General features: G+C 40.5%; 2 protein-coding genes across 3 annotated transcripts; one reads left to right on the plus strand and one right to left on the minus strand.

Moving 5' to 3' along the window:
- Positions 1 to 1,102: 1,102 nt before the first annotated feature.
- LOC125451406 (collagen alpha-3(IX) chain-like) lies at positions 1,103 to 115,056 on the plus strand. 2 transcript variants are annotated; one of them, XM_048528451.1, is made up of 38 exons: positions 1,103 to 1,254; positions 5,185 to 5,270; positions 7,334 to 7,417; positions 8,100 to 8,229; positions 8,760 to 9,156; positions 12,480 to 12,560; positions 20,161 to 20,181; positions 22,250 to 22,411; positions 23,359 to 23,394; positions 26,414 to 26,485; positions 27,355 to 27,399; positions 41,733 to 41,768; positions 45,162 to 45,185; positions 46,987 to 47,040; positions 47,504 to 47,557; positions 49,264 to 49,308; positions 50,792 to 50,848; positions 51,753 to 51,806; positions 53,726 to 53,779; positions 55,528 to 55,581; positions 58,896 to 58,949; positions 59,940 to 59,993; positions 61,448 to 61,501; positions 70,672 to 70,725; positions 72,141 to 72,194; positions 73,074 to 73,118; positions 77,223 to 77,276; positions 80,616 to 80,669; positions 81,770 to 81,823; positions 87,385 to 87,456; positions 90,090 to 90,125; positions 93,416 to 93,460; positions 94,009 to 94,041; positions 95,570 to 95,716; positions 97,515 to 97,569; positions 109,015 to 109,197; positions 110,292 to 110,369; positions 113,995 to 115,056. In XM_048528451.1, the coding sequence occupies exons 1-38, from the start codon at positions 1,226 to 1,228 to the stop codon at positions 114,204 to 114,206; spliced, it is 2,913 nt and encodes a 970-aa protein (XP_048384408.1). In that variant the 5' UTR covers positions 1,103 to 1,225; the 3' UTR covers positions 114,207 to 115,056. The 2 variants fall into 2 exon arrangements, with proteins under 2 accessions (XP_048384408.1, XP_048384409.1); XM_048528452.1 differs by having other exon boundaries at positions 7,337 to 7,417.
- A 3,433-nt stretch (positions 115,057 to 118,489) lies between these two features.
- On the minus strand, positions 118,490 to 120,558 carry LOC125451958 (leucine-rich repeat protein lrrA-like). The gene has a single exon (XM_048529762.2). It carries the CDS (start codon positions 120,113 to 120,115, stop codon positions 119,309 to 119,311), a length of 807 nt encoding a protein of 268 aa, XP_048385719.1. The 5' UTR covers positions 120,116 to 120,558; the 3' UTR covers positions 118,490 to 119,308.
- Positions 120,559 to 122,581: the final 2,023 nt, after the last annotated feature.

Below are 122,581 nucleotides of genomic sequence, written 5' to 3' on the forward strand. Positions count from 1 at the left end.
ACACTTTATTCACACAGGCAGTCTGCCAGTTCCTTTCAGTGCATCTATCTTAGTCAAGAAAGCTGCTTTACCTACACTATCCATGTGGCCTTTCAGCTGGCGTATCAGGTAGGAGTCATTACCTTTTTGACAGTCAATGCAATGACTTGTGGAACTCTGTGGCTCAGGAGTAAGTACAACTGAGAGTTCCTGCTACTGTTGCTCAGCATTATTATGTGGTACTCCAATTTTGGAGTTTATCTTCTGTCAAATCTGGGCCAGCATTCCTGGGCCTAGACAGGCCTCACAGACAGGGCCTCTCCCACATCCACATCATGTGGAGCTAGGATGATGGAGCCTGAAGTGTTTCTAGATTAGCTTGTAAATACTATAAGCAGCCTCATTAAAGCTGCTCACCCTTTTGCACCTCAATGGTGCTTCTGATAGAACACAGCCTTCGCTTTATTCCCAAGTCTGGACTCTCAAGAAGGCAATCTACTTCCCCCAAGATTCTCTATCACTCTGTACAACACTGAACTGGGCTTTTAAGGGTTCAGCTGGTAATTGGTAGGAGGGTCTGGCTGAAATGGTTTGGGCCCAGGTATGGTTTTCTGCCTATTTCTCATTGCTGTCTGGCTTCCGAATAACAAATTGTAGGCGGCTGCTTTTTCCTGACATTTCAACAATGACTGCACTTCAATTGGTTTGAGGGCAACCTGGGACCTTCTGAGGTGATGAAAGACCCTTCATAAATGTAAGTCTTCTTTCAATTCAGTGTGGTTCATCCCACATATAGGGAGTTATTCAAAACTAATTGTTTCCATTTATATTCCTCAGCGCATTAATTATTTAAATCTTATTCCCCCACTAGTCTTGATCAAATGCAAACTTCTATACATTAAACAGGGTTGGAGAGTTTGATGAAGAATCTGTTTTACAACCGTGGCTATGAACCATAAAAGGCAACCAAATTAAAACCTTCCCTCGACTACCTTTGTACTCACCGTGGTGGGACAGAGGAGGGAGAGTTTATTGAGAAAAGTTGGAGCCAGCCAAGTCTCTTAATGAAACTGGGATGGTGCAAATCCCAGTTTTGCCAAGGGCCAGTCCAGCTCACCTTCATCTCAAGTGTCCTTCAGACGCTGCAATCCTTCTGCTTCGGTGCACCGTTCAAATGAGTCACTTCTAGAAGCATTGTCTTCGCTTTCTATACACGCTTGCCTGATTTCTAATTTGAGACGAAAAAATGGGCTCGGAATTATTCCATGGATCAAGGTAGGAATTGCAAATGATTGTCAGCTGCAGCACAGAGTGGATTTTCAATCTTCAACGCAACGAAATATACTTGTAATTTAACAGCAATTGAGTTAAATAAAAACTACTTTCTAAAACCAATTTAACGTCGCGTTATGTCTTAGAATTTAGTCTTCGGTCGTCATTGATTTTCTGAAAAGCTGTTTAAAAGTTTATGGGTTTTTAATCGATAAGTTTCACAGGGCGCATCCAGAGAGGAAATTAATTTAGTGTACGTTTCGAAGAAAAAGACAGCGGATAAAACCGAATAATCTTATAGTGTGAAATAGAGGAGGATTGCGCGAATGTGGGTTAACACTGTAAATAATCAGTGCGATTTAAACCAGGAGAGAGGGAGCCCTCGCCGAGTTGGAATTCTGTTACAGTCTGTCCAATTAGTGTTTGAAATGGAACGACTTTTGATTCCCATTTATTTTAAACTAACGCCGCCATAAAAAAATTAATCACATCAAACCATGCAACTTAATATTCAGTATGAAGTTCCGCTTCTTTGTAGACGAATTTCAGATCAACTCATAAACTCTGTCAGGGATGAATTTAGATGATGTAGGCGGATGAAGGAATCAGGGATAAAAGGGTCGAGGAACAGGGCAGTTCGATATGGTTTGGAGCATTTGTTTGGGAGGAAGATGGGGGACCGTAGAGACTGACCAGGGTGAACAGCCTGTGTCACAAGCGACCCTTCACGTGGAACCCCGTTAAAAATTGAATCAAATTATTGTTTTAAAGTGAAAATGTCAGTCAATCGGGTTTTCATCTCGTCATTTAGTTTTGTAATCTAGTCAGCTTCTGGACCGTTTCTTTTTTCATTTTACTTTTTGAAGAACAATTGCTGTTTCTGCCAAGATTTCACTTGCTTCCTTCCCACGAGAAGGCAGACTTTCGTTGGGTCATTGAACAGCCTCTTTGTGGCTCTCAATGCAGTTCCCTGCCTGTGCCGGTGATTGGCGGAACCTGCCGTTTACCTTTCTCTCAGACCTGGTGGAAAGTTTGCCTTTACCAACTGGTGCATTTCATTTCACTTCAGACAAAAATAGAGGGCTATATCATTGAAAAACCAGGCTCCATCCAGCTAACCCTCTCCTGTCTGCTTAATGGATATATTAACATGGAGGCGTGAGTTTATAGGTGTTGCCTACAGGGATACCCAGAATAGGACTCTGCACAGAGTTTATGGACAAAGAAAAACACACAGCAATTGAGACTTGGATATGTAATTGGTTGGAATGTGGATGAATAGGGATTAAAGAAACGTTTTCAGACTGGAGACAAGTTGTGGTTCTCAAGATTTGTGGCTTTTTCTCTCAGAAAAAAAATGCACTGAAGACACCTTACCAACAGACAGTTGTACGTGCGACGTTACGATGACTGAATTAGGTACACCAATATATGTAAATTGCAGCAGGAACTTTTAAAAAGAGACATGGAATGATCTATTCGTTTAGTTGTCTATGGGAGATGCAATCCAAGGCAAGGAAGCCAGAAGTCCACCATGTTGGATCTGGAAAGGACAAATCTTAATGAAGTGAGGCCAAGGGATAGTGGAGTTGCGAACAAATTTGGAAATCCAGAGAAGTAAGTCAATGAAAGGTATAACATTTCACTGGTACAAAAAGGCTAGCAGGAGTTAAAACTGAAATTTCAGGTGTATAGAGTCTTGCTTGGAGAGATTTCTACTTGCTTCGAGCACGGGAAGCAGATCAGTCAGAAAATCTTGAGCTGTCCATACCTTGGCATTCACTCTTGCAATGCAGAACTTTTATTTGCAGAGGCCTCTGTGTTGTTGGAAGGGTCATTGAGATAGAGACACCTTGTGATGTTTCATCATATTAAAGGCACAATATAAGGATAAATTGTTGCTCGTTGTCAGGGAAAGTGCCCAATCATGGAGAGCTGGACCAGCAGGTAGATGTAATGACACTCAGAGCTCAAATCCTACCTTCTAATGTTCAGGCAATCCAGCAAGCAATTGTTCAACTGAAACACAGAATGATAAAATGGCTTCCAGACTATGTTTAATTAAGGCTTCAACCCAGGCTTTTGGAGTAGTTGGTTTGCTCCATTTACCTTCAAATATCCACTAAAAGCAGCAATGGGCAGGTTGGAGATGTGCTTGAGTCAGGGAACAAATTTGGTCAGACTCTTACCCTCACTTCACCTGATTCAAACCTGTTTGTTTTCTATGTTACATCTCCACTCTAGGTCAGCTTCCATTGGGAATATTGCATAAAATTATAGGGATTGAGAGGGGAGGGTCTTCTTGGTAGAAGATTTTTAAGCGTTGTACGTTTATGAGGGACGCAACCCCAATGGCACCCATTTTTGCTGTCTTCTCAATTAAAAGACCAGCTCCAGGAGCCACTTCTAATTCCAATTAGCAGCCAAGCTGAGCACGCCGTGAGGCTGTACAGCAAGCTCAAGGCTGTGTCATTCAGCAGTGCCATTGGAAGAGACAGCACTGACACTATAAGCAAGACACTACACTGGCAGTATTAAATGGTGGTGTCCTCTGAAGACTTCTTCGATTGTTTAAAGTGAGTGTGGTCACAACTGCCAGGTGATCAGTGTTGAGGTAGATCCCATCCACCCTGTAACTCTCTGGTACTAATATGCCAAGGTATGGGAATTAAAGGAGATTTTCTTGCCAGCCCACCCCAATTTGCTGCTGGAAGTCTACTGCTGAGCAACTGATACGTTTGGATCTCAATTTCACTCGACTGCCTCTGTGTGCCCTTAACTGATGACAACAAATGGCCGTCCAACAGCACACTCAGAAACTTGAGGGATGCTGTTCACAAAGTGAGAATTGTTTGCTTTGCTCCCACTTTGTCCAACAAACCAGTCTCTGCAGGATTGAGAATATTCCTTCATGAATCTCAGCAAAAGTTTAATGGCCTCAACTGCATGCAGCTCTGATTCGTCAGATTCATTTGACAGATGAAAATGTTGCTTTGCTGAGTGTTAGTTACACCCCAGGAAAGTAGATGGCAGTAGTAAGATACAGAATTATCATTCAGTTGCGTTAACCTCATGAAAGAGAGCAAAGCCATTAATAAATAACCCACTGTTTGGCACTGTGTATGGTGCGTAATAGTTCCACAAAACAAATTTTGTTCTTTTGATTATAATGAACAGATGGTGAGCATAGCTATGCAGCGGGGATATAAAAACCTAATTAAGGTGACTGTGACTTTTGAAAATACCTACTCTCCAGTGGTGACAAGTAAATTCCCATCTTTCTGCCCTACTGTAACAGTGACAGAGAACAAGACAAATATATTGCTTCCAATGATGCTTTTGAGATAATGACTCAATGGTGGACATTTAAGTACTTACTTCTTGTGTACTGTGCCACCTAATCCTTCTCTCTCACATAAAAACAATGTTGATCTTTGAGCTTGTACCATCTGGAAGCAGAAGCTTGAGAATTCACACTGTTCCATTCAGCAATTCCCCATGCTCTAACAAGAGGCAACAGTCATGAAAAAAATTGGAGTCCTGTGCTCTATTGTAAACCAGGATCTGAATGATCCATACAGTTGCATTTTTGTAAAATAGAATTGTTATTATAAATAGCATTAATGCGGCATTCCTTTATGAAGAGTATTTGACAAGCGTATTCTTCTGTTTGCAGCTCTGGTATAAATGAAACACAAACAACTTGTCTGTATATCATGAAGGTGCAAATACCAAAATGCTTCCAATTGCTTTTCTTCTAGCCTTCTGAAAAAGTTATTTTCTAAATTGTTTCCTGTATTAATAATTAATTATCAAATTGTATATGACAGAAATATTTCTTGTCTAATGGCATGCTTTTCTCTATTTTTGTGAAACATAATTGTATATACTTTGAGCATTTACTTTATTATTTTTAATTTTGTCTCACACCAGAAATAAACAGGAGGGATTCTTGGTGAAACTGTACGTTTTCACCTTGGCAACTTTACCAACAGTCTTTTGGTCTTCAGTATTGTGTAGTAAGTATAATGTTATCACACAAGAATGCATTAGACCTCTGTGATTCTGGAGAGACTTTGTATTGATAAACATAACACAATGTTTAATTATGATATAAAATATTGAAAAATACATAAGCATAAAAAACCAGCCATGAAAAGCTAGATTGCAGTGTACCCAGGATTCCTGGAGTAGCATGACTACATATATTTTACATAACAATGAGGATAAAGGGAAGAAAAGACATGGCAAATGTTTTCTTCACAAATGACAGAAAAGAATATTTCAAATTCCTCTGACTCCACCCCTGAGGCAGAGACTGTGTTTGCCAAGTATAAGTAAATGACCTTTAATTCTCAATTAATGAGGTGATCTTGTATTTGGTATCTGGCTGTGCCACCACTGACACTATAATGCTGCCTGTGTACTACCATATTTGTTAGTTCACATTGTATATATATCACAAAGATCAGACTCTTGCTGAATGAACTGCCTTGAAGTTTGTTAATGACACTAGCTCCATTTACATTGCTATAATACATGGTCTAGTTTTTGTTCTTGCTGATTCAGGTGGTATTGTGGCTCAGTGGTTAATACTGCTGCCTCACAGCGCCAGGAACTTTGGTTCAATTCTCGTCTTAGGTGACCGTTTGCATGTTCTCCCTGTGTCTGTGTGGGTTTCCTTCGGGTGGTCTGGTTTCCTTCCATGATCCAAAGATGTGCAGGGTTGGTGGACTGGCCATGCTAAAGTGTCCAGGGATGTGCAAGCTAGATAGGTTAACCATGCTAATTGCATGGGTTATTGGGATAGAGTGTGAAGCTTTTTGGAGGGTTGGTACAAATTCGATGGGCCGAATGCCCTTGTTCCTCACTGTAGAGATTCTGTGTTAATGTACGTACATGCACATAACTGACTGACACAACACACTAAGCTGATTCCATTGTGCTGAGATCATCACATATTGAGATATCATGTAACTGCCTTAAGGATAAGCTACCTGTCTGGTCTGGAATCAGTGCAAGAACACAACAGTGCCTTTTAGTGGCCACAGAAAAATGTATTAATGTTTTCAGATTACATTTCTGAAATTTCAGGTGGGTTATAAAAATGTGCTCACTTCTATGCAGCTTCTAAAATAAAATCACATTTTAGAAATTTTGTTGGTGTACTCTTAAGGATAGTACGCTGGGACAGATACAACCAAAAGCCGGTTGCTCCAAGCCCATGACTTAGTTAGGGCATACCTGCACTAATTGCACCCCCCCCCCCCCCCTCCCCACCATGTTGTGTACAACTGCAGATGTTGCACCTATTCCTATTTTCCCAGGACATTTGGTGAGTGGAACTCTCTCACTAACATCTTCTTGCTCTCTGGATTGCTGACTAGTTCTTCTAGATTAGTGCATTTATAATTTATTTAATTTGGTGATTTAACCTAATGCAGAACAAGCTATTCTCTTGGCCAATAGTTACAAACAAAGGAAATGCAATGCCCTAACCTATCACCTTCTGTTTAAAAATTATTTTGATAAAAAGGCAATGAATTTGCTTTTATTCAGTACCCTTCACATCCAAGAAATATTTCTTTCAATAGTGCTCCCAGATGTTTGACATCCATCTGACAGTATAAACGCATTGGGTCTAGGATTGGTTCAGAGATAATGAGAACTGCAGATGCTGGAGAATCTGAGATAACAAAGTGTAGAGCGGGATGAACACAGCAGGCCAAGCAGCCTCAGAGGAGCAGGATTTTCTGAAGATGGGTATTGGCCCGAAATGTCAACTTTCCTGCTCCTTGGATGCTGCTTGGCCTGCTGTGTTCATCTACACCTTGTTATCTCAGACCTAGGACTGGGCTTGGTTTAATGCCTCAGAGTAATGATGGGATCTCTGACAGTGCAGAGTGCCTGCAGAACTATACTGAAATGTCAGTCTGAATTAGATAATCAAGTCGTGGTAGCAGAACTCAAATCTTTATCAGTCTGATACATAACTCTGCAACTTTGCTGAATTTAAGTTCCTAATTGTGTTGTTAAATTCAGTGTACACCCCAAAACGCCAATTGTGTTTTCTTATATCCAGCAGTGGAAGATACACTCAACTACAATGGCTTGGATGATAACACCGTGTGTCCTAATATCAGGATTGGACAAGATGATTTGCCAGGCAAGTTTTCAGACTTTAAAGGGAAATTGGCATGGAAATGCAGCCGACTGTTTAATTATACCTAAGGGTGAACATTTGTATCAGTCCGGCTAAGACAAAACATTGAAGAGGTACACATACATAGGGATAAACACCTCAATATCTGCTGCTGTGGAACCTGCAGTTCCCTTCTTTGCTACAATTGTGAGGACTGCAGTAGTCATTGATCTTTCCCCTCTCTTTGTCTCAGTTGGATTGATTTGAACATCCTACCACAAATGCTACACTGAAGCTGACCCCAGAATACGTAATGATGCTAAATATTATGGGAACATGACAAGCTGGGGGGAATACTCTGGCCTATATTGAGGGACAATGGGTGATCAGTACAAACACAGGATTGCTTAAGAGTTTTGTCATTTGCAAGTTTACCAGTCATTTAGATTTCCTACATGAAAAATTTCTTTTAAAAGCTGCAAATCATAGGACTTACCAGTCATTTTTGATTACTGGCAGTTCTGTCACCGTCATCTGTCAAAGCTTTCATCTTATTATTAATCCCATCTATTAATGTAACGATATATTGTTGTAATGCCAAACATCCCTTTTATTTGTTCTACGACTCACCTCATGAAATTGGCAGACTGATGTTAGAGAGACACAATCAAAAATATGTCTTTTTTTTTGATTCCCACACTCGTAGGATTTGATCTCATTACCCAATTCCAATTGGATACCATTCCGCTACGGGGTGTAAAAAGAGTGGAGGGATCAACACCACTTCAGATTGCCTTCAGACTCGACAGAGAGGCCAACTTTGAAATTCCAACAAGGTAGGAAAATCCTGAGCTAGAAAGGGGGAAAATGGCAGTCATTGCTTAGATAACTCCAGCAGAAGTGCATATTCATAGACATTATGCTGATGTATAGCCACCCAAGAATGTAACCAGTGTTTCACCATTCAAAGAAAAACTGCTTTGATAAATATTAGGATGTACGTCAGCCTTAGCTACTAAATAATGAGATACAACTAAACTCGCTATCTGCAGTCGCCTATCACCATCCCATCTGCCTTTCCCCAACCTCACAGCTCCGTCCTTTATGTTTTTCCCAGCTCAGCCCCACCCCCCACCATTTCTGATGAAGGGCCCTGCTTCTGCTCCTCTGATGCTGCCTGGCCTGCTGTGTTCCTTCAGCTCCACACTGTGTTGACCCTGACTCCAGCATCTGCAGTTCTTGCTGTCTCGAAACTGGAGGGAAAGAAAGGATATCATTGACCATGTTAATTGCACGAATATGCATTTTGTAAGGACTAAATAATTTTACTCTGTGTAATGTAAAGTGGACATTTCATTTCTTCCAGACTAATCTACCCACGAGGGCTGCCCGAAGAGTATTCATTTGTCACCACGTTCCGGATGGTAAAAAACACGGTTAATAAAGTGTGGAACTTGTGGCAGATTCTGGATGAAAACGGTTACAAGCAAGTAGGCCTGAGGCTGAATGGCAACACCCAGTCCTTGGAGTTTTATTTAGTCGGCTTGGATAGCAACCTGCAGTCAGTTGTTTTTCGAGGGATTTCACAGATCTTTGATACTGACTGGCATAAGATCCTGGTGGGCGTGGAGAGGGACACTGTCAGCCTATTTGTGGACTGCCATAGAGTAGCGTCCCAGCCTATTAAACCAAAGGGTAACGTCAATGTGGAGGGCAATACTCTGATAGGCCGACTGGATGCAAACCACAAAGTGTCTGTGGTGGTGAGCTCGTCTTTCTATTTCATTTGTTTTATCTGAATCAAAAATCAACTTACAGCAACCGAGAAACCTTTGCTGGTAAAATCAGTCTTTTTCCCAAAATTGTGCTCTCATACAGTAGCCATTTCACATAAATCCAGAGAGTTTAGGAGCATGTTAGCAGAGCCAAGGCTCAGAAATCTGATGGCACCTGACAGCTTAATTAGCTTCTAATTACATGATCTGCCAGTAGAAAAAAATCACTGGGAAGCTTCCCTTTTTTTCTGTCTAGCCAGGATTGTACTTGTCAGCTTATTTAGAGCCAAATGGGAAAATGACCAACCTTCACTATTGAATCCTTGCCTGCAGGTTACTAGAGTGAACCAGCCAAGCTCGCAGCCATGCTGCACCTGCCTCATAGTATCGAGGCAGCTTTGTCATGGAGATGGATTTGGTTCCAAGTTTCCCTTACCAGATGTGCAACATTGCTTCATTGTCCATTGGCTCAGAATCCTGCAACTCACAACCTCACAGCAGTGTGGGTGCACCTGTACGCCATGTGGGCTGTGATGAATCTGGAAGGAAACTTATCACCACCTTCTCAAATGCAGCCATGGATGGCCATTAAGTGCTGGTGCAGCTTTAAATTTTTAGAAAGTGCCAATGGAACCCAAAGAGACCCTGCTTAACCTCTCGCCCAGAAAGGTGGTCATGAATTCTTCATTAGACAACATTCACGTGCAGTTTTAAGGCCTGGGCAGGGAGTGTCAGTCCCTAATAAGTTATGTGGTGGATGGGGGTGTATCACTCAACCATGCCCATCCATCTACTTGCAGTGAGGTAATACTGCAAATCTCGTAGAACGGACTTGCAGGGCCAGCGGCTTTCTTGCATGAAATTTACTTGTAATAGGAGCTGAGCTCTGACGGTATGCTCTGATTTCCATGTTTCAGGTATGCTTTCTCATCAATAGTTGGTTGAGATCTCAGCATTCCTGAGCTATTATGTAACAGGCAGCTATTTGCAGCATGATAGTTTTATTTTAAATTCGTTCGTGGAAATTGTCTTACTGGCTAGGATGGCATTTCTTGCCGATTCCTCATTGCCCAGTCAACCACTTTGCTGTGGGTCTGGAGTTACTTGTAGGGGGACCAAGTAAAAACGGCATATGTCCTTCCTAAAAGGCATGAATGAATCAGGTGAGATTTATTTTAAAGAACTGTTGTAAGTGGTTTTATGGTTACCATTAGCCTGACTTTTTACTCCAGATTTTTCTTGATTTCAAATTTCACTATATGTCAAGATAGGATTCAAGCACATGACTCCTAGAACATTAACCTGGGATTCTGGATTGCTGGTCGAGTGACATTATCACAACCTCGCCCCATCCCCTAGTCATGTTTTACCCATCTTTTAAAAACCTAGATGTACCATGTTTGCCAAATGATTTTTGGGCAGTGAGGCCACTTTTTAAGTTTGTCTATTCGCCGTTCATCTGAAGTTTGTACACGATGACCAAATGTCTAATTGTAGGTGGGTTTACAACTTGATATGCAATTGGAGCTCAGAAACTGACAGGGCATAATCTAAAGAGGTATCTGAGAATGTTCTATTCTACTCTTGCTGAATTTTGAGTGCTTTAGCAGTATGAAGAGACAATAACGAAGAAAATAAATTTTTGAAAGCAAGACTAAAACTACATTACTTCAGAAATGTCTGGTAGATCTGAGTTTTGAATAGAATTAAGACCTAATGAGCAATGCTGGCGTATTAGACCTGACTGTCTGAGATCTGACTATCAACGGGTGAAGAAGTTTTACAAGGAATGGAAAATAGAAGTGGTCACGGAATCTCAGAATCATTGCCGTTCAGAAATTGGCCATTCAGCCCTTTGTTTTTGCTCTGATTCTCTTCACGAGCAATTTACTTAACTTCATTCCCCTACTTTCTCCACATTGCACCACAATTTTGCTTTTGAGATAATAATCCAATTCCATTTTGAATGTGTCATTTGAACCTGTCTCCACTGTACTCTGAGACAATGCATTCCAGATCCTAAACACATATTGTAGTAAGGAGATTTTCCTTATATCACCTCTGTTTCTTTTGCCTATTCCCTTCAATCTGTGCCATCTTGTTTTTTTGGTCCTGTATCAACAAGAACTCTTTTTCTCTCTCTGCTCTGAGTTAGGAACAGCTCCGTTTTTTTAATGCAAAGGTGTGTAGCATTTTACTATTTTGATTTTTTTTGGAAATGAAAATAAAAATGAAAACTTGCAATTTTTTTTAACTGAACCAGTGCATTCAAAAGAATGTGCCTTAGATCACTTGATGGGTTATTAATACGCAGTTGTTTTTTCAAAAGCTTGCCAGTTACTCACCAAGGAAAACGGACTAGTTGGGTCTGCTCTTCAAAATGTTCAGTGTACATTGTTGTGAACAGTAGCAGAGTCAATGATAAACTAGTGACACAGATCTGACACTTGACAATTGTGCTTTGACAATTTTGACAAACTTTTTTTATGTTTATTTGTTTTAATAGACTAATGAGAGCAAGAATGCTTCTACGAGAACAAAAACATAAATTGCCAGCAAAACTCAGCAGATCTGGCAGCATGTGCGGAAAGAAAGCAGAGGTAATGTTTCAAGTCTGATGAGTCTTCATCAGATTGAGTTTGGATGAAGAGTCACCATTCTTGAAGTATTAACTCTGCTTTCTCCCTACGATGCTGCCAGACCTGTTACATTTCAGCAGACATCTCTGTTTTTGTTTCAGATCTCCAGCACCAGTGAATCTTTGTTTTATTTTAGTGTTTAGACCAGAACCATACAGTCAAGCTCTTTGTTGAAAGGACTTTTGAAGTCGATTGTTAGGATCTGGCAAGCTTATTCCAAATATCTTAAAATATGTGCCTCTGTCCCAGGTGTTTGTTACATGGTGGCCCTGTGGATAGCACTACTGCTTTACAGTACTGGGAGCCCAGGTTCAATTCCAGCCTCAGGTATGGAGTTTGCATATTCTCTCCCGGTCTGTGTGAGTTTCATCCCACAGTCCAAAGATGCGCAGGTTAGGTGGATTGGCTGTTGGAAATGCAGGTAAATGGTTAGGGATGAGCCTTGGCGGGATGTCTTTTGCAGTGTCAGTGTGGACTGAAGAGGCCTAACAACCTGCTTCCACATGCTAGGGATTCTATGACTGATGCTCCTGAACTGGTAGGAGTAAGTATGACTGTGTATGAGAGGCACAAACAAAAAAAGTAGCATTTTATATTATACAACGGAGTAGTCAATATTAGGATTATACTTTCCTTTTTGTTTAATTTGTAACCATTTTTTCTTTCATCTAGTTTGAGCTGCAGTGGATGCTGATTCATTGTGATCCACAACGTGCACATCGAGAGGCCTGCACAGAGTTATCCATACAACAGGTAAAAACCGGGCTCAGGCCCTGTCACAATCATAGGTCTCAGAGACAGTAGGAACTGCAGATGCTGGAGAATCTGAGATAACAAGGTGTAGATCTGGATGAACACAGCAGGCCAAACAGCATCGGAGGAGCAGGAAAGCTGACGTTTCGGGCCGAGACCCTTCTTCAGAAAATGAAGGGTCTAGGCCTGAAATGTCAGCTTTCCTGCTCCTCCCATACTGCTTGGCCTGCTGTGTTCATCCAGCTGTACACCTTGTTTTCTCACAATCATAAGTCTCATCTTTTCAGTGAAGTCCTTAGTCTGTCTTATTCATTGTATCTCTGCTCCACCTGTTGCTCCCCTGTTCTCCCCATTGTCTCTGTTTCCCCTATTGTCTTTTGGACTTTATTCTTTCACATCTATTCAAGTTGATAGGGTTGTTAAGAAGGCGTATGGTGCGTTGCCTTTCACTGGCAGGGAGATTGAGTTTAAGAGCTGTGAGGCTCTGCTGCAGCTCTAAAAAATCCTGATTAGACCACACTTGGAATTTTGTGTTCAGTTCTGACTGCCTCATTATGGGAAGGATGTGGAAGCTTTAGAGAGGATGCAGTGGAGATTTACCAGGATGCTGCCCAGAATGAAGGGCAGGTCTTATGAGGGAAGGTTGAGGGAGCTAGGGCTTTTCTCATTGAACTGGAGAAGGATGACAGGTTATTTAATAGATGTAAAAGATGATGAGAGGCATAGATAGAGTGGATAACCAGAAACTTTTTCCCAGGGTGCAAATGACTATCATGAGGGGGCATAATTTTGAGGTGATTGGAGAAAGGTATAGTGGAGATGTCAGAGGTAGGTTCTTTACACAGAGAGTGGTGGGTGCATGGAATGCACTGCCGGTGGTGGTAGTAGAGTCAGATACATTAGGGACATTTAAGTGACTCTTGCGTAGGCCCGTGGATGATAGTAAAATAAAGGTTATGCAGGTTAGTTTGATCTTAGTGTAGGATAATAGATCGGCACAACATCGTGGGTCGAAGGACCTGTATTGTGCTGTACTGTTCTATGTTCTGTGCTAGCTTTCTTGCTTCAGCTCTTTCCACTGTTTGCATTTTTTTCTCATAATTCATTATTTCCTCAATTTGTTGATTTTTTTTCACCCTGCTCCATGCCTATCTTTCTCTATTCGCATTCGTATCTTAGCTTTCTTTAAGTTAGTTTTATGTTTCTACTCATTTTACCTTTTCCTTTTGCTTATTTCGCCTCTCTTATCATCACACAAACATGTTTGTTTCAATTACCATCAAATTCTTTTGGGGTTCACAAAAATTCACAAGGACAAAACAAAACAGCTTATATTAAGATGGAGCTTGCAGTTTTCAACTTACAAACATTTCCTTCTATTTTATTCCACCAGAAGAAAAATGTGTGTTATGAAATTTTATGTTCAATAATTTCTTTCAGAGAGGAAGCATTAAAAGTTTCTGGTAAAATGTTGGAATTGCTTTAGACCCAACACTATGGCCTGCATTCTTCAGTAGCCTAGCTATTTTCTAGGCCAACATGTGTAGAGTGATTTCTAGGGTGAGGTAGTCAGTCATGCCATAGACCCTGTAAAGGCTCAATCTCTGGTGATCTGTGTCTTGTCTGTTGTGCCACTTTTTCAGTAGAAAGTATGTGTTGTAAATGTAAACAGTTACAACCAAAGAAGCAACTTTAAAGAGAGCCATAGCTCAGTGTGCGTCTTCACCTCCAGGGGTGGAAGAGGCTGAGGGAGATTACAAAATCTGAGATGGTCAAATTCGGTGGTAAATCCAATCTATATTTGTCTAACCTTTCTGCAGCAAATAGAATTTTTTTTTCAAAAGGCATCTTTTTTTTCCAATATATCTATGTCAATAGGACTCATCTCTCTAGCTTTTACTCAAGCTTTTGTCTCCTGTTTGTGTGTTAAGTCATAAGTTATGTTTAACTTATCAGAGAAGGTGTAACCTTGCATTGTTGATTTATGTCTGCAAATGAATATATTATTTTTTAATAGCGGATTGATTAATATGATGATTCTTATTATGATTCAGTTCATTAAGTTTTGCTTACAGAACCTTTTACTTACCTGCATGAAGAATTATTATGAGCACAATATTTAAAATTGATTGGTACTGTTCTTATGCAACTGCGTTATAATCTCTTAGTGAACATATTGAGTTAATACCAAGCAGTCAGTCAATACTTTACCCTAGTGAAAGTATTTTTCTTCGGATTGTACTTTGGAGTTTCCATCTCTGTGACAAATAATCAATGGGCAGGATCTAAATGTTGTGATTGTTGTTATCTAGTCCTGGTGAACTATCTGGTTGATGTACTGCAAGATAAATCAAGATCCCAGGCAAACTACTCGCTGAAATGTGTCCTGGCAAGGAGACAGCCCCTTGAGGAAGTAATAGATTGGAGAGTAAAGTGTTCAAGAAAATAAAAGGTTATCAATGCCTCCATGGTGTCAGCCAGTAAATAAAGCGAAAGCACAGATTCATTTCTCCCGTCTTCTAGAAGGCACTGACTGATATGGGTACCATCCAACCTTAGCAACCATGCTTCATACTTGACAATGTGTAGATATTCTGTCATGAGCAGTACGCTATTCCCACCAGTATACATGTTTGTATGCTTCTAATTCTATCTAGAGGAACCCTCACTCCAACTTGTTAAATTCCTAATTTATTAAAAATCCCTTTAGCAGCCAGACTGTCATTGTGAATCGGAGTACCAGTGGCCATAGGTGGTTGCCCAAGGCTCTCCTCCCTACTGTGTATATTACAGAAACTTGTAAGCAGGGCCAAGTTTCTTGCCAACCTGCCTCTGTACTCACGTATCAGGGGTGAAAGTCCTGCCTGCTATCCAAAACTGTCCTTGAGATATTTAGGAATGATTCAGGCGCAGGCAGTTCTTTCAATTAGTCATTGTTTCTGTGATCCATTGAGGGCACTGCTAGCAATTCCATACCTTTATACACATCAGAATAATTTTGCATCCTCCACATCCCTTAACCTTAAAACAAGTATTAGTTTTTGAATTTACCACAATATTATAAATTTGTCTCGCATGGAAATGACATTATAAAGTTAGGAAAACAACAAGAGCAGTCACACATTGTTGTGGACAGCCCGATTGGGATTGGAAACCCTATTTCTGACACCCAAAAGGAAAAAGAAATACACACATTGCTTCCTCTGATTTTTCCTGAGTGATGCTCTGTTGAATCATCCTTCAGAACTAATTTAGCCAGGAATGCTTAGAGGAAGTAATGTGGAGAAATAATACAGAAGACACATCCAATGTTTACAGAACTACTTTCTGTATTTATGAATTAGAGGGTCTAATGCCCCAAAGTTTCTTTCAAAATTTCCTCAGTGAGAGGTAAGTATATAGGTAAGTGTTTTAGGGAGAGGGTGGATAGGGCAAGTAGGTATGGAAATAGAGTGGGTGAGGTAAGGTGGAAGGTGGGTAGAGTGACTGGTGGTTAGATGGGTGAGGAAGGTAGGTTGGCAGGTGTGTGAAGTGGGTAGGTAGTTTTGTCATCCATTTGCTTTGGAATATCTGAAGGGTCCTGTCGCACATCTTCTGGGGTACACCACCTCGTCCACCATTCAGATACCAATCTCCATCATTGAAAACGGAGGAAGAATATGATATTGTTCAGCATCTTCAGGTCTTTAAAAGAAGTGATTTAGAGACAATAAATTGCTTTCGAAATGTAGAACGATCAAAAAGTTACAACAGAGAAAAAGACCATTCAGCCCATCATGTCTACATCAACTGAGCTAACTAGCTGCATACCCTCGTCCCACTTACCAGAAGTTGGTTTATAGCCTTGTAAGTTACAGAGCCTCAGGCCCATAACTAGACTCCTTTTGAAATTGAGGGTTTCTGCCTTAGCCAGTAATATGGGCAGCAAATTCCAGGCGGTCACCACCTTCTGGTTGAAAAAGGTTTTCCTCATGTCTCTTCTATTCCTTGGACCAATCACCTTAAATCTGTGCCTCCTGATAATTGACCTCTCATTCTTCTCAAATATGTAGAGACCCAGCCAACTTAAACTGTCTTCATAACTGTCCCTCCATATTGGGTGTCAACCTAGAAAACCACCTCTGTACTACCACCCCAATGCCAGTATACCTCGATTCAGATAAGGCGCCCAAAACTGTGCATACTATTCCAGCTATCACCTGACTGGTGCCTGTATAGTTACAGTAAAACCTCCATACATTTATGCTCCATTCTCTTTAACATAAAAGCCAACATTCCATTTGATTTGCCTATTACCCACTGAATTTGGAAACTAGTTTTTTGTGATTGGAGCATCAGGAGTCCCAAAACCCTCTTCTGTAGTTTTACAGTCTTTCTTTGTTTAAATTATATTCAGCTTCTTTATTCTTTCTTCCAAAATGCATAATCTCCTATATTGCATCTGCCAAGTTTTTGCCCACTTGTTTAACCAAACTATATCCTTTGCAAACTCTTTGTGTTAGCCTCACCATTTGCCTTCCCACCTATTTTTGTGTCATCTGCAAAGTTGGCTTTAATTCATTCACTGCCTTCATCCAAGTCATTAGCATGTATTGTAGATAATTGTTCGCCCCAGCACTCACCCCTGTGGGAAATTCTTAGCTAAGGTTGCCATCCTGGTAGTACATTACTTATCCCAATTCTCTGCCTTCTATTAGTTAGCCAGTCCTCTATACATAATATACTAGCTCCTCAATTCCACTTTCCTGCCTCTTCCCCCTACGCTTGATTCTGCACTGTTATTATTATATGATTCAGTGATCCTGATGGATTGATTGTTTGTTTCCAGCAGCAATGTTTTTCCCAATGTTTTTGTTTAACCTGCCTTCACCACCTCCCTCACAATTCCACCCCCATCTCTCTCCACTGACACTTTGTAATTTCTTCTTTGCATTATCTGCTCATTTCCTGAAGCCATTGATTTATGCTGGATTACATTTTTAAAGGAGTTAGTGGTTCTGCGGTACTTCTTCAATAGGATCTTTCCTTTACTGCAACAGTGAATGTCACTGACTATATTTCAAAAGCACTTTTTTGCTGTCAGAACTTGGGAATGTAACTAAAAGACACTACATAAATTTAAGTATTTCTGTCATACAAACAAAATAAAGAAACATCAGAACCTGATCCTAACGTTAACATCTGTGTAGATATTGGCTCCAACTTGGTTGCTGAACCATAGTTAGCAGTGGGAATCATAGTGCAGAGGAGACTATTTAGCTAGCATAGAACAAACTGGGAATCCAAGTTGAGAACGTCTTAAAAACTGAAAGAACTGTGGATGCTGTAAATCAGGAGCAAAAACAGAAGTTCGTCAAAGGAAGGTTCACCAGACCTGAAATGTTAACTCTGATTTTTTTTCTTCACAGATGCTGACAGACCTGCTGAGCTTTTCCAGCAACTTCCGTTTTTGTTCTTGAGAACTTCTTGACCTGGTATGGGTCAATCTGTTGATCTGTTGGGAAGACAGATCTCCTCCATTTAAGGGAATGTATATGTGTTTCAAAGTGAAGAACTCTTACTTCGAAAGGATACTTTGCATCAATATGCTCATTTTTAATTAATTGCAATGTGATTTATCTTGACAATTGAAAGTTCATTTTGGCAAACTAACTCAGGCATGAATGAGTCTGAATTCTTTTCCACTGTTGAATGATATCCATGAAGGAGGAAATCAATATGAGTGTAAGAAAGGGACTGTAATTTCTCAGCTGTAACTGTACTATCTGATGACCTGGATAGCATTGGAAGGTTGCATGTTTGATCACTAGACTACACTATATTAGTTCACCTAAGCAGGGAGATCAAAGCTAATGGCACAACTATTAACATCCTTTAGTTCACCAAGAAAGTAAATAACTTAAAGGATATTTAATGGTAATCCATTGTGCCGTCTCTTCACTAGCTTTAAGATTTCTCCCTTTCAGATGGAGTTGGGTGTAAAGTACATGGATCAAATGCAGTTTGGCAGATTGTAATGAGATGCACACCATGGAAATACATTGCAAAGCAAATATCTCAACTTTTGCACTTTGGCAATGCTCAGTCATTTGCTCACCTAAATATGCTGATTCATCCCTCGTGGCCAGCATTACTAAGGGGATAAAGAGAAGGCATTTAACAGGTCTTTGTGGACCAGTGATGGTGTTAATGTTATCAAAAATCCAACAAAGTGATGGCAGTAATATTCATCTTCATCTTAAACTTGAAACCGATCTGACAACTTTGAAGGTCTTGAGAGCAGGGAAAAGCTCAGTTGCAAAAATCTGCTGCTCATTGTTCAGCCTGATGTTAACTGTGACCTCTTGGTTGAGGTGCAATTTTGTGATGTTACCAGTGGAACGGTACCTTTATCAACATAAGTATCACAAGACAGAAAGGGAGAGAATTTGTTTGCTTAAAAAAAAAGGTAGTTTTGAGTTGGAACAAGTCAAGCAGCCAAGATTAACATCTAGTTTATACACCCAGTATTCTACTGTTTTAGTCTATTCTGGATTTGGCAGTTGTCAGATGAGTTTTGTTTCATGAAACCATGCTTTGCATAATAGATGGACCAAATTCTGGATTAGTCCATTAAATGATGTGGTATTGGGCTGGCAAACCATGAGTTCTAATTACACCATAGCTAACTGTGGAAGTAATTGCCTAAATTTGTGGCACTGATATTAAAAATCAAGATCACAAGTTGCTGTTCATCTGTATCCTTTAAAGAAGTTAACCTGCCCTCATCCTTGTATGCAAATCCTGACCACACTTTATGACTGACACCCGATACATCTAGAGATGAACTTGAAAAGTCAATTTCAACCTCCTGCCCCAAATAAATAGAGAAACAATCAAATTCTCAAAGCAGAGACCTGCTTATGTATTAATGTGACTGAACCATTTATCTTCTTTCAAACTTCAGCTGGCCTTCATGTCTAAAGCCTTGAACTTTATTATGAAGGAGATGGCAATGTATCCGTAATGTCATTGGACTAGCAATGGGCTCAAATCCCACTCTGGTGAAATTTGAATTCAACAAAATAAACATGGGAGAAGATACTGGTCTAATGGCACCCATATATACACTGTTAATTACTTAAAAATCCCATCTGTTTCACTTGGAAATCAACCATCATTTCCTGATCTGGCCTACATGTGACTCCAGATCCACAACAATGTGGTTGACTCTTAACTGTCCTCTGGGTAGTTAGTGATAGACAATAAATGATGGCTTAGTTACTGATGCCTATATCTCATGAATACATTTTAAAAAAAGAAGACACATAAGACACTTGCATTGTCTGAAATACACCTCTAGGGACGAAGGTTATCTGTAACAGTGATGTTTAAATTTCACTTCCAAAACTTTGCATTAGGATAAATAGGAGATGTTAGGAATTGAAAGCAATGAAACAACTCTTCCAATAGGAGAATGATCACAAAATGGCTGATTGTTCGTACTTTCTGACTTCACAACTATACTTAGCAAACTTTCTTTATTTTTATCCTAAGAAGTAAGCATGTTTCGCACTGTTAAAAAGGCGCTAACAACTTTTTCAATTTTCTTTCCTCTCAGAGAATTATTCCTAATTCCGAGGTATTAATTCTAATGGATGTTGTTGGTAATGTCAATAGTCATTAGACTTAGTGAGCTTTTAATGTAGTTCTGGTTGCATCATGATTTATGCATGCACCCATCGAATAGAATGCATGCAATTTTTTTTTGGTACAATCCTCTCAGAACTAGTTCATTTAGTTGCTTGCATGTGCTGTGGAATTGTCAGTACATTTTAAAGTAGTTTGGATTGAGGAGACAGTATCTCTTGTATCCATCTCTTTGAAAGTTTGTCCTAATTGAGAAAAATAGTTACCAATTGCAGAAAAATATCATGCCCCTCACTTTTAAATGAAACACATTAACCAATATACAATGGGAGGAGAGTAAAACTTCACATTTAATTGTTCGTTTGCTATTTTGAAGCAATATTAGCTTCAATGCTGAGAAGACAGTAATAATACTGATGGTATTTTACCTGAACCTATTTTACTTAGAATTCTTCATGATAGAGGAAGAACTCCAAGAGTTTTGACAGAGGACAACAATGTGTTCCTCTCTAGAGATATGAGGACAACTGGTTACCATGCAACAAAATGAAACATTAGCTATTAGTGAGAGAGTTAAGATTCACTGAAGGGAAGGTGGCGATGTTGGGAAGGAAATCCAGAGACAAAGATTTAAAAACCCTGGAAGTGGGTGGACCCCAAACTCTTTCTAATTTCCAGTAAACCTGGAAATGGTTGGAATGAGCTTTGTTGGGGGCAGATCTGAGATTTATAAAATTTTGCCCTTTTACTTCCCCCTAACATCAATTTGTGGGAACTAATATTACCCTTTCAAACAGAGACGCTCAGAGACATGCATGCACTTAGATATTGTGGAAATACACTGATACAAATGTGCATCAATTCACAGACAAATTGTATGAAATGTCATCCAGGGAGGAAATCACACAGACAACTGCAGTTAGATGCGAATGAGCACACATGATATGAAACCTTACATGCAGCAAAATAAAATACAGCCATAGGTACTGCTTGTGAACATAGAGAGGCCTCTGCAATCATTCACATGTATGGACACATACAGAAATACAGCAGAATACAAAATGTTCCCTAACTCTGTGGGGAGTTTGCAGTTGGTGTAAGTGATGCAATTTTCAATGCTGATGCCCGAGAAAAGACCCTAAAAAGATGAGGTACTGTCTCTTTAAGTAGATGCATGCTAATCTCTAAACTCAATGAAAGATTTGAAAGGAAATGGTTGATCTGTTTGAAGAAATGTGTCAAAAGCCTGCTCAATTATTATGTATTCTCCATTGTATAAAATTACAGAGCACTTTTTGTGAGAGGTGAATGTTTTGTTGAAATCCATCATCTTCTGTCAGAAGAAAATCGAAATGAAGATTGCAATTTCCCTTAATTCTTAAATGATGCATTTCATTCGCATACTGATTAAAACCTGTAGGTTGTTTCTACCACTGAAGTCTTCTCTCCTGCTGTCCTGACGTTATTGGAAATAACAAAATTGCTGTGCTCTAAAGGAACTTTAAAAATTAAACCCTTTCTTAATACTCCCATATCATGCATAGTAGAAATTGAGGAAAAAAGATTGACCAATGGAAAAAATGTTGTGTGGCATTTAGTTTGTTTCAACTGGAATGTTGTTAAACAACATCACAGTGAACAATGAGCAACAAATTAATATAATTTAGCCCTTAAAAACTGTGTATTAATCCTACCTTCTATTTCTGTTATCTTAAACATCAGAAGAATTCTGCTCAAGAATTATGTTGAAATTTGTTTGCTTTAATGAATTCTTTCTGATTGAAACACTGTGAGGCTCATGTGCCCCTAAAGAGTTAAGGATGAAATTCTCCAGGCAGTTTTAAAGTCTCAAATGGAATTAGTGCAATACTAATTGGAGTCAGGATTTTTTTTTAACATTTCTTCAAGTTCAGTGTTCCCCATTTCCTATAAGTAGGCCAGCAACTAGAGGCCTTTCTATGGAATTGTGGCATATTTGCTGTGGTAGATTTTAGAGGTGTCCTCACTTCTAAAATCATCGGGCTTTTATTAACTATGATCTTTTCTTTCCTTTTATTTAGCCTGATTTTGCATTCAGGGGCCCAAGACCTGATTTTGGAAAAGTAGGACTACCAGGTCCTGCTGGTCCACCAGGATTGCCAGGTCCACCTGGATCACCAGGTTCTTTAGGATCTCCAGGGGTTGCGGGACCCCCTGGGCGGGATGGAAAAACTGGACTTGATGTAAGGCTATAAATGTATTAATTGCAAAAGACTAAATAATTATCCATTGCTTTCTGGAGCTGCAATTTGGACTGTGCAATCAGGTTTGAGATCAAACTGAACCACTTTGCACATATGCTTTGTTGAGCTCAGTATAAATGGATAGGACTCATTTCCGCCGATAATAAGACAGTATGATATAGTCAAACATCTGGCTTTACAATAGATCTGGCCCTTTAATTGCAAGATTTTCAATACGTGGTATAAAATAATCTGATCAAATCTCCAAGCTGGATGTAAAGCCAGGAAAAATGTCAATATGCAATGAGAATACAGCTTATAATTCCCATTGCATGAATTAGCCAATGATTGTCTGCCTTGAGCACCTGTGAACGTGAAAAAATGTGGACAATTGAAAGTCTTAGGCCTGGCATCACCATATACCTCAAATTGACCAACTGTAATGTCCTTTGATTGAAAAACCAAAAGATCAAAGCCCATTAGCGCAATATCAAAAATAATGAGCAATGGGGGAGAAGGCAAGATAAGTCAATGAACACCAACCTTATGATATCAAGCTTGGTCTTTAAAAACATAAAAAATTTGAGGCCAGAAAGAATGTTGAATTGGGAGAATATATGGGGGATGAATGTGCCATTGTCACAATGTGTTTGGAACAGGGAAGCAAATTTCAAAGGAGAATTGATTTAGTTGCATTGCAGAGGCAGCCACCTTCAAATCAGTTTCTGAAATTATCATCTTTCATGTCAATTTCCTCACATTCTTACACTTTACTGATTGAAGAATGTTTGGTGTTGGCACTGGGTGATTGATTTTGGGAAAGTATTCTACATGGCTAACATTTTTTTTCATTTGGATACAAAATTAATTCCTGAAAATAATTAAAATATGAAAGAAATGTATTTACATCACTGTAAAATTGATCATGTATAATTTCATTTCTACAGGGACAAGCAGGCCCTCCTGGTAAACCAGGCCTTCCCGTAAGTGCCATTTGTTTTAAGAGGTTGCTCAGTTAGTATCAACTGTGTGAAGTTTTATAATAAGAGTGATCATTTAATTAATGAAAGATGGACTAAGGCTGCAAAACCCTATCATATTGAAGAAGCAAATCCTAAGAGAAACTGTTGATGCAGGAATACATCAATGACTGGCATAAATAACTCCTCCAAAACTGATCAAATAATTCCAGCAAACATTTTGAATATTTTGTCCTTTTATATGTCTCACAATCAATACACTTTATTTTACAGGTGAACTTAACAAACGTTCATTCCTCACTCCATTTTGGTCCATGAGCAATCCAGTTTAAAAATTCAACTCATTAAACTCCTTGGCCTAATTTTCTAGCTCTGGAGGAACAGAGAGGTTGCTCGAAAAAGAGATCAAGATCTATCTTGTTCATTTTATGCCATCCAAAATGGGGACAGTATCTCAAATCTAGTTGCCTAAAAACCAGTAACGACTGAAATTCTAACAGTTTTTGTAGTCTCCAGGGATTTTTTTAAAAATAAATGAATAAAATAACATACTGATTGTTCAGTTAGGCACAGTATTGTAGCATTGGCATGTCAACTTCAGCTTTGGCTTCATGCAAATGTATTTTCTCAGGGCCTGGCAACCCTTGATCTCACCTCACCCACCTCGGCCTGAACTGAAAAACCAGGGAATTTTGAAATTGTAATGGACCCAGTCCCGAGGTTGGGGATTGTGAGACTCTGTACGTTGTCAACTGAGTGAATGGCTAGACATGTCAATAAATCACCACAGGCCAAATATTTTTTGGGCTGTCATTACTCTTTTTTGAGACTAATTTCTGACTCACATGGATTATTAAACTCATTAACTCCTTTATTCAGTGATAGATGGATATTGTGTATTTGTGTTACCGTGGTCCAGTATTTGGATTCTCACAGAAGCAGAATTTTAAAAATTCCTAGTATGCATGATACTTTAAAATGTTATAATACCTACATGTAAATCCAAATGAAATCACGCTAAAACTAAATGATTCAATTTATGTTTTTTCATTACATTAAACTCAACTACTATTCCCCCCCCACATAGTAACTCCTGAATGTCTGCAACCTTAAGCTAGAGACTCCACATTCATTCAGAAGAAATTCATTAATATAGTTGTTCAAGTTTTCCTGATCCTCAGTTAGCTGAGTATTTCTTTGTTGAAAAGTTTAAAAATTGCAGTCCCCCTTTGCCTTTGTGACTACAATTCCAAAAGCACTCAAGTAGCTTGACACCATCCAGGACAAAGCAGCTGACTTCATTGGTATCACGTCCACAACATTCACTATATCTACAAATGCTCAGGAGCAGCAATGTGTGCCATCTGAAGAAATTCACCAAAGCTCCTGAGACAGCAGTTTCTAACCCTATAACCACTTCCATCTAGAAGGACAAGGGTAGCAGATACGTGAGAACACCACCACCTGCAAGTTCCCCTCCAAGTCAGTCACCATCCTTATTTGGAAATGCCTTGCTGTTGCTTCAGTGTCACTGGGTCAAAATCTTGGAATTTTCTTCCAAATAACATTGTGGGAATACTTACAAGAATGCAGCTCACCACCACGTTCTCAAGGGCAGCTAGAGATGGGCAACTAATGTTGACCCAACCAGTCATACCCCTTCCCTGGGAATAAATTTTAAAAAAGCTTCTGTCCTCCACTTTACAGTCCATAATTCACCTTTTCCACCTCCTTTCCCACTTTGCACATCTGGTCCTTATTTGCAAATTCCCAACCCCCAGCGTAGCACCTCATTTCCCCACCCCAGCCCATCTCTTGAAATACCCTGACTTTGTTGCCTCACCCTCTCCATGGCTTTTCTTCCTTACCCTTCTACCCCAGCATGTTCCCCCTACACGGCTCTGGTATCACTAATCCAATCTCTTCATGGCCTTGCATCCCCATGCCAGCATGGTAGCCTTGCTCACCATGAGACCATTTGCTGCAAGCATGAGAGGGAACCAGCCTGTGACGAGAGGAGTAGTTCCTCATCAATTCCATCCAATCTCAGTAGGGGAGGAGGAAAGGACAACTTCTTTCAATTGTTGTCCCTGTGATTGAATTTTCTTGGGCATTTAGGAGGCTTTTGGAAGACAGGGTTTTGCTTGCCAACCTGTATGTTTTGAGTGTTACTGCAGATATGAGGAATAGCACACATCAGTAATCGATAGCTTTGATAACAACAGGTCACTTGCTCATTTCAAGCCTGCTGCACTTAGCATTTGCTTAATCTAAAATCATTAAAGTACTGTTTTACATGATATGGTACGTTTGATTTCTTACCCTGCTATTGCCCCACATGGAGTCAGCTCTCTGTCGCACAAAGAAGACATCAGTACTAGTGAGTAAAATAAAAATGCAGAGCAAACAGTTGATATCCAGTTTTCGGCTGGCTTTGTGTTCTTCCTCTTAATTATTGATGGAATGATAGAGAAATTTAAACAGCACAACCTGGTTTAATAATCCATCCTGTTTGATTTTTATGCCAATGAATCCCCTGTGGCCTTGCTCACAGTATGGTAAACATGACAATTACAGAAAGAATCTGGATAAAAATAATATATATACAGAGAAAATACCATTCATATATTATAGATATCCCATTTGGGTTGACGCATCTCTGAAACAAATGCAAAAATTGCTGATGCCAAAAATCAGAAATACAAATAGAAATGTTAGAAATACGCGACGGATTTGTGGAGAGGAAATAAATCAATCAATATTTCAGAGATATAACATCTATAAAACAAATCAATGAATTAATGCCCTCACTTAGCCCTTTAGTCTCCATTTTGTTTCTTAAATTGAAATGTCCATTCTATTCCCTTGCTTGCAAAACCATCATCTAAATTCCATAGGCCACAGTTTGAAGAAACACTGGTAATTCGGTTACCAGTCAGACACATAGGCTGCAGATGTTCATGGGAGTATTCAACCAATGACAATGGCGGACTTAAGTAAATTTCTATTTGGTCCAATGCAGGGCCAGAAAGGAGAGCGTGGTGATGTTGGATTAACAGGACAACCAGGAAAGCCAGGCCTTCCTGGAATAAATGTAAGTAACATATATCTTTCCTGGAACTCTTATTGTTGGTGTTCTTACATGGTTACCTGTTGAGTTTGCTTTATACTGGGTAGATGAATTCCATTCATTTCTTCTTCACAATTTCGTCACAAAACTTACCAAGTTGAGCAGTACAGAATTTCTTTCCCTTGATAACTACATGATGAATCCTTCTTTGCCATTTTGATATCCTTAATCTCACAATGTCCTCTTATGTACAGTGGACTTTGATTTTCTTCCATTGTTGAGAGATGCTTGGTTTCTTCATATCCTGAAAATGACTTCTTTTCTCTTGAATACTCTTGAAAAGCTCAAGTTCAACCTTATCAATAATATTCTCATTTCTAGGAACTCTTTAGGCTTATTTCATATGCCTTCATGTGACTCAAGACATAGCAATGTAGTTGACATTTAATAATCCTTGAAAATGCTTTGTATGCCACTTAATTCAGAAATTGGTAATAAATTGGCATTAGCTTTGTTGGCAATACCCAAAACCCATGAAAAAAAACACACATGAGTCTGTTCTTTACAATTTTTATTTTGTTTTCACAAAAATGTTTTGTTCAATACTGGTTAAAACTTTTGTCTTTTTGGGCTGCAAACATTCTGCTACAAAGATTGTCTGTCTCCTGCTTTGCTCCTTTCACTTCATTCAAATTAAAACTCATAGCAACACTTTAACCTACCTTTTCCAAAAACATGTTGCCTGCCTGTTTGTCTCTGTGCCCTCTCTATTGACGCTTGCTTTTTTAAACCCAGCATTTCTGTAGTTATGTGTAATAGATCTTAACATCTACCTCGATTTTATTCATTTTTTTTCAGGGAATAATTTGTTATTTTTGTGTTTCTTCCCTTAGGGAAGACCAGGACCAATTGGACCAATGGGTCCTGAAGGTCGCGTGGTAAGTGATTTTCAAGAAAAAAAATTAAGGTCTGCATTTTTTGAAAGATGCTTTTATTTTGGCTCCCACATAAAATTCAAATGGAAAGTAATTTTCATTCAATGCTGTTCTTTGAATGTTGGCTACAGAATGTGTACTTAGCTTATTTGTGGAATCAACAGAGAAATGTCTACCTTCAAAGATTTAGATATGGGGAAAGGGTCCATAACATAACTGCTCCCATTATATGAACCGGGATATAATGCAGGCCATTGTGATGAGAAACATGTTGACCAAGCCCACTTAATCATCAGCGAGTCTTCACCTTAGACTTGCAGCAGAAGGAAAATCTCTTCCAATTATATTGGAGTTGGAAGGGATGTAAAAGGGGCCTGGGATATCAATTAGACTCATCAGAAAATATTGGTGTCGTGAAAGGAGGGAAAGACTAGGAATGTATTAGACAGTCCTTATCTACAGGATTCACTGAGATGCTTCTCCGGACTTGCTGCTATTTGACCTTCCTTCTCAAAAAAATTTACATGTTTTCTGGAAGCAAAGTGTGACTTTTTCACATTTATGAAGTTTCTGACTGAGAACAAAGAACAAAAAACAATACAGCACAGGAACAGGCCCTTTGGCCCTCTAAGCCTCCGTCATCACATTTTACGCTTCCATACTAATACTGTCTTCACTTACAGGATTTGTATCCCTCTATTCCCTTCCTATTCATGTATTCGTCCAGGTTACTTCCTAAATGCTGCTATTGTGCCTACTTCCGCCACCTTCTCTGGCAAAAAGTTCCAGGCACTTACCATCCTTTGTGTGAAAAACTTGCTTTGTACATCTCTTTTAAACTCCCCCTCTAACACCTTGAACCTGTGTCTTCTAATAATTGATCCCTCCACCCTGGGAAAAAGCCCCATACTTTCCACTCTATTCATGCCATTCAAAATCTTACGAGCTCCTATCAGACCACTCCCCAACCTCCTGCATTCCAGTGAAAACAAATCCAGTCTATCCAACCTTTTTTCATAGCTAAAATTTCCCCATACCAGATGATATCCTGGTAAATCTTTTCTGTACCTTGTCCAAAGCATCCACATCCTTCTGGTGGTATGGTGACCAGAACTGTGTGTAATATCCCAACTGTGACCTAACTAAAGTTCTATGAAGCTGCAGCATAACTTTTCTACTCTTATATCCTTCCAATGAAGGCAAGCATGCCAGAAAAGTTTTTCTTTACCTTATCTATCTGCACTGCTATCTTCAGTGATCTGTACACCTGCACACCCAGATCCCTTTGAATATCACTATTCCTAAGTATTCTGCCATTCACTGTATACATTCCACCCATACTTGACCTTCCAAAATGCATCACCTCACATATGTCCCGATTAAACTCCATTTGCTATTTTCCTACCCAAGCATCTCACTGATCTATATCCTGCTGTATCCTCTGGCAATCCTCCATGAACAAGAGGTTCCAGCACTGATCCTGGTGGAACACCACCAGTCACAACCCTCCCTTCTGAAAAGCATCCTTCCACCGTCACCTTCTGTCTCCTATGACAAAGCCAGTTCCATATCCATATTCCCAGCTCACCTGTGATACATACAACTTCATCTTTTATAGCAGACTGCCAAGATCTTTGAGGAAGTCACGAGACAGGTTGACGAGGTTCGAGCAGTGAATGTGGTGTACATGGACTTCAGCAAGGCATTTGATAAGGTTCCCCACGGCAGGCTCATTCATTAAGTCAGGAGGTGTGGGATACAGGGTGATTTGGCTGTCTGGATTCAGAATTGGTTGGCTGACAGGAGGCAGAGAGTGGTTGTAGATGGTAAGTATTCTGCCTGGAGGTCAATGCTGAGTGGTGTCCCGCAGGGCTCTGTTCTTGGGCCTCTGCTTTTTGTAGCTTTTATAAATGACTTGGATGAGGAGGTTGAGGGGTGGGTTAGTATGTTTGCTGATGACACAAACGTTGGAGGTGCCGTTGATAGTATCGAGTGCTATTGCAGGCTTCAGTGAGACATTGACAGAATGCAGAGCTGGGCTGAGAAATGGCAGATGGAGTTCACCCTGGATAAATGCGAAGTGATGCATTTTGGAAGGTTGAACTTAAATGCTGAATATAGGATTAAAGGCAGAATTCTTGGCAGTGTGGAGGAACAGCGGGATCTTGGTGTTCAAGTGCATAACTCCCTCGAAGTTGCCACCCAGGTGGATAAGGTTGTTAAGAAAGCATATGGTGTTTTGGTTTTCATTAACAGGAGGATTGAGTTTAAGAGCCGCGAGATTATGCTGCAACTCTACAAAACCCTGGTGAGACCACACTTGGAATATTGTGTCCAGTTCTGTTCGTCCTATTATAGGAAAGATGTGGAGGCTTTGGAGAGGGTGCAAAGGAGGTTTACCAGGATGCTGCCTGGACTGGAGGGCTTGTCTTACGAGGAGAGGTTGACTGAGCTCGGACTTTTCTCTCTGGAGAGAAGGAGGAAGAGAGGTGACCTGATCGAGGTGTACAAGGTAATGAGAGGCATGGATAGAGTCGACAGCCAGAGACTTTTCCCCAGGACAGGATTGACTGCCACGAGGGGTCATAGTTTTAAGGTGTTAGGAGGAAGGTATATAGGAGACGTCAGAGGGAGGTTCTTCACCCAGAGAGTTGTGAGTGCATGGAATAGTTTGTCAGTAGCAGTCGTGGAAGTGGAGTCATTAGTGACATTTAAGTGACTGCTGGACATGGACATGGACAGCAGTGAATTGAGGGGAATGTAGGCTAGGTTATTTTATTTTTGGATTAGGATTATTCCATGGCACAACATTGTGGGCCAAAGGGCCTGTACTGTGCTGTACTTTTCCATGTTCTATTTTCTAAAGGTTCTCTTGAAGTCCATTTAAACAATATCTTTCATCACTCGTATCTACCATCTCCTCAAGAAACTCAATCAACTTAGTGAGGCATAATTTCTCCTCACAAAACCATGCTGTCTATCACTAATAAGTCCATTTGCTTCTCAATGTGTGTAGATCTTGCCCCTGAGAATCTTTTCCCGAAAGTTTCCCTACCACTGACTTGAGACTCACGGGTTTGGAAATTATCCCTACTACCCTTCTAAATAATGGGATAATATTGGTTAAACACTTAATGATTAAAAACCACAGCAGCTAGTGAGGGAAATAAATCAGCTTTCTTCTGGCTCAAGATACAAAGAAAGAACAGCCCTTCCATTCTGGAGGTCCAGCGGCTTCTCACCAAACATTGGTACTCATAAGCTGTTTACCTCCATACTAACCAATTGCAGACTGTTGGCAGGCAAAAAGCTTTTGTAATCAAAACTAATTGACATTCCCCAGATGAATCAGCCACTTGTTGCTGGCCTAATCTTTATTCATGCACATTTCTTGGCTCCAGTTCATCTGTGACTGGACTTCCCCACTGCTTGAACAAACAGCAGTGTAAACATCACTTACAGGTATTAGTCACTTGCTTTGCAATAAACACAGCAAACTTTTCTATAATCCTTGCTTTTAAAATAGTTATTTTTTCCATTTCACTCCAAAATCAAAAATGGGGAAAAATAAAAAAGATACGGTCTCTACAATTAGTTCCAACACTGACCCACGGGAATCTGCCAACATGCTCCACTAGTCTGAAAAAATAACAGTTACTTCCATTCTCAGTTTACTGCCACTTGTCCAGCTTTGTATTCATTCTGCAATTGACTCTCCTGTTCCAGGAACTTCACATCATTGGAAAGATATCCTGTTGCACTTTCAAATGCCTTTTTGAAAGTCCACTTGCACCTTAATCAACCTTCTCTGATACTTAAGTAAGAAAAATTATAAAACTGTTGTGATTTTCAGAACATAACATTGCCTTCCCGAATACACAGAAATGGGCTGTGACAAAAGTTGTGATGGTCCACAGAAACATTGACACATTGGCCCCAGACACAGTAGCCGACCTGCACCCAGGGCACAGTATCAGGTGGTGAAGTGGGGGTTTGTGGGAAGAGTTCAGTGAGGGAGGGGCATGTGGATACACCACAATGAGAAGAATGAGATCTCTGAAATTTGCTCTTATGTCCTGTCAGCATTACACATTCTATCGAAAATATTCAAATTGCAAGCCATATTTCCTGATAAGAGAGGAATCCCTTGTGTTGTAATGTACTTTATGAAAATTTTTAGCTCCCGGTATGAAACAGCAGGAACAGCACAGTGATAATCTCAAGGCTCCTCAAGCCCTGAGCAGCAATTTCCAGCTGAAATGATTTCCTCAGAACTTACAGGAGCTCCATCTTTGAGGCTGGTCACTTCGCACTGACATAAAGTGCTTCTTTACATGCTTTTGTGCCACTTAATGGTGGCATCTGCAGCATGTGTAGCCTTATTAAAAATAAAAATTGCAATCACATGAGTTGACAAAACTGAACTAGAGACTGAATGTGGAACGGTGGGTATTTGGAGTTATTGAGTGTAATTGTTCTGGTAGCTTACCTGGCTTAATGATTTCTGCCTTCATTTCATAACAGTTCATTAAAAACAGATTAACAGAATTACATAGAATAGTGTGCTTTTTGCTACAATGAATGACAACAAGAATTGTCTCAAGGAGAGATAGAATAGAGAGACAGATGGAAATCTGATTTGTAACATATTTTTCACACCATTGCAAACAAGTGCCTCACCATAATGCCATTAAATATTATACTGATGAGGGTTAAAAAATTCGGAACTTTCACAGACAGAGCTCATTGTTGATTTAATTCCCAATGGACAGAACTTTAGTTTGATGTATGATGTGAATTAACTCTTTAACAGCATGCAATAAAAATTCAATACGTGTGGAGTTCGATCAGGGAAGTAATTTTTTTTCTTTATTCACTCGTGGGATGAGGGCGTCGCTGGTTAAGCAGTATTTATCGCCCATTGCTAATTGCCCAGAGGGCAGTTAAGAGTCATCCACATTGCTGTGGGTCTGGAACCATATATAAACCAGACTAGGTAAGGATGGCAGTTTCCTTCCCTAAGGGACATTGGTGAACCAGATGGGTTTTTCCAACAATGAACAATGGATTCATGATCATCATTAGATTCTTAATTCCAGATTTTTTTATTGAAGTCAAATTCCACCATTTGCCATGGGGGGGGGGGCGCATTCACACGCAGGTCCCCAGAATATTATGTGGGTCTCTAGATTAACAGTCCAGCAATGATACCACTAGGCCATTGCCTAAAGTTAGTAGTACAATGAACTAAGGAGAAGAAGATTTCAGCCAAGGGGCCATGTGCTCAATTGCTATCACATTGCTGCAGTGGAATAGTGTTGAGGAGACAGAACTCTGACTTTACTGTGGGAAAAGTGATGAAGTTAAGTATGTGTTTACTAGTCTAGAGGTGCCATCAGTCCCTCACTAATCAGTGCTGGAACTGCAGAAGTAAATTGGACCACCGCCTTAAATTAGGATAGACAGAAAATTGGGTAAATATGGGATATGGGACTGGATATGACACGTCCCAGATGGACACTTATTCAGCGTGAAGGCATGTAAAAAAGGCTGGATGCCTGCCTCACCACTTTTCAACCCATCTCTGCACTGATGCCACAATATAAAGAGCAGCCCATCCATAAAATGCAAATAAATAATTAAGTGTCAATTGACTTCGATAAAGGCTCAATTGACTCTAATAATATGCTGCCCATGCCAAAATATGACTGGTGTGGGTAGTTAGGTAGCAGTGTGCAGGCTATTTTTAAAGTCCTACATGAACAAAGTCAAGAAGGAAGGAAGTGGTGGGAGCTCATCTCATTTGGGAATGTGTATTGTAAACCACCCAATCAAGATGCCATCCCACCCCTTGCCATCATTCTACACCAACCTTCCTGGTACTGCCAATCACAGGCACCAACATCTCCTCTTAATCCTGGAGAGGAGATGCCCTTCATTCATCATTCAGATTTAAAATCTGGAGCTGAAGAGGATTGAGTGGAATAGTCGAAGAAGGATTATGTTGCTCCTGGATGTTGCAATATTTAAATATGTCTAGAATTCCACGTTGATGCCACAACATCTGTTCCTTCTCCTGTTACTGTGATGCTTATTAACATGCTTTCTGGTCAGGAAATTTCAAGCATTATTTGCTCCAAGGTTTCATCAATGACATCCCATGTATTTACGCACTTGTATAGGTCAGATCAAGTTTTGCTAACTTGGGATCCCATCTTTTTCTTGCTGTCTTTGGAACTCTGTGTGGCAGAGCATCAACTCACCTTGTTTCTTGAAGCACAGCACTTAAGAGACTTCACCAAAAGTCAGTGTGCTAGCTATTTGAACACTGCTCATTTCACCATACCTTCAGACCGAAAATTAGTCAGAAGACAGACTTAAAGAAGTTTCATTATTCAGGCCCCAGTGGTTATTCTACATCACTCCCTTGGTGTCACAGCCTAAAATTTAATTGATAATCTCAACAGGGGAGCAAATGAAAATTCTCCTTTTTCATCTTATCCAAAGTGGCCAGAAGCTAAGCTAATTAACAATTACAGCAGCATGTTGCCGCAATTTGCTCTTTTACCAGATGCTGATCTGCAGGTTTTTTTTTAATGAGGAAGCTGATGATCTTCAGACTACTCCTGAACTCATGCTGTGAGAGGCACAAATAATTTATTTGCAGGAGTCCCATGAAAATTCTCAGCTCTCAGTTTTGGGAAGCAGCCTACCAATCTCAAATTGAGACTGCACGCCAGCCTTCCAAATGTATATTTGCCTGTTATCAATTAAAGCGAGCAAAAATATGTTCCTGTAAAGTTTTAATGTTCAATAAAGCCCAGAAACTGGAATGATATTTGGACCCAGAAATACCACGGCAATAACTTACACTCACAAAACACCTTTAATGTGGCTGAACGTCCCAAGGCATTTCACATCCTTCAAATATTAAAGAGAGTGGGAGATGCTCTGCACCACAGGTGCAGACAGAGAGCAGATGGTAAGTTTTAATGGGTGGAAAAACTTGCTCTGGAGGTATGTGATTTCATGAAATGCAGGCCATGTATGGGCCAGGAAAAGTGACACAGAAAATTTACTCTGGTAAGTTTTATAAGGCTTAGAAACATATAGAGGCACAGGAACATAGAAACAAAGACATGTTTACAGCATGGGAAGAGTCCATTCCACGCATTGGGTCACTGTTGGCTGAAAATGAGCGATCCAACTTAATCCAACTTTTCAGCTCTTGGCCCAGAGGTTACATATCCAATTTGTTTTTTTTTTAAATGCAATGAGGAATCCTGATTTAACCATCTTTTCAGTCTAGCTCCAGACTGCTGAAGATAATCACTGATGCCTGGGTATGATTCTACAGTTTCGCTAACTCCTCCCCACTGAGAGCTCTTCATGTCTGAGTTTAGGCATTCACTCTCATGGTGAAGGAATCGCACCATTGATGAATCTAACCTTGTTCTCTTTTAACATTCATGCAATGAATTTTCCAATAGAGAGTCGTTGAATCATGGTTAAGAGAGAGAAGCATACCTTTTTTCATTTCTCTTGTAATGGACTCCTCCAGATGAAAATAATTAAAATGCTCTCAAAGTTTGGCATGTTGAGAAGGGCATCAAAACCATAGGAAGCATAGAATTAGATTAGATTCCCTACAGTGTGGAAACAGGCCCTTTGGCCCAATAAGTCCACACCGCCCTTGAAGCATCCCACCCAGACCCATCCCCCTATAACCCACACACCCCTGAACACTGCAGGCAATTTAGCATGGCCGATCCACCTAGCTTCTGCATCTTTGGACAGTGGGGCGAAACTGGAGCACCCGGAAGAAACCCACGCAGACACCGGGAGAATGTGCAAACTCCACACAGACAGTCGCCCGAGGCTGGAATCGATCCCGGGTCCCTGGTGCTGTGAGGCTGCAGTGGTAACCACTGAGCCACTGTACTGCCCCAAAATTAGTGAGGGTTTGAACAGGAATGGGAAACAACAGTTGTCTGGAGAGACTTGAGTTTCTAGGACTATTTCCAATTATGCCAAAAAGATTAAGAAGAGGCTTAATAGGTGTGCTCTTATAGGGAACTGAGCAACATGGGCTATGGCCAGATTTGGGGCAGAATTGGATAAGAAGCACAGCAAGGCTTTTCACAATATCGGGAGCAATTTGCTATACCTTTTATGGTTTGTCTAGCTTCTCGCCAGGCGTAAGTGAGTTGCCAGTTAAGGGGGACTTGTATAGCTTTGTAAATGTTTTAGAAATGCCACAACTGCCAGCATTAATGTTCAGTTTCCAATTTTATCAAATGTGCTGAGAAAGTTAGACTTTGAAAAATCTTGACATGAAAATCAAAGCAGTCACTTTCACTGAATGCCACAGCCATCTCCATCATATCAGGTGGGATGGCCTGTTGTGCCTGGGAAACAAGTTGACCCTGCACTTGCACATATGTGGCAGGATCAGTTGTAGAGACCAGTCACTAAAATTCAGGGCTGACCTGCTTCTTCCCTGCTATCTCCAAGCTTGGGTAGAGGCCAGAATGCAATGTCCACCGTTGGTCCAGAGGTTCAGAGATGAAATGTTGTCTGGGCACAGTTTTAAATTGTGGCTGGAATTTGGAGCATGGCAGGTTTTGGTGGGGGAGGAGGAACTTCATACTTTCCTGCTTGTTAAATTTGGCAATGGTATCCATCAGCACAAGTAAATGTAATGAACTTTAAAAATATAGCTGTGCACCGATTTCAGCAACTTAATAGCACTAATGTAGGAAAGGGTTAGACTTTTTTGAGGAATAGTGGATGCCTTTCTCCAGTCAGTTTCGCAAACCTCCAGTTGTCTCAAATATTTTTATTGTCCCTAGTTGTTTCTTCAGGCTGTTTAATTCATCCTCCCAAACTTCTTCTAACTCTGTTCTTCACTGACCAGGGGAACTACGAGAGATGAACCTGAGATAAGTGGCCCTCTAATTTTCTCCACTCCATTGTATATGAAGTGGTTCTGGGATGCCAACATGCCTCTTCACAGCAGAATTGCAAAGAATAGGAAAGCAGTAGAAGGGAAAGTAAGAATTATGGTTAAATTCAACCAGTAATTGGCATCGTGTATTCAATGACATCACCAAATACCCATGATCTGGAAACAGACCTGCTGACTGTTCTTCTTTGTCTCATGTAATATCATTTTAGAAAATTAGGAGGAGAACAAAGTGAACAAAGTAAGGTTTGTTTTAATTGGAAAAAAATTGTCAGTAAGGGAACCTATAGGTAACTGATACAAGATATTAATTTCAATGTAATGAGTTCCCCTTCCACTCTTTCAAAAATTACAGTAGCTCCCGTCTTTCTTTCATTATATTGTAATCTTGGCATCCAGGGAAATTGTCCCATTTGACAGACTGACCTTTACAATAGTTTGTAAAGCTTCAAGTTCAATCTTTGCCCCTGTCAGAAGAAAATTATGAATGATTGTCAAGGTGACTAGTAAAGATTATAGCAAAAAGCTCCCATGAGCAATAGCTGCTAATTGACAGCATAAGGTTGCTTTCTGCTACAACTAAGAACATATGTAACAGTGAAGTACTACAGTAAGCTGTATTTGGCTTTGACTGACATTTAGAATTGAACAAAATAAACAAGAACCCAAAAAAACTGCGGATACTGGAAATCAGAAACAAAAGCAGAAAGTGGCAGTATCCGTGGAGAGAAATCAGAGGTAACATATTGAGTCAAGTGACCCTTCTTCAGAACATTTAGAATTGGAAATCCACCATATATTGTATGAATTTACAAGGGTAGGCAGCACGATCTAATAAAGTTATAACTTTTTTTAGAGGATGGGTAGAAAGAATTAATTGTGAACTTTAAATGTAAAACTTGCTATTTGCTAAAACTTCACAAAATTCATTAAACATATGTCCTACATCATATATCCCTGCCCTTCCTTAACATGATCACAACATTGTAGAATTCTTACTTTGTAGAAGTAAGTTGTTCAGCTCATCATATCTGACTGACTGTCTAAGCAATTTGTGCCCTTCTGCCTTTCCCTATAACCTTGCAAAATGTATTTCTTTAAAGTCACCTAATGTCTTCTTGAATGACTCTTGTATAGGAAGGGTACAGAGGGATATGGATCCTGTAAGTGAGGACAGTTTTAGTATGGAAGGGCAAAATATGTCGGTGCAGGCTTGGAGGGCTGAAGGGCCTGTTCCTGAGCCATATTGTTCTTTGTTGTTCAATGTACTCCAGAGCTTAAAAACTAAACTGTTCTTTTTCTCCTCCAGCACATTTGCTTTTTTTCTGTCAACTACTTCAAATCTGAGCCATCTCATTCTCGATCCTTTTAGGGGAGGGAACAATTTCTCCCTGTCCACGCCATTCAGCTCCCTCATGATTTTGAAAGCTTCTATCAAATCTTTCTTAGCCTTCTGTCTACTGTAGACAACCCAACATATCTAACCTATTTTTATCACTAAAATTTCTTATCTCTGGAATCAATGTCAGAAACTGCTGTAGTCTCTTCAATGTATTTAGTTCCCTCCTAAATTGTGTACTACCACATTATCTAAGTTCAACATATCTTTCTTGACCTATATTCTATGTCTCTATTAATAATGTCGAGGATACTGTATGTGTTGTTAATTGTGAATGCTGACTTCTTGCCAACTGTAGTGTCTCATGCACATATACACCCAGGTTTCTGTTTCTGCACACCATTAAACAAGAGCTTCCTTTTTTGTTACCACTGTAACTCCATCTTGAGGCTTGAAAATTGTTGTGACCCCTCAGTGAGAGCTGTGAGAATGAGGGTATTTGGAGAAGGAGCACTAATGACGTAATTTGGTCATTACTGGCTCAGATCTTGTGACCCAAAGTGTTAAATTCTAACCCAACTGGGAACATGAAACCCGAGTTGTGAACCCCTTTTTCACAATAATGACTTTTTTTCTCGCTGCATTTGCATGTTCTTTCTACCTGAATTTATCAGTTGCCACTTCTCTGCATTGAACCCATATGGCACCTATCTGTCAATTCCACCAATCTGTCAATGTCCTTTTGTCATTACGTTGCCCTCCTCACGATTTACAATGCTTTTAAGCTCTGCATAATTTTAAAACTTGGAAATTAATCCCTGCACACTAAGATCTAGATTGTTGAAACCTATCGCAAATAGGAAAAGTCTCAAATCTTGCTCTGGAGAGCTCCACTGCAAATCTTCCTCCAGTCCTCAAAATAACCATTTAACTAAAACTGTTTGTTTCCTATCCTTCAGTCAATTTCATTTGCTACTTTCTATTGAGCTTTATCTTTACCTACAGGTCTGTTGAGTGGCACTGTATTGAATACCCTTTCAAAATCCAGGTAGACCACATCAACAGCATTATTCATCATTAGCTTTCTCTGTTATTTCTTCTCAGGATATTCAATTCTAACTCATTGAGTACATTTGAGCACCATTGTATTGCAGGCCTGTTTTTCACTGAAGCGTTTGTTGGAAAAAACATTGATTCTTGTTTTCTGGCAGAAAAGAAATTTATAATTTAATATTTCTCAACTGTTTTCTTCAGTCACCAAATCATGAAATACTTTCAGGAGGTAATTTGCAGAAAATAAAATGTACAAAGTGGGATGCAATTTTTATTTGCCAACTGCTTTAGTTTCAATGTGGAATCAGATTTTAAGTAAAGAATCTCAATACTGTGCTGGGTTGGAGTCTAAGGTTCATCTGATTCATTTTCTGATTTGATCTTAATTTGGATGTCAGACACTTAAAATTAAATAAGCAAGATCTATACTAAAATATATAAGGCAGTGTCTTTTGGATCCCAAAACAATTTTAATCTTTAGTGATGAGTGACTAAATCAGTGGAACTTAACAGAACTCGCAGATGAGCCAAAAACAGGTAAATGACAACTTTTCTAATGAACATTTATCTGAGTCATGAAAAAAAATCCTTCCACAATGACCCCACCTGGGTTTTCTCACCACACCACACCCCCCATCCATTTGTGTGATATATTTACCTCTGTGATAAAATCTCTTGATTTCTCATTCAGTGATCTGTTGGTTTACATGAGAATTGAAAAATCTCCCTCCACCAGGACGTTCCAAAACATTATTAGTTTGTAAAATGATTCAGACTGCAAAAGCATGCATGCTAATCTGGTAAACCAGTAAAAGCCGACCAACAAGTTTAGTCAAATGGTCGATTCCTAACAAATGTAACTAAAATTCACTTTAATGCATGGGGAAGTAAAATGCAGTGGAACATAGGCTTCTAACTAATGCTATATGTAAATGCAATACTTCTTCACCTATTGGGACAATAAGTGAAATATCAATGCCTGACCAGAAGCACAAGTGTTAAAATCAAAATTAGGGATATCGCACCTTAATTACCGAGATGAGTTAACGTTTCTTTACCTTAACAGTTCTTATGTTAGACTGTGTGATGTATTCAGGGGAATTTAGCTTTATAAAATTGAAAATCAAAATCCAGTTTCTCAGTTGAAAACAGCTATCTTTGTATTAGCAATTCATTACTTACCTTAAAATTTCTTAAATATCTTTCTTTGATGGATAATCTTTTACTGCTACTTATAGTTAATGTTTTTCTCAGGGAAGAAAACAAAATGTTGAATGGCAAAAGAAGGTGTCTTTCCCAACCTTGCTGGATTTATTCAAGGGTGTGGGCAGCAAATTTTTGTTGGGTATTATATTCTGTCTCTGATTTTGAGCTATTGCAGCACAGGGAAGCTAAATACTGACTGTAAATTTCACAAATATATGTTCCTGTCCAGAAATCTCGAGGGTGCTCTCACTTTCATAGTTTTGTCCATTCTTTTGATAGTCTGGAGCTGATTGTGGAATCACCCCTCATTGGACTCCTCCTTAATATTATACTTCCCTCTCTAGGGCTTGAAAAAGTGAGGATCACACTGTCCCTAGGAAATGTTAAATTTATGCATTAAGAACATTAAAATTCTGATTTTTATTATGCACTCTTCCCTCTCAATAGACCAAGATCATGATTCCCAACTCATTCAACATCACTTCAGTTTATACAAGCTCTCTGACATATCTTCTGCTTGTATGGCCCCCAAAATACCTCCTTCAGCATCTCCTTTGCTCTCTTCACCCCATTTCAGCCTTCAAGTTATGTTCCACTTCCCAAGCTCCGCCACTTCACAGCACACACCTAAGGTTTCCATTTTCCCTTTACTCACCTGGGCTGGTTTTAGATTCCCCCTCTTGTATTTCTGAAAACTTATGGACGTATGAATTAGAGGCAGAAGTAGGCCACTTGGTTCCCTCAAGTCTGTTCCACCATTCAATATGATCATGGCCAATCTGATGACTTAACATTCTCACCAAACCCCTGACTTCACTTTCCACTCCCATTCTCATCAAGAATCTATTTACCTCTGCCTTAAAAATATTCAGGAACTCTGTTTCTGCTACATTGGAGGCAGAATTTTCCAACACTCTTTCACTGATGTTAAACTTGGTGTGTCCTTTTCCGCAAATCTCATAAGTGCCGCTCTCAGATTTCCTTTTATTTCCCCTTGCTACACGCATCAGCATCACTCAGTCTTCACTTTCACCCCTCCCACCAATACGTGTGTCCCCATACTCTTCTCTGCCTCGAGGAGCTAATTTAGCTCAGCTGGTCTGTGATGCAGCCTAGCTTCAGATCCTGCAATGGCTGAGGTGACCATGAAAGATTCTCCTTCTCAACCTCTCCCCTCACCTATGGTGTGGTGAGCCTCAGGTTAAACTACCACCAGCCATTACTCTCTAATGAGAGACCAGTCCTTCGATCTGGTGAGACAGTGGTGAGTGTACTTGCTTTACCTGCCTAGCAATGCTGCCCTTAGACCCTATAGCATATGTCTACAAATGTATGGAGCTCTAACCTGCTGCTCTGATTTTAAAAGATATTACATATTGAAAGTGGAGAGATTTAAACTCATGAGAGTTTGGAGCAAAATTGGTGCAGAACAGGAATCATGGAACAGTTTGTGATGAGGTTGTGTGAAGCTTTTTATTTTGGCTACAAATACTGGCATGTCAATGGCTTTTAAACACAGACAGTTTAAATACAGAGTTCCTGTCATTTTACAGTGATGCAGTGAAGGACTTCTAAGAAAGAAGAAATAAATCATTTTGAGTTGCTCTTTCAAGTATAACATTGGCAGCAATGTTAGAGTGAATTGCTTGTTCCAAGTCAACCAGAGGAAATGTAAGAGACAGGGTTTGCTTTATTGAATAAACCTGTGATTACTGTAAATGAGATCAGTCATGCATAATATGATAATTTTCTAATAATCTGTTTCCTTTTAAGGGCCCTCCTGGCATGCCTGGTCCAGAAGGTCCACCAGTAAGTATTAACCTTTGTAACTATATTTGAATTTAAAGTTTTTGTACATGTTTTGCCTTTATGCAGCTGGGGACCTGAGTGTGATAATTTGACTGAAGGCTCATGAACAGTAATTGACATCGGTATTTCATACAAAAACACAAACAATTTTTAATTCTGACGAAGTACCTTTAAAGCTGTGCTATTCCGAGAATGTTAATTACCTGTTGAAGTGATGGCTTTGCAGTAGGATTCACTGCAAAATTCAAAGCTTCTGACTTTTTCTTGCAGCCAATATATTTATCTGTCAAGATTATCTGTCCAGTTTAGCTTATGGTCAAGGTGTTGATAGTGGGGATTCGGTTAAATGTCAAGGGATGATGGTTAGATTCGCTCTTGTTGAAGATTGCCATTGCCAGGTACTATATAGCGTGAATGTCGCTTGCTTATTTCGCTTGCCAGAAACAGCTCAAAAAGAAGGAAAAGGCACGTGTGAGACTATCGTGTGGAGCTGGAGGAACATAGCAAGCCTGGCAGCATAATAGGAACAGGAAAGTTGATGTTTTGGATTGGGACTCCTCTTCTTCATTTTCTGAAGAAGGGTCTCAACCCAGAACATCAACTTTCCTGCTCCTCTGATGCTGCCTGACTTGCTGTGTTCCTCCAGCTCCACACTGTGTTATCTCTGACCCCAGCATTGGCAGTTCTTGCTATCTCTACATGTGATACGACCACATGCTTTCATGGGATGAACTCCACCGACATGCATAATTCTGTATTTGTAAAGCAGCAACATCAGAAAAAGCGAGCGAAGCAACAATAATTTTTATAAAAATAGGCTTTATGCTATACTATAAATTTTTCTACTGCCATTTTAAAAGTTGCAGTTAAGATTGAAGTCAACCAGAGTTCCTTAGAGTTTCAGCTATTTAAACAAACAGCAACTTTATTTCCTGGATAAACAAACAGTTCATAAATAAAGACAATAGTCATAACTCTTAAATGCTTTAGAAAAGATAGATCAGTAAGAGTCAAATTGTCCAGTAATGATGATCACAAATCAGCCTGACATGATTTTCTAGAGATTTAGAAGATCAAGTCAACTATAGCCAGACAAAACAGTCAGCCAATTCATTGGCAGGCATTGATACTAAAGTACAAATGCACTTTCAGCAAACGACCTGAAGTGAAAGGGTTATGGAACTGGTTGTTGCCTCTACACCCATTAATTCCCCAGCAAAGCACAGCTATACTAAGTCAACAACATACTATTGCTACATTGCTAGATAACGGGTATAAGTTGAAAACAATTTTAGCTGGTCTGTAACATCTTCAGATGCTTGAGTCTGCAACAACAATTGTAGCCATCATCTAATTCAGTAAAAGACTTGTCTCATCCGTCAATTGATTGACTGTCATTTTGTGATATATGCAAACTATCTTCTACAAAACGCCCTTAGAGTAAAATTTTCAAGAAACTTAATTGCCGAAGGAAAGCCAACGTGCAACAAAATGCTTCACAGTTGCATGTGAAGAAGAATCAATCATATTTTGTTAATTTGATGCACCACATGTATGCTACCAGACAAGCTGAAACATTAACTCTTTTCAAATGGTGTACCCCTAACAGAATATACTTGTTATGGATACCTGAACCCTCTTCCCCTAAAAATTCTGCAGGACCTTCTATTATTGGTATAAATTATGTATAAATGATACATTGTTACAATCTATGAAGGAACAACCCAATCAGTTGCAACACCAAAGATTCTAGGCTGCAACATCACATCCATTCATCACCTTCAGCAATCCCATGTGAGATTGCCTGTGAGCCATGGTGCAAAACTGCCACTTATATTTACCATGTTCAAAAACATGATAGCATTTTCTTGACTCAATACTTCACCAAGTACTTTCTTTTTGTGTGACAAATCAAAGATTCCACTCGTCCAATGAGTGTTGACTGCCAAAATCTTTATATTTGGTGTAGCTCGACAAATTGTCCATTTTAGTGGTCTGCAGTACAGTAGCGTACCGTTTCAAAATGTGTATAGAAAATGGAGTGTTCACCACATTAAGTCAATACCCGCAGTCGAGCAGTTCACAGAAAACACTGGACCCACTGAAAAAATCATGATATTCCTGAAAATAGTTTACTCACATGCAGTTTCATGATTGGAAGATGGATCCACATGGTTCTTCCATCCGGAATCTCATCACTCAACCACATGTACATGACATATTGTTGGAAAGAAGGGAGATAGTGTTACAGAAACCTGATCAATGAGAATGCAGACAGTCATACTAAATTTATTTAAATTGTTCATTGATACAGGAAAAAAACTGGCTATGTCATCCCCATTTCTTTTTTGATTTCAAATTTTTCCCAACTGCCATGCTGGGATTTGAACCCATGTTCCCTGAACATTAGTTTGAGATTCTTGATTACTATTCAAGTGACGTTACCACCACGCCTCTCCAAACTTGAAACCAGAACAAAGGTTAAGAGTTTGAGATTTTCAAACACATGGGTTCATGGAAAATGCTATGTAATTGTGTACAGTCCAGTTCATATGTTGTTGCAATGAGAAATAGTCAAGTCTGACAAAGAAATAAGTAATATCTGCAAACTGTCTTTGGTCAACTGACTTTGACAGAGAATGACAGATCAGAAACTGAAGACAACATGCCAGACAACAACCAGATTTCTTTGACAAATGATTCAAATTAATTTGCGATAACAGATAGCACACCACAGAGGAAAGTTTTTATATCTGTATGAAGGCTAGACCCAGTCGTATTAAAGCTTTATCAGACACACAGAGGAAATGTATCTACATGCATCCTTGTACATGTAATTGGAAATCAGTTCCCATTCTTTAAAGGGGGCATATGTTATTGCACAGGTTCTAGTCCAGACAAGCATAGTTTACATCTATGGCAGTTTCATGACATCATGGAATGTGACATTCTGGTATAAAGTACCAAAAAATCAGTTTAATACATCAGTTATGTATATGTGATGTACAGTAACAGTCAATAAACGTAGCATCTAGACTATGTCTGAATTATTATATTCTGTAAGTGGTTGATGTTATTAATAAACATCTGTCTCAGCAGGAATCTGATTTTTATGATATATGTTACAAGAGCTGATAAAAAGACAGTGTATTAGAAATGCCATTTGATCCAAGAAACCACTTTAATTTGTTGAGTGAATTTATTTTTTGGACATAATCAACTGGCTGCTTCTGAAAAAGTCGATTGACATGACTTACTTTTCACTCTGTATCCCTGATACAGTACAATTTCAAATATTTCTGGAAATCCAATTGAAATTATTCATTAAAAAATGATGATTAAGTTAGTAAAATTGAATTACTCCTAACAAAGCCTTTTTTTTGTTTTCAACAGGGACCTGCAAAACCTGGAACTCCGGTAAGGAAGTAAGGACTTTGCATGGGCTTAATTATAATTCCTGATGGATGATTTGAACAGAGAATATGGAGTGATCCAAAATAGCTAGCAACATGATCCAAAGGAGCTATGGATTTGGAAGATTGAAGCTTCAGTATTGTAGCTATTAAAACTTTCCTTTGATGTTCGGAAAGTTGAATTGTGGAACATGCTTGATATTACGGAAGAATGTTATTTGGGCCATGCGGGTAGCAACTTGAGATGCTGTCTGCTCCCCTGTAAAATCAAGGCCAGAATTGATCTCATGCAAGTTATTTTCATTCTGGGTGGATCAGCAGTGAATGAAATTGTATTCTCCTCACTCGTACTTAAGAATTACATGAACAAACTGATAAGAGGGTCATTTTAATTTGTTTTAGAAGGTTGGTGGACAGATTTTACTAACCTTTATCTGTCTTATCTTTAGGTGAGTGCATGTTTTAGCAATTATTGAGCCCAGTGTGCTGGGATTGCTCTGGCATTATGCCAATTTAAGACTGACATCAATATATTTTCTGAATTCAAGATATTTGAGGGAAATAAAGGATTGGACGGGGAAGTGGAGTTTTGTGTGGGAGATTAGCTATGAAGGACTGTGTATACTGGGTGGAATTTATAGCTTTCTACAGTTCTTATTCCTTACAGTTTTATGCTCATGAAATAGGTAATCAACTTGAACCCATTTGTTTCCTGGTTTGACTAAAAGTATCTGCACACTGTATATGTACAGTGGTAGCCTGGGCTTCAAAATAAACTGAAAGATTCAGTTTATCTGAGCAGGTAAGCTGTGTTTAGTATAGATGTTATCATTCCGAGGATAAGAAGTGGATTCTATTGAAGATGAGGTGGTGTCACTTGTAGCTTTACCTTCAAACTGGTTCATTCCTAATGCAGTCTCAGACTGTGGCTTCATGGGACGTGAAATAATTACATTCAAGTTCCGCTTGTTTGGTTCAGTGATTACTGAAATTGTAAGAGTATAGAATTTACAGGCAACATTTTGAGATAGGGAGTACTTAGTAGGTGGGGCAATATTGGCTGAGCCTTCCTGATTCTTCTTCAGTTAAGTTCAAGGCAGGTAGGCCCATGGATGACTTTCTTATTCCACCACCAGATGAGGCTCTTAAAGCTATTCCTCTCCACTTAAGGGTCTCATTCCGCCATTGCCAATGCATTTTATCATACCAGGTGGCAGGATAACAAACCCCCATGGGTTTGCTTGAAGATTCCTCCGGAGTACATTATCATCAGGCTGTTTGTCTGACTGAGGCATGTGACATCACGAAGGGGAAGTCATTCCTTGCTTTTGCCTCTGACAATCTCCACGTTCTCCTGTAACTCCATACCCTGCCCTCATTCACCTGCAGCCTGGTTTCTCTTTGCTGTAGGTCTCTTGTGGTACTTTATTGACAGCTGACCCTGCCCACCTGGTTTCAGGGCCTGCAATGAAGAGCTGCCGGTCACTGTTTATACATCAGCACTGGGGGCTGGGATTTTTACCCCTGGGATGTTTGATCCTGCCAAAGACCCATCGCTGGAAAGTTGAGTTAAACCGGACTTGCAATTAAGGTCATGGTCCTTCTCTAAATAAGACATTGAAGGCCTCTCACAGGCTTTCCACTGGCGATTGAGAAACACATCACATCAGAATCAGAAAAAGACTGTCAACTGATCAGTCACGTTTGCTTTTTTTTAATAAAGTACCACCACATTGATCTTAAAGGAACATTAAATGTGTCTGATTGACTGCAGCCTCATTGTCTGTCATCTGTTCATTTTTCAGGGACCACCTGGTGAGATTGGACTCACTGGAGAACCTGGCCTTCCAGGAAAGCCTGTAAGCTGATCCTTTAAATGAATTCATAAATAATGTCTCAATATTGACATTTCTAATGGATGTTAGACACCAGCCTAATAGTGACTATACTTCAAAAGTACTTCATTGGGTGTAGAAATCTATGTGAGACATTCTGTGGTCAGAATAGTGACTTCAAAATTGTAACACTTTTTCTTTCATTTTGTCAGTATATTAAGTCATCATCCGGAGATTATTATGGATCTTTTTTCACATTTACATTCCTTGCGCTTCCTAGGTTGACTGTTGTTCTCATCTATTAACTACTACAGAAGAGGAGCTGATTATCAGTCTATTTAATTTGGACAGCAGCCATAAGGCATTGACATTTACCAGAATGCTGTCTTTGAACACATGCATTACTCCTAAACTCCAGCATGGAGACCCTCTCATTCATTGTGAGGCTAAAAAAAATTAGAGCTGTTATTTTTCTTTTACATGTTAGGGGGATCCTGGACCAAAAGGAGCACCTGGCACACCTGGACCTCCAGGTCCACAGGTAAGTTCAGTATTATCTTTTTCTTGTTTATTTCTTCTGGTATTCCCATTGCTAGGTTGACTATGACATATCAATTGATCATTCTGTAATAGTTCCATTTTACTCAATTACAAAATTTCTGTGGGCCTTGGGAAGTCCGTTCAGTTTTAACATGATTGTACCAACTCTTGGAAAGAACATTGTGACTTAGTGTCATTCCGTTGCCCTTTCCACATAAGCCGACGCAGTACTTCCATTCTAAGAAATCATCTCAAATACCCTTAGATGTCTTGAAGGAATCCACCTCCACCACACTTCCAGAAATGCATTCCAAATACTAACTGCTCACCATGCAAGAATTTATTTTTTCTCACATTGCAGTTGTTTCGTTTGCAAATCACTTTATGTTTAAATTTGTGTCCTCTGTTCTCAATCATTTTACAAATGGGAACAATTACTCTGTATCTACTGTGTCCAGATCCCTCATGATTTTGAAATCTTCTATCAAATGTCTTCTTAGCCTTCTCCTTTCTGGGTGGAAAAATCTGTATGTCTCCATTCCAGCTCACAACAGAAGTGTCTTGACCCCGAAACCGCTTGAAAATTCTGGAAAACCTCTTCTCTTCTGCAATCTCTCCAGTGTGTTCACATATTTCACAGGGCTGAAGGGCCTGTACTGCACTGTAATGTTCTATTTCTTTATATTTAGCACAGAGAACTGTACATGGGTTTAACTAGAGTGTTATGCAGGTATTGCATGGCACCTTGCTCTTGTATTTGATGCCCCCATTAATAAATCCTAGAATACTGCATCCTTTATTGACTGGCCCCTTCCCTGTCTCACAATCTTTAAAGCCTTATGTACATGTACACCTTGGTCTCTTGGACCCTGCACACTCTTTAGAATAGTACCCTTTATCTTACACTGTATTCTTTGTGTGAAAATATATCACCTCAAATGTCTCCACAGTGAACTTCATCTGCAACCTAGCTGTCCATTCCACTGACTTATTAACATATTTTTGAAGTTTTCTGGTGTCCTTCTCATACTTTACAGTAATTACAAATTTTATATCCTCTGCAAAATTTAACATTGCCTCTTGTACACCATAACATTTACATGTATCAGGAAAAGCAAGGATCCCAAAATCCACCTCTGAGAAAATCCACTACAAATATTCCTCCAGCCTGAAAAATATCTGTTCACCATTATTTTCTGATCATCCAACCAATTTTGTATTTATTTTGACATTGACGCTCATATCCTGTCAACAGCAATGACTAAATTCCCATTTGGACCCAAATTGGGACCTGTTACCATCCTTTTACTACGCATGCAACTTTGGGATTTTCTTTTCTGTTAACTGTCTTCGCCTTTGCACAATCCCCCATTGCATTTCTTAGCTGCATTTTTACCTTTCTTCTGAGTTGTTTGTTTTCTGCTTGTTTCTCAATTTAGAAGGCCTTCAAATGGAAATCTAATTTTCTGAGTGACTGAGAAACTTACACAGTATTGTGTGCGTGAGATCCCAAAATTAAGGGGCTTCTTCTTTACCCCATCCCTCATGCTGTCTCAGTGCTTGCATAAAATCCACTTCAGGAAGGTATAAGATACCCACGAATCAAATTTGCAATGGAAATAAAATATCAGAAAATAATTCTGTTTTAACTTTTTTGAAGAATTTATAATGCAAGTTGCTAAATGTTGCTTGTTTCCTTTGGTAAAGGGCCCGCCTGGTACACCAGGGACAGATGGAATTGGAGATGTTGTGGTAAGTGTGCAGCGTATTCGAAACTAACAATCTATGCAAATAGCTTTCAATGTGCCAGTCACCTTGATCCTTTCGGCATCCAAGTGCAGCATTGGTTTCTATTGTTGTTCATGACCATCCACTTAATCCAGGCCTTCATTTTGAGTTGTTTTGAACCACATGATGTTCTCTCCTTTCAGCTGTGTGTACTAGATTTCTCACTCCTGATGATCATTTCCCTTTAGTTCCCAATACTTATGGTTGCATATGCATCACATTACCTCGATACGAATACAAGTGTGCATTTATCATATCTGAGTTTGGAGATCTTGACCACAGTGATGAGTTTTCACATGTAACTGACAACTATCTGGCCAAAAAGAATTTTGAAACAAAAATAAGGTATGAAAGATGGCAAACCAGGCACCGCTTTGAGGAGCAGGACTGGTCAGCATTTCAAATAAGATCAGTCATTAGATTGAACATCGTCAGGGCGGAGATGAGTTTTAAAATGAAAATGGCTGATGTAAATCAATGCATGCAGCATTGTGTTATCTCACAGCTAATAAGTGATGTACTTTCAAGAGATATGCTCATGTTTCATCACCATATAATAGCATGTGGCCCAAAGGTCTTAAGCTTGCAGACGGCATCTTACTGAGCTCCGTGTTTTGGAACAAGGCATGCTGCAATAAATGAAATGGCTTCACTTGAGGCCACATAGATTAGTGCCTGTGACTGTAGTGTACTTACACAGGTACTAATCACTGCTATAAAAGTCATTGAATTCTTCTGTCCTATATGATCCATGAAAATGAAAATCTGACGTTAAAAACTTCTCACTGGTTTTAAAATGACATCAATTGACAAAAGATACTGCCAGTTTAATTGTGCAGTGCTTCTGTTTGACATAAATGGCATTATAGACATAAAACAGATTTTTTTTTCTAACCTGGAGCAGCTTACCTATGTGCAATGATTGGTTGCTCTGATATTTCCTCTCTTTAAAATCAGCATCAGTGCATCCAAATTGTTTAGCTTGACTAGACATACAAATTCCTATGATTGTAATGTTACATGTATAGATTATAGCTTCTGTGGTAAAAGCCCATTAAATTCGGTAGTCCTTTGTGAGCCATGTCTCATCCTTACACTAGCAGAAATACCACTTTATCGCTCAGTTGGATCTTTATTAGTTATTTGAATCAAGAAATTTGTTGGTGAATCACTTTGCCTGTCAGTGGATCAGGCTGTGTTGATCAGTACATCAATCTACCAGTCCATTGGGCTACTCTGTTTTACGTTTATAATATGGATGAGGAATGGATAATGTTCACACCTGACTTTCTACTGTAATGTTGCATGACAAAAATGTATTTAACCCATGTACCTCCTAGCTGAGGAATGTAAATTAATTACTTGAACAACGACTTTTGATTTTGAAAACTTATATTCCAGTGTTAATTTGTGTATCATAACTAGGAGAATTTTTGCTCTGTTTCAGTGTAAAATGTCCTGTCCTGCAGGCCCTCCTGGGCCACCTGGGCTTCTAGGGTTTAAGGTAAACAACAATTCATTTACATTATATTATCGCAGTGTGTACAAGTACAATGATTCAGGATTTTTGACCTGCAACCTGTCACATAAGAAAACACAATAAGGAAGGAATTCAAGAATTGGCCCATAAATCATTAAGAATTTATCCTCTTACAAATCCTTCTCCAGCTGTTTAATATTCTCATTGGAATGGTTCGGTCATCTGCCTGAGGCATGTTGCATAGAGTACAGGAAGTCTTATTGCTGTCCATTGAGTAGTGCGCTAAAATCCTTAATAGTCCACAGAATGGGCTTCAGTTTATTTGACATCCAGAAATGATCATCTAAGAACGGAACACTGTCTTAATTCCATACTGAAGTTACAACTGAAATTGTGACTTGTGTCGTGCCAGAAGCATAAACCTCTTGACTCAGAAGCAAGGACTAAGATCTACTAAACTCAACTGATGCTTCAAGGCCAGACTTGCCCTCTTCTTGTGTTGACAAATGTGGATTTATCTTTTCTACGGACAGAAACGGGTTTTCACTCTTTGATGTGAGAGATTGAAAAGTCAAATCCCCTTTCCCAAGGTATTTGCTCTCCCATCCACATGTGTGTTGCTGGACCGTTCTGTGCCGGGGTTACCAGCATGGTCCAAGCCTTGATCACTGTCACTCTTCAGCCAGTCTTCATTTCTTCAGTTCCTTCACCATGGCAAGCAAATTACACCAATTGTTCCTCCTGTTTTGTAAAGTGTTACCTGGTTTTTGCTGCCCTAGTAGTATGAATTACGTTGAGAGTGCAGACATAATGGGATCAACCCTGTCTTCCGCCATTCAGTGAGGCTAGATTTTGGTGTCTCAGCAGAACGCACCTTGCAACTGCTCAGAAATAGTGATTCTTAAACTAATTACCCTTCTGCTTTCAGGGCCACAAAGGTCAAAAAGGTACCCCTGGGGATGCTGGGAAGGAAGGTGCAAAGGTATGTGAATAAAGCCACATTTCTGTGTAGTTTGCACACTTGTCTATGTTTGACCTAAGATTTAAAAAGCTTGTTTGTGCAAATGTAATACTCTAAGGTTAACAGAGTCAGCGCAGGCACAATGAGCCAAATGACTGTCTTCTGCACAGTAATGATTCTGTCACACTGTTACGTTATGCATCAGGTGAGAATAGGGAGACAAATCACTGTCCCTGTTGCTGACTGGAGTTATCCCCTTATCCACAACCTATCCACCGGCAACCCATTCCCCCACCCTCTCACAGAGCCCACCTTTATTGGACAGGCTAAAAGGTGCCAATTTAAGAAGCTTTTGAGTAAAGCAGCAATTAGATCTTGTCTCAGTTGTGTAGAATATAGGTACGAGCAAACCCAGAATATAGTGTGCAATTAAGACAGAATCTGTTGTAGGATTACCAGACCATTTCATGGAATGGTAGGACGGCCCTGTGAGGACAGGTCACTGGGACTATAATGTCTGCAGTTTACAAAACTGAAAGATGATCTCATTGAAACTTAGAAATATTCTTAAAGGGTTAGACATTACATGCTAGAAAGAATGTTTCCCCTGGCTGTGGGGTCCCAGAATGAGGGGACCAATTTGAGAATAAAAGGCAAGCCATTAAGAACTGAATGAGGAAGAGCTTCTTCAATAACAGAAAGGTGAATCATTAGAATTCCTTCCTTGAGAGGGCTGTCGTGGTTTATTCATAAGTAAATTCAAGAGAAAAGATTTATAGTTTTCTAGTTATTAATGACATCAAAGGACATGGGAATAGTGCCGGAATAAGGTACTGAATTGGGTTATCAGCCATGTGGAGTGGCTGCCTAGATTTGAAGGTTTGAATAGTCTACTCCTGTTCCTGTGTTTCTATTTGTCAAACTTTTCTCTCTGATGCTTCGATTCCAAGCCCAACTTAATTATCACTTATCACTTTATTCCGTTTTTTAAAAGGAAGGTATGCTTGGAGAACTACCAGAATGACATTCAAAGTTCAAATACTCTGAGAAGAATTAAACAACAGAGCTCAACTATAAGGCCCTACTTTTTAAATTTAAGTGACGGGACTGTAATTCCACTGTTCCCAGAGTTTTATGCCTTTCTGTCGTCCCTCTCTCTCATGTCCATTTAATCTGCCCAAACCACATTCATTCCCACCCCAATGACCTTGCCCAGTGTCAACATTAAACACTGGAAAGTCAAATCTGTTTCCCCTGGATGGGTTTACAGTTTCCAAATAGGATGTTGACCACTTATGGTTGAGATGAGGAGAAGTTTCTTCACACAGATGATTGTGAAAGTTTTTCGAATTCTCTATCCAAAGATACTGCATCATCGAATGCATTCATGGTGGAAATGGATTCATGTTGATGCTTTGGTTGGGTTGCTCGCTGAGATGGTTCATTAGTTAGCAGACGTTTCATTACCCTGCTGGGTAACATCATCAGTGCAGCCTCCGATGAAGCATGTTGTGTTTTCCATCCTGGTACTTAACTCTGGGGTCTGTTGGATTTGATTACCTCACTTCCAGTTTTCCTTCGCAGTGGTATATATATAGGGTCTAGTTTTACATATTTGTTGATGGCCTCCTTGGTTGGAGAACCAGCCCTTTAGGAATCCCGTGCTTGTCTCTGTTTGGCCTGTCCTGGGATCCTGATGTTGTCCCAATCGAACTGGTGGTCCTCCTTATCCATGTGAACATTAGGGTTATATTTTGAGTTTGTAAAGTAAGGTAAATTGAGGGATTTTGGGAGAGGGCTGGAGAAAGAGGTTCATGCTGATGATCAGCCACACTCCTATTGAAAGGCAGAGCAAGCCTGAGGAACTATATGGTTTACCCTTGCCCCCTCCATTTCTATGTCCTTATGTTCTTAATTTATGTTGTTGTTTCTTAACAAAGGGGATTCGTGGTTTCCCTGGGCCACAAGGTATTACAGGTGCTCCTGGACCTGAGGTATGTATTTGATGTGATTCCATTTAATCATCTTTTAGAATGTATATATTGAGAAATAATTTTTTGAGAGACAATTTATATTCCCAATCATTTCCAGAAACACCGAAGCCAAATAAATCATCTATAATATCATGTGCACGTGTTGATTTTTTCAAGTGGTAAAAAGGACTACTTTAAATAGGTCAACAGTTATATGGTGACAAGGAATTTAAGAGATTCAATCTTTTGTAGAATGACATCTCAACAACCATTTCTAGGCTGAGATATTTTGAACCCTGATTTTGAATCATATTGTATAGGAGAGGGCACAGCTTTGTCTTTTATGTTTGAAGTTAACCTTCTTTTCTATCCCATGTTAAAACAATGAAAGTACTGTTTTAAAACTCCAGTACAACTGTTCGCATGTTATGTCTTCATTTGGACTTCGCAGGGACTTTTTTTCAACTTATTTCTGTTTGACCAGTAAAGTAGCCCAGTTTAAGACAGCAGTTCAGCATGAAAAAGGAGGTAATTTTGAGGGAAAGCAGGGTGCCTGTACCTAGAGGGGAAGTGTAGAATTTGTTAAATCAGGCTATGAAACCATGGTGGGAATGCATATTAAGAACTTGAGGGAAATCTTGATTTGTCCTTATCAATTATTCACTCTGTTTTTTTTCCATGGGTGAAGAATCCTGACACATGTTGTCAAGGTGGTATCTAGCTCCACAATCTGCCTGAGGCCTGAGAAACCCCATACCCTGACCTCCATTCAGTCAGTGCAGTTTGACTACAGTCCCAGCAGTGGTCATTGTTCTTGATGGCGTTAATGGATCTATAGAATTGTCAGCCCTCCAATGGACTAGAAGCTCTTAGCGGCAAGATCTATCCCCTTAACTGGTTGGAAACTCTGATACCAGGATGGCAATTGCCTGGTGGCCAAATAATTGCATCAGGGCTTTCATAGGTGAAGGGCCTTGGCTTTCTGGCCAGGATCACCAGTACGACCATCAGGTTCAGCCCTCACTGTACACATTTGACTACTTGAGCACCACAGACTAAACTTACCTTCCTTCACCATCCATCAACACATTATAATGGCTTATGTGTGTTTCAAATGGTTTTAAACCCAACTGTGTGGGGAGGCTGAAGCAAGCATTAAAGGAAGAGTATTCCTGTCATAATCAGTAGGACAAGGGATTTCTATGTCACTTCAGTACTGTATGTTACTGTATTAGGTACAGCATATCTCGTGGCGGCTGAGAGCAAAAGCAACTTCTTTTCCCAGTAGAGAGGCAGAATGATACTCCAATTTAACATTTACTCCACTAACTGGATATTAGAGATATTGTCTGATGCAAATATTCAAATCAAGGGCAAAAATTGCTGGAGAAAGCTCAGCACATCCGGCAGCATCCGTGCAGAGAAGTCCTAGTTAACATTTTGGGTCCAGTCTCCCTTCTTCAGAGAAGAGTCACTGGATCTGAAACGTTAACTCTGATTTCTCTCTACAGATGCTGCCAGACCTGCCGAGTTTTCCAGCAATTTCTGTTACTGTTTCTGATTTCCAGCATCCGTGGTTCTTCTTGTTTTACAAACATTAAAATTATTCCCCCTTCCTGGGATTTGTCATGTGATCAGCGGTTTTTGGGGAATGAACAGAAATCTCACACAAATGCATTTATTTCAATGTTCTTGTAATCCCAGAATTTTGGCCCTTCTTAAAACTCTGTTCGTGTTCTTTCATGCTGAGATCTGATTATATCTTACAGGGTTCCCGAGGACCAAGAGGCTTCCCAGGTGCATCTGGTGAAAAAGGAAGCAAAGTGAGTGGCATTGAATCTTTATTAACACTTTATTAACACTTTCTCCAGGGGATGAAGATACAGTTGTTCAGCATTTCATAGTCATCCCTCAATTATCTCAAAAACAAGAGAAATCTTAGATTTGTGTTTATCGTCTCATGTACTCAAGTACAGGGATATATGAGTGCAGCAAACAGTGTACAAAGCCACCATTTTTTCTGCTATCTTCGGTACAAAGATACATAGATACAAAATCTTAGGTATAAATCAGAAAAATGAAAAAAAAAGCTAAAAGATCAACATTATAGTCCTTATAAAGCAAGGCACAAAGATACCTAGGTACAAATCTAAAATACAGATTAGAAAAAAAAAATGGTAAAAGTTCAGCATTACAGGCTTTCTAAAGCAGGAAGGCCATGTTGGGCTTCACCCCGAGACTGGGAGTCTGCGCAGGGCGTCACCCTGAGGCTGGGAGTCTGCGCGGGGCTTCACCCCGAGACTGGGAGTCTGCACTGGGCTTCACCTTGTGGCATGGATTATGCTCTGGACTTCACCCCTAGGAGTGGTCTGCACGGGGCTTCCTCAAATGAAAGACCTTAACTTCTATGGAAAACATTCCAATGTTTCATTTAGTTCGGAGTGTATTCTTTTCAGACCTTTTGTTTTGCAGCTGTTTTCCACCACTCAGCTTCCTCTATCGTCTCTGTGCTGCCTTCAACACCGTCTGTGATATCTTCCTTCAAATTTTTTAGCAATTTATAGGATGGGTTATTTGCTCTGAAGCCAACCCCTTTTTGTCACAAAAATCCGACTCTGCCTCAAAAGCCATATTGTCACCTTCGGAATCACGGTGGCTTACATACAGGATATCAAAAGAAGATGAAGCCACCGCTGAATAACTCATTGTTAATTCATTGTTAAATTCTACTCTTAAGTAATTCTTTTTCAATCTTTCAAAACAATTGAACTCCCTTATTGTCCTCAACATTCGATCGAAGGACTTTTAAAATGAAGGCCAAACACGAAGGGCAGCACAGTGGCTCAGTGGTTAGCACTGCTGTCTTACAGCACCAGAGTCCCCACTTCATTTCCAGCTTCGGGCAACTGTGTGGAGTTAGCATATTGTACCCATGACTGCATAGCTTTCCTCTAGGTGCCTAGGTTTCTTCCCACAGTCCAACGATGTGTAAGTTAGGTTGCTTAGCCATGCTAAATTCCTTTACTCATTCACAGGATGAGGGTGTTGCTGGCCAGGCAGCATTTATTGCCCATCGCTAATTGCCCAGAGGGCAGTTAAGAGTCAACCACATTGCTGTGGGTCTGGAGTCATATATAGGCCAGACCAGGTGGCAGTTTCCTTCCCTAAAGGACATTAGTGAACCAGATGGGTAGTATCCAGGGATGTGTGGGTTACGTGGATTAGCTATGGGAAACACAGGTTTACAGGAATGGTGTGAGGAATGGTGAGTCTGGGTGGTATGGTCTTCGAAGAGTCAGTGTGGACTTGTTTGGCTCACTGACCTGTTTCCACACTTTGGGGATTCTATGGATAATTCTTTTGTGACTTGCAGCCTCTATTTTAAAAAAATCTCTTCAGGAAAGCTTGTCATTTTAAAAAAGTCTACATTTTTTATATCAAAACATATCCTTTGTACATGGAAAGAATGATTTGTCTAATCTGTGAGAGAATTGTGTTCAAAAGACTTCCCCTATAACTACCACAGCCATAGATTCAAGACGTGCATTCTTCGAGCATTGACTGACTCATATCAGCATTGCATAATAACTGTGTCAACCAGGGCATTTTTGTTCTATGATAATAAAGTGTAAAGCTGGATGAACACAGCAGGCCAAGCGGCATCTCAGGAGCACAAAAGCTGACGTTTCGGGCCTAGACCCTTCATCAGAGCAGCTCCTGAGCTCCTGAGATGTTGCTTGGCCTGCTGTGTTCATCCAGCTTCACACTTTATTATCTTGGATTCTCCAGCATCTGCAGTTCCCATTATCTCTGATACATTTTTGTTCTATGACAGAAACCTCAACTGTTTCTCTCGATCTGTTTTTCAGACAACCTATTGGCAATAAATTGTCATTGATTTCAAGTTTGATCATCACTATTTTGGTTTGCAATTTAAAAGCTCGCATAGCTGCTCTCATCATATACTCATCATGTTTGCCGGGCTGTCATCTGTGCATAAATAATGAGGTCCAAGCACTCAATATTGGAAGTGAGTTCTCATTCCCATTGAGGTGGAGCTGCAGGAGGAGCTCCTGTAATGCAATCAGAAAGTTGATCAGCACAAAACTAAGTGATGAGCTCAGGTGGATGGTGGCAGGTGGAGAATGAGGGCGGATAGTGTGGCGTAGGTAAGTGTGTCCCACTGTGTGAGCATATTGGAGGAGTTGGAGGATCAGTGGCAGCATGTGAAAAAAGGGAGATCTGAGGGAGAGAGAGATAACAAGTCCAGGGACAGAATTGTAAGGTGGAAGATTACAGCTGGAGTCCAGGTACAGGGGTTAATGAGTTAGGGGCCAGAACCTGGTGGTAAGGAGACTGAAGGTTTGGACTGCAGTCTGGGAGAGGGAGATTGAAGTTTGAGGGCGAAGTCTGGGGTCACGGAGATTGTAATTCAGCGCTCTAATGGAAAGCTATAGCAGATCAATCCACTGATGCAGTGGGACCCAAAATAGCTAGTAAATCTCCAATTTTCATAAACAAGTAGGTTAATGTTCACTTTCTGGCATGGGTACAAGATTCCACTTGTTTACCATTGTCCAGTATGGGCAGCAATGGAATTTTTCTGCATCTTTTTGTTGACTTAAAGTGGTCCCTAAACAAAAAATAAACATTGCATGACTCAATTTCTAGGCATCCAAGCTAAACCTGTGTCATAGACATCAGATCAATAGGTATATGTTAGTGCTAAATTGCCCAAATCTAATTAGAAGAAATTTGAGTTCAAAATCTTTTTGCTCATTGCTATTGTTTTATTGTAAAGCTCTGCAGTTTGCAGAGTAACCTTTTCGCAATATTTAAATTTTAGCTGAATGTGATCTGCAGCTAGAATTGACTATATTGTTGACTGTTTTAATTCCATACTTTTTACCCAGATTGATAGAGTCTTAATTAATTCCTTGATTTTTGGCTATTAAATAGCTAGTGTGGACTACTTTGAGATTTTTTTTCACAAACCATAATTTGTCCTTCATACAGTGCAATAGAGCAGGGAAATGCTTTCTAACTCTTGGATGTCATGCATTGCATAACGGTCTGGTTTCAGAGTTAATTTTCAGTGCACGTCTATCAAAAATTGAAATGTTTTGTTTTAATTCAGGGAGTTCCAGGATTCAATGGCCAGCCAGGGCCTCCAGGACCACAAGGGCCTACTGTAAGTGTTCAATTATTTGATGTTTGTGTAAATTTTTAATGTACGGTAATCTATATTTCAGTTTGTCTCTCCATAACTACTACAGAGGCAAGAACTAAGACCATAAGAGAATGTAGATGAAGACACAATAATCGAGACCCTTCTTGAGTCATCCTTGATTTCTCAAATATATTTCCAGTAATGTGTTGTAAGCATTAACTGAATCAGAAAGTGAGACAGTAGATAGCTTGCATCTATTGACTTGGTGGAGCATATGGAGTTTATGAAGTTAAATTTTTGTCCAGCCATAATCAAAATGAATGGCTCCAAGATAGTTTCAAGGGGCTGAATCGCCTTGCCCTGTTCCTGTGTTTCTAGGCTGGATTAAGAGCACCTTTGCTCAATTCACTGGCTTCCTACCAGATGCTTAGATGCATATCTGATTTTCTGATCCATGAGATCTCATTGTCTTACCCCTGCAATGGTAATGTGCCCTTCACCAGGCCACAAGATCCTAGCTTGGCATAGGTACATATATGGCAATGAGATCAATTTCAGTTTCTTTTTTACCCATCTAAAGACCAGCCCTTCCAACAATACTCCCATTGATTGTCAGTCTAGATTATGTGCAAGTCTTAATATAGAATAAAATTGCAATAAAACATCCAAGTTGACAGCCAAGAAGAGTCATCAATGATTGGTCTCAACTTACACATTAGTTAGTGGGTTTGACAATCTGAGAAGGACTTTTCACGCACCCTTCACTCACTGAGGAAGCTGAATACTCAGATGCTCATCAAAGACATGTCCATTGTGAATCTAAGTTGTGAGGATGAAAAAAAATCTAGCAAAATGATCAGAAACAACATTTTTTTTTCGTACTGGCTAATGAAACATTTTTGCAAACACAATCTGCCTTGGAAAGCAGTATAGGTCACTTACCAGTGCCCATAGCTGTAAATAAAAATGTTAAATGATTAAAAGAAAATTAATCAGTCTTCTATATTTCAGGGACCAGAAGGCCCAAGAGGTGGAAGTGGAGAACCAGGCATCAAAGGTGCAAAAGTAAGCTTTTATTCATCACTCTATATTGGTCTGTGAGTCAGTGCTTACATTCTTCACAGTCATATGAATAATTCATTGAATGTGTCAGCTCTCCTGAAAAATAATCAATATCTAGGGAGTGACTAGAAAAGTAGCAATCAATCTCAACTTCAAAATAAAACTTGGTTTTAAAATGAGCTTCTACTCACCTGTTTTCTGCTCTGTGGGACATTGCCATATAATGGATTACATCATTGGCTTTTCCTGGAAATCTTGCTTTTGTTCATTGTCGAATGTTGTCAAGTCATTTAGCTGCTGGAGCATCAGAGTCAAGTCCAATCCTATTATCACCCAAAATACAGATTTCAGAAGGATCCCCAGATAGTAAGAATATCAAACATTTTGATTTGTTCTCTAATGAGTTAGAAGGAGAACGTCTACACTGTGTGTGTGTGTATGTGTGTGTGTGTGTGTGTGCGTGCGTGCGTGCGTGCGTGTGTGTGTGTGTGTGTGAGAGAGAGAGCTGTAGCTCAGTTGGCAGCATGTTAGCTTCTGAATTCATAAGATTCCGCATTTGCTTCCCAATCCAGTGTAATATTGAGGGTGCGCTGCACGGTCAAAGGCGCTGTCTTTTGGATAAGACATTAAACCAAGACTTCCTCCTCCTACTTGACTAGTTGTAAAAGATCCTTTGGAATTCACTTTGAAGAAGTTGAGGCAAGTTATCCCTCAAATCGTCCTGACCAACATTTATTCTTCAATTCACATAAAAAGTATATTATCTGGTCACTATAGTGAAGCATGCTAAATAAATGTGAGTTTTTCTTTCCTTTTGATTCTAAAAAATGGAAAAGAATAACCTTTGCACAGATAATGGAGAAAATTTTTTTAAAAAAGCAGAATTCAAAGAATAAATGAAGAGGACACTCAATAGAATAGACATCTTGACATGCTGTGTTAACGTGATTAAAATTATGCAGTTCTTTGTTGAGGCAATTCCTTGCATAGTTGATATTCACTTAATAACACAGAAGGTGGAAAAGAGATCTTTTTCTTAGGGGCTTTATCTCCCCTTGTAGGTTTCAGACCAATCCACACCCAAGAATCTGCTTTGAAAACTCTGCTCACATTTTATCAGCTTGGATAAATTTTGGAACAGCTGTGATAATCCACAACATTCCATAATAATACAGAACATTCTTTAAAAAAGTTGCTTTAGCTCCAAATATTAACAGATATTAAACATTCCATCGTCTGCATCAGGGTATCTGGATCTTCAACAAAAACTAATCAGTTCTTCCTTGGGTTGTAGCTCATCTGTGTACCATTATATTTTGGAATCTATCCATTAATTTTGAGATGTATTGTTTACAAGCATTCAGTCCTCCATCTTGGGTAATAAAGGCTATTCATTGTTAAGATATCTGAACTTTAATATATCTTCAAATCTTTTACAATCATTCTCTGTTTCGTAGGGTCCAGAGGGGCCTCGGGGACCATATGGTGCTCCTGGACCTAAAGGCGAACGTGTAAGTGTTTAACATTAACATTATTGGGCCATCATCACTTAACTATTTGCTACTACTCTTTTTCTGAAGATCTGCAACCCTTTATAGGATCCACATGGGTGGGCAACAATGTAACAATTATTTATCTGAACTATGTAACTGAGTGACAGTAGGTTATTAAACTTCTGGAAGATAAATGAAGGCTCAATTTTTGTCTTTCTGCTCACTGCCCAGGCCATTAGTGTTAAGAGATGTTCATCAAAAGCAGAATCTAAACGCCTATTTTTTTCCTGGACCAGAGGCACTGTGAAAATTTGTGGAAACCCCTGGCAGGCACTGATTACGTCCTTGTATAACAGCTCAAACCTAGCAACTTCCTTGTCTAGATAGCACTGAGAGTCACAAGTGGATGGATTTTTCTCCAGTCTACATTACTGTCTAGAGCAGGGTTGAAGATAGACTCGATGCACCAGCCCTTCCTAGTTTTATTTGTTCCATAACACAGTGTGCCAATGGCAAGTACGATGATGGGTTACACCTCAGAGGAGGTCTTGTCTTTTACAGGTGGCAGAACTGCCTTCTTTTTTAAACAAGGTAAAGAAAGAACTTGAAATGATCAACAGTCTCATCAGGAAAAAAAAGCATGGGAGCTGAAAAGATGGACATTTTCATCTGGGTTTAATGGGAGACATAGCTCCTGATGCAGGGCAGGTTTGATATCTCTGCTTCATGGTTACCTGGTAATTGGTGAGGTAAGTGACAATAAGGACAGAAGTCACCTGCTTAACCAATCACACATCTCCATTTTACATCTGGTACAAGAGGCAGCCAGTTGATCTCTTTTGCTAGAAAAATGTCATGTAGCGACATGAATTGGAATAGGTATTGCTGGGAGCTCCAACATCAAGTTTGAGACTCATAGAGATGTACAGCATTGAAATAAGTTCAACTTGTCCATGCTGACCAGCTTTCCAAAATTAATCTAGTCCCACTTGCCAGCATTTGGCCCATATCACTCTAAACGCTTTCCATTAAAATACTCAAAAAGATGCCTATTAAATATAATTGCACCAGCCTCCATGATTTCCTCAGGCAGTTTATTCTGTACACATACCACCCTCTGCATGAAAACATTGTGCCCTTAGGTCCCTTTCAATTCTTCCCTCTCTCAGCATCAACCTATGTCCTATAGTTTTGGACTCCCTTACTTTGGGGAAGAGACCTTGACTATTCACTCTATCCATGCCCCTCGTGATTTTGTAAACCTCTATAAGGTAACCCCTCAGCCTTCGATGCTCCAGGGAAAATAGCCATTGCCTATTCAGCCTCTACCTATAGCTCAAAACCTCCAACCCGGGCAACATCCCTGTAAAGCTTTTCTGAAATCTTTCAAGTTTAAAGCCATCTTTCCTTTGGCAAGGAGACCAGAATTGAATGCAGTATTCCAAAAGTGGCCTAACCAATATCTTGCACACCCACAACATGCCATGCCAACACTATTTAAACTGTGTAATTTAAAGGGATTAATTTTAGACTTTCAATTGTTTTAGTTCACCTAATCTAAATTATATAAGCACCCTTCAAATCTAAACAGATGTTTTGGAAGCATCTTCCTCATTCTGTGCTGGAATTTTGGCAAATTGAAAGTTAGATAAACAGGACCTGGTTGGGAAGACACTTTTCAGTTGTGCAGCCACAGTGTCCAGTCTTTCATTGTTGATGTGCCCAAAAGCTTGTTGAGCTGGCATCAAGAAGAATACTAGAGTTTGTTTGTTAGTTGTTCTATTCATTCTCGAGGCTGTAACAGAGGTATTGCCAGTAGAATTACTCTACTGTTGGTAGGTATCTGTAATAACATTTCATCTCTCACTGGAATATAGGAGTGTAGCCATGACAACTGCTCTATACACAAGGATCATAATTGTTTTGCTGATGAGGTCCTTGTTGTTAAAAACATGCTGCCATAGTTTGTGGATGACTAAGCTGGTACACCTCATTAATGTTGAATCACCATCAACATGGTCTTTTAAGAGATAGGCTGCAAAGTTATGGAAAGATTTCAACATATTTCAGAGTTTCTCTGTCAGCCTTCTGGGGAGGTGGAATGTTTGGTAGTCAGGAGCAGGTTGATGTGAGTTTTGTTGTTTTTTGGCAATGCTCATGGATAGGCTGAGTCCCTGGTTTGCAGAATTGAAATGGCTTGTAAATTTGGTGCAAAGTGACCAACAGCAAGACAGTTGTTCACAAATGGTGGATTACGTATGTCTATAGTGATCAGTTTAGATTTGTCACAAAGGCAACTGGGCTTAAAGAACAACACATTGTGTAATAATATGATGGTCAGGACCTTGAAATATAGTGGAATTTTTTAGCCTCAAATTTCAAAATGTGCTTTTGTAAATGGAAATGGTGTAGCAACAAAATAACTGCTGGCAAAACAAAACTGTGTAGAAGCAAATTGGACAGTAACATGGGATTATAGGAGTATATGTCCCCATTTCATATGATCATGGCTGATCGAACACTTCAGTGTATTTTGCCCACACTATTCTCATAACCTTTTATGCTATTGCTAATCAAAAATATGTCAACTTCAAACTTTGGTCTCTTAGGCTGAAGATTCACCAGACTGATTCCCAGAATGGTAGGACTGATATATGAAAAAAGATTGGATCGACTGGGCCTGTACTCACTGGAATTTAGAAGAATGAGAGGGGATTTCATGGAAGCATATAAAATCCTAATGGGACTGGACAGACTAGATGTGGGAAGAATGTTCCTGGTCATGGGGAAGTCCAGAACTAGGGGTCACAGTCGAGGAATAAGAGATAAGCCATTCAGGACCGAGATGAGCAAGAATTTCTTCACTAAGAGTTTTAAACCTGTGGAATTCTCTCCCACAGAAAACTGTTGGGGCCAGTTCGTTTGATATGTTCAAGAGGGATCAGGATGTGGCTCTTGTGGCTAAAGGGATCAAGAGGTATAGAGAGAAAGCAGGAATAGGTATTGAAATTGCATGATCAGCTGTCAACATATTAAATGGTTATGCAGCCTCTTGGGGCTGAATGGCCTGCTCCTGCACCTATTTTCTATGTTTCTAAGAGTGTGCTATCCAGCCCTTTGAGTTTCTTTCACCACTTGGAAAGTTCATGACTAATATTGTTCCATATCTCCATGTTTCCCCGATAACCTTTCACTTTTTCGCTTATCAAGAGTTTCTTTACCTCTGCCTTAAAAGTATTCAAGACTCTCATTCCACAACTTTTGTGAAAGAAAATTCCAAAGACTCTCAAGCTTCTGTGAGAAAGATTTCTCCTTATCTCAATCTTAAATGGGCAGTCGCTAGTTTGAGATTCTCCCACAAGAGGAAACTTTTTTTTCTACATGCACCTGGGCAAGACTCAGGATCTTATATGCTTCAATCAGGACATCTCTTACTTTTCTATACTCCAGTAGATACAAAGCTAATCTGCCCAACCTTTCTTCATAAGGCAACCCACCCATTAAGGTATTAGCTGAAAACATTTTCCCTGAACTTCCGACAAAATTTAATTTAAATAAAAATTTAATTTAATTTAAATAAAAGAGATCATTCCTCTACAGAGGACTGCACATGTTTTCTCACCAATGTCCTGTAGAATTAAAGTATAACTTTCCTGCTTATATGTTCAATTCTCCTTGCAGTGAATGATAACATTCTGTAAGTATTTTAATTACTTGTTCTAAGTATTAACTTGCATGGTCTAAAAACCTGTCACCATTTAGATCATATACTTGTTTCTACTTTTCGTGAAGCATAATCCACAGGGCTTCATTATCTACTGAGTCAAATGCTTTTGTCGGGTTGATGAATAACTCTTGAGAGCTTGTGCTAAAATTGGAAGAGCTGTCCAACACATTAGACAAGCAGTGACTCGGTCATACTCACTACATCATGGTCTTTGAGTATGTGTCAGGACAGACCAACTGGAGCAAGTGGTACTGTGAAATAGCCACTCAACATTGCCAGGAGTCCTCAACATTGACCCTAGATCTTATGAGGTGTCAAGGTAATAGGTCAAACATGGGCAAGGAGATCTCCTACTGACTACCACCAACTGCATCAGTCACTTCATGTCAGCTCTGTGTTGAGGACCCATTAGATGAAACAGCTTTGCATTGACTTATTGCTGGGTGGATATATATTACAGAGCAAACAGTTCCATGATCAATGCAACAAGCATCATTCTCCACATGGATTGGAATGCTGAAATCATTTGAATATTTGATTCAAAAATGTGACAGAATGCAGGAGATGCTGATGTTTTAATCGGGATAACTCAGTGTAGTTTCATCTTTGCCATTCTTTTGAAAGAAGATGTTGTTATAATGAGACCATGCTGAGCATAATTTGTCAGGAAGAGGACAACATATGCATTGACTTTAGCCAACACACCTTTTCCCAAAGCTTCAAATGCAGACATCCAAGCCACAGACATCCAACCCTATCATTAAGATCTCCCAGAAAGACAAACTTTTCATCTTTCGGGGTGGTAAAGAAGACTTCATCAAGACTTTAATATCATCTGAGTCAAGGGTTGGGATATTAGTTCCAATCAGGGTGCCGTAATGGTCATGGCAGGGCTGGGGGTGATATGTCATGAGTCTTTCATTTCTATAGTTGGGGTGTTCTGACAGTGAATCTTCTTATGGTTGGCAAGGAAAATCCCACAGGTTCAAAATTTACTGTCAGTCTTGCCTTTCCAGTAAAAGATGTATCCCCCTATTTGATCCTTAGCGCCAGTCTCCAGGATGGTGGGTCTCACTGGTACCAGCAATATTAAATAGGAAGCTTAATAATCATGTGATATAGTTGCAATTCTTCCTGAAGAGTTACTTATTTAGCAATTATTTGGCAGTGTTTTAAGATTCCAAGTTGCAAAACTTACGGTTTTTCTTCTTTGACCAGTTGGTAATTCTGCAGGGCGTGGTTCCCAGCTGGGAGGGAAATAAAAGAAGGAACAGCTTCTCTTTTTCAGGACATCTTTTCTGGATCCCTGACCATTTGAGATGCGAAGAGAATATCCTACCCAGTCACAGATGTTACTTCCAATAGATGCCTTTATTTCAAAGATGTCCATGACCTTCATGTATCTGTATGCAGATTCTTAACTAGGGACTGTCAGGTACACAGGATGTCCCGAATACTAATTTTCTAGCATCACAGTAGATCCTGCTTGGAAGTCTGCATCTGACATTATTTAATGTAACCTTGAGGTGCTATCTTTGTCCATACATTATTGTTGGATTGGCTATCAGATTTCAGTAATGTGTCAAATCATGATGGTAGAGACATCTTGGCACTGCAGTATTCTTGCACCTTCCTAGCTGGTGAAATAGTCTTCCATCTGTTCAGCAGTTGAGGATTTTTTGGCTTGCGCTTCATGTTTACCAGCCATTAACTTGCTGTCATGGGTGGTCCTACCAGGAGCTAGAAGGTCACAATGATCCTAACAAGGGACCCTCTGTACCTTGTCAGGGTGATGATCTGTCACAAAGTGGAGCTCAGTTTTCACTTTTTCAAACTGGTTTTCAGGACGTGGGTAACATTGACAAGGTCAATATTCAGACTAGATTAGCAGAACTGGGCAGTTCAACACGTGATGTAGAACAGATGGATATTTTTATTTTGGTGCAAATCCACAAATGAATAAACTTATTAGTTTGAATTTCACAACTTGCAATGACGCTCTAGGTTTCTAATCCCTACGCTAATTCTGAATGAGGTATCAGCGCCGTTTTCACATCATTGGTGTGTTCTGAATTGAATATCAACTGAACCACTTTGCAATGTGCTTGTTTAAAATTAGAAAAGGCAAATGTGAGATGATAGTAGGTCCCAAAGTCTTGATATGCTGAAGGCCATCCTTACATCACATAGGCTTCTTTGGGGAGCAATAGGAATAGTTACATACAAACGTTACTGAATAATATGCTCTGTTTGTTAATGGCGTACTGGTATCCACCAGAAACCAGTATAACGGAAGAGAAAATGAAAGGAAACTGGAAGAAAACCTGACAAATTGCTCAACAGAGACTTCCAAGCGTTAGATCAATTCACCAAACAAGAGAACATATGCAACACAAAGGAATATCCAGATGGAAAGATAACAGCATAAAACATGATTAGATATGTATGCTCAAGTAATGGTCGATTGACTGTAAAAGGTTTGTACACTGTCAAAGGTGGTAGTTCAGCTCATTGTATCTGTGCATGGCAAGAAGTGATGCGAAGGGTACCACTTCACTGGTGCCTGCTGTGTTCTTGTCAATCCTGCGTCTATGGCAATAAGGTCCCAAGAACGAACAATAGATACACAGCCCAGTTCAAACTTAAAGGCATTGTGATTATAGAGTGGACAAGAAAGTGAGCAGTAGCTAGAGAATTCAAGGCTTTGAAAATCAAGCCTGAAAGATTGGAGGAATCTTGCATTACAGTTCAGGGATATGCTGAAAAAATCAATGCGCAGAGGTAGAAAAGTCAAGCCTGTGACAATTGAAAGACAAAGTTGCAAAAAAAAAATTGCAAATGATCAGAGCGGGCTTGAGAATCATTGGAGTCTTTGCACTCAAACAAATGAGAATTAAGCATCATGTATTTGAAAGCTAACAGTGGGTAGTGTCAGAAATCACACAACACCAGATTGTAGTTCAACAGGTTTATTTGAAATCCCAAGCTTTTGGAGTGCTGCTCCTTCACCTGACAACAGAGCAGCAGTCCGAAAGCTTGTGATTTCAGATAAACCTGTTGAACTATAATCTGGTATTGTGTGATTTCTGACTTTGCCCACCCCAGCCCAAAACTGGCACCTCCACATCTGGAGAGTGTAACAGGTTCATGAAGAGAAACAGTTTTTTGACTGTTACGAAGGCTAGTTCTCAGAGTGTTTTCCAGCAGAACTTGACAACAAGCTTATCACACTTCCAACACTGTAATCATACATTAAGAGAAAATTGGATGCAGATTAGCCTGTATTGGGAATATGAATTTTGATGTCCTAGTCAGCTAACTGGCAAGTAAAGTTATAGAGAAATGAGCATTGGTGAAGAAAAGTGGCCATGAAGAGAGTAGATTCAGCACGGTGATGTTACGTATGCCCAACAGGATGAAACCTTAGTCAGTTGTGATATTCAAAGGAAGAACCCTCTCAAAATAGCAACCTCCAAGAAGTCATCCAATTCACAATAAACAACTGACAGATGAAAATGAAGCTGATGAAAGATTACTTTTTGCAACCAGAAAGATTACATAGAGAGAATCTCTTCACATCTGCGACATTATTGACATTACATATTGTCAGTGACACTGTAAAAATTAGATACTGTAAAATCGATACTACAGTGATTCTTAGTGGTCTAACCAACATTGCTCAGCCACTTGATGTCTTTCTAAGCAAGATTGGCAAGGACAGAAAAAAAAGTATAATGATTAGGTGATCAGGGGAGAGAAAACATTCACAAAATGAGGTAACACACCAGCTCTGCATTAGTAATAGAGATAACAAAGTGTGAAGCTGGATGAACACAGCAGGCCAAGCAGCATCTTAGGAGCACAAAACCTGATGTTTCGGGCCTAGACCCTTCATCAGATCAGTAATTCTATTTGTGTGGATTCTAGAGACCTAGGACAAAGTCAAAGTGGAGATTTAACAAAATTATTCAAGGAATTTTTAACATCTAATGCAATTGATGGCACAGAATGATTCTTGGTGGAGTGATAACATTGATGACAATGTGAATGCTGATGAACTTATGTTAGTTGAGAACCCATTTTGATGATGTCATTCAAAACATAGATTGGGTTGAATTACTTGGTTCTGAAGATAAAGAGCAAAGTGGGTTCTGTAGATAAAAGAAACACATTCAGCACATATTCTGCTGCTTAGTAATATTTGTCAACTGTGAAAAAGTTAATAAAATACTATATATTTGTATAAATGTGTTTTTTTGATAAATTTAATGAAATTTAATTCAATTAGTGTGCAGAAATTAAAATCTGTTTTCCGTTGAAATTATTACTTAAAAATACAAATTTATTAAAAATACTTACAGAACCTGTTTTGATTTGATATATTGTTGTCACAATTAAAATGAAAATCTGCGGTACAGACACATCATACCATGCAAAATGCACTACATTAATAGAACAGAGCAAAGAATACAATGTTATGACTGTAGAGAAGAATCTTTTGTGCTATGCTTGGAGATTGAAATGGTGTGAACAATCTCTGATGTAACAATTTCAATAGGGAAGTGATGGGAGAAGCTGGATTTTTTAAATTCATGGAAGACAGCTAGACTAGTATTTATTCCCATGCTTCCAGAGGGCAGCTGAGTCAACAACTTTGCAGTGAGTCTGGAGCCTGGAGTCACATGTAGACCAGACCATGCAAGGATGGCAGCTAGCTTCCCTAAAGGACATTTGTGAACCAGCTGCCTTTTTCTGACCATCAACAATGATCATGGTCATCATTAGACTCTTATATCCAAATATTTTAAAAATTAAATTCAGGTTGCAGGATCTGGCATGGTGGGATTTAAATTGGGGTCCCTGCAACATTACCAATGTCCCTAGATTAATAGTCTGGTGTTAATTCCATGAGCTAATCAATTCTAAAATTGTTAACTGCTGTAAAAGTTGACCCTCTAGTTTCTGACTAAAATTTAGTCTTAGAAACAAAACTTCTACATGTGTATAGAGGGTATTAAATCAAAACAAACCAAAGCTCACTGTTTTCCCACTGACTCAGGGAGTTTGCCTGCTTAGTAGCTGGGCCAGGAAAATTCTAGGTTTGCTCCCAACTCTCAGCTGAGTTAGCTGACCTGCAAATCTACTCTGAAATCTTAGCTGACCTCAGCTTGGCCCATCCTTTTATGACTACAAAGAAACTTTGCAAGACAAGTGGGAATCATCAAGTTTGTTCTTGCCAGTCCATTATCCAGTGACTTTAGTGTGCGCACGTTTGTGTACATCAGAACATTATTTGCCTCTCATACTCCAACAGATTACATAGTCTTCATGTCCTGGTTCACACATGTATAATGGGTACTGAAATGAATATCTGTAGAAATGAAGGTTGTGAAGGCATCACTGATTTCAAGAAGGAGATGAAAAAATAACCCAGATTTAAAATTGGTCATTTCTGTTTCAGGGTATAACTGGTCATCCTGGACGGGATGGGAATCCTGGACCAGAAGGTCAAAAGGTGACAATAGGAGTATTGTTGATGCTAAATATGATTGTTAAATTGTTAATAACATGGCTTTTGCTTTCATTAGTGATAAAAGAGTATGTATCAGTGACATTGAAGAAATCCTAACTGAATGATCTTGAGACTCCTAATGAGTTGTGAATTTCCTTTGTCTGTGTGTATTGGATTGCAACATCAAGCCCCATTGAGTTCATCAAGTTATCACGACAGCCAATTGCATTAAGGAATTTTTAACATTCTGTTAGGCAGCCAACTAAGAAATGAAAAATGTTAATGGTCGATTCACTTGGAAAGCAGAATGGCATGGATCTAAAGAAAGATTGAGATTGCATTATCATAGAAGCTGAAGCATCATGAACCTCTTAAAAAAGTTCAAAGCCTATTTAATTTTGAAAAGTTACTTATTAATGAAAAATAGAAAAAAATCAATCAGCTCACACATTCTGCAACTTGGGTACAAAATATCATCAAGACTAACGCATATCCATCCATACTCTTGGAGATGGTTGTGTAGTTTGACAGGTAGTGAGAGTAATGTAACTTACCGCAGAGTGATCAGTTAGGTTGTTATAGAAGAGCAGTTCTTATTAGAATCCCTACGGTGTGGAAACAGGCCCTTCGGCCCAACAAGTCCACACTGGCTGCCAGAGCATCCCACACAGACCCATCCCTGCTATAACCCACCTAATCTACACATCCCTGAACACTATGGGCACTTTAGCATGGCCACTCGACCTAACCAGCACATCCTTTGGACTGTGGGAGGAAACCGGGCTACCCGAAGGAAACTCGTGCAGATACAGGGAGAATGTGCAAACTCCATATAGACAGTTGCCGGAGGGTAGAATTGAACCAGGGTCCCTGGTGCTGTGAGACAACAGTATTAACCACCGAACCACCGTGCTGCCTGAAAGAGCACTTGAAAAGAGCACTGCCAGAAATGTAGCTAGGTATTTAAACTCCACCCATTGAGACCTGAATTTCCACTCCTCAGCCACAAATTAAATGTTACAAAAATTCCTGTCTCTGCAAGCCTGAAAGTACTCCTGACACTTGGATTTTGGATCAGGGGTTAATTAGAGTTAGGCACTAATGGTTTTGATCAGTTTAAAAGTAGTTTAAATTTAGGATACAACAGCAGGGAATGCAACCGGGTAAGAAATGCATTGCTTTTTAAGTACTATTAGGAAAATGCCAGAAGTTGTGTGGCAGATTTGATGGGTAGAGGGCAGGCAAGCTGAGCATGCCATCCTCTAAAATGATTCCAGAATTATACAGCCCATACACCCTGTACCCTAGTCCAAGATAAATAACATTTAGATCAATGTCAAATTGGTCAAACTTGTTGGAGTAATGCTCATTATTTTTTTCTCCACAAATACATTTTTACACTTACATTTTTATTATAGGGAGATGCAGGAATACCGGGTCGAATGGGGGAAACTGGGGCTCCAGGTCTACCTGTAAGCATTTTTACTGAAACAAACTAATCACCTATATGAATGATTTCTTTACTTATAATAATTTCTTATTGCCAGGCTATTTGAATTGTCTCACCTGAGTCAGTAAATCATGGGTTTACGTCCCAGCACAGACCCCAAGCATGTAATCTACATCCCTGGTTGAATGCATTTCTAAAACTATCATTATTATGATGATTTGTTCAGTTGAGGTCTAATTTACCACTTGCATGATTCAGGAGGTTATTAATATTTGTTGAAAAGTAAGAGATGGTTCTCCAAGTGAATACTTTAAGCAATATCTTTTAGTCAAAACCTTACAAGGGCTTACTGACCACTCATGCTATTGCTTCTTAAGATATTTTGCAGTGTATCGCTTAGCTTTTAAATCTAAAATTGGTGGCAACATTTTCAAAATAGTTTTTTGAAGCACTCTGAGAGACATAATCAAGTGTAAGTCACTCTTTACAAAAATTTGAAAAACGTATAATTACCATTAGTGATGACAGAATTGTGAACGCATACAATGCATTCATGGATGCTGTGGTTTGAAGAGATTTATTAAATATACAGATCAGGAGTGGACTCTTCATCTCCTCAAGCCTGCTGCTCTGATTGCAACCTCAAATGCACATTCCTGTCTATTTCTGATAACTTTTCCATCCTTTCAACTACTCCTTGTTTGCAGGAAATACCAATGCCACTTTTTGCATGCTTGAATTCCCTGTAAAAACATGTGCTGAAATTGATTCTTCCATAGAATCATAGTCATTAACCTTAGCATAACTGAAAACAATCCCAGTACTAATTGATTCATTGAAGGACCCAGCATTGGCCAGTATTTAAACCTGTGAAAAATTATTCATCTCTCTTTCTTTTAAGGGATTACATGGATCACCGGGCCAGAAAGGACATATTGGGCAAAAGGTTGGTTTTTATTTTTCAGGTGAATGAAAAATAAAGTTACAGCTTGCTGTATACCAAACTTTCAGACATTGGTATGATTTGTTTTTAAATACACCGTTCAGAAAATACGCAGCTGGTCAAACAGCATCAATACAGGAAGAGGAATAATATTTCCTGTTATCCAACAAGATGTTATTGATCTGAAGTATTCATTCTGTTTTCCTCTTCCCATAAATTCTGTCTGACCTGTCTTCTAACTTTTCTTTTGTTTTCATTCTAGATTTCTAACTCGTATATCGAGCTTTTAGAACAGATCTTTGAGGCTTTGGCTAGAATAAGATAATTGAATTTAATAATGTCCCTGGATCTACAGAGCAGGTATGCAATGTCAGAAAAACAGAGACAAGTTAAGGCTTTGCTTGGGAATCGTAAATCTGCTGATGAGTATTTAGTGAGGTGTGTTTACCTAGATCATCAGTTCATCTTTATTCCATTCAAACAAAAATTACTGAGTTGCTGCATATACCCAACATTTTCTGTATTTATATGTATTAATTTCTGACTTCCTGCATTAAGTGTTCCATATTTTTATTACTAATTAGAAGCAATGAATTTGGAATGCAAGGCCTTGAGTTGAGTCCAAATTCTGAGGTATTGATGATCCTGGGATATTCAGAGAAAAGACAATATACTTTCAGATTCAGAGGGCTATATTTGGAGAGACAGTGACCAGAATGGTATTGACACAGACAGGAAAGTTGTAATAGGGACATGAAAGATGACAGTGCACAATGAGAGGTCAGACATATACCAGGAAAAGAGACAACTCAAGCAAAAATAGTATCTCAGACACTACCCTCTATAGGGTGGCAGTTTTAAAGCCTTAGATGATTACAATGATGTTAACTGCTGGAGGGCAGGGGAGGAAGGTTGGTGATGGACAATCTATAATAGTTAATTTAGAGTAACAGGGTTACTACTCAAATATGAAAATATTCTGCCTGCATTGATATTAAAGAGCACCCACCAGAAGGCTCTGAAGAGATGATTTTGTGCAGGGCTTTCTGTTAATCCTAAAAGTACAAAAAATCAACTTTTTTTTGGATTAAGAAGCATAACATTATCAACAACGAGGCTCAACACTCCCTTTACCTCCCTGCCCAATAGATCCCCTTCCACGACCCAGCACCCTGAAGATAAAATAGCCATTCATGTCAATTATGATGTTGTTTGAGATAACTATATGATGAGATGCAAACATTTCTTTTAAGAACAGGGGATGCTATATTTAAACTGAAAGTTGACAGAATCATGCTCTCGTTCAGTCTCAGTAGTGTTGCTCTGAAGCATCTTAAATGCAACTTGTTGATTTTGGTCTTGCTCCTTCTGGTTTATCAAAGATTTTGTTTGCATTAACATTCCTCATAATTTTAAGCAAATATATGTTATGGTTAGTGTTGCTTAGTCTGAGAAAACTGAAGATGCAAATGGCAGAAATCTGAAATACAACAGAAAACATTTGAAATGCACAAGTTGAATAAGAGTAGATATTATAGGTTAATATTTTAGTTTTGAAGCTTTCCTCAAAACTGGGCATTAGGAGACTGAACAAAACTAGGAAAAGTAGGCAAGAAATTCTGGAGGCAGGGTGTCAAGGAGGAAGTGATGAAGATGACTGATGATGGTAGGGTAGTGGATGTTGTCGACATTGGTTTTACAAAAGCATTTGTTGCAGTAGGCTGGTTCCATAATGAGTTGATACATTGAATACAAATTAGCTTGGTCATAGAAGAAAGAAGGTAGTTGTGGAGGGCTGCTTTTTCTGACTAGAGGACTGTGACCAGTGATGTTCTGCAAGGATCAGTGCTGGGATCTCTGTGGATGGTGAGGAAGGTTGTCAAAAGATACAGCAAGGTGTAGATCAGTTGAAAAGTTGACAAAGAAATGACAGATGAAGTTTAATCCAGAAAAGTGTTGAGTTGATGCATTTTGGGAGGTCAAATGCAAGTGGAAAGTATATATTAAATGGCAGGACTCTCATGATCATTGAGGTACAGAGGGATCTTGGGGTGCAAGTCCATAGCCCTCTGCAAGTGGTAACACACATGGATAAGATCATAAACAAAGCTTATAGCATGCTTGCTTTTGTGGTTGGGCATTACGTATAAAAGGTGCAGCTGTATAAAACTTTAGCTCGGCCTCATGTGGACTATTGTGTGCAGTTCTGGCCTGAAGGCTTTGGAGAGTGTGCAGAAGAGGTTTACCAGGATGTTGCCTGGAATGGAGTGCATTAGCTATCAGGAGAAGTTGGAAAACTTGGATTGTTTTTGCTGGAACATCAGAAGTTGCGAGGGCGATCTGATACAAGTATATCAAGTTGTGTGAGGCACAGCTAGGGTGGATAGATGGAGTCTGTTTCCCACGTTGGAAGTGACAAATACAAGGGGACATAGGTTTAAGGTGAGAGGGGTGAAGTTTAAAGGAGATGTGCAAGATAAGCTTTTTCTTTACACAGACAGTGGTAGATACCTAGAACATGCTTCCAGGGAGTTGGCAGAAGCAAAAATGATCGCAACATTTAAGAGGCATTTAGACAGCCACACGACTGGCAGGGAATAGGGGGATGGACCATGGGCAGGCAGACCCACAGCAATGTGGCTGACTCTCAGCTGCCCTCTGGGCAATTAGTAATGGGCAATAAACGCTGTCCTAGCCAGTGACACCTTCATCCTGTGAATGAATAACATTAAAAGATGGGATTAGTTTAGAATGGTGCAGACAAGGGCATATTCCTGTGCTGTACTGTTCAATGATCTGTGTTTTAGGTGTAATCAAGAAGGTATCAGAAAAGCAAAAGGCTAGTTAGAAGCAGCAGCTTTATAATGAAAAGGTACAGATGGAAGCAATAAGCATTCAAAATGCGAATTTGATCATAAAGTAGTAAAGTTAATGTAAAAATCAATGTGCTGCAGAATGATGTGGTAGAAGGGATACATTCTCAAAGATTTTATTGAAGTTGGTTGGAAAAGGCAGATACCCAGTGATGGGAGTGGAAATAACAACAAGTTACATTTATATAGTTCCTTTATGTAGCCAAACAGCGTGAGGTGATTACCTTCCAGACAGGTGACTGAAGTAGGACGTCAGGTTTAGATTTGTGCAGCAGTGGATCAATGTGACTCTGTTCCCTCTTGCTTCACTTCAAATGTATTTCTCTTTCAGTTTGTATCACTCCCTAATTTATTTAAATTTCTTTCTGTTCTTTCCTTGACGCTAATGGCTTTGTTTCTCAGTTTGCTAATTCTTGTGCACCCTCTCCCAACTATTTCATTTTCTTCTGCTAATTTCCTCTCTTCCATTTGCTTCTCTCTCCAACTTATTTAACTTTTTCTCCATTTTATAATTTTCCCTTTGTTTATGGCTACTTGTCTATTTCACATTTAGTTCACAAACTTCTGTTAGTTTTAAATCTTCCCCCATTCCAATTAATTCACTTTAGCACTCATTTAATTTTCCTTCCCTTTCGTTTGGTTTCCATTCTATTTTCCTCATGTAGTTCTGTCTTCCTTTGTATTTAATTCTTTCATAGAACGGAGAATAGTACAACACAGCACAGTACAGGCCCCTTGCCTCACAATGTTGTGCCGATCTATTATCCTACTAAGATCAAACTACCCTGCATTCCCTACATTATACTGCCTTCCATGTGCCTATCCAAGAGTCGCTTAAATGCCTCTAAAGTATCTGACTCCACTACCACTGCTGGCAGCACATTCCATACACCCACCACTCTATGTCTAAAGAACCTACCTCTGACATCTTCCCTATACCTTCCTCCAATCACCTTAAAATTATGTCCCCTCGTAATAGTCATTTCCCTCTTGGGAAAAAATCTCTGACTATCCACTCTATCTATCCCTCACAGTATCTTGTAAATCTCGATCAAGTCACCTCTCATCCTTCTTCTTTCTCTCCTTGTGACTTATTTACTCTCCCATGTGCTGTTCTGGTGTTCAATTACTCAAACTTTTCTTCTTTAGCTGCATCCTTCATGTATTTTCCCTGTTGTTTAGCATATTATAAAACTCCCAATCATGTGTATTATATGCATCGCCCCTACTGCAGGGTGACCCTGGTGCGATAGGAGAATTGGGACCTCCTGGGACCCCAGGAGAACCTGTGAGTACAGTTTCTATTAATGTTCTTTTTTTCCTGACAAACATTTGGATGTGAGAGATAATAGAAGCTGCAGATGCTGGAGAATCCAAGATAACAAAGTGTAGAGCTGGATGAACACAACAGGCCAAGCAGCATCTTAGGATGCTGCTTGGCCTGCTGTGTTCATCCAGTTCTACACTTTGTGATCAAACATTTGGATGTGCATGGAGCGACAGTGTGATTGGCCTTTCTTTAAAAAAAATGTGTCTTCTTTGTTCAGGCAATTTTCTTCATTTCCAATCCAAAGGCTTCAGTTTAACAGTCCCCTGCAGTTGGGTTAAAGGACACTTGAGCATCTTAGATGTGGAGGGTGTGTCTGTCATCTCCATTTCAGTCCTTGCCCTCATTGAAATTTACCAAAGATGGGGCTGACCTGCCTGCTAGTTGGTACTTTTAAAAAGGCAACAAATGGGATTAAACTGGCAGCAGGACGGGCCTATGTCAAGTAGTTAACCCAGTTGGTTTCCCTGCATGACCTGCTGATAGTCAGGTGTGTGTCCTATTCACTGGTGTCCTGGGCCCATCAGCAACAATCCCACAACACCCCCCAACCCCCAACTATAACCCTTCGCCGTGAATAGGTATTAATCCTGAGGTTCTCTTCTACACCACCCCCCCCACACACACACACACACACACACACACACACACACACACACACACACACACACACACACACACAGGTTTCTCAAACCATTGCTCAGCCCTTATTGCTGAACTGCACACTCTCAAGTTAAAGAATTCTGATTTATTGCTGAAATCCTCCTCAAGCCCTGAGTGCAGAACTGACAATGGCCATGGTTGTGCTGTTGTACTTTACAGCTTTTGCTTGGCTAGCTGCTCTCTGAGGCAGAATATCCTGTCCGTGGTTTGGTGATTGTTGGTTGGGAAGATATGGGGCAGAAGTTTTTCTTCCCCTAACTGGGAGTCCCATTGAATTTTGAGGAGGTTTTAACTCAATAAGCTTTGGGCTGTTAATACAGTACTGAAATCACTTGGTGTCCATTGAGTTTTTAACTTAGTGATGCATGCAAGGGCAGCAAACACACAAGCAGCTTCAATAGGAGCTGTTGGATAGTGGAAATCCCTATTGTGCCAGTCTAATTCAAAACAGCTAATGCCTCCTGAAGCACCTTTACTGCAACCCTGACTGAGATCAGCTAAAAAGCTAAACTCTTCTATTCTGCATGGCTTAGCTGCTTCCAAACCTAACTGTTAGAGAGCTTTCACCTGATTAACAAATTTATTTCAGCCATTGTCAAATTTAGCCTCTTATCAAATATGGCAATGAAACAGGAAGGTATGGACACCAAGTGATTTTGGTCCTGTATTAACAACGCAAAGCTTATTGAGTTAAAACTTACCTAGGCATACCATCACACTGAATTCAAAACTGGGAAATGATGTGGGCTCGTACCAACAGCCAGATTGTGGGAAAAATCTGCTACCCCCTGCTAGGTCTGACCTTTGTGACTCCAGGCTTTCACCGTGTGACTGGCTGCCAAAACACTCAGGACTTCTCCCAGAAAATAAGCAAGATTGCCTGTGCTTAATTGCACACAGTGTCTGGGGTGGGAAATGCAGGGATAGGATAGGAGGGTGGGTCTGGGTGGGCTGCTTGCCAGAGGGTCAGTGTGGACTCGATGGGCTGAAAGGCTTGCTTCCACATTGTAGGGATTCTGCGTAACATGTCAACAGACGATCTGAAGGACTGCCGTTTTTGTGAAATGGTTCTGAAATTTGAAATCAATAAAAATCTGTAAATCATAGTGCTCATGTAATGTCTGTACTGTCTTTTAGGGAGGGAAATCTGCGTCCTTATCTGGTTTGGCTGAGGTTGTGATTCCAGCTCCACGACAATATGGTCAAGTCTTAACTGTTAGTGGTGGACAATGAATGCTGGCACAGACAGCAATGTCCACATCCTATCAACAAATATTAGAAAGAAAACTGTGATTGATTATGACTGTGAATTAAATCTAAACAGCGTACCTATTAACCCTTGCAGTACATATATGTCCAGGGAGATTTGACACTGTCTGGACGGATTATTTCTATAATAAGATACCATGGTGTACAGCAGGAGGAACACAGCGGGCCAGGCAGCATCAGAGGAGCAGGAAGGCTGACGTTTCGGGTCGGGACCCCATGGTGTAGAGCTGGAGGAACACAGCAGGCCAGGCAGCATCAGAGGAGCAGGAAAGCTGATGTTTTGGGTCGGGACCCTAGAAAGGTCCCGACCCAAAACGTCAGCTTTCCTGCTCCTCTGATGCTGCCCGGTCCGCTGTGTTCCTCCAGCTCTATACCTTGTTATCTCAGACTCCAGCATCGACAGTTCCTACTACCTCTGAGTAAATTATCTCTATATGTTTGCAAGGCGGCTCAAGCATAATTTTAGGTTTGTCAAATGAATCTACTTCTTTAAGTCAAAGTAGGCCTATTGGAAAAGCAAAAACATTGCATTGCACAGAGGTGGGAATGTCCAATAGCGATCCAGTTTGTTCCCCAAAATATTTGAATCCCTTATGAATCCTAGAATCCTGCCATTTGGTATGATGAAATCAAAACATCGGCTCAAATTCTGTTTTGACATTTCAGCTGCATTTCACATTTCACCTAATTTGTACTGAATTTCTACTCAAGCATGTATTGTAGTTTGATACGACTGCATGCATTATAGCCATTGCTATAGATCGCATTATGAATGCCATCATATATTTGTTGTCATCCTGTGGTTTACCAAAGTGTCCATCTCTTATCAGTTCTATTTTTCTCAACATGAATGAATCTAAGTTGAAAAGCAAAACACACAATTCAGGATACAAGCCAAAAGGAAAAGGGGTGAATTAAATCAAGTGCTAGTTTGGTGACACCAATTTTGGGTTTTAAAACCCTTCAGGTGATTAAAATTGAAAATTATGGGAGTCAACTAGACCAGTAAAATACTACTGAAGTAAGTCAGAGACAAGCTGCTCTCCCATTCACTCTACCACTTACATACATAATTTAGGATTGCATTGGATACTCTCCAGTCACCAGGTTTGCTGGAGAACATGCTCCTATTTTCTTGGCTGTATCTTCACCAAAACCTATGAAGTGAAACAGTACTTAAATAATATTGGCACACAGTACACACTTCGCCCTTTATAGGATGCATTGTGCAAAGTTGTCAAGGCTTTTTCAATAGCACTTCTCAAACGCAGCCATTATTAATTTAAATATCTATCTCAGCCCAACTGATAAGGTTGTGAAATGTTTTCTGTTCTCCTGTATATCTGTTTATGGTGTTTGTTTCTTAAGGGTGATCCAGGAACCCCAGGACAAAGGGGACCACAAGGAAACCAAGGCCTTCCTGTAAGTAATGTAACACTGGTATCAGTCTAATGGTTTTTGCTTTTGTTCAACTTGCGCAGTATGTGATGTAAGGCTGTCATTAATCTTACATAACAAGAGGTGATGCTTGAGAAACTGAATTATTTGCGTTCCCTTGAAAGTAAGAGAAATCATGGCCCTGCATGACTCACTTGTTAAGTGTCTAATTGGAACTGAGCTACTAAATCAGATCCCACTGTTAGCCTTGTTTGAAATCAGCTGAGAAAGTACACTTCAACTGTGCTTTTACTAAGGAAGAGAGAAAGGTTTCAGCAAACAAAGTAAGCTGCTATTCACTAGTCCAAGCTGGATAGCTCACATAAAGGTGGACAGGCTAGGGCTTGCCTGTGATATCTATAAAATACAATACTCTTCCAACACTTTCTGAATGCTCTGGAGCATGAACAGCTCTGTAGAACAAAGCATTGAGTTCTCAGTTTCAGGAATGAGATACAAAAATTAACCAGGACGTGACATTATTAGTCTTGCTTTAAATATCATTTTAACTCTCTCTGAAGGCTGAAAATGCCGAACATTGAAATCGACCTAATATAAAGGCGAAGGGAACCTTAAATTAAGACATGGCTCTGCTGACAAGTGGTAAAGAGACTGAGCATATAAATTTCATATAAGAAAACAGATTCCAGATCCCGCAGAAATGGTCAGTGGCATCTTGAATTGCAGCCAACCAATTGATGTTGTCTCTTACTTATTCATGCAGTACACTTGAAAGGATGGCATGTCATGATCCCAGCTCTTAAATCTATCGGTCTTTTGAAGACCTTCATCTCACCTGCTTTGAATGGAAACTTCCAAGACCCATCTGAGTGCTGTGAAAAGCATTTGTTGAGGTACAAATTAGTTGGCAACTTAGCAAAGCTCATTTCAGTCAGAGTAAGTGCTGCCTTGCTGGCCAAAAACAGATGGAGTGCTATGATCAGGCAGTATCATTTCACTTTTTTGTTCATCAGACTCAGCCATTACTTTTCCCCAGATTTATCCAGCTAAGTGCACAATTAGAAGTCGTGTTTGCAAAGCATATGTTATCACTGTGCTGAACATTAATATAATGCTTTTCACAGGGCAGCACTGGAGAACAAGGACCCATTGGACCCCCTGGTTTACCGGGCCCTCTTGTGAGTAAAGCCAGCAAATTGTTTTGAAACGAAGTTGTAAGACTGATCACATTGCTCTTTAGGACCACCAAAGCTATGATTTTATGGCAGATTTATGCTAAGGAATTGGTAGAAGATTGCTTGCCAATTGTCCCTTCTATTTCCACTTCCCTTTTATCTCTGTTCCTTCCTGGATCTCCTGTCAGATATGCTGAAATTTCAAATTTATATCTGTGAGGCACCTTTTAAAAAACAATGTTCTTTTTGTGCTTTGAAGTTTAGAAAAACGGCAAAGAATGATCCTGCAACACTGCCAGGAGAGGGCCCTCAGCCAGCAACGAACCATCTAAATAACTTTTAGTTGAGCGTCACCAAACATTTTGATCATTTAATAGGTAAAGATGAGAGATAACATATTTTTGAAAAGTAGTCATTGTTGTACTGTGGCAAATATGACCACTAGTTTGCACACAAACAGAAGATAATTAACATCATTTTATTAAGCTTGTTTTATGAAATGTGAGCATCACTGGCACGACTGGCTTTGTTACCCATCACTAATTGCCCTTGAGAAGGCGGTGATAAGCCACTATTTTGTATCACTGTCATCCTTGCAGGTACATTATAGTGCAGTAGGGAAAATATTCTGAGATTTTAACCCAGATGCATTCAAGCAACTGGACATCTTATGGCTTGGAAAGTAACTTGGAGGTGATAATTTGCTTTATACATGTTGGTTCGAGTATAAAAATTAGCTGGAAACCCAGGAAGATTCCTGATCTTTTGTTTAAACTGTTCAATAGATCTACTATGATTCAATAGTTGAAATGATTGATTGATATTGATTGACTTATTGTTGTCACATGTACTGAGATACAGCGAAAAGTGTTGTTTTGCATGTTATACAGGCAGATTGTACCATACAAAGTGCATCAGGGTAACACACAGAGTGCAGAATACTGTGTTATAGCCGCAGAGAAGGTACAGAGAGACAGAGACAGAGATCAGAATGAGAGGTCCATTCAAAAGTTTGATAACAGCAGGGAAGAAGTTGTTCTTGAATCTGTTTGTATGTGTATTCAAACATTTATATCTTCTGCCAGACGGAAAAGTGTGGAAGAGAGGATAACTAGGGTGGGATTATGTTGTTTGCTTTCCTGAGGCAGTGGGACATATAGATGGAGTCAATGGATGAAAGGCTGGTTTGTGTGATGGTTTGGGCTGTGTTCACAACTCTGTAGTTTCTCGTGGTCTTGGAAAGAGCAGTTGCCAGAAGCTTTCTACAGTACACCTGTAAAAATTGGTAAGAGTCCTTGTGGACGTGCCAATTTCCTCTCCTCCTGAGGAAGTACAGGCATTGTTGTGTTTTCTTTATTGCCATGTTGACGTGGATGGACCTGGACAGGTTGTTGGTGATCATTACTCCTGGAACCTTGATGCTCTCAACTGTCTCCACCTCAGCTCCATTGATACAGACAGGGACATGCCCTTCATTTCGTTTCCTGAAGGCAATGATCAGCTTCTTCATTTTGCCGATGTTGATGGAGAGGTTGTTGTCTTTACACCATGCCACCAAGCACTCAGCCTCATCGTTGTCTGAGAACTGATTTACAATGGGTGGTGTCGTCAGCAAACTTATTTTGGAATTTAGGCAACCTGTTGTGAATGTATAAGGAGTCTAGTAGGGGGGTAAGTATATGGCCTTGCAGGGCATCGGTGTTGAGGATTGTGGTGGAGGGTGTTGTCACCCATACCTACTGATTGCAGTGTATGGATCGGAAATTCGAGGATCTAATTACAGAAGAGGGGAGCCAGACTTTGGTCTCGGAGTTTAGGGATGAGTTTGAGATTATGGTGTTGAAGGTAGAGCTGTCATCAATAAGCAGGAGCCTGACGTAGGTATCCTTGTTATCTAGATGTTCCGGGGATGAGTGTGAGGCCAGGGAGATGGCAGCTGCTATGGACCTTTTGCACTGGTAGGTGAATTGCAAAGGGTCAAAGCAATTTGGTAGGCTCGCGTTAGCTTGATCCTTGACCGACCTATTGAAGCACTTTACAGTTATGGAGGTCAGAGGCACCAGGCAGTACTCATTGAGGCACGTTGCGTGATTTTACTTTGCTGACGGGATGGTGGTGGTCTTCCTGAAGCAAGTCAGGGTTTCAGATCATAGGAGGAAGAGGTTAAAGATATCTGTGAATATTCCTGCCCTGCTGGTCCACACAGGACCTGAGTACACAGCTGGGGACTCTATCTGCCTCATTCGCTTTCCACGGGTTCACTCTCAAGAAGGCTGATCTGATGTCTGCGGCAGTGACCGTGGGTACAAGTGCAGTGGAGGCTGCTGGGAGAAGTGACATCAATTCGCTGCGTGGAGCTTGTCGGGTAGGGATGTACTGTTTCCTAGAATTTTATTTGATTTGTTTGTAATCCATTATGTTGCGTAAGCCTTGCCACAAATGGTGGTTGTGTGTATGGTTAGTTTGGGTCATAGTTGGGTACTGCCTCTTGGCATCTCTGTTGGCTGTACGAAGGTTATACCTGGATTTCCTGTACATGCCAGGGTTGCCTGACAGACAGGCCTCAGACCTGGTCTTCAGAAGGGAGTGGATCTCCCAGTTCATCCATGGTTTCCGGTTGGGGAACATTTGGATTAATTTCTTTGTCAAACAGTCTTCTATACACTTAACGGTAGTGGCATATTTGTTTAGGGTGGCTGCTAAGCTCTCTAATATGACCAGTACACCGACTGCCAGCCCCATGGAAGCTCTTCGGTTATCTCAATCCAACACTGTACTGCTTTCTGTACTGGGTCCTCATGCTTCAATTTCTACTTGTAATCTGGGAGGATAAACATAGCATTGTGATCTGATTTTCCAAAATGTGAACGGGGTGATAGAACAGTAGGCATCTTTGATGGTGTTTAGCAATGGTCAAGGATGTTTGGACCTGTCCAGTGGGACAGGACATGCGTTGGATGGTATTTTGGTAGCACATTCTGTGGTTGGCCTAGTTCAGGTTGTGGCTGTAGTGAACAAGGCCTCGGGGTATTCTGTCTCAAGACATTTTGTGGTGTTGTATACTTTGTCAAGTGCACGCTTCACTTTTACGTGGTGTGAGATACAGACCGCTGTCAGGATAGTGGAGATGAACTCATATGGCAGGTATCAGAGACAGCACTTTAAGATACTTTAGGTCCAGGGAGCAGTAACTCACTAGGGCTGCTATGTCTAAGCATCGAAGGCATTGATTGGGAAGCAGACCCCACTGACCCTTGCCTTGCCTGAGGAAACCAGCAGTCCATTCGGTTAACTGAGAAACGCTCAAGTTGTAAGGGGCAGTCAGGTGCAGCCGGAATGAGCTATGTCTCTGTAAAACAGAGCACACAGCAAACTCTCAAAACCCTTTGGAAGGTCAGTCTAGCTTTTAGTTTATTCATTTTGTTCTCAATGGCTTGGACGTTTGCCAGGAATGTAGTGGGAAGGGGGATTTGTAAACTCCAAGTTTCAGCCTCGTCTGGAGTCAGGTCCATCTCCCACATTTCCAGTGGCTGCTCCTAGTAAATCCCAGGTGTCGGTGTGGGAAGTCTCCTGCTCCAGAAAGTAAATGTGTGCTCCTGATTGGGTCCTGGGCACCACTCATGGTCTTGACCTTTCCAGGGAGACTTTCAGTCAGCTTGTTTGGGCCCCTTCGATATTGGGTCACTGTTGGGTCAGACTTGTTCCTGAGCTGTTCTGACCTTGGCTCCAGGTTCCCATGAGTTGGGAAGGTCAGGCATGTAGGAGACTGGAGGCCCCTGGGCTTGCGGACCTACTGAGGGCAAGGTAAGTGGGTGCATCCCGTGGGGTCTTGTATACCAGACTTGTTCATATGCATTCCGGGAGTTTTGCAGTCAGTCTGGTTAGGACTCCATGATGTCGGGTCACCGTATGGTCAGGTCCTGTTCCTGCACTGGACGTGCTTCCATTCCAGATTTCCATGAGGAGGTGGGACTTGCGGGAATCCCGTAAGCCCTGAATTTCTCTGGGCTTGCAATTCTAGCATTGGTTATTGAGCCTTTTCAGTCGCAGAATCTTTAAAGCTGGAAGTAAATTTAAGACACAGCACTTGTAACTCCAGTAGACTTACAATTGAGATTTTGAAGAGCAGAACAATTGTAAGGCATGTAAGAAGAGGATCTGTTGTAGATAGCTCCCAAAATGTCACCACACTCAGGCACCATCTTGAATACAGCTGATGTCGCAGACAGGACCTCAGTTTAAATTGGTATCTTCCAATAGTTCAGGACTTCCTCAGTTTAGCACTGAAGTGGCACCCTAGATTGGGTGCTCATGCCTCTGGAGTAGGACTCAAATTCATGGCGCTGTGACTCTCAGGTAGAAATGCTGCTACTGAGATGAGTGGAATATCAAGCTGAATTTGACCCAATCCTCGTACAAACAGCCAGAGACATACACAGCTCATAAATTGAGATAGTGGTACAATGGTAATGTCACTGAACTAGTGCTGTAGCCAGGGCCGAAACTCTAGGGCTATGAGTTCAAACCCCGCTAAAGCTGCAGGAATTTAAACATAACTCCAAACTCACTTGGTTCTCTGGTGCTATTGTCATCTAGTGTGGCCTCAATGTTGCTCTGAAATGACCCTGCAACCGACTCAGTTCAAGGAGAATTAGGAATAGGCAACAAATGCAGGCCTTGCCAGTGACACCAACATCCCAAACATAACGAATAAGGTACGAGATTCCAAAATTAATTCCATGTTCCCACACCAATTTCAATTTCTAGCACATCCATCCTTTGCTGGGAGCAACACACACCATATGGACCCATACTGATCTTCATAACTCCTGTGACTCAGCTGGAACAATCCATTGGGTGTTTCATTGTTTAGTTAATCATCTCAGGCATGACTTGAAAGAGGAGAAAACTAAAACTTTTCACAGTAGAGCCAAGAGCAAACAGAATTCTCCTGTCTATCAGTTTAATATACAAATGCCGCCTCCCCGCCCCATCCTCGCACTGAACAAAAGTAAAGGATGAATCATTACACTTGAGTCTCAATTTTTTTGCCTTTGATTTCCTGAGGACTCCTCGGCAAGTGGGAAATTGCACCCTGTGCACAGCCACATGAAAGCAGTGAGCCTACCATCATCATTTTAAAGTTTTAGTGTTGCAGAACCACACTGAACATAAGCCATGATACTGCCAGAACTGATCTCACATCCTAGACAATGACTCCATAGAGATTTCAACCCTTCATCTGCATTAGTTCAGTGCCGTAAAACGTGACAATGCAGCAGGCCACTTGACCCAACAACTTGCAACCACGATTACCAGGGATGAAAAGAAAGTATGCTACCCATTGTGCCTCCAGGCAATGTATAGCAGCATAGAGACAGAAATAGATCATTCAACCTCCTGCCTTAAAGATCTTACATTTCAAATGGTGTGCACCTGTAAGGAATGTGGATAGGTACTTTGACCTTGTCTCTAATACACATTCTGTGCAACTGCAGTTTCTACTTGAATTAGCCACAGATGTCCATTCATTTTTCCAACTAATTGATATTTTAAATCAATAGGGGTCAAAGGGTGACAGTGGTCGCCCAGGACTCCAGGGTCCTCTCGGTTTTCCTGGAGGAAGAGGAGACAAGGTAAGTTAGTAATAAAAAGTGGAAGAATAAACGGTACAATTTTATGTATCATATGTATTGTAAAGGATTAGCTTTGGGTTTTTCACCAATGTTAGGGCAGATAAAATGAAATAGACTGTATTTGGTCAAAAAGAAGTACACATCGATTTTATTGTTAATCTCGTTCATGTTTTAGTTCAATTAAATGAATGGAAAGAGACAGAATATACAAGTTGTGACATAATGGTGATTCAAGGTGTAGAGCTGGATGAACGCAGTAGGCCAGGCAGCATGAGAGGAGCAGGAAAGCTGACATTTCGGGTCTGGACCCTTTGTCAGTAAAAGAGTCCAAAGAAGGGTCCAGATCCGAAATGTCAGCTGTCCTGCTCCTCTCATGCTGCCTGGCCTGCTGCGTTCATCCAGCTGTTCACCTTGTTATCTCAGACTCCAGCATTGGCAGTTCCTACAAACTCCGAGTGATATAATGGTGCATGTTTGTAAAACTTTAATGGGTCGAAGTTAACACAATGTCTGCAATTTGAACTCCACATTATAGAGGATATTAAAATAATGTAGCACAGACTGATCATTGTGATCCTGATATGAGGAAATACAAACATGGAGAGCAACAAAAAAGTGGGAAAAAGGAGTGATTAGACAGTGATGTTTAAAACTAGGAGTGGACGGGGCATAGCCAAAAATAAAAGTTGTTTCATGTTTCAATGTTTCAGTGTGGATCTGGAACAAAAGGAGATAAAGGTATCAAATTAAATTTGAGATTTAAGCCTGGGAACATTTGAAACCTTTTGAATTCTGGAAGGAACTATTAGGGTTAGTAAATGGAGCAGAGGCCAAATCAGCATTTATAAGGATGATAAATCCTGCTCTGCATCCTCAGACCACTCTTCTTGCAAAGGGTATGCACGTACATACAGAGGAAAAGCTGAACATATCTGTGAGTTGAAATTAGTATGGATAAATAATTTGCAGAAAGGATGTTAGTGAATTGAAAGATCTGGAACTAGGAATTAGTAAGGGTGAACTGCTCTCAATACAACCCCTTTAATTTCAAATGACAACCATTTGCTTACCTTTCACCCACTAAAAATACTGACAAACACTTCTCATGGATGCCAGCCTTGAAGTGGAAGTTGTAAAATGGTGGTTGGTTTGACCTGATGTCTGTGTGCACCAGTCCAGTTTTGGAATACATCTCGGCTATTTCTCAGATGAAACTGCACTCGGATTGCTGGTACGGATGTTGGATTTAACTCCCTCTGTACACTTAGGTTTTCCGCCTGGTCTGAAAGCAGTGCAGCATTTGGTACGTTTCATTATTGATTGAAACACATTCAACTTTAAAATGCTTTGAAGTGCAGCAGAAATGAATGCTGTCTGGGTGAACATTTTGCTCATTGCCCATCCCTTCACTGAAGGACATGATGCTGTTTTTAACAGGGCAAGTACGGTATAATCTGCTGCTTACCTAATGGTGAAGTAGGAATTGTTCGCTGAGGTGGAGTTTACTTTAGATCAATGTGAGGTGGTGCATTTTGGCGAGGCAAACCAGGACAGGACTTATACAGTCAATGGTGGGGCTTTGGGGAGTGTTGCCGAACAAACAAACCGAGGGGTGCAGGTGCATAGTTCCTTGAAAGTGGAGTGACAGGTAGACAGGACGAAGAAGAAAGCTTTTGGCACACTTGCCTTTGTTGATCGGAACATTGAGTCTTGGAGTTGCTGCTATACAGGACACCTTTAGAATACTGTATCCATTTCTGGTAGCCCTTCTATAAGAATGATGTTGTTAAACTTGAGAGGGCGCAGGAAATATTTACAATGATGTTGTCAGGGCTAGAGGGTTTGAGCTACGGGAGAGGCTGATTAGGCTGGGGCTATTTTCCCTGGAGTGTCAGAGGCTGAGGGGTGACCTTGTGGAGGTTTATGAAATCATGAGAGGCATAGGTAGGGCGAATAGCCAAGGTCTTTTCTCTGGGCTGGAGGAGTCCAAAACTAGAAGGCATAGGTTTAAGGTGAGGGGGAAAAGATTTAAAAGAGACCTGAGGCTTAACTTTTTCAAGCAAAGGGTGATGTGTGTAATGAATGAGGTGTCAAGGGAAGTGGTACAATTGTAACATATGAAAAGCATCTGGCTAGGCATATGAATGGGGTTTAGAAGGATAAGGACCAAAAGCTGGCAAATGAAACAAGGTCAGATTGGAATGACTGGTCAGTGTGGACAAGTGGACCAAAGGGTCTGTTTCTGTGCTGTATAACTCAATGACTCTGTGGACAGATCATCTCACTGAGGCAATGGAAAGACATTAGTGTATGGGCTGATGCAAGTGTCTATAATGAAGACGTTTGAGAATGTCAGTGCCATGCAAAATGAAAGTCAAAACTGAACAGAAAATACTCGCACAGGCAAAGGCTATCTGAAAGTTAGTGTGTTAGCTCTGAAAACCATTACATAGATCAGGTGGTGTACATCAGAAAGGCACCTCCACAGAAGCAGACTGCTCTTCTTTTTCTGAAGAAGTAATCCCCAGAACATCACATCAAGGCCTCGCTTGTTCCAATATTGATTGTTTTAATCCCAGAAAATGGATGGATTATGCAGACGCTGTCAACCAACGTTTGTTTTGACTTTTCAGGGTTCAACTGGTGTTCCTGGTCTCAAAGGAAATCCGGTAAAACAACACTGCATATATCTTTTCTATAGATGCTGAACATTCAGAAAGCCAGCCAACAGAAATTGAATGAAATTACAATGTGTAGAGCCGGATGAACACATCAGACAAAGCAGCATCTTAGGAGCACAAAAGCTGACGTTTCGGGCCTAGACCCTTCTTCAGAAATGGAGGAGGGGAAGTGGGTTCTGAAATAAATAGGGAGAGAGAGGGAGGAGGATCGAAGATGGATAGAGGAGAAGATAGGTGGAGAGGAGGCAGACAAGTCAAAGAGGCGGGGATGGAGCCAGCAAAGGTGAGTGTAGGTGGGGAGTTGGGGGGGGGATAGGTCAGTCCGGGGAGGACGGACAGCTCAAGGGGCCGGGATGAGGCTAGTAAGTAGGAAATGTGGTTGTGGCTTGAGGTGGGAGGATGGGATAGGTGGGAGGAAGGACAGGTTAGGGAGGTGGGGACAAGCTGGGATGATTTTGGGATGTGGTAGGGGGAGGGGAGATTTTGAAGCTTGTGAAATCCACATTGATACCATTGGGCTGCAGGGTTCCCAAGCGGAATATGAGTTGCTGTTCCTGCAACCTTCGGGTGGCATCATTGTGGCACTGCAGGAGGCCCAGGATGGACATGTCATCTGAGGAATGGGAGGGGGAGTTGAAATGGTTCGCGACTGGGAGGTGCAGCTGTTTATTGCGAACTGAGCGTAGATGTTCTGCAAAGCAGTCCCCAAGCCTCCGTTTGGTTTCCCCGAGGTAGAGGAGGCCAAAACGGGAACAGCGGATGCAGTATACCACATTAGCAGATGTGCAGGTGAACATCTGCTTGATGTGGAAAGTCTTCTTGGGGCCTGGGATGGGGGTTGGGGGGAGGCGTGGGGCCGAAATGTCAGCTTTCCTGCTTCTAAGATGCTGCTTGGCCTGCTGTGTTCATCCAGCTCTACACCTTGTTAACTTGGATTCTCCAGTGTCTGCAGTTCCTATTATCCCTAGAAATTGACTAAAGTTTTTCAGTTATTTTTGTTTAATTCACAATCTTATTGATTTTAAAGAAAATGTAGGAAAACAATATTTCCACTGGCTAGAAAACCTGGAACTAGAGAACAATCTAAAAATTAGTAATAGACTTCCAGGAGTTAAATTTGGGAACAGGTCTATACGGGAGGTATGGTAAACTTTTGGAACTTCTCTTCCTCAAACAACAATTGATGCTAGAATGATTAATAACATTTTTATTAAAATTGATACACGATTGTCATCTGAGGGTATTTAAGGATGTATGGCAAATACAGGTATACGAAACAAATCAGCAATTATATTATTTAATCAGAAACATAAATTGCTTGAGAAGCTCAGAAGGCCTGGCAGAATCTGTGGAGAGAAATCAGAGTCAAGGCTTCAGGTTGAGTGACCCTTCCTTCAAACCCTGATGAAATGCTGAGGAAGTGTCACTCAAATTGAAGTGCTAACTCTGATTTCTTTCCACAGATGCTGCCAGACTTGCTGAACATTCCGAGCAATTTATGTTATTGTTTCTGGTTACAGCATCTGCAGTTCTTTCAGTTTTTGTGATGTTATTTAATGCAGAAGAGACTAAATGGTCACTACACCTTCTCCTGTTTCCATATTCGACCATAAACCATAATAGAGCAGAAATAGACCATTCAGCCCATCAAATTTGTTTTCCAATTCACTAAGATCCTGGCTGACATGTTAATTCTCAGATCCATTTTCCTGCCTGATCCCTATAACCCTTGATTTCCGTACTGATTACAGCCTTAACAGCCCACTGGAGTAAAAAATTCCACAGATTCACAACTTTCTTAGAAAATAGAATCATAGGATCCATATAGTGTTGAAGCAGGTCCATCAGTCTACTGAATCCAATCTGACCCTCTGAACAGTATTTCACCCAGATCCACCCTACCCCTGTAACCCTGCATTGCCTATGACTAATCCACCTGGTCTGCACATCCCTGAACACTATGGGTGATTTTGCATGGCCAATCCACATAACCTGCACATCTTTGGACTGTGGGAGGAAACCCATGCAGACATGGGGAGAAAGTGCAGACTCCACATAGACAGTTACCCAAGTGTGGAATCTAACCCAGGTACTCGGTGCTTTTGAGCCACCATGCCACCCCAATAATTTCTCCACATCTCTGTCATGAGTGGCCATCCCTTTACATGAGACTATCCTGTCTGGGCCTACACTTTCCCATTCAAAGTACTGTCTAATCTGGATACCTGAGAGAAAAAAAAAACAGAAAATGGTGGCAAAACTCAGCAGATCAGGCAGCAGCTGTGGAGAAAAAGAAGTGAAATGTTTCAAAACAAACATGTCATCTTCAGAACCCAGCCTGAAGTAGTGAGAATGCACTGTTCACTGGTTAAACAGGGAAAGGGTGGGACTTTAGCCCTTCCTGCGCTAGGGACCTTTTTGACCTATCAAATAGACTGGTTGCTGGAGCAGCCCTGGCAGTGCCCAAAGAAACCCAGTAGTGGGCGAGAAAGTGAGGAGATGTTTTCTGGAGACAGGTAAATCCTGCCTTTTTTTTGAGTGGGGATTGGTTGGGCATCCTTGGCTGATCAGTGGCGATGGAGTTAGGCTTTCCTCGTTTTGAGGAGTGGGATGTCCTTCTCATTAGTTTCAACATGGACTCAAAGCATGGATTGCCCAATCAATCATGTCAGCTCATGCCAATCATATTGTGGTGTGAGCAGAATAACACCCCAATCATTTGGCTTAGTAACAAGCTCAGTTGACAGTTCATCATGTTACAAATGGTGGATGGACCGCTGATTTTCATATTTTGTGGGACACCTTGGGGGTTGTACCAGATGTTGGTGAGCTGGGCACCTGAAACAAATATGATCTTAAAATCCACTCCACTGTCACAATTAATTTCTTACCAATCATTATTATGTAAACTATCTATGCACCGAGATAATGGCCTGAATCAGACTTCAGTTGTAAATATTAAAATGATGATTGATATTCGAAGATAATCTTCAAATGTACCAAAAAAACCCGAAGATGTGCATATGCTGGAAATCATAAGCAAAAACAGAAAAAGCTGGAGAAACTCAGCAGCTTCTGTGGAGAGAAATCAGGATCCATGTCTTGGGACCAGTCCCCTCTTCAGAACTCTCTGCAGATGCTGCCAGACATGATGATTTTCTCCAGCAATTTACTTTCAAATATGCCAATGCTTGTCACCTGTGACTGCCACCGCACCACGGCTCTGGCACATTCATGCACTGCCTGACTGAATTTTTTTTAAATTTTACTTTTAAAAGGGAAAACCAGGTCTGAATGGCGAACGTGGAGAAAAAGGGGAGCAAGTGAGTCTTGATGCAAATCCAGGTTCTGCCCTGAGACATTGTCAGTGTTTCATAACTCTTGCTCCACCCAGTTGCTGTGAGCGGTTACTGCACAGTGTAACTCCCGATCCGAACTCCTCAAGCTGAAAATTTTGAAACAAGTCATGACAAGGGCATTTTAGCCACCATTAAATGGTTGAGAAATAATTAGTTCTCGCTGATTGCCCACTCTTAAATATTGATCTACAACAGGCATGGCATTTATTCCCTGTATGTCTATAATATTTTGTGGGATTGTGGAAATTTCCATTTTCCCACTTAAGGACGCGAATGCATGTATAGTTGTACAGAGATGAATGTGTCAATCTCATGAGGTTGGCAATGAAGGTTGCATGGAATTTCTGAACTTGTTTCAATCCTGCCAATTGGGCAGTAAGCTGGACAAGGGTTGATCAACCCTGCAATGCAGCAGCCTTTTACAGCAGGAGGTGAATATTTTCCCTTAGGTTTTTTTATTTGTAAGCATTGCTCTTTTTTTTTAAAGAACATTACATATTTGTCTTTTAAAGGGCATTCCTGGTGTTCAAGGCAAGAAAGGAGAGGTATGAACTAAGTCTAAGTCCTACATAACTAAGCTGCTGTAAAATACATCCTTGATTCTACCGAACAAGGACAAATGTATTGTTAAAAAAAACCTCACTCTCAGTAATGGTGACTAAGAACTGAATGGATACATTAGTTTATTTCGGGAAGCAAATCTTCCATCCTTACCCAGTCTGGCCTACATGAGATTCTCGATCCACAACCAAGTTACTGACTCTTTGAAATGGCCAAGTGAAATACTCAGCAACTAGTAACAGACAACAAGCCTTATGAGTCACATCCATATCCCACAATAGATTGAAATCAGTTGTTCAAGGGATTTCTTTTTAACATTGATTCTATTTATTTAAAAATTTCTAACAACAATGTTATTAAAGTAAAATATGATGGAATCTGTCCCATTCCAACTACTTCTCCATTTTTCTGGAGAAAGGGAAAGGTTAGATTTCAGAAGCTTGTAGTAGAAAGCTGGCATCTGGGGAAGACCAGTTCCTCAATGAGTTTGCTAGAGCAGGAGGTGTTGTGCTCAATCCTAATGTCAATATAATGGGGATGGAAGGCAAATATTCAGTTTTGGAACAATCACAAAAGTTCAAATTGAAATGAGTCATAAAAATCAAAACAGCATCACTTTGTAAATAATAGCCTGGATTTTCTGAGAGCCAGGCAGCTGTTCCAGGTGAGGATATACCTGGGGCCCCTGCAGAATCCCCATTGTAGCAGTCTCAAAAGGAATTGCTCAGAAACAAAACAATTTCACTGGAGAATAATCCTTCAACTGGAACCCTCCAAAAGTTTTCATTTAAATTGTAGAATTGAAATACTTCCAGTGAAATTAGTAATAGTTACTCAGAATATGTTAGACTATTAAATACAGAGTCTAATGTCTGAGTAACTATTCAAGACCCCATGCTTGTCCCTCACACCCTCTACTACACCTCCACCAGACGACTTACAGTCTCCAAACCCTTGTCCAACTTTTGCTTTGTTCTTTTCATTAATAGTTATCTTCCAGATTTTACTTATGATGAATGGTCTACTGCAATACATTTACCCACCTTTTCCACTCATTGCTGCAAAGCGAACTCTTACTATTTCAACCATCTTTCAGACAAATCATGGGTTGAATATCCAGATAGCATTTTGTTAAAGAAGAAAGCTGGATAAAGGAATGATGACCACATAAAAATTATCCTTATGAAGGCTTCCTGCCCAAGAACACAAGACTTATTTTTATAAAAAACTATTCAGATATTTTAACAGTTTCTGAATCATGAACATTCTCCATGTTAAGTCCAAACATGTATCTATAAAATGAAACCAGAATAAGTGACCAATATTAGCAGTCAAGAAGGCAAGGTTACGCATCAATCCAGAATGAAATTTAAGATCTACCTGTACTATTATCAAATGTATAATTAACTGATTAAAAATTCAGTTAGGAAATTGATTGTGTTTTGTTTGCTTAAATTAGAATGTGCACTTTTGGCCAGCGTCAAGCCTTTTGATTATTTTTAACCTTCACAGCCTGGAACACCCGGTGAAACTGGTCCACTTGGGCCTCAAGGGCCTAGTGGTCGTCCTGGATTTCAGGGACCTTCAGGTGCAGTTGGTGCTCGAGGATTAGAAGGAGAACGAGGGGCTCCCGGGCTTCCTGGGTCTCCAGGTAAAGATGTAAGTACCTGAGGGAGGACTTGCTATGTACAGTATGGGGGAGAAATGAAAATTCTGAGCTAAAGCTACTGAGCCCACTGCTCCTAGACCTCTGTTTGTCTTGCGCTGAGCTCACTGTTTCCTTTATTGCAAGGGGTCTTTATGATAATTTGAGAATAGAGCCAATGATCACCATCTGAAAGGCCCTATGCAGTGAATGTCTGGTTTGCCAGCAATTTTCAAATCTGAATGTGAAATGAATATTTTACAAACTAATAGACTGAGACAAGACCTGTGTATCATCACTGCAAGGGAAAGCATTATCTGAAAAGATGGATTGCTTCATCAATAAGCTGTTCATTTCTCAGAGTATGTTTACCTCGAGAATATAAAAGAGCATTTTTTAAATTACTGCGACGTAGACATCCCCATAATGCCAGCATTTATTGTCCTTCCCTAGCTGCCTTCAGAAGGTAATGCAGTTAAGTAGGGAGCTCCAGGGTTTTGAACCAGTGAGGTTGAGGGAGCACAAAGTATTTCCAAGGCAGGTTGGTGTTCTGACTTAGAGGGGAAATTGCAGGTCACGCTATTCCCGTGTCTGCTGCACTTACCCTTCTTGGCTAAAGATGATGTAGGTTTGAAAGTTTCTATGAAGGAACCTTGATAAGTTGCTGCAATGTACCTCATAGATCTTGTATACACTGTTTCCACTCTGCACTGAAGGTGAAAGGAGTGAATTTTTCTCAGGTTTTTCGTTGATGGTTTTTTTATTTGTTTACTATTCTACAAATACATTAGTTACAAATGTAAGCAGACACACCCATTTCATGAATTGTAGAGATGTTTGCTTCGTGGCAGGTTAAGGTTATGTGAGGAGAATGATTTTGGAGAATTTTTTGAGATACCTTTATGACTCTTGATATTCAAATGTATTCCTTTCACTTTGAATCAAGGTGACCAAGTTATTAGTTTTTATGCCCACTTTTTATGTAACTGTTGTCCTTTTATTGACTAAAGTTTTTGGCCTTGACTATAAATGACATGTTTTATTGGCACTACACAAAGCTGAAGGCAATTTGAGACTTTTGGCGGGTTTCCTTCTTCCAGCCTGGACAATAAACTCTTGGAGTGGAATTTAATACCTCTACCCGAGAACGGGAAAGCTCAAAGGTGATATAATTGTCCACTTTCAAGGCCTCAGTTTGCTGAGGGCATGCAGGGAGTGTTGGGGGAATAGTGTTCGGATGCGAGGACAGTCCCTTGTTCAAAGGCACAGTCTCACCGAGACAGCTGGCATCAAAACTCCGATGCCCTTTCTGTTAACATTTGCTCCCTCTCTACTGTGACCACTACCCATCTCTTATATACCTGTGTGTTCTAGGTCCCTCAGTAATCCTCAACCTCTTCCCTGATTACATTCATACCGACTGCCACCCACTTTCACTGACAAAGATTAGATTGACAGCTCTGGGGAAGGAGGTTTTCCTGAAAGGTACTTAATTTGGTGGGTTTTCCCAAAGGCAGCAACATAAGGCTATTTCCAGCTCTGTCCTCTTGTTAAGTGGGACCCCCATCAGCTCTATTAATTAGCATTCTTCCAGTGCATCAGTGCTTTTTGTGTATGCTTGCTGGAGGGAGAAGTATGCATTAGAATTCATGTGATTTTCCATGATTGGAGCTTTTGAGTGAATGCAATTATTTCTGCCAAGATATACTTTTAAAATTCACTCCAACACTGCAATGTTGTAACTCTAATGAAAAAAAAAAGAATTCTGAGTTTTTATATGTCTTTGCTGCTAAATAGAATCTTTATCTGCAGGGCAAAGATGCAAGTGACCATCGAATCAGAGAGGTGTGCATGAGCATGATTCAAGGTAAGGAAGTGCTGTCTTCTGTTATTTTGATAGTTGAAGGCTGAACTTTCAGCCTGCTGCTCTTTCAGTCTGTGCCAAATGCTTTTGAAAATGCATATGTTAAGTTCATTCCACTCACAACTGAAAAAAAACCTGGAAAACCCTCATATAGTTCTGTATGCTGCCCTCATCCTAGTCTTAGGAGCCACCAATCCCACCAGTGTGACTGCTTCTCAGTTTCTACAGACAGTAGCCATTCCCTTCGGTGTTGTCACTGAGATCCCACACCCTGCATCTCCAATAAGACCTCAACATCTTCACCAGCACAGCATTTTTCTGATTGGTTCAAAATGTGGAACCAGCATTTTTGATTAACAATCATCACCCATTCTCGATTGATGCAGAATATACACACAATTTTTAAACAATAGATTAACTTTTCACATTTATACTGCATGATGGAATGAAGACTGAAAAGAATGATTTTGGAAGAGTCGCTGATGTAATCAGCAATGATAGTGTTGACAATCATGTGGTACACTTGTGAAGCAAATGTGTGATTTCAATATATTTTAATCTCAATTATTTGAAGTTCTGGATTTTGAACCAGTGACAAGTGGATGTTATACGTGCGAGAAGAGATCTAGTGATTAACTTGCAAATATTTATGGAGCAACTATGACTTCTGTTTGAAAATTACGTGAGAGTTCTTGGAGATTAATAAGTTTGGCAGAGTTTTAGAAGCAAACAGATTAAACAGTGATATATATTAGGCTTTAGTTAAAAGTTTCTGGAATTGTTAATTCTTGTGTTGGGAAACCATCTATGACTTGAAGAAAATCTTGTTGAGTTGTGAAATTTGCAGAAGTTTGGCAAAAGCTGGATGTGTAAAACAGTTGTTCCTGAAGAAAGGAGATAGTTTAGAACAGTTAGGCAACAGATTACCTTTGTGCAAGGTATTTACTTTAAAACTGAAGAGCAGCGTGTTGTTTAAAACCTTAAAGGGGTTACTAGAAGTTGGAAAACTCTAAGCCCAGTTGCATGAAGATTCTACGAAGAAGGTATCAAGTTCTCAAGATACAGAATTAAAGCCATATTTAAATTAAGCTACGATAGAGAAGGAATTCACTCTGGGATGAACAGTCTACAGGGGTGCTATTGGGATTCATGGGATTGTGTTTCAAAATCTTCGAATTTGGGTTAAATGAGAATTTTTTTTTCTTTTGTTTTGTGTGTAAACCTTTTTTTTGTTAAAACCAAATCCACTACATTTTATGCTCGTGTTTCACTGAAAGACTACTTTGTTTAAAAATAAACAACATGATCTATGTAGCCAGATTTTCAGTCTGGGATAAGATTTATCCAATGATAACGTCAGATGGGACCATAACACATACAAATGTACAAGTGACAAATACCTGTGTTGTCATTGAGCAGGTCAAATTAGAGCTCTAGTCTTAACAAAGAAAAAAAAACATGCATTGCTCTCCTCTTGAATTGTTCAGCCAGGATTACACCTGCATCACATTTCCTTTACAACCGTAATGAAATATAGTTAATGCATCAATCTCACAAGATGTGCCAAAACTTGCTGTTAAACATGTTAATGGCTATTATGCATATAATATGTGAGACTAACCCAATATGTTCCCTTGTGATTTTTCCTCGTTGCAGTTTCATCATTGAGAAAATGCTACATTGTATAATCATCCACACCGGCAGCTATGCACAGAACAAATTTTAATACAACAGTTATACTAGATTATGCACAAAGGATTTGTTACTTGTAAAAGGAAATCACAAAATAACGTATCAGACATACAACATTGCAATAATTCTCCACATCTCAATAACTAGTCCAAATTGAAAAGCTATTTTTAATGTATTTTTTAAAAATTGCCATTTACTTTCTATACTTTGACTTTGTGTAAAAAAAACTTAATTTAAAATATTTGTAAGTCATTTCTAATGTGTTACTCAAACCAACAGCAATTTCATCTAATATGCTAATTGTCTGAACTCTCCCATACTATATGTTGGAACAGAAAATGCTTAATTGCATTTAACAAATGTTAACAATGGTTAACAAAAGAGACATATCAAGAAGGATAGTTGAAATCATCGTTTATTAAATTATTGTAAGCAATCTGCATTACACTATTTTTTAACTACTACTACTTTGTAACTGAAAGTTGCCAGAATGTGTACCTAATTAAGAGAAAGTAGGTGTGCAAATATATTGTTGTAGTCACAGGCAGATGACTTTGCTGGTGCTACAACTTATTGTGAAAGTCTATTAAACCAGTCATCATAATGAAATGTTACCACTATTCCTAAACAGAAAACATGGGTGAAATAGTGGACAACAGTTGCTTCTTTTCAGGATGAACAACCTGATCTGCTACAAAATCCAGCCAACTTTGTTTTTAAGAAGTCAGGAGTTTTGCTCTGTTTCCGCCAGAACTTACTACCCCAGGCAACCACCTAATTTGCTTTGTGAACATGCCAACCTTACTCCCGCAACTCCCAACACAACCTGGCAAATAAAACTAACTCAGGTCCAGCAGATAACAATGTTTCCAGTAGATAAAGGCAGAAAATGGTAAAAATTTACGAATATGCAAATTAGGAGCAGGAGTAGGTCATTCAGTCCTTCAAACCTGTGCTGTTATTCAGTAAGACTATGATCAATTTGATCATGGTCCACATTCCTACCTACCAATGATAACATTTGACTCCCTTGTTTGTTAATAATCTATCTATTTCTGACTTAAAAATGTTAAGTAACCCTGCCTCCACCACTCTTTTGGGAAGAGAATTCCAAAGATTTGCTGCCTGAAAGAAAGATTTCCTGTCCCTCAACATCTTCATTCAAAGACCCCTTATTATTAATTTAATGGCTCGCAGTTCTAGCCTCTCCCATAAAGGAAAGTATAATTTTCTACTTCCACCCTGTCAAGTCCTCTCATAATCTAGCATGTCTACAATAATTTTTATTATTCAAAAGAAGAATGCATACTGGCCCAGCATCTCTAACTCTTCTTTATTAACTTCCCCATCCCAGTCAAATCGAAGTTGAGTAAATTTTCTCTGACCTGCTTCTAACTCATTTATATTATTTCTTAAATAAAATTAAAATTGTTCACAGCTCACCAGATGTAAGCTGACCAAAGCCCTAAGAAATTGTGACAAAACATTCCTCCTTTTATGTTCCTTTGTCTTTGCCATAAACAACATGTTTTCCATCCTAATCACTTGCTGTACCTGCAGATGAGCTTAATGTGATTCACATGCCAGAACAGCCAAACCCCTCTAGACATCAGAGTACTGCTCTCTCTGTTTCAATTAAGTGCTGTTTTTGTATTGCTCCTGCCAAAGTGAATAAGACCATATTTTCCTACATGTTATTCCATAAACCAAATTTTATTCCATCACTTATTTGTAGCCCTTTGCGGATTCCTTACGTCCTCTTTGCAACTTACTTTCCTATCTATCTTTTATGTCATCAGCAAACTTAGCAACTATATACTCAGTTCCTTTATCCAAGGTATTAATATAAATTGTCAACAGTGGAGGACCCACCAATCCCTGTGGTGACCCATTTATTACATTCTGTTGACCAGAAAATGCAATCTCTGTTCACTGTTCGCTGTACAATGCTCATTCGTAATATTATGTGACTCCCCACACAATGAGCACTTACTTTGTGCAGTAACCTTTAAAGTGGAATCTAGTTAAAGGCCTTCTGGTGGTATTCAGCAGCTCAGGTAGCACAAAGGCCTTCTGGCAGTATTCAGCAGCTCAGATAGCACCTGTGGATGTGAAAAACGAAGAGGATATTTTAAGTGATAATATTTCATGGTTCCCCCATTTTTGTCCAATAACACAAGCATCTCGTAAATGTTGGGGTCAGTGTGAGAACAAATCCCTCTTCTTGGTGCACGGAGAGTAATGCAGTTAAATTCACCTTCCAAACACAGGACCACTTCCATCTAGAAGGACAAGGGCAACAGACAGATAGAGTCATAGTTCATACAGCATGGAAACAGGCCCTTTGGTCAAACTACACATCCCTGACCAAATTCCCAAACTGAACTCATTCCACGTACCTGCATTTGGCATATATCTCTCCAAATCTTTTCCATTCATGTATAATCCATATGTCATTTAAATACCATAACTGTGTTTGCATCCAGCACTGCCTGTGACAGTTCATTCCATGCACTAACTGCTTTGCAAAAATGTTGCCCCTCATGTCCTTTTTAAATCTTTTTAAAATATGTCTCATAGTTTTGAAATCCCCCACCTTTGGGAAAAGACCTTTGTTATTCACCTTATCTTTGCCCTCCATGATTTTATAAACCTCTGTAAGGTCACCCCTCAAACTCCTATGCTCCAGTGAAAACAGTCACGGCCTATCCATATAATTCAAACCCTACATTCCCAGCAACATCCTGGTAAATCTTTTTCGAACCCTTTCCAATTTAATAATATTCTTTCTATAACAAGGTGGCCAGAATTGCACACAGCTCTCCAGAACAGGCCTCACCAACGTCGCGTACAACCTCAACATGACCTCCCAACTCCCATACTGAAAGGTCTGAGCCAGGAAGGCAATCATGCTAAACACTATCTTAACCACCCTATCTACCTGTGGTGAAAATTTCAAGGAATCCTACCATTAGTTGTATAAATCCTGCCATTGTTCATTATACCAAAATGCAATACCACACACTTATCCAAATTAATCTCCATCTGCCATTATGTATTCTATCTAGACTTCCAAAAGGCCTTTGATAAGGTGCCTCACGGGAGGCTGCTGAGTAAGGTGAGGGCCCATGGTTTTCGAGGTGAGCTACACGCTTGGATTGAGGATTGGCTGTCTGACAGAAGGCAGAGAGTTGGGATAAAAGGCTCTTTTTCTGAATGGCAACCAGTGACAAGTGGTGTCCTGCAGGGTGCAGTGTTGGGGCCGCAGCAGTTCACTTGATGTATTAATGATCTGGATGAAGGGACTGTGAGCATTCCGGTGAAGTTTGCCAATGATACGAAAATAGATGGACAGGCAGGTAGTACTGAGGAGGTGGGGAAGCTGCAGGAAGATTTAGACAGTTTCAGAGAGTGGACCAGGAAGTGGCTGATGAAATTCAACGTGAGCAATTGTGAGGTTTTGCACTTTGGAGAAAAGAATACAGGCAGGAACTATTTTCTAAATGGTGAGAAAATTCATTAAGCAGAAGTACAAAGGGATCTGGGAGTGTTGGTCCAGGATTCTCTAAAGGTTAACTTGCAGATAGAGTCCGTGATTAGGAAAGCGAATGTAATGTTGTCGCCTCAGGACGGTTGGAATATAAAAGCAGTGATGTGCTTCTGAGACTTTATAAAGCTCTAGTTAGGCCCCATTTAGAATACTGTGTCCAATTTTGGGCCCCACACCTCAGGAAGGACATACTGGCACTGGAGCATGTCCAGCAGAGATTCACACAGTTGATCCCTGGAATGGTAGGCCTAACATATGATGAATGGCTGAGGATCCTGGGATTGTATTCATTAGAGTTTAGAAGGTTGAGGGGAGATCTAATAGAAACTTACAAGATAATGTATGGCTTAGAAAGGGTGGTCGCTGGGAAGTTATTTCTGTTAGGTGGGGAGACTAGGACCCGTGGGCAGAGCTTAGAATTAGAGGGGGTAAGTTTAAAATGGAAATGAGGAGACATTTCTTCAGCCAGAGAGTGGTGGGCTTGTGGAATTCATTGCCATGGAGTGCAGTGGAGGCTGGGATGTTAAATGTCTTCAAGGCAGAGATGGATAAATTCTTGATCTCACAAGGAATCAAGGGCAATGGGGAGAGTGCAGGGAAGTGGAGTTGAAATGCCCATCAGCCATGATTAAATGGCAGAGTGGACTCGATGGGCCGAATGGCCTTACTTCCACTCCTATGTCTCATAGTCTTATGGTCTTATGGCCATTCCTCAGCTCATTGACCCAATTGTTCAAGATCCCTTTGTCATCTTAGACAACCTTCACTCTTCACTACACCACCAATTTGATGTCATCGCAAACTTACAAGCAATGCCTTCTATATTCTCATGAAAATCATTTATATAAGTAACAAACAAAACTAGACTCAGTACTGGTCGCTGTGAAATACCACTGTTCACAGACCTGCAGTCCGAAAAACAACCCTCCATCACCACCCTCTGACTCCTTTTGTTAAGCCAATTTTGTATCCAATTGGTAAGCTCTCCATGAATCCCATATGATCTATCTTTACTAATTAGTCTCCCATGTGGAATCTTCTCAAAGGCTTTATGGAAGTCTCAGGAAACAACATCTACTGCTTTGCCCTTATCAATCTTTTTTGGTTACTTTCTCAAAACACTCAGTCAAGTTTGTGAGACATGACTTCCCTCACACAAAACCATGCTGACTATCCCTAATCGTTCCTTGCCTTTCCAAATGCATGTAAACCACCTCAACAACTTACCAACCACCGGTGTCAGACTCAGAAGTCCAGAGTTCCCAGGCTTCTCCTTACAGCCTTGCTTAAATGAAGGCACCATATTAGCCAGCCTCTCGTCCTCCAGCACCTCACCGATGGATAGAGATGATGCAAATATTTATGCTGTGGCCGTTCAATTTCCTCCCTAACTAACCGTAGGAGCACCCTCACTTGCATGTTCCTCTCCAAGCCACTCACCTTCTTGACTTGGAAAGATATTGCTGTTCCTTTACTGTTGTTAGGTCAGAATTCTTGAATTGCCTCCCTAAGGGCATCGTGAGCCAAACTACAACACATCAACTGCAGCAGTTCAAGAAGGTAGCACATTCTCAGGGATGAGTAGGGGACAGGAAATGAACATTAGCCCAGCCAGTGATTCCCACATACCATGAGTGAATGAAAGTTAAAATGGAATCAGGTTGCAATTTTGCCAGACAAATAAATTCATTTTCAAGGATGAGCCTTGGTTCAGTGATTGTGGAGAGAGTTGTGGCGTCAAGCCCCAAAAATAAAATAACGCACTTTAAAGTAGCCAAATATCTTAGAATCAAGGACAAGAACCAAACATTAAGCTGGTATTTGGGCAGAGGCTAATATGTGCCTATTGGTTTGATTTAAAAAGGCAGGTTTTGAAAGTGGGAAGAGGTATGACAAGACAATTTCAAGCAAGTGAATTGCAACAGAGATAACAAAGTGCAGAGCTGGATGAACACAGCAGGCCAAGCAGCATCAGAGGAGCAGGAAAGCTGACGTTTTGGGCCTAGACCCTTCTTCAAAAATGGGGGATGGGAAGGGGATTCTGAAATAAATAGGGAGAGAGGGGGAGGTGGATAGAAGATTGATAGAGGAGAAGATAGGTGGAGAGGAAACAGACAGGTCAAACAGGCAGGGGTGGAGCCAGGAAAAGTGAGTGTAGGTGGAGAGTTAGGGAGGGGATAGGTCAGTCCAGTGAAGACGGACAGGTCAAGGGAATGGGATGAGGCTAGTAGGTATGAGATGGGGGTGGGGCTTGAGGTGGAAAGACGGGATAGGTGGGAGGAAGGACAGGTTAGGGCGGCGGGGACAAGCTGGGCTGGTTTTGGGATGCAGCAGGGGGAGGGGAGATTTCAAAGCTTGTGAAATCCATATTGATACCATTCGGCTTCAGGGGTCCCAAGCGAAATATGAAATGCTATTCCTGCAACCTTCGGGTGTCATCATTGTGGCACTGCAGGAGGCCTAGGATGGACATGTCATCTTAGGAATGGGGCAGTGTGTCGAAATGGCTCACAACTGGGAGGTGCAGTTGTTTGTTGCGAACTGATGGTCAGTGTTCCGCCAAAATTTGCTGGGGGGGTGGGAGAACCAGGTCTCTTAGTCAGCTTCTCCAGCCAACAGTGATTCAGAAAAGACCAAAGATGAAAGATTAAAGGCAGTTGGGATCAGTTGTAGACATGTGGTTCACAAATGCTTAGGAGAATTCTAGACAAAAATGAATGTCTTGAAATCACAGAGTTTGTGGTAGTCAGGTGAACATTGTAAAGTGTATGTGATGAGAATGTTTGAAAAAAATTACTTTTTACACATTGCTGTTCAATTTACATGCAATTATACAAATGGGATGCCTCCTGCTCCGTTCAGACCCTCAGGCTATTTCATCATCAATAAGATCATAGCTGGTTTTTAACCTCAGTACCCCATTTATGCCTAGCCCTGAAAATCCGTCACACCCTCAATTAAGAGCCGATTCATCTCTGCCTTGAAAATAATCAAGGACATTGCATCCATCATTTTCCTCAAAGACACAGTCTTCTGAGAGAAAACTTATCAGTTTTGAATCAGGGATGTTTTATTTTTGGACAGTGATCCCTAGTTCTAGGCTCTCTCTTTTGGGAAACAGTCTCTTCACAACGAAATAAAACAAAATCAGAAATCACACAACACCCGCTCATATTCCAAAGAGGTTTATTTGAAAAGTTTGTATTTTCAAATAAACCTGTTGGACTATAACTTTGTGTTGTGTAACTTCTGACCTTGTCCACCCCAGTCCAACATCGGCACCTCCATATCACAAATAAAACAAGCACAGAGAATGCAGGAGAACTCAGTATCTATAATTCAGTCAAAAAGGTACTGTGATCTTTCTGCATCTCAGTGCTGTGCAGTTTCTCACCACTTAGATAATGTGCTTCTTTTCCCCTTCCTGCCAAAATGGAATGCTTTGCATATTTCCATTTGTCAGAACTACTCACTCAGTTAACCTGTCATTGTAGATTTTTTATGACCTTTTCATAACTTACGCCCCTAGCCATTTTTGTGACATCAATAATTTTAGCAACTGTACCTCCATCTCTTCATCCGAGTCCTTTTTGTATTCTCAATTCATCTGTTGTGTTTTGAATGCTACATGCGATGAGATATAGAACCTTTCTCTTAATCTTTTACTATTTTTGTGAATTCTAGTCTTATCCGTTATTTGACTCTTAGAAATGTACCCTCCTGTCATGTACCACTTCTGTCATGGTTTGTTTCCCTTTGGTCATGACTCTCTTATTTGATTTGCTACATGTTCACAAATTTGATCTCTTGCCCCTAATAATTTTAAAGTCCTCTCTACTTTCCTAGTTATGCAGTTGGCAAGTATTTCAGCCCATCATATTTCAAGTGGAGATCATCCTGTTGACACAGTTCCCACTTCTCCCAGTCCCCATCCCGTGAGACAGAACCCACTCTTCCCACTCTTTGAGAGATGCACATTCATCTTTCTAATCTTATTTGTCCCTCAGGTAATAATGCTTAGATTTGAGCTTCTGCTTCTTAATTTGGCATTCCAATTACACAGAGCCTTCTGCTTTGATATGCTTAAGTCATTGGTGGATACATTAATATGGACTGAATGATTGGATCCTCCCCCTGCCAATGCAAATTCCTCCACAGCCTTGAGCTGATGTCCTGAAACCTGGCACCTATCGACTCAACTGCCTAGGCTCAGGCTCTTTGTGCAACAAAATGTGTCAATCCCACTCATTATACTGTACCCATGCCCCCCACTATCATTACATACCTTCCTACTTTCTCTTCTTGAATGGTTCCTTTTATGATGATGGCATAATCAGTTAGCTTATTGACTCCGCAGACCTCATTATCATTCAGACAAATGGAAAGACCATAATTTGGTAGACAATTGCAAGAGCCGAGGCATTATTTTCCTAAGTTGATTACTTTTAGAAGCCACTAAGAGAAAAGGCCAATTGAGTAATTTCTTGAGGATCCAATTTTAGTTGATGTTTAGTAAAACTGTGAACTTTTTCACTGATCAGGTGCAAGCACTCAGTTGTGGATCAAACTGAGTTTGCTCGCTGAATTTATAGGCATTTTCAATAAACCAGTTCAGGGATATTATTACACACCTCTAGAAGAGGCAGGACTTGAACCCAGGCCTCCTGGCCCAGAGGTAAAGACACCACTAATATACCACATGGGCTAAGGTAGTATCTCATCGATCTCCAGATCACATGGAATTCAAGGAGAGCTAGCCATTTGAATACAAAATTGGATTGAAGGTAGAAGACCCATCCAGATGTGTTTTAAATGCTGTAATTGTACCAGCCTCTACCACCTCCTCTGACAGCTCGTTCCATATGTGCACCACACTCTGTGTGAAAATGTTGCCCCTTATGTCCCTTTCAAATCTTTACCTCTTACCTTAAACATATATCCCCTAATTTTGGACTCCCTTACCCTGGGAAAAAGACCTTGGCTTTTCACCAGCTTCAATGATGGAGGGTTATGGATGTGACTGTAGGCTGAAAGTTTGTGTAAGTTTGCAGATGACGCAAAAGTTGGTGATGTGGTGGACAGCGAAGAGAAGGTTATCTCAGAGTACAATAGGACCTTGATCGGATGGGCCAATGGCTGAGGAGTGGCAGATAGAGTTTAATTTAGATAGATGTGAGATGTTGCATTGTGGTAAGGCGAATCAGGGCAGGTCTTATACACTTAATGATAGGGTCTTGGGGAGTGTTGCCGAACAAAGAGACCTTGAAGTACAGGTTCATAGTTCCCTGAAAGTGGACTCATGGGTAGACAGAGTGTGAAAAAGGCATTTGGTACACTTGCCTTTATTAGTCAGTGCATTGAGCATAGGAGGGGGGAGGTCATGTTGCGGCTATACAGGATTTTGGTCAGGCAGTTTTTGGAAAAATGCATTCAATTCTGGTCTCCCTGCTAAGGGAAGGATGTTTTTAAACTTGAAAGGGTGCAGAGAAGATTTACAAAGACGTTGCTGGGGTTGGAAGGTTTGTGTTAAGGAAGTGGCTAAATGGGTTGAAGTTACGTAACTTGGAGGTTCAGAGTCTAACGAAGTGGCCTTATAGAGGTTTATAAAATCATGAAGGACATGGATCGAGTGAAAAGCCAAGGTCTTTTTCCCAGGGTAAGGGAGTCCAAAATTAGGGGATATATGTTTAAGGTAAGAGGTAAAGATTTGAAAGGGACATAAGGGGCAACATTTTCACACAGAGTGTGGTGCACATATGGAACGAGCTGTCAGAGGAGGTGGTAGAGGCTGGTACAATTACAGCATTTAAAACACATCTGGATGGGTATATGAATAGGAAGGATTGAAAGGAATATGGGCCAAATGGAATTAGATTAATTTAGAATAACTAGTCGACAAGGACAAATTGGACCGAACAACTCTATGACACTTATGATTCCTGTTATAGATTGTTTTAATTAGCCTGTTCAGTGATGTTAATACGCATGTCTGGCTGAAATAGGATTGACTGACCTTCTGGTTCAGAGGAAGGGACGCTACCACTTCACCACACTCTGAACCAAATTTACCTATTTCTACGAGTTAGCTGATTTACCTACTGAGGATCTGGTTTCAACTGGTTCTGAATGAAGCTGCTGTTTCACTGGAGACCATGTAAAAACTCTGCTTTGTGAGCCCAACTTTAATTTCCATTTTTATTGTTTAGAGCAAATATCAGAACTGGCTGCAAGCCTAAGACAACCCATAATGTCTGGGAAACAAGGGCGACCTGGACCACCAGGACCACCAGGACCAGCTGGGCCTCCAGGATCTGCAGGACACCCAGGTGTAATCGGTCCACAAGGTGCCAAAGGTCACCAAGGTTACCCTGGTGAACCAGGAACCAAAGGTGAGAGCATCATTTCACTCCATTAGTTGTCTCATGAACGTCTCTGTTCAGCACAGAGATGCACACTTAGTTTCTGTAGACTGGCAGTGGATAAGAGTGGTAAATGCAGAGTCTAATATCTTGGAAGGTCACCGTGGCCTTTGAAGAAGTTTGAAAAGATAAGAAAAACAAATTTATTCATGATTGTGTGCCTCACAGTGTCTCCTCCAATCTTGCTAACAGTGACAGTGTAAATGTATGGCTGTGAACAATACCAGACAGTATTGGCTTGTAACTCAAAAGGTACACATTTGTCATCTTTGATCTGCTATTCCTCAAGACTGCAGCACAAGAAATGGTGCAGAACAACCCATGTTATAAGAGATATTCTTCAATGTTTGGTCAATACTAAGATGACCAAAGGGAAGTAGTACAGAAATGTCACTCTTAAAGATTGAATAGGATGGCAACAGTGAGCCCATAAATCTGTAAGATGACAGGGTGTAAGACCAAAGATGCACACACTCCTGCTCCCTACTTCTCAACCTGCTGTCGTTTGGAATTTGTGATGATGCCAATAGAAATGGACATTTTGTGGTGGAATGTAGCTGGTTGTGGAGGTGGGTGGCTGAAGTATGTGGGAGCCCAGGGTCTTTTGAGCTCCCCAGAAAAAAAAGTCGTGACATTGGCCATCAGTCAGTCTGCCCAACTGTTATGTCAGCACTGTTATGTCAGCAAGGTTATGTCAGTGAAGGCCTATTTGAACAAAGCATTGAGAGTTCCCAGCTCTCATGAAATCAAAGGCCTAGAAAGGTCTAGAAAATGGCTTAGTCTCTAATGGCCCATTTCAAAATAAATGTTTTAACAACAAACTGGGTGCATCCAACTTGTGGCCATTCAAGCAGCGCCTCACTGGACACATGACATACGCACTGTGGTTGCAGACCTTTGCAGTCAGTCTCTGGAAAGAATGGGCTGATAAACCAAGAAATATTTTCTGAAGTCATTTTAGTTCTTATGAATTGCAATCATGAGTTACAGAAAAAACTTCTCACTGTTTTCACACTGAGTTTTGCTATTAGAGTGGCATTGAAGCTCTGGTTTCTGAATGACAGGTGTACCAGGTGAAAAGGGTGAGAAGGGAGAAGAAGGAATAGGACTACGTGGACCACCAGGACCTCAAGGAATGCCTGGTAAGCATCTACCACAGACCACCTCTGTGTTACAAATGGTCCTATTATCATCATTTCATTCTATTGTAATGTGGTCCATGTGAAAGCTCAGTTCTATCAAGGAATGCTCAGACATCAATCAGGCAAATCCTTCAATAGGAGTGGTCTAATCCCATTGGTTAAACATTGGGCAGTATTTCCATCTTTTAAAACAAAGTGTTTGGCCTAAAAGCAGGAGAGACTTGTCATTCTTAAGGGACTTGTCAGAGTAAATGTTGAGAGGAAATTTCCCTTCATGAGTGATTGTAGGACCAAAGGACAGAATAAAGTCTTGCCAATTCAAGACCACAATGAGGAAGAATTTCTTCTCTTAAGAAAATTGTGGGTGTTTGGTATTCCTTGCCACAGAGAGTTGTGGAGCCAAGGTCCTTGTGTATATCTAAGGCTGAGATAGTTGGTTAATCAGATGGGAAATCAAAGGTTGTGGGGAAAGGGCGGGAAAGTAGATGTGAGGCGTGTTGGATCAGCCATGATCCTATTTAGTGTTTGAGTAGGCTGAGAGAGCAAAGAGCCTAATGTTGTTCCTATTTCTTATGGTCTTATAGTCTTTCAAGAGCAACTAGGAATGGGCAATAAATGCTAGCCCAGGCTATGATGTCGACATCCAATGAATGGATCAAAAAAATTTGCATGCAGTCCTCCAAGTATGTCTAAGATCCAATACAGGTTCCACATAACCTCAGTACTTTATGATGCTCCGTCTCAAGAAATAAAACCCACTGCATGGTTTGCTTTGTTTAACAGCCTTTTTACCCTGTGGCTTCATTTCATACATTAAGAACAAAAATATGGCTCGCAAAATGGGAAAATCAGATGGGGGAACAGTTCCTTTAAAAGGAAGCTGTATTCATTTTGGTCAGTCGCTCTCTTCTGCTGCATGTAAAGCTCCTGCCTGCTATTCACCCACTATTTTGAAACTGTTTTGTTACTTTTGTGCCTCTGCTATATTCAATGCTCTAGGCCACCACCTGGAAGTTGGTCAAAATCTTTTGCCTTGGGTCTGGATATTGGAGGCCAATCATACAACACAGCCTCACAGTGCTGCTGATATTCTAGTTGGTTTCTTGTTACAGTTGCCTAGGCATGTATTTGATGTCTGGATGGGCACAATGTATTTTTGGCTATAGTTGTCCACCATCTGGACATGGTTGTGGTTTTGGGGGAGTGGCTTCATGGAGGAAGGACTGTCTCCACCCTCAGTCTGCTCTGATAACCAATCTAGACCAGTGTGGCAATAGGAAATTTACACCTGATCTCAACAGGTTGAAGCAAGCGAGGGAGTATAGGGTGAGTCAGTGGAACTCCTTCTCCTGATTTCAATGAATTGATGTAAATTCTGAAACCATCATCATCTTAATAAGAGATACAACTGAAGTGTTGTTTCTAATTTACAAGCTGCACATTCTCCTGGGAAAGGCCCAGAGCAGATGTGAAAAAATGGAAAGTGCTTGATTTTAAAAAAAAGCTGTGCTATCCTCCTCTCTCTGATTTGCACAAGTGAGTATGAATTTCCAGGAGATCACAGGAGTCTAAACTTCTCATAATCCTGTCTCACTAGCATAGTTTGACGATTACAGCCAGACCATTCAGGAGCGATATTATGAAGCACTCCCATATACAAAGGGTGGTAGATATTTAGAACTCTCTTGCATAGATGGCAGTAAATGCTGGATCATTTGTGAATTTTATGTTTGAAGTGGATAATTTTTTATAAGCAAAGCTTTAAGGGAATATGGGCCAAAGCAGGTATACGGGGTTAATCCATGGATCAGCCATGATATCAATGGTGGAACAGTCTTGAGGGGCTGAATGGCCTCTGTTCAAATGTTCCGAAATTCCCTATTTTTGTTAACTTTTTTTTACCGTCCATAACTGGAAGTGTGTTTTCTATCAGAGAATGTATGGCTTTGATGGGGGGGGAGGACTGGACATGAATGTAAAGAATGCCACAAAAGTTGAACCTTGTTGATGGAAATTCTAGAGTAGTCAAAACATAATGATATGGTGACAGGATGCACATTAATTTGGAACTGGTAAAGATTCTTATATGATCATAAAGGAGGAATTTGCTTCAGCATTCTTCATATATTTCTTTTAAAAATGACACACATTTCTCTGTGGTGACTGCTGTTGTTGAACAAAGTGGTTGATCAGATGTTCTCGGTGCTGATCAAACCTCAGTTTTGGTGGTGCCTCACACTATATCCCTTGATTATTCACAAAGATTTAATGATATAGAGAAAGAAAATGGACTTTTGTATTCAGTCTCATCTGTATTCATTGTCATGCAAGATGGCAACTAAAACCAAATGCTAGCAACTCCCTGATAATGGGAACTGCAGATGCTGGAGAATCCAAGATAATAAAATGTGAGGCTGGATGAACACAGCAGGCCAAGCAGCATCTCAGGAGCACAAAAGCTGACGTTTCGGGCCTAGACCCTTCATCAGAGAGGGAGATGGGTTGAGGGTTCTGGAATAAATAGGGAGAGAGGGGGAGGCGGACCGAAGATGGAGAGAAGATAGGTGGAGAGAGTATTGGTGAGGATGTAGGGAGGGGATAGGTCAGTCCAGGGAAGACGGACGGGTCAAGGAGGTGGGATGAGGTTAGTAGGTAGATGGGGGTGCGGCTTGGGGTGGGAGGAAGGGATGGGTGAGAGGAAGAACATGTTAGGGAGGCAGAGACAGGTTGGACTGGTTTTGGGATGCAGTGGGTGGAGGGGAAGAGCTGGGCTGGTTGTGTGGTGCAGTGGGGGGAGGGGGCGAACTGGGCTGGTTTAGGGATGCAGTTGGGGAAGGGGAGATTTTGAAACTGGTGAAGTCCACATTTCTCGACGGCAGTTGGAGATGAAGAGGTCGAGGGAGGGAGGGTTGCAGAACACCTCCGCTCAGTTCGCAACAAACAACTGCATCTCCCAGTGGCAAACCATTTCCACTCCCCCTCCCATTCTTTAGATGACATGTCCATCATGGGCCTCCTGCAGTGCCACGATGCCACCCGTAGGTTGCAGGAACAGCAACTCATATTCCGCCTGGGAACCCTGCAGCCTAATGGTATCAATGTGGACTTCACCAGTTTCAAAATCTCCCCTTCCCCAACTGCGTCCCTAAACCAGCCCAGTTCGTCCCCTCCCCCCACTGCACCACACAACCAGCCCAGCTCTTCCCCCCCACCCACTGCATCCCAAAATCAGTCCAACCTGTCTCTGCCTCCCTAACCTGTTCTTCCTCTCACCCATCCCTTCCTCCCACCCCGAGCCGCACCCCCATCTACCTACTAACCTCATCCCACCTCCTTGACCTGTCCGTCTTCCCTGGACTGACCTATCCCCTCCCTACCTCCCCACCTATACTCTCTCCACCTGTCTTCTTTTCTCTCCATCTTCGGTCCGCCTCCCCCTCTCTCCCTATTTATTCCAGAACCCTCACCCCATCCCCCTCTCTGATGAAGGGTCTAGGCCCGAAACGTCAGCTTTTGTGCTCCTGAGATGCTGCTCAGCCTGCTGTGTTCATCCAGCCTCACATTTTATTGCTAGCAACTCCCTGTCCTGTTAAGAGTCTCACATCACTTTTTTCTCTGATTTTAGGTGTTGCTGGCTTGCCCGGTATTGGTAAGGATGGACGGGATGGTGCCCGTGGTGAACATGGCCTGCCCGGTGAACCAGGACCTCCTGGCATACCTGGGCTCAGAGGCTTTCCTGGTATCTGTGATGCATCTGCCTGCATTTCTCCACCTCACCTCTTCATGGGAATGGGCAGTGGGAAGAAATCTATAAATGTGAAAGGACCGTCAAAATAACAGCAAGAAAATGCAGAAATTACAAGCAGTTACCGATTGGTCTACAATTATAATTTGTGTCGAGGGTTCAATTGAATCTCAAGTAATTTAAAAGAATGTCTTCATTTTGGTACCCAGAATCTCAAACTGTTCGATACCAGTGAGCTTCATTTTTTCAAATGTTTTGCTGTGATTGAGAAGTGCCTGTCTGTGTATTTGGAAACGTAATCACCGGACGAAGCTTGAAATTACCAGACAAAACATAAGAATTCAGGACAATGTGTCCACCAAACAAAACCTATTTTATTGGCAGACAGATCTGGATCGCAGATGTTTAAAGTGACTGTTCTTCATCAAGTGGTGATTCTGCCTAATTCTTTCTGACTGTAAAACACTACTGAACTCAGTGGTAAAATCTCTTTCTGACGAATCCCAAATGAATGCAAGCTTTTCTCCAGAATTAATGACCTGAAATTTTCTGGAAGCTCACGTCTCACATTCATGCTGAGAAATAACATTTTGTAAGTGATGGTAATGATCAGTTGGAACATAAAGGTCTTTCCTTCTGCATAGTCGTAGGTTATTGCATTGACTGAAAATAATTATGACAACGAGACATTCTCCTATTTTTTATTCAAAGGAAATTTCGTCTCTTACTACGCTATTAAATCTGAGGATCTCTGCATTGAAGTATCACTTCTTGAATTATGAAGTGCTCTTGCATTTTTCCATAATAATCAAGTGGAGTCATTAGTAATAACTGAGTTGTATTTTCTTTGGTGTCCTAATAATGCTCCATTCTTTGCAAGAAATATAAGCTACTCCACAGATTTTGTTTCATTTTATTTTCTTCTTTTAAAATAAATGAGAAAAGGCGCTTAGCCTATTTTAGCTTGTAACAGTGTTGACTTATAGCAGTTCTTTCCAAACTTTTATTCCCAATGTCACATCCCATTTTAATACCACAAACCTACTGTTACCCTAGAGTTAATATAGGACAAGTGGTGCTAGTGATAGTGGTTGGGGGTGTAAAGGGTGAAGGGTTCAGTGAGGGTGTGATGGAAGGGCAGGTGGGAAATTATTGTGCACAGTTGGATGGGAAGCTTTTTCATAGGCTGTGGTTACAGCATCAATTGGATTCAGAGTGGAAAATTGAACAATCCCACCTATCATAAAGGGTTTTGCAAAACATAGTCAGAGCTGCAAGGCCATTATTACTGCCTTGCTACTTGAAACTCAAAGTCTTGCCTGCTCTGCAACCCCAATGGAGAATCATAATCCAAAGTTTGGCAACCTTTAACTCATGGGGAAACAATGCAAGGAGTGGAGAGGTGGAACATAGCTTCATCTTTTCATCCTTGTTGCTTCACTTTAATAACTCACGTAAATGGTAAAGTTGGCCAAGGCAGCAATTTTATACAATGAGTCGAAGTGTGAATTTTGACATCAATCTGGCATCACATCTTGTTTTGCTCGAGATAGTTAAATATTTGAGATGGCTGTTTGGAAATAGCTAAAATGTTAACAAACAAAATACATCTTTAAAACTGAAAGTGAATTATCCACTTCTCTTGTTTCATATCACAATCATCACTTTTTCATGTATTCAACTATTTTTTATTCTGGACAAAATAAACATCTGAACACAGGTGCCCTGATTGCACCACATTCTACAGTTATCCTACCGGATGTACAATTGTAAATTTGATCAAGGATGGTGTTTTGAGGCAGATTAATCCAGCTGATATGCATCCATTGCTTGGCTTTCATGTGTAAATGTGGACACGAAGAACATCACAGTTAAGCCACACAATCTGTAATACAAACCAGGTTTGATTTCCTTCTCTCTCATCCTTAGAAAAATATGGCTCAGCTTGGATGTCAGATCAGTTTTAACAACACAGTAATGGCACTTAAAAAGAATGGACTTGGGGCAGGATTGATTCATAGGCATTCAAAAATTCCTGTCCTGGTACAGCCATGGGTTGACATTATTCAAGTCTCCGAAGTTTGAGAGTTAATATGGAATCATGATGCTGATTACCCAATTGGACTAAAACCTTTAGACTGGTGTAAGTCTCAGTGAATGTCAGCTTCAGTTAACATAAAATCTTGCAGTGTGGGAACAATATGCCCTCAGGTCATTTGAGCGTACTTGGTTGATTTTCAAGCTCCTGCATAGCTCGGTGAAGAGATTTAAAATCAACTCCAAACTGATGATATCTGAGAACAACTTGCTATATTCTTCTAGAAGTTCTGATAATGCTATGAGGTTTTTCTTTAGATCAGATTTTTAAAGTCTGTAACAGAGCTATGATGAACATATGCAAATGATTTAACACTCTATTTCAAACCTACTATCAATCTAATTTTTTTGTGCCACAGCCTCTGTAATGCCATGGGTTTAAATTTTGCTAACAACTCTTAGTAGGTGGCAGTTTGTCAAATGCTTTTGCAAATCTTCAGAAAGCAATCTTGTGGCCGAGTGTTAGTGTTCCAGTCTCTAATCCGCAAGATTAAATCTGAAGTCCCATTTCAGGGCTTGATGTCCAACAAAGATTCATTCATAATGTGGTCAAACAGGTTGAGTATCAATTCGTAAGTCCAACATAGGTTAATGGCAGGTGGTAACAGCTGAACAGATTCCTGAATAGCCATGTGGGAATACTGGGGCTGACATCAAATATATTTATAGCTAAAACATGTAGAGCAACTCTGATAAGGCTAGTTGGCTCAGAAGATTGGATAGCATGAGTGGATCAAGTTGGTGCCAGCTGCATGAGGTTCACTTCCTGTACCAGATCTGCATCCTTTCTGTACGGTGGAGAATTATGGAACTGTTCTGACCTGTCTTTGGGCGTAGAACTCAAAAAGATGCCGATCTCCATTGGTCCTTGGAGTTCTGCACTGGAGCCTCGACTTTTCACCATACATGTCATGTCTGTAGCTAAGAATACTTGCAGAGAAATGGTAAGACATGCTGGTAAGAGGAGGAAATTACAAAAGGACAGAGAAGGATTAAATGACTGGGAAAAGCAGCAACAACTGGAGTTTAATCTAGAGAAGTGGTCACTTCGGACCTAAAAAAAATTCAAATCAGAATATATTTGTATGTGGAGCAAAAGGATTTGAATGTCCAAGTACAAAATCACTTAATTCTAATTCATAGATACAAAAAGTCATTTAAAAAGTGTGGGCTGGAATATTAAATAGGAGAAATTGTGCTTCAGTTATTTACAACCTTTATAACATGCCACCTGGAACACTGATGAGCTGTGGGCACTGTGTCTCAGGGAGGATATATTGGCCTTGCAGAGTGTGTAGTGAAGAAACACCAAGGTAATTTAACCATTTCAGCCATGGTATTAGGATGATAGATTGCACAACCTGGCATGAGCTCCTTGAGTTTGGACAATTCTGGAATGATTTACTTGAAATGTTTAAAATTAGGGAAAAACATTCAGTGAATTAAATGCAAAAAAGGGAAATAATACAAGTCAGGGGAAGGAACGGGATTTAAACTACAGCAAAGCCATTTACGAATTTCACGTTCTAAGAAAGGATCACCAGACCCAAAATGTTAACTCTGATTTTCTCTTCACTGGTGCTGCCAGACCTGCTGAGCTTATCCAGCAACTTCTTCTGTTTTTGCTTCTGATTTACAGCATCCGCAATTCTTTTGGTTTCCAACTAGGAATGGGGAGCTCTTTTTTATATGAGGAGCAGTGAAAATAAGAATTTGCTCCCACAGACAATTGATGATGTTGAGTGACAGAAAATCTATTTCTTTGGCAGAGGCGTGAAGGGACATGAATCAAAATCAAGTCAATAAGTGAGAATACAGCAGCCATGATTTAACAAAAGGGTGAAATAATTTGGCACACTGAATAGCCTCTTCTCACAGGATCTCCAGTAGTGGTGTTGGGATTATACTCATGCTGGAGGGTTGGGCTGGAATTAAACATTATTGCACATATTTAGGGGCCTGTGAACTATAGATTGTGGTCTTCTCAATGTGATTGCTACTGGAAGTATAATTTAGCAGCCATCAATTTAGGAATAGTGACAAACTGAAACAAATGTCCAAATCTGGGTCAAATGTAGGCTGGAAAATTTGGTGTCAACAGTTTGGAAGTTGTAGACGTAAGTTCCGTTTATTTAAAAACCGAAAGAACTGTGGATGTTGTAAATCAGGAACAAAAACAGATTTGCTGGAAAAGCTCAGCAGGTCTGGCAGCATCTGTGAAGGAAAAAAACAGTTAACGTTTCAGGTCTGGTTCTGAGGATGGGTCACCGGACCCGAAACGTTAACTCTTTTTCCTTCATAGATACTGCCAGACCTGCTGAGCTTTTCCAGCAACTTTGTTTTTGTTCCATTCATTTGTTTGGTTGCCCGAGACCAGCTATTTTTAAGGGTTAGATTTATGAGCGTGCCTGCAAAATAGGAAGAAAACTTCTCAACACCTTAACACCTGCTGAGGAAGAAGGTAGGGGTAAAAACAATACAACCTGGCAATGTCCAGTTGATCTTGTTCCTCCAGCCTGCCAGGATCTGCCTGTGACGGGGTAGGGAAAACAATGAGCCCCTTTCAGGAGGAAAATGCTTTGCAGCCACTGAAGTATTTTTGAAGTGCAGTTGCCAAGCCCTCTCAGGCATCAGCTGGAGCGTACACACGGGCGACCAGTTGCTGCTGAATACTTTACAGGTTCAATGCCAACGCAGGTCTGACGCTGCATTTTGGCTCAGCTCTGTTAGACTGTAAATTCAGGGTACATTGCCCAAGAAGCAGACATTTTAACATCTTCCCACAGGGCGCGCTCCAGAGCAATGTAACCTAATGACTACTTCTGGACGACACAAAAGTGCAGCCTCCGATTTACAAATCGCAGTTCTTTTCTGGAGAAGGGTGTAAACCCGAACGTCAGCCTTCCTGCTCCTCTAATGCCGCTTGACCTGCTGTGTTCATTGAGCTCTACACCTTGCTATCTCAGATTCTCCAGCATCTGCAGTTCCTACTATCTCTATTTTTGCATGCATCGCTTCTGATCAGTTCACCGCAGTTCATAGATAGCCCAGGCGTGGTATTAATAGTCAGTTTAAGTTGCCCACGGGCTCTGGGTCTTCATCCCACAGCAGCAAAATAGCGGCTGATCTCCTCAGGGCCACCTCTGCAGATCTCAGGAGGGGGAGATTCCAGCGGATTGTTCTCGAAGTTTGAGGAGCAGTGACTCCGACCCCATTCTAAGTTCACCAGCTGCCCGAACTGGCTGGGCAAGCTCCTGAGCTGGTTCTTCCCCAGCCACAGGGTGCACAGGCGCCCAAGAGTGCAGATGGAGTCGGGCAGGCTCTGCAGCGCGTTGAAACACAGCAGTAAGGTCTCCAAGCGCTCCAGGTTACCGATGCTGGCGGGGATGGTCTCTATCTTGTTGTCGCTGGCGTCCAGAAAGGACAAGCGCCGAAGTTGGCAGACCTGCACGGGCAGCTCCTGGAAGTTGTTGTTGGCCAGATGCAGGTTCTGCAGCCGCTGCAACCTCTCGGCCTCGGCCGGGAGGCGGCTCAGGCGGTTGTTGCTGAGGGTCAACGTTTCCAGCTTGTGCAGGGCTCCGATCTCGGGCGGGATTTCCCTCAGCTCGTTGGTGTCCAGCCTCAGCACGGTCAGGTTGCTCAGGCGCCCGAGGGCCCGAGGGACCCCGCTGATCCTGTAACTCAGACAGCTCTCGCGTTCCGGGCTCATCTCCAGCACTTGCAGCTCCCCAAGGTCGAAGATCTCCTGAGGCACCGACAGCAGCTCCCTGCCCTTTAGTTTCAACCTCTTCTTGCCGCGATCGACCTCGACCCTGTACTTCCAAAGCTTCTCCCCTGTCCCCTTGGCAGAATGAAGGGGTGGGCTGCTGCTGGCCTGAGACGATTTTAATCGACCTGAGGACATCTCCGATTCGAAACCACGGCTCTCCCCCACCCCGCCTAACAGCGAATGTAACTTCACCTGTATTTTTTAAACAAAAAAGATAACAAGGACGAGTCTAAACATTCCTCCCTCACAGGATCCTGAGCCATCCATTCATTCTCCTTGGGAACGTTGTGTTTCAACATTCTGAAACTGACACGACGTTCTACGGTTGCTTGGCAACCTCCTGTGTAACCACTTGGTCTGGAACGCGAAAACTGATTCCAGGATTCGGGTCAGGAAAAGGTCATCTGATGTAACCCTAAACTCATCGGTTTAACATATGCGGTGTGTCGCTGTCGGCGTAGATTTCTCATGGCAGCATGAGAATTAGGGTTTCCTCTGGGCTGACCCCGGCCCGGTCCGATAAAACACAATCTGAGGCATTCTTGCCCCTTGCACTGCCTTCTGACGCCCGAAATGCCTGCACTTGATTCTGTTAAAAAAAATGCTGCCTCCAGGCTTGAGACAAAACGACCTCTGAGAAATAAAGAGGGAGATGCAGTGAAATAGACCGTACCAAATTGCAGTCGAGCAAAATATTTAACTGTGGAAGAGGACAAACAGTAACCCAGAGTAAAATGAACTAATCTGTACTAAATTGGAAGGAAACTTTAATGGGTAAATAAGACAAAATACTAGGAAAATGTTTACAGAAATATAGAATGATATGCCACAGAGAGATAATATTTGTTCCTTCGTTCTGGTGCTAACATTTTGATCAAGCTACCTAACTAGCCGCCACACTTACATCCCCGAAAATATTTTTTTCCCCCAGACAAGAACTTTTGCAATTTCCTTTTGCAAGTTCTTCCACCGCAACTATAAGGTAGTGTATTCCTGACCCGAACAACTTCCTACAAAGAAGGTAGCTTCCGAATTTTCTCCTACCTGTCAGCCATGTTTTTTCTCCATCCCACACGCTCCCTAATGAAAATCTTTACAGAAACTAGTCCACAGTTAATCCTCACTTTCAAGGGATTGCTTCTCTAAGTCCTATGGTCTTTCCACTTCAATCTCTGACATTCTGGCAAGTGACTTCGAGCATCAAGGTACATTCCAGTGAATGATCCTGCCAGCTTTGCTGGGGTGAATATGCCTACATTTGTAAATCCCAGTGGTTTCTTTCTGCTCAATCACTGGACAGAATTCATCTGGTATTCTGCCTGGTAGCTCGTAGAGAACACTGTCACAGATCCATAGCTCCATGATAGTAATGATAGGATTGGCCACTGTAAAGAAAAATCCTGCATTCAAGATGATGACACCCTCCATCATGATGCATGTCCTTAAACCAAATCAGGCATCTAAACTGTGACGCAGTGTGGGCCATAAGCAGTAGCAGACGTATCTGCAATGTAAATTTTTTGATACATCTTTTCGATTCTAGTTTTTCTCCTTTGTCACGTTTACATGCTTCTGTCTGTTCTTTAAGACTAGCTCTTCTTCCACCCACCAGTTTTCTACTTCTTCAATGTTTTGTAGATTTCCACATGACCAGTTCCCCATATGTAATTGTGTTTGTGAGAGATCACAGGTATCTATCTGCTTGAGCTGCTGCTTCCCTGATCTTGAATATTTGATAAAAACTGAAAGAACTGCAGATACTGTAAATCGGAAAAAAATAGAAATTTCTGGAAAAACTCAGCTGGTTTGGCAGCATCTGTGGAGAGAAATGAGAATTAAGATTTCAGGTTGAGTGACCATTCCTCAGAGCTTTCTCAACGCAAAATGTTAACTTGAATATTTGGTGCTCATCTAAATGAACATTTAAATTTGCAGGAATGCTATTTCTAAATTCTTCTAAAATCAAAATAACTCTCATTTTCATTTTTCTTTCTCTAACTTGTGATCTAACCTGCTGATGCCACAAGATTTCTTTTTCCCTTGCAAATTCCACAAACATCTGATTAGTTTCTCTCTTGCAGTCCGAAATTTCAGCAGATAAACTTCAGACATGAGCACGTAAAGAATGGGTATTGCCTTTTTGAGAGTCTCATACTTTGCAGATTGTTCTTTGAACAGTGGTGTGTACTGTCATAGCTGTGCATGACAACAGACTCTGTTATGTTAACGTCCAAACTCCTTTCAGCAACTTCATTTGTCTATCTACATTCTCAAATGAGCTAAACATCATTCAACTACTTCCTCATTAAATTCAGGAGCTAAGCATAAAATCTCAGGTAAATCAAATCCTTCACTGGAATCAGAATCAATGTTGTTGTGAAAAAAGGGACTTTGTCTCCTGTGTGGTGGCCACTCCTAATTGTACTGTCATAGACTAATGGATTTGCTATAGTTAGACTGATGAGCCTGAGTTCAAGTAGATTCTTCATTCAACATTTGCTGCAGACCCAGACTAGCACCTATGCCCATTATGATCAGTTATGGTACTACTGAACCAGTTTTGATGGACATTGAAGGTCCCCACCCTGAGAGCATTCTATG

This window comes from Stegostoma tigrinum, chromosome 5 (assembly GCF_030684315.1).
Source record: "Stegostoma tigrinum isolate sSteTig4 chromosome 5, sSteTig4.hap1, whole genome shotgun sequence".
Taxonomy (NCBI): Eukaryota; Metazoa; Chordata; class Chondrichthyes; order Orectolobiformes; family Stegostomatidae; genus Stegostoma; species Stegostoma tigrinum.

Bases quoted from the DNA above. Each gene is read 5' to 3' on its own strand.
- LOC125451406 (XM_048528451.1), top strand. From the start codon at position 1,226: ATGGGCTCGGAATTATTCCATGGATCAAG. The intron at 45,186-46,986 runs GTAAGGAAGTAA...TTCATTTTTCAG, and splicing joins CTGCAAAACCTGGAACTCCG to GGACCACCTGGTGAGATTGG. The intron at 81,824-87,384 runs GTGAGTAAAGCC...TTAAATCAATAG, and splicing joins CTGGTTTACCGGGCCCTCTT to GGGTCAAAGGGTGACAGTGG.
- LOC125451958 (XM_048529762.2), bottom strand. From the start codon at position 120,115: ATGTCCTCAGGTCGATTAAAATCGTCTCAGGCCAGCAGCAGCCCACCC.